General features: G+C 38.5%; 1 protein-coding gene across 3 annotated transcripts; it reads left to right on the forward strand.

Annotated features, from left to right (window-relative positions):
* The first annotated feature begins 4,703 nt into the window (after positions 1 to 4,703).
* On the forward strand, positions 4,704 to 90,454 carry LOC105486343 (solute carrier family 39 member 8). Of its 3 annotated transcripts, none has more exons than XM_011749201.2 (9): positions 4,704 to 4,847; positions 5,282 to 5,753; positions 34,578 to 34,740; positions 43,106 to 43,275; positions 45,603 to 45,725; positions 46,212 to 46,376; positions 83,750 to 83,957; positions 84,174 to 84,358; positions 88,931 to 90,454. In XM_011749201.2, the coding sequence occupies exons 2-9, from the start codon at positions 5,535 to 5,537 to the stop codon at positions 89,078 to 89,080; spliced, it is 1,383 nt and encodes a 460-aa protein (XP_011747503.1). In that variant the 5' UTR covers positions 4,704 to 4,847; positions 5,282 to 5,534; the 3' UTR covers positions 89,081 to 90,454. The 3 variants fall into 3 exon arrangements, with proteins under 3 accessions (XP_011747503.1, XP_011747504.1, XP_011747505.1); XM_011749202.3 differs by lacking the exon at positions 4,704 to 4,847 and adding an exon at positions 4,906 to 5,041; XM_011749203.3 differs by lacking the exons at positions 4,704 to 4,847; positions 5,282 to 5,753 and adding an exon at positions 25,611 to 25,640.
* Positions 90,455 to 144,179: the final 53,725 nt, after the last annotated feature.

Genomic DNA, 144,179 nt, shown 5'->3' on the forward strand with positions numbered 1-144,179 from the left:
ATTTACATATATATATATATATATAGTGTGGAAACACATGCTACACGTAGCAAACCATGAATTGATACTGATCTCTCCAATTCCTACATAAGACCAGAGGGTTCGTTCATTCTAGTTTTCTCCCTCTCCATATTTGCAACTCCCTACTGTGATAACGAGAAAACTGGCTATTATAATCTAATATATTTACTTATTTAATGAATCCCCTTATGTATAACTAATGTATTTCTGCTGCATCCTCTTCCCCACTGATTCCTTCCTTATCCTCTTTCGGTTCTGACACACCATGCCAGGCTGCCATCCTCACTGCACAGACTCTGACACCTCATGCTACTGCTCTTCAGGGTCACCTTCCTCCCCCTTGCCCATCTCTGACATTCTCTTATGACCACTGTCAGGCCTGGCTGCCTTCGTCACCTTCTCGGGCTCTGACTCTCCACACTGGCTGACTCTTTCTCTCTCCCCTAGATCCATGGATGCTTCCTAGCTGTGCTCAGTCTTTGGCACCCAACACCTGGCCACTACTTTGGTGGACACCCTGCTCTTCCAGCTTGGGCTCTGACAGATCATGCTTGGAAGGATACTCTGCTGATCATACTTGGTCTGACAGTCAGTGCTTGTGCGCACGCATACACCCTTATCCCATTAGTGATGCAGCTCTGATTTCCCATGTCTCTTCCCAAATCTGGACACCTTCAGGACCCTACTTGGGCTCTTACTATCCACGCTACATTCTCTCCTACTTAGATATACTTTTTTTCTTGTTCAAGCTCCAACACCCCTCTTTGGGTCCCTATGGCTCCCCTTCACACAGACACTATTGTGCTACACTCCACCTAATGACTTCCAGGCTGGATGGTAAGGAAGAGAAGGGAAGAAGAAGAAGAGAAAGGGGTGAGCCATCTTTTAGATTCCCTCATTAGTCCTTCCACAGAGAAAATGCATGCATGAAAATGTTTAGAAGAGGCCAGTTTACTTCATATTTGCAATAGTCACAAAAGATCTGAACTGAGAAAAAACTGAAACCATTAGAGAAAGTTAGATTTGAAGTTAACTGTCCTTTCACTTGGGGAAGTGAAGTCTTATTTCTTTTTTAGGTATTTCATGTTTTGTTCTGACAAGCGACTTCCAAATTAGACACTTAGAAATAATAAGGCTAGTATGGAGACTTGATATTCTTCTGTCCCAAGTATCTTGTTTTACAGACGAGGGAATTCATCCTGGTGAGGTCAAATGACTTTCCCAGGTTTCCCAAGTGCCTGAGTCAGAAACGTGACGTTTTTCAACACGCTGGCCAGTGTTCTTGGCATGCTACCCTCATTATCATTTAAAAGTATTCGATCTTTAAGGCAAATTTCTAAGTAAAATATATTTTATATATTATACATTATATTTTAAATTGTAAGTATTTTTCTTTTGTAATAATAGTACTTATAGAATGCCATATTTTGGGCCCTAAAATTTATCTGGCTGGGTGCAGTGGCACAGGCCTATAATCCCAGCTATTGAGGAGGCTGAGGTGGGAGGATCACTCGAGGCCAGGAATTCTGGGATGTAGTGGGCTGTGCCAATCACTAAGTTTGGCATCAATATGATGCCCTTCAGGAGTAGGGTGGTGGTGAGTGGGGACCACCAGGTTGCTTGAGGAGGTGTGAACTGGCTCAGGTCTGAATGGAGTAGGTCAAAACTCTGTGGTAATTAGTAGTTGGATTGTGCCTGTGAATAGCCACTGCATCGCAGCTTGCGCAACATAGTGAGATCCTGCCTCTTAAAAAATAAATAAATAAATAAATAAATAAATAAATAAATAAATAAGTAAATGAAACATTATCTGGTTATTAGTTGATTTGAAATGCTTGGGACCAGAAATGTTTCAAATTTGGATTATTTAAGATTTTTGAATATTTGCATATATATAATGAAATATTTTGGGGATGGGACCCAAGTCTAAACACAAAATTCATTTATGTTTCATATACACCCTATAAACATAGGCTGAAGGCAATTCTACATAATATTTCCAATAATTTTGTGCACCTGTCAAATGAGGTCAGGTGTAGAATTTTCCACTGGTGTTATTTCAGCACTCAAAAAGTTTCATATTTTGCAGTATTTTGGATTTGGAATTTTTGAATTAGAGATGCCTAACCTGTAGTTTTTTTGGTGATTATAGTTTATTAGTCTGGATGATCTAGAAATTAGCCTTACCTATTTGGTAGTTAGTAACTTGAAATTTTCTGAATACTTTCTCTTAATTGCATTATGTTAACTGGGCTTAGTAAAGTTGGCATGTAGGTTGGTCATTTATTTTACTGTTTCTTATTTTGTGGAGTTGATGGGCTGCCATAATGTATGTGCATAGACATGAATGACTGATAAATAGATAAATTATATATTCTAAAAATCCACAATGTAAGATTTGTATTTGTATTTTTATTATTTTCTTTTTTGAGGCAGAGTCTCACTCTGTCACCCAAGCTGGAGTGCAGTGTCCTGATCTTGGCTCACTGCAACCTCTGCCTCCTAGATTCAAGCCATTTTCATGCCTCAGCCTCCTGAGTAGCAGGGATTACATGTGCGCACCACCATGCCTGGCTAATTTTTGTACTTTTAGTAGACACAGAGTTTTTCCATGTTGGCCAGGTTGGTCTGAACTCCTGATCTCAAGTGATCCACCCACCTTATTCTCCCAAAGTGCTGAGATTACAGGCCACAGTGCCCAGCCAAGATTTGTGTTTTTAAAAACCTTTTATATTTGTTAAAATCCAACACTTTATGAACAAATTTAGTTTTAGAAAAGCTGGAAATAAACAACTTGCTGGGTATAGATTAGCCATTTAGAGTATTCATTAATTTCCAAAAATCATTTTGCATCATGGAGGTCCAAAGGAAAAATAGGTAACAAACTATATTTCAAAATCCAATAAAAGGCTTGAAGAGTCCCATGAGCTGAGTGATTTAAGAGCACAACTTACTCTTAATATCAACAAGTGATATTAACTTACTTCTGGCCCTTAGGTGAAATATTTGCCCTTTTAGCATCAACATAATTCTGTATATTATTATTAACAAATGCATAGATTTTATAATTGGAAAGAGCAGAGTGTGAAGATCATTTAGTTAATCTTCCTTCAGGCATGCATCCTTCTAGCACATATTATAGGTGGTCACCCAGGATCTGTTGATTTGAATCACTTTTGATCATGGAGAAATCACTATCTCCCAAGGCAGCCATGCCTTATAATTCTGCAGAAACCTTCCTCTGGGTGACTTTGCCCCATGACTGCTGCCTTCTGTCCCCTGGAGTTAGATGTAATATAGTTAAACCTTCTTCCATATGACAGTCCTTCCGCGTCATCTGCCTAGATCCTTAGCCTCTGGGAATGTTCTCTACCTGTCTCTTTCTTCTGCAGTTATGTCTTTAGGTTCCTCTTGTAAGATTAAGATTTTTTTTCCCTTTCCCCATCTTCTCCCCCTTGTCTAGACTTAATGTCTCTTTAAAATGTGCTATTTTAGAAGGCTGTGCATTCTCCTGATGAAAGGCAAGAACAGCACCTTGAATTCTTTTTATTGTCCTTAGTCACGTGAATGCAAAATATCTGAGACAGGTCTCAGTCAATTTAGAAAGTTTATTTTGGCAAGGTTAAGGACATGCCCCTGACACAGCCTCAGAAAGTCCTGAGACATGTGCCCAAGGTGGATGGGGGGACAGTTTGCTTTTATATATTTTAGAGAGACATGAGACATCAATCAATATGTGTAAGATGTACATTGGTTCAGTTCAGTAACTGGAAGTGGGGGCTTCCATGTTAGAAGTATAATAGACAAGAGACAAAAGGTTACATTCTTTTGAAGCCACGATCAGCCTTCCACTGAATACACAGTTTAGTCTGGCCCAGTGAATCTGCATTTTTTGCATAAACAATGGAGAAGAGAAAGCAATCAGATATTCATTTGTCTCAGATGAGCCTCAGAGGGATGAGTTTGAATAGAATGGGAGGCAGGTTTGCCCTAAGCTGTTCCCTGCTTAATGTTTCCCTTTAGCTTGGTGATTTTGGAGTCTCAAGATTTATTTTCCTTTCACAGCCATCTAACAGTGAAGCATGGTTTCACTTTACACTTGAACCGCTATATCCACCAGATACAACCTTTGCCTCAAACACCACACTCACTTTACACAAACCTGTTGACATCACACCTAAGTCAGCTTTTCTTGAGCCTCCATATGAACAAATAAACATGCCTCTGATCTGCGGATATCCCGCCAGGAAGTGCCGGCTTGGGTAGTGCTGGCTCAGCTAGCCCGCCACCGCTACCGTTGGATTTCCTCTTTCTCCTCTGATTTTAAGAAGTGAGACAAAAAAAGCAATTCCTGTTAATCATGTAGACAATGCAAGGGTCTCCAGGTTCCATTTCAGGAAGCTGGTTTCATCAAGGTCACGAAAAGGTGCATGCGTATCTGAGACCAGAGAGCAGTTAGGGACCCCGACACGGAGGTGGCATCAGGTAACCCTTAGGGATGAGGGTAGGGAAGAGGGCCCGGCTGATGCTGGGAATGAGCAGCGCAGGCGGAGGGAAGGCCGGCGGTCCTGCGCCCCGGCGTGGACGCGTGCGGGACTTCAGGCTGGAGAAATGGGTCACCACGTGCTATGGAGGCGGGGACATGGCCCTCCTCCCCTTATTTGTAAAGAGCGCCGGAGCGGATCGCGGAGTTTCACTGCGGACCTGTCAGAGATACAGAGGTTGTGGGGGCGGGAGACAGAAAGAGAGAGATCCAGAGACCGAGTCTCACGTTGACACGCAGACAGAAAGACGCAGAGACAAACAGAAACAAACAGATAGGAGAGGTGAGAGGCCAGCGAATCCTTCTGATTAACTTGCCAAGCCCAGAGAAGAGATCCGGGGAGAGGGAGGGTCCCGTTTAGACACACAATCCCCAGGATTCCGGAAGAGCCCCTTTCTGCAGTTCCTTGGGGACTGCAAGTCTCACCTCTTCTAAGTTTGCGGCGGAGAGAATAAAGCAGAAAGACAGGAAGAGGAGGTAGAGTTCTACAGTTAGTGTGGTTTTAGTTTTTCCTAAGAAGTGGCGTGGTTTGGGGCTTTATATCCGGGAGGAGCATATGTACGCAAATACTGGGGCGTTTGCAAACCCGGATCCGGGGCGTCTGGCCCCATGCCCGGCCGGGCTTTTGAGGGCTACTGCCACGCAGCGTTTCTGGAGCCGGCCGGCTGGTGCCCTGGTGGCCTTTATCTCTGTCCCCCTTTGTCCTCTTTATCTCAGGCTCTCCAGGAGGCCGGGGGGCCCACTCCGCCTATCGCTCCCCGCGGCTACGCTGCCACTTCAATGCCCCGCAGGTCGCGAGCTGCTGTTCTTTCGAAGGCGTCGGAGAACCAGAGGCGTCCCGCGCCACCTCTGACTCGGAGCAGCGCCGAGCACTGACGCTCGCGCCCTTGGGCACGGACGCCAGTGCGCCCGCGCGCGTCCCTCTGCGCGGCAGCCAGTCGCGGGCCCTCAAGGGGAAGCCCAGGCCAGGATGACCCCGGGCCGGGCGGTGGCCGGGCTCCTGCTGCTGGCGGCCGCCGGCCTTGGAGGAGTGGCGGAGGGACCAGGGCTCGCCTTCAGCGAGGATGTGCTGAGCGTGTTCGGCGCGAATCTGAGTCTGTCGGCGGCGCAGCTCCAGCACTTGCTGGAGCAGATGGGAGCCGCCTCCCGCGTGGGCGTCCCGGAGCCTGGCCAGCTGCACTTCAACCAGGTAAGGCCGCCAGGCCCGGGCAGCCCTCTGTACTGTGGGTGTCCCTAGACTTCACTTTGTATATGAGCCGTTTTTATTTGGGAAAAGGGCAGGAGAAAGAATCTTGTTTTATTTCTGAAGTAGAAGGCGGTATCTGGTGACACTTACTTTTCACTAGACGAGGCTAAAGGATTAAAAGGTTAATATTGTTAAGGGATTTGGCAGCCAGAGACTGCAGTTTTACGCCCGATGAACTGAGAGGTCAGACTCTTGTGATTATAAGGTTTTATTGAAAAGTTTATGCAGTAGTTGAGGGTGTGACGCCACCTTAACATGCTTTTTAGATAGGAATGAGTTACTTAAATCTTCCCAGAAAGATAACGGCTCACACACTTCCTACAAGGTCAGCAAGGAAGAAGATTATCACATGCCACCCTGGTTAACAGTTGCCCGGTGGGTAACCAGTGCCATTTGAAAACGAGATATAATGTAGTTCTGGCTCCTGTGTACATTACATGAGGCATTCAGGGCTGAAACAGGGGCGGCCTTGAGACCAAGCTTCTAATTTGGTCATCCAGATGGTGGTAGACTAGGCTTATATTGTTAGTTCCTTGTCATATGTCAGGTCTAATATTTGATTCTAGTATTTATCCAAAATGATTAAAAAAAATATTCTTCAGTACATAAACAGGGTACTACTAGGCATTTGGTAATACCTTGGCTTTGAGAACAGCTTGGAACTACCTAGGAGCAATTAAACATCATACCTGTTTGTAAACATAAAATCAAATTATCCTAATTATTTCTATAATAAATACTCTGTGATTGGGTAATTCTTAAAATTGTGAAGTAGACAAAGTGTAGTTTCTGCATCCTTCCGAAACTGCTCTCTGTCTTTTAAAACTCAGTTAATTCAGTGCTTTGACTTGTTTTCCTTTACTTCTGTCCCACTGACAATTGCTACTGGAGAGCAGAATATAGTATTTTCCACATTGTTTGTCATTTTTGGACGATGTTAGTTTGTTACAAAAAGTTTTTGGAGTCCAAGATGTTTGGGAAATGCTGCATACTATACTCTGCTCTTGGAAATTTGGCGTTTCCTAATGAACATGACTTTAGATTACAGTTAGGGAAACTGTAATCAAATAAATTCCATGTTAATAACATTATAGGTAGATTGGTATTCTTTTTGTTAGAAATATCTTACCACAATTAAAGTATATGGGCCTTAAGGAAATGTAGAACTTTCTGACGCCATGACGTATCAGAGGTGGTCTCTCTTTGACCTAGAAGGGCTTTGTGGTCCCCTTATGCATGTTCTTTAGTAAATTGTCTATAGTTCCAGTTCTGAGCATGCTGTTATATCTGGGGTAATATCTGAGAAATGATGTGTTGGAAAAATGGAAATGCCCACAAATTATGCTAATATTTAAGAAAATAAAGTATTTGCTGTCTAGTTGCATTCTTTTCTTATCAAATACGGGGAACAGCTGAGCTGACTCCAGTATTTCCAGGTAGGTATGGTCATGCGCTTGGAAAGAAACTTAGAGGACTGACTTGAAGCTGCGTATCTGTAGCCCACACATTGTTTTGACTTGCATGACCTCCTTATCTTGCAGTGTCTGGAGGTGTTGATGAATTTTAAAGGGGCAAAAGATCTCCCCGCACCACATTCACAAAGACATTGGAAAACATGCCTAAATTATTTAGGAAAATTGGTTAAATGTACCAGTAATATGATTCTCTGTTTATTAGCAGGTAGGATGTCTCAATAGGTAAAATTATATGTATCTTGCCACCTTTTTTTCTCATTCTTATGTTTGCATATTTAACTGCCCTCATTATGGCCTCTGTGGGCAACAAAAAGAGACAGGAAGAAGCTCATAGTTACCTTGGAAAGAAAAGGAAGCCAAGGAAAATTTGCCACTTAATCAGCCTAACAAACATCTCTTTGATGTTCTCTCTTTTTCTTTCCTTTTCTTTTTTTTTTTTGAGACTGAGTTTCACTCTTGTTGCCCAGGCTGGAGTGCAATGGCACGATCTCGGTTCACCGCAACCTCCGCCTCTCGGGTTCAAGCAATTCTGCTGCCTCAGCCTCCCGAGTAGCTGGGATTACAGGCGTGTGCCATCACACCCAGCTAATTTTGTATTTTTAGTAGAGATGGGGTTTCTCCCTGTTGGTGAGTCTGGTCTCAAACTTCTGACCTCAGGTGATCCGCCAGCCTCGGCCTTCCAAAGTGCAGGGATTATAGTCATGAGCCACGGTGCCCTGCCTGATGTTCTAAAAAGTCCTAGTGAAAACAATAATCATTGGTTAAACGATGACAAATGAAATACCAATCCAAAAGAATCCATCGATTTGCTGGTAGTTGACGGACTTGAGCCCACGGCATTTGTGTATGCTCCAGTGTGAAACCACCCAATTCTGGAGTAAAATTTTAGGGTCATTAATGCTTACATACCCTAAAGAATACAACTTCAGTTTCCTCATAGGGTGGAATAAACAATGCACATGTTTATTGTGAGACACTGGTTTTTGACTTTGAAAAAGGCTAATAAAATTTGTTTTAAGGTCCAGGAATTTACTGAATCTTCTACAAGACTTAGTTTTCAAATAACTGTTCTTTTGGTTGAGGGCTGTGATATTTATTAGGTCAGCTTTTCTCAGGTGATAGACTAATGAACTCTGGAGATTTGTTAGACAATTTTGGAAGGTTTTCTAAATATTTTTCTTCTGTATCCTTAAGTAAGTACTATTAAATTAGCTTGTTGCTTTGGGATATCAAAGAGGCCTGAGTTCAAACTGTAGACAGTAGAACAATTGAGCCAATAGTTTTGCTTCTTATAGCTACTGACAGTGCAAAGAGTTAGATAGAAACAGTAACCCAAACAACAAAGAGGAGGGAGCCCTTTTAGCCAAATGGGTCTCTGGAGCCCTCATTTCTGGATAAAGGTCTGATCTATTGAGGGGAGTTCCGAGCATACACAGGGAAGCCCCAAATATCTGGATACTCCTGGGTTATTAATCTAGGACATTTAAGAATGGCCTCAGTGCTGCCTTTTGTTTGTTCAGGTGTTCCTTTCTCATTCTTCGAATGTTCCTTTCCCTCATTTCCTCTTTCAATTACTGTATTTTCAAGTTCTTATGTGTAGATAGTGGTTAAACAGCCTGATAGAAGGAAGATCCTATTTTCTGAATTATCACACTGAGCTGCTGGAAATGCCTCCATTCAGAGAGTTTCTTCTTCTGATACATAATTTTTGATATATATCTTGCAGCCCATCTCCTGCATTGCACATAGTATTTTTCTTCTCACATTTCTACCATCACCTGGTTGCCAGGTTCTATTTTTAACCTTTTTCAATTTTCAATATTGAGTCTTCTCAAAGCAACACTCTTTCTTTCGAAAAACTTCCATGAACTGTCTCTTAGCTGGTAAACTCTAAATCTTGAGCCTAGCATTTATGGCCTGATCGTCCTGTGTCATCCTACTGCTCCAGACCTAGCACCCACTAAACTAAACTACTCACTGCTCTATGGATTCCCATAAGCTTTCGCTTAACCACTTCTGAGCTCATTATCTTCCTTGGACCCTCCCTGCCTTTGGCTGAAATGTTCTTCGTTTCCTTAAATTGCTCTGTGAAAATCTACTTTCTTAAGCCCAGTTAAACTGCACCATAAAACCTTTCTGGGGTATCACAGCCAGCACTGATTTACTGATTTCTGTATTTTCTGAATTCCTGAAATATTTTTTACTGTGCTAATGTCACTTAACTATTCATGTGTTCTACAGACATTTTAAATGTCTGCTGCACTCTAATTTGAGTGGTTATTTTAAAATACAAATCTGATCATATCATTCATCCTGTAAAACAATTCAGTGCCTTTTAGATAAACTTCAAACACTTATAGTGGCTTTAAAGTCCTTTTCTGATTTGGTCCCTGAGTGTTTCTTAAACCTTATCCTTTGTCACAGTTCTAATTTTAATGGACCATTTACAGTGCCTGGTTCTCTAGAAATACCTGATTATGCTCTGGTATCAGTTTAGACATTACTTCTTCTGAGTAGCCTTTCTTGATCTTCTCAAGAGTGTAGTTGAAGTCCCTTCAATGAAATCCTGTATTTCTTGGTGCTTGTGCAATTATAACATATTATATATTGCAATTATATTATAACAGGTAAATTATTTTATATGTATTGCAGTTTTCTGCTTATGTGGCTATAACCCCTGCTGCCTCCCTCTACCCTCCAAAAGATTTTTAACAAGTTGAAGGGCATGGTCTGACTCCTCTCTCTAGGGACTAGTGTAGTGCCTGGTTTATAATATGTATTCATTAGAATTTTTTTGAATAGATGGGTGAAGATTGTTTAAGATGAGGTCGATAATTTGAGTGCTTACATGACTTTACAGTCTATTGGAGGACATATGACATATGCACATATAATTATAATGTGTGATACAGTGATACGTCTGATTAAGGAACAACCCATTTATGCCTAAGGTTGCAGTTTTTTGAATTTTTGCAATCAGACCTTGGCAATGACCTTCAGCAGAAGGATATAAATAACTCCCACTAGGAATAAATGTGTTTAAAAACCAAAGTGGGATAAGACCTTTGTTTTCAGAAAATTAATCTGATGTGAGAGTGTGGAATGTATTGGAGTGGGTCAAGGTGGGAGCTAAGGAGCCATCCATCCACAGTGGATTTCGTGAGATGTAAGGACCACTTGAATCTGGAGAAAGTCAGAACGTAATATAAAGGCTCTGCCTGCAGAGACTTCTAGAAGAGCAGGCATGGCTGAAGAGTATGCAAAAGGCCCCAAAGATAAGCCTTTTCTATTTCAATATTTTGCCTGTAATGGTTATTTATTTAAGTATTGTTAGATCTCTTCCTTCATTATCTTCTGGCCCTGTGATGCCAGAGAGGGAGAACGAATAACTCTGGGCTCATATTAATGGTGGCCAGGCTAGTGGTATGTAGCAAAAAGGAGTGTATGTATGTGTGTGGATACTGCAAACATGTTGTTTGCATTGCCTGTTGTCATCTGCTGCAGTTTTTCCTGGGGTAGGGGTAATGATGGGTTAGATGAGGGTGTTTCTGGGAAGCACTGACTGTGGACAGAAGAGATAAAGAACATTAGTTCTTCTTCTTCTTTTTTTTTTTTTTCCTCTTTATGGGCTGAGAAATGGTGGGGGTAAACCTTCTAGGAATGCCTTCTAACCTGCTTGTTCAGGTGAGAAACTGGAAAGGCAGGACAGAGGGTGAGGTTACCTGGGTCTCTTGTCAAGAATCCTCCAAGACAATGGCCCCATTCTGATCTATTAGATCACTCTCACATAAGGTGATTGTGTACAGTATGTTGATTGTATTTCAAGGCTTTGGGAAAATGAGGGACATTCGTAATTCATTTGACTGTGATGTCAAGAGCTTAGTTTGCCTTGATGCCAGGTGTGATTGGGATCCATTAGGAAAATGCTTTTCATTCCTTTCATATCTAACTCCCAAAATCACATCTTTACCCACTATTCTAGGAGTCATATGAACCCTTTTATATGTAATATAATAATTATAGCTAGGATTTATTGATCTTTTACTATGTGACATTACTTCCTTAACCAATTTATTTGTATTATCACATTTCATACTCATACCAACTCTATGATAAAGGTCCCATTATTATCTTCATTTTATACGTAAGAAAAATGTGGCACAGAGAGGTTAAGTAACTGGACCAACGTCACGAAGTAAGTAGTAGAACCTCAGGCAATCTTACACACTATGCTATAGTGCATTTTTTGAATTACAATCTAGAAAACCATACTTTCTCTAGCTAGAGCAACTGTGACCTTAGATTTTGAACTACGGACAGAAGTTACTAGTCATCCACTGCCTATCTGGCTACATTGCTTAGTCACATTAAGGAAATGGTACTAGAGCTGTGGAGGCTAGGATGATGATGACTTTTATCCTCAGAGACCTTATAATTAAGAAATAAGATGGAGGCCGGGCGCAGTGGCTCTCGCCTGTAATTCCAGCACTTTGGGAGGCTGAGGCGGGCAGATCACGAGGTCAGGAGATCCAGACCATCTTGGTTAATATGGTAAAACCTCATCTGTACTAAAAATACAAAAAATTAGCTGGTCGTGGTGGCGGGCACCTGCAGTCCCAGCTACTGTGGAGGCTGAGGCAGGGGAGAATGGCGTGAACCCGGGAGGCGGAGCTTGCAGTGAGCCAAGATCGCGCCACTGCACTACAACCTGGGCGACAGAGCGAGACTCCGTCTCAAAAAAAAAAAAAAAAAAAAAAAAGAGAGAAGAAATAAGATGGAAACTGTGAAAAGTGACTATGGAAGGCAAATCTGCAGTAATCACGAAAGCAGACATTGTAAAACATATCACAAGGCCATATATGATTGTCACATGGGTACTAGAAAACATCTGCTACTAGTTTAGAAAGGTGAGGGATTTTGGGGGGTTGGAAATCCCTCATGGAAAAGTTACGACTCAGTCAATTCAGCTTATCTCGTTTGGGTTTTAAAAAGTTTATTGATTGAACTCTTGCTTATACCAAATGTGATGAATTTTCATGTGAATTACATGAATTCTTTTTTAGAGGATGAAATTTTCTTTTACTCTTTCATATACAATGAATTTTTTTAAGGGACTATAAGCGACAATAGTACTTTCTTCTATGGATAGACTTCAGGCATGTCTAGTATGAAACCTTTCAGTCCATTTGTCACTTTTATGCTAGTTTTCTGCCAATGAATCCACTGTCTCTTCTGGCAGTTTAGAATGGAAATCTTCCCTTATGATGCCTCTGAAGCAATTGCATTCTTAACTGCACAACACTGGAGCAAGTGGTTTGTGCATAGGTGTTAGGGAATGAGTTGAAGCAAGGAGGGAAGAGTAGGTGAGCCGAGCCGAGTACTTCAACAGAATCACTGACTCCTTACATAGGTAAGACAGTGCTGCTAGGAGGCAGTTTGAGCTTTCTCACACAGTTATCAGGTGAACTTTCCTGAATTGGGATAGGTCTTTGTTTCTCTCTAGGGATGTTCTCTACAGATGTTCTCTCATCTGGGTGGGAGATTTGCAGCTGTTATGCTTTCCATGGTTTATTCTTATCTTGGGTGATATTGAGGGGCAGGGACTTAGTTTTCTGCTTCCTAGTCATAAAAACCCATTACTTTTCAACCATAATAATCGTTTAAAGGTGTTTTCTTTGAATTTAACATACTTTTGGTTTTTTGTTTTTGTTTTTGTTTTTTTTTTGAGAAAAGTGAATTTCTTTTGGTGGTAGTAGGGATTGGGGGAGAAAAATAGGAATATAAATAGAAGTGGAAAATAAGGCCTGAAGTTGAGAAGGATCAGTGATCCTCAGGAAAAGGAAAGCAACCTCTAATGAAAGTGGTTTAATGTGGCTGGTAATGGGTTTGCAAGTTATTTGTATTCCAAGTGGTGTTTCCTTAAGGGATGTACACATTACTAAGTGCAAACAGCTAGTATTAGGGTCATTTACAATGCAATTTATTTTAAAAAAAGAATGTTTACTCTAGACTACCTAAAAAACTATGTAATTTTCAAAATTTTCCCATTTCCAACTTTATAAAACAGTAGATTCCTGTTTGCAATCAAAACTAATTAATTTATTCTCACACTATTCCAATTGTCTGTTTCAGTAGTCTTGAGATTTATTTTATAAAGAAATGGAACTTTCATCCAATTACCTTTGTGTTGATAGGATTTGGGAGCATTGAAAACATTCAGAATGGAGCCTTGTTTAATTTGGCTTCCGTCTCTTTCTAAGATACTCTGTTGTTTTTCTTGGCCTGAAGTTTAAGGAGAATAAAAACAAAAATCTGTGAGTCTAGATTAAAGGTGAACCTGAAATGTAGCATTATGCCCTCCAAGGTCAAATATTTAACACCTTGACTTTTTTTTTTTCTTTAAATAACTAATTGAATAGCTAGAGAAAAAAAATCAAGTGAGCATTGATAATGCCTCTAAGTCTTTAGTTTTTTGAACCTAATTAAAAATAATCCATAATTGTAACCACTTTATTTGGTGAGCTTCTTAGACCTCTAACTATCTTAGAGAATACAGCATAATGGTTTACAACTTGGCTTCTGGAGTCAGGCAAGCCTGGGCTGAAATTCTAATTCTCTTGTTTACCACCTGGGAAATCACAGGCAAGTGACTTAACCTCTTTTTGTAATCCTTAGGTTTTACATCTGTCAATTGAGAAAAAAAGAGCCTTACTCATAGGACAGCTTTTTGGACTAGAAAATAAGAACAATATTAACATTTATTGAGCATTTAATGTATTTCGGGCAGTTATATATTTAGTATATGTGCCAACTCAATAAAGATATAAGACATTTTTAATTACCTGCATTGCTTCCAATAATACATCATACAAAAGACAGTTTATGTAAAATACTTAGCATTGGGACTGGCTCAAATTATGTCCTCAATACATAGTTATTATCATCATAATACTATGTTACTCGATATAGCTACATTATCCTTAACAAAATTGTCTTCCATTGAAGATCTGAACACCCAAGGGTCTGTCAACTTAAAGAAGAAAGCATAGCCATAAAAAGACAGTAAGAATTAATGAAATAAAAAGATCAGTGAGAAATAAGTCAGTCCAGTGCCTTTGATTTCAGTCTTGGTTTCCATGGTGACTCACCTTCAGAAAGACTTTTACAGTTTACCTCCACTTCACTTTCACCAAGCACTGGCAGTAAATCCTTGAAAATGTGAACCTTAGGTGTAGAGACTACTAAAATAATTTGAGTACTTCAATATGCATTGAAATTATTACCTCCCCTCTAGGGGACTTCTGGTGCTACATTTAGGAGTTGGCTCTATTTTACTATTTTTGCCACAGATGGGCATCACCACTGAAATGTGAATGCTTGGGGAACCATATAATACTTCCAGAAATGGATAGAATTGTGGTTTTAAATTGAGATCTACTTCTAAATCTATATGGACCTCTATATGGATTTTGCAAGCCAAAGAATCCAGGACCCTCTGCGTTTAGCTGAACCCTGTTGATTAGAAAGCAGATAAGAGAATGAGACCATTTTGTTCTAACAGGAAGGAGTGAGAGATGTATCTCTTCAGGGGCAGGGAAACAGAAAGTTAGCTCAAACTTCAGTGAACAGTAAAATCAGTAGACTGATTCTGAGCTTGGCAAAAGATCCTACTTTATATAAATATTCATCGTATGTTCTATAAAACACACAGCCCCTTATGTTAAGAGATGCATGCTATGATGGTCCCAGGTAATAGAGTTTGAAATATTAAATCATAATGCTCTACAGTTTTCTTCAGGAGCAGAGTTCCCCAGAACATGAGTATATTATTTGGTTACTTCACCTACACATATTAGCAGGAACAGCTAGACACTGGCTCTGTCTCTAGTCCTGGGATGAACACTGTTTAAGTAAATGTTGTGGGCAGGGCCTTTACTGTGGCAGAGGAAACAGGTCCTGTCCTAGTAAGAATATTTACTAACAATTATGGAGCACTTCTTGTATTCCTTGTGTTCCAGGCATCCTGCTCAGTTCTTCCTTAGACACCATTCTGTTAATCCTCCTGATCCCATGGAGTAAACACTCTTGTTATTCCCTTGAGGAAATTTAACTTTAGTTAGGTTAAGTAACTCAAGTCAGATGACTCATATTGGCAGAGCACATATTCCGTTCCAGGGTGACTGGATTCTCTAACTGATGCACTTTCCACTGTTGCCTCTTATGCTGAAGAGTATCATCCCACAGAAGGACTTATTTTCCAAAGAGCCAAGTGCCTCTTGTGTCATCCAAGTGTCTGGATGTCAAGCTGGAACTAATGCCATTTTCTTGAAGCCACTGGGAACCGTACACTCATTTATTTGAAGCAGGAATATGTTCTCTGCTCATGTTCCCCTCTTGTTTGAGTAAAAAGAGGGGAAAAAAGTTTTTTCTTCCCCTTGTTAAAGTTGTACTTGCAATAATCAGGGCTGGCCCTAAAACTCATTATTACTTCCTCTACAAAGTAGTTTTTAATCTTGCAAAGTTATTTCCTGACAATTAACATTTGATACTCAAAACAGTATTGTGAGAAAATTGGGACATATCCGTTCCCCCAGAAATTGAGATACGAGTAAGTCATTTGGTAAAAGTTAGACAAAGTGCCCAAATTTTTCTGGGAGACCAGTCATTCCAATTTTGAATCCTCAGTTCTTTTCCCTTGGGCTAATTTTAATCAGATGCTGTATTAGCAAGGCCACTGTGCTCTGACTCACCTGAATATTCCATGGTCTTTGTGCTTTGTTTTCTGTGGATAACTGGACCATAGAAAGGTACGAATGCCTATTCTGTTTTCTCACCTCTCAGTCACTATTCAAACCATTGGTTCTGGCTTTTTTCCGCTCACCCCCCACCCCCACTTCCCTGAAATTTATACCAAGTCACGTGGAACCACCTTATTGTTAGGTTCAGTGGGTGCTTCTCAGGCCTCACTGCTCTGATAATTTTGTTGGTGTTGATCACATCCTACTTGAAACACATTCTTTTCTTGCTTGCAGCTGTTTGTGCCATGTTTTTCTTACTTCTCTGGCTGCTGCTTTTGAGTTTTGATTTTCTTTGCTCACTCTTTAAATATTGGTGCTCCTCAGGTTTCCATCTTGAGCCTGTTTTCTTTTGATGTCACACAGTGTTTCTGTATATCTTCAATGACTCATATGGCTGTGATTATCTATCTGTAGATGCTTTCTACATGAGTTGGCTTACTTCGGATTTCTCTCTTGAGATTCAGCCTTGTGCACTCAGCTGACAATTGATATCTAACTCTTTTCTTTTCCCCAACTCAACAGGTCTAAACCTGTCTCAAACAGAACTCATCAACTCCATCCCTTTCTCCATCAAAATCTTTTGGTATTCCTGTTTTGCCCATCTTAGTGATAGGTATTACTATCTGCTCACTGAACTAAACTGAGGAACTGGATGTTAACATTGACTCCTCAGTTTTTCTTTCCCCTTCCCGTATCAAATGCACATAAGCCTTGTCATAATAACTTGCAGATATCTCTTAGTTAATCTCTTGAAGCTCCAACATCCTTTTTGTGTAATGGGGAAAATTGTACCTACCTTATGGGGTTGTAGTGGAGATGAAATCAGATATGTCTAGCCACTCTGTCTTTTGCCTGGCATGCTGTAAGTGTTCAATACAGATACACTCGGTTACTGCTGCTGCCCTCTGCATGCAGTCTTGCCTTACATCTCTCTTTTCTCTACATTTCTGCCAGTCTTGAATATGTATATACTTTTTGTTAGACTTTAAGTTCTGGGATACATGTGCAGAACGTGCAAGTTTGTTACATAGGTATACGTGTGCCATGGTGGTTTGCTGCACCCATCAACCTGTCATCTACAGTAGGTATTTCTCCTAATGCTATCCCTCCCTTAGCCCCCCACCCCCTGACAGGCCCCAGTGTGTGAGGTTCCCCTCCCTGTGTCCATGTGTTCTCATTGTTCAATTTCCGCTTATGAGTGAGAACATGTGGTGTTTGGTTTTCTGTTCCTGTGTTAGTTTGCTGAGGATGATGGTTTCCAGCTTCATCCACGTCTCTAAAAAGGACATGAACTCATCCTTTTTTATGGCTGCATAGTATTCCATGGTACGTATGTGCCACATTTTCTTTATCCAGTCTATCATTGATGAGCATTTGGGTTGGTTCCAAGTCTTTGCTATTGTGAAAGTGCTGCAATAAACATACGTGTGCATGTGTCTTTATAAAAGAATGATTTATAATCCTTTGGGTATATACCCAGTAATGGGATTGCAAGCCATCAATTGGTATTTCTGGTTCTGGATCCTTGAGGAATTGCCACACTGTCTTTCACAATGGTTGAACTAATTTATACTCCCACCAACAGCATAAAAGCTTTCCTATTTCTCCACATCCTCTCCAGCATCTGTTGTTTCCTGACTTTTTACTGATCGCCATTCTGACTGGTGTGAGATGGTATCTCATTGTGGTTTTGGTTTGCATTTCTCTAATGATCAGTGGATGATGAGTTTTTTTTCATATGTTTGTTGGCCACATAAATGTATTCTTTTGAAAAGTATCTGTTCATATACCTTGCCCAGTTTTTGATGGGGTTGTTTTTTTTCTTGTAAATTTGTTTAAGTTCCTTATAGATTCTGGATATTAGCCCTTTGTCAGATGGATAGATTACAAAAGTTTACACCCTTTCTGTGGGTTGCTTATTCACTTTGATGATAGCTTCTATTGCTGCGCAGAAGCTCTTTAGTTTAATTAGACCCCATTTGTCAATTTTGGCTTTTGTTGACATTGCTTTTGGTGTTTTAGTCATGAAGTCCTTGCCCATGCCTATGTCCTGAATGGTATTGCCTAGGTTTTCTTCTAGGATTTTTATGGTTTTAGGTGTTATGTTTAAATTTTCAATCCATCTTGAGTTAATTTTTGTGTAAGGTGTAAGGAAGGAGTCCAGTTTAAGTTTTCTACATATGGCTAGTCTGTTTTCGTAACACCATTTATTAAATAGGAAATTCTTTCCCCATTGCTTGTTTTTGTGAGGTTTGTCAAAGATCACATGGTCGTAGATGTGTGGCGTTATTTCTGAGGTGTCTGTTCTGTTCCATTGGTCTATATATCTGTTGTGGTACCAGTAGTATGCTGTTTTTGTTACTATAGCCTTGTAATATAGTTTGAAGTCAGGTAGCGTGATGCCTCCAGCCTTGTTCTTTTTGCTTAGGCTTGTCTTGGCTATATGGGCTCTTCTTTGGTTCCATATGAAGTTTAAAGTAGTTTTTTCCAATTATGTGAAGAAAGTAAATGGCAGCTTGATGGGGATAGCATTTAATCTATAAATTATTTTGGGCAGTATGGCCATTTTCGCAACATTGATTCTTCCTATCCATGAGAATGGAATGTTTTTCCATTTGTTTGTGTCCTTTCTTATTTCCTTGAGCAGTGGTTTGTTGTTCTCCTTGAATAGGTCCTTCATATCCGTTGTAAGCTGTATTCCTAAGTGTTTTATTCTCTTGGTAGCAATTGTGAATGGGAGTTCACTCATGATTTGACTCTCGTCTGTTATTGGTGTATAGAAATGCTTGTGATTTTAGCACATTGATTTTGTGTCCTGAGACTTTGTTAAAGTTGCTTATCAGCTTAAGGAGATTTTGGGCTGAGACGATGGGGTTTTCTAAATATACAATCATGTCATCTGCAAACAGAGACAATCTGACTTCCTCTTTTCCTATTTGAATACCCTTTATTTCTTTCTCTTGCCTGATTGCCCTAGCCAGAACTTCCAACACTATGTTGAATAGGAGTAGTGAGAGACAGCATCCTTGTCTTGTGCTGGTTTTCAAAGGGACTGCTTCCAGCCTTTGCCCATTCAGTATGATATTGGCTGTGGGCTTGTCATAAATAGTTGTTGTTATTTTGAGATACATCCCATCAATACGTAGTTTGTTGAGCATTTTCTTTTAGTATGAAGTGGTGTTGAATTTTATCAAAAGCCTTTTCTGCATCTATTGAGATAATTATGTGGTTTTTGTCTTTGGTTCTGTTTATATGCTGGATTACGTTTATTGATTTGCCTATGTTGAACCAGCCTTGCATCCCAGGGATGAAGCCCACTTGATCATGGTGGATAAGCTTTTTGATGTGCTGCTGGATTCGGTTTGGCAGTATTTTATTGAGGATTTTTGCATCAATGTTCATCAGGGATATTGGTCTAAAATTCTCTTTTTTTGTTGTGTCTCTGTCATGCTTTGGTATCAGGATGATGTTGGCCTCATAAAATGAGTTAGGGAGGATTCCTTCTTTCTCTGTGGATTGGAATAGTTTCAGAAGGAATGGTACCAGCTCCTCCTTGTACCTCCGGTAGAATTCAGCTGTGAATCCATCTGGTCCTGGACTTTTTTTGGTTGGTAGGCTATTAATTACTACCTCCATTTCAGAACTTGCTATTGGTCTATTCAGGGATTCAGCTTCTTCCTGGTTTAGTCTTGGGAGGGTGTATATGTCCAGGAATTTAACCATTTCTTCTAGATTTTCAAGTTTATTTGCCTTGAGGTGTTTATAGTATTCTCTGATGGTAGTTTGTATTTGTGTGGGATAAGTAGTAATCTCCCCTTTACCATTTTTTATGTGTCTATTTGATTCTTCTCTCTTTTCTTCTTTATTAGTCTAGCTAAGCTTTTCAAAAAAACCAGCTCCTGGATTCAATTATTTTTTGAAGGGTTTTTTGTGCCTCTATCTCCTTCAGTTCCGCTCTGATCTTAGTTATTTCTTGCCTTCTGCTAGCTTTTGAATTTGTTTGCTCTTGCTTCTCTAGTTCTTTTAATTGTGATATTAGGGTGTTGATTTTAGATCTTTCCTGCTTTCTCCTGTGGGCATTTAGTGCTATAAATTTCCCTCTAAATACTGCTTTAGCTGTGTCCCAGAGATTCTGGTGCATGTGTCTTTGTTCTCAAAGAAATTACTTATTTCTGCGTTAATTTCATTATTACTCAATGGTCATTCAGGAGGAGGTCGTTCAGTTTCCATGTAGTTGTGTGGTTTTGAGTGAGTTTCTTAATCCTGAGTTCTAATTTGATTGCACTGTGGTCTGAGAGACTATTTGTTATGATTCCCATTCTTTTGCATTTGCCGAGGAGTGTTTTACTTCCAATTATGTGGTCAATTTTAGAATAAGTGCCATGTGGTGCTGAGAAGAATGTATATTCTGTTGATTTGGGGTGGAGAGTTCTGTAGATGTCTATTAAGTCAGCTTGGTCCAGTGCTGAGTTCACAGAGTTGAATCTTTTTTTTGAGACAGATTCTCACTCTCTCCCCCAGGCTGGATTGCACGATCTTAGCTCACTGCAACCTCTGTCCTCCAGGTTCAAGCAATTCTCCTGTCTCAGCTTCCCAAATAGCTGGGACTACAGGCGCCCACCACCATGCCTGGCTAATTTTTGTATTTTTAGTACAGACAGGGTTTTACCATATTGGTCAGGCTGGTCTTGAACTTTTGACCTTAGGTGATCCGCCTGCCTTGGCCTCCCAAAGTGCTGAGATTACAGGCATGAGCCACTGTGCCCAGCCAACTTGAATCTTTAATATGCAAATCTGAGCATGTCACTATCCTCACATGACTTCCCATTATTGTTAAAATAAACTCTAAACTATTTGCCTGGTATTTGCAGCCCTGAAGCATGTGCCCCCACTCCCATATTTCTCCAGCCTTATTTCTACTTTTTATTTCACATTTCACCTTCAATGCTGCTTTCTCCAGGAAGCCTTTAACAGTCTAATTACTTCAGAGTTGGTTAATACCTCTGTCTTCTCCAAATTCATGGAGCTTACCTCCGCACTTACCAGGCCATGCTGCAGTTATGTCTTTTTTTTTTTTTTTTTTAGAGGTGGAGTCTCTTTCTGTCACCCAAGATCCGCTTCCCAGGTTCACGCTATTCTCCTACCTCAGCCTCCTGAGTAGCTGGGACTACAGGCGCTCACCACTACCCCCGGCTAAGTTTTTTGTATTTTTTTAGTAGAGACAGGGTTTCACTGTGTTAGCCAGGATGGTCTCGATCTCCTGACCTCGTGATCTGCCCACCTTGGCCTCCCAAAGTGCTGGGATTATAGGTGTGAGCCACTGTGCCCAGCCCCTGCAGTTATATATGTCTTAATATGGACCCTGCAATAGACTGTATGGTCCATGAGGCAAAGGACTGGGTTTACCTGGAAAGCGTCCGCTATGCCCATAACTAGCATAATGTCTAACATTTAGGCGATATTCAAGAAATATTTGTTGAATGAATGAAATGCTTGATAAATAACTTCAACCTTTTTAACTGACACATTTTTAATGATCAATTTTAAACCAATATAACCTAAATTAATATTCCTTTCCCTCCTCAGCATCCTTTAAAAGGACACATGAACTCTCTATTCTGCTGGTTTAAGCAGATCTAGACATCAACCTAGATGCATCATTTAATTTAATTTAAGGTAAACTAGCAATTCAGTTTTTTGTTGCTGACAATGAATTAAAAAAAAAAATTAACAGAGAGATAAGGCCTGAGAAGCACCCATTGTATTTAGTTCCAGTGACCTTGTGTAGAATACTTTTAAGGAAGTGGTGGGAATAGAAGCCAGACCACAATAGGTTGAGGAATGACTGAGAAGTGAGGAAATGGAATAGGTATTCATACATTTCCATGGGTCCAATTGCACACATAAAAAACATAAAAGTAATAGTACATTAAAATTTAACCCATGGGTCACCTAAATAGAAGGAAATAAAGTTTTTATTACTTTTAGTTTATGAACTTTCCAGGAATTTTTTTCTTCTCATTTAGCCTGGGATTTTCTCTGTAGCCCATTACTATATTCTTTAGGGTGACTTAGAAACACTGATGTCAGGATTAGTTTATTTGTAGCATCAGGGCCACATTGAGCTGATTCTAGGAAAGTTTCATAGAATGAGAAGAAAAACTGATGGCTGGAATATTTGCCTCCTCACAGGTCCTGGAAGATGATTCCCAGGTTATTGATTTGTTTTTCTCAGAATTGTATTCAAACACAGTGTGCTAGTTTGAAATCTCCTTTCATTCACTTCCTTTCCTTAATCTACAAAATTAACAATTGTTTATAAATTGAGTGTCTTACGTGTCCAAGGACTTATTAGCAGTTGAAGAAGATATAAAAGGGAAGAAGTCCATCCTCTGTAGATTTTTATGATCTTATTGAAGAAATATGCATTTCATGAGAAGATAATAATACATGGAAGCACACATTAAGTGCTATACAAATAGATAACAGGGATGTCTGGAGTCTGAAGAGAAGGGCTGGGTATAGCAGTATTAGGCAGAGAAGATGAATTCCAAATGGGCCTTGCAGGACAGACAAGAGTTGGGTAGTTTGAGAGGAGGTGTATTGTATTCTAGGCAGGGTTCATGGGAGATGCAAAGTCACAGTGAAGTTAAAATATAAGGCTGATTATAACTGTTTGGTTAGAATAGCGTGTTCATGTATCCTTTTACAGCGTGCTGAAGGGGGAAAGGAATATTAGAGACAGGCAAGTGAGATTCTTAAGTGTTAGGACTTTAGACTCTTGGCATAAATGTGTAAAATTTTTTTGAGACAGTGTCTCGCTCTGTCACCTACATTGGATTGCAGTGGCACGATCATGACTTGCTGCAGCCTTGACCTCCTGGGCTCAAGCAGTCCTTGTGCTCAGCTTTTTGAGTAGCTGGAACCACTGGTGTGCACCTTGATGCATGGCTAATTTAAAATTTTTTTGTTGTTGTTGTTGTTCAGGCTGGTTTTGAACTCCTGGGCTCAAGTGATCCTCCTGCTTTGGTCTCCCAAAGTGCTAGGATTACAAGTGTGAGCCATCGTGCCAGGCCAGAAATATGTAATTTTGAAGGTTTTTGTTTTCATTTTTGTTTTTTTGGTATGTGTGTGTGCAGCCGGGGGCAATTTGGGCAGAAGAAGGACATGCTGATGGGTGATGCATCAGTAGCAACAACCTTGTGGAGTTGTAGGATAACCAGGATGAGAAGGGTATGGGATATGATTAGGTTAGAAGTGCCTAGCTCCTCAGTGAAGTGGTATATAAGGGTTCTGTTGGTGTGTCTTTCTTATCTGCTAGATTCTCAAACGTTTTGGTCTCAGGATCCCCCCCCTTGTACTCTTAAAAATTATTGATAATACCAAAGAGCCTTAGTGTATGTGATTTATATCTATTAATACTTACCATTATAGAAATTAATGTTAAGAAAACTTGAAAATATTTAATTTATTAAACATAAAAATAAACCCATTCCATGCTAATTTTTTTTTCTTTTTTTGAGATGGAGTCTCGCTCTGTCACCCAAGCTGGAGTGCAGTGGCGCAATCTCGGCTCACTGCAAACTCCGCCTCCCAGGTTCACGCCATTTTCCTGCCTCAGCCTCCTGAGTAGCTGGGACTACAGGTGCCTGCCACCTTGCCCGGCTAATTTTTTGTATTTTTAGTAGAGATGGGGTTTCACCGTGTTAGCCAGGATGGTCTTGATCTGCTGACCTCGTGATCCACCCACCTCGGCCTCTCAAAGTGCTGGGATTACAGGCGTGAGCCACCACACCCGGCCCCATGCTAATATTTTTAAATGAAAAATAACTATATTTTCCATGACCAAAAAATTAGTAAGAAGAATGGCATTGTTTTACATTTCTGTAAATCTCTTCAAAATCCAGCTTAAAAGAAAAAAGTTTGAATCTCATATATGCTGCCCCATTCCACCAGTTATGACATACCTCCTGTAGTGTTCACACATTAAAGAATTACAGTGAAAAAGGAAAATGCAGTCTTCACACTATTTTCAGAGAAACTTTGACCTTGCATTTTCTCTGACAGGGTCTTGGCAACCTCCAGGGGTCCCTGGACCATGCTTGGAGAACCACCACGCTAAAGAAGTGTCATATACTAGGGCCTGTGATGGACACAGCTGGTCCTTGTATGTGGAAGTGAGATGGCTTTGAAAGGCGCACTCGTTTCTCGTGGCATCTCCCCAGCCCTGAGGTGAAGAAGCAGCATGCTCTCCACACTTTATCCCCAGAGGGACTGAGTGGGAGACCCTTGGTGCACAGCAAGGAAACAAAAGCTTTGATCTTGGCAATATGCGATAATGCCCATGGGATTCCCTGGCAGATGATGGGAAGTAGGGTGGCCTCTGCCCCCTGAAGACATGTCAGGAGTGGGAAGCCAAGGATCTAGACTGGGTGTCTGTGCTCTGACAACACACCAGGCTTTCAGGGCTCTAAAAGAACACCTTCTCTTTTCAAGAGAAGATCTTGAAAAGCTGATTATGGAATTGGGTAGGGCTGGGAAACTTGTCCGTCACTATGACAAAGACAGACAATGTTGTAAACGTCTTTTAAAAAGATTGTTGTAGCTTTCAACATTCTTTTTCTTTAGTAAAATCTTTAAAGAATTCCAGCCTGCCTGGTGTTTAGGGGAACCTGGAAAAAGAGATTTTAAACAAACAAATCATGACTTAATTTTATTTTTCTTAAAAGAAACTGAAATACAAGTACATTGTTAAAAACTTTGGCAGATATAAAGAAGCAGAAAGGGAAAAAATAAAACCACGCATAATTTTTCCACCCAGAAATAAACACTGTTAACGTTTTGGAGCACAGATTTATCCTTATTTATAGTATCATTCTCTATATATTGTTTCATATCTTTTTATCCCTAGCAGTGTATCATAAAACAAGGCATCTTTCTCCTTTAAATTATATATTCAGGAAAAGCGCTCTTCATCTTCTCTTCAAAAAGAGTTTTGAGTGTGAATGTAGGTGTGTGTGTATGTATGTGTATACATGTGAGTGTGTGTGTATATGAGTGTGAGTGTGTGTGTATGTGAGAGAGTGTGTGTGTTGTGGGTGGCATCAGTGCCAGAGTGGCTTCAGTAAGAAGTGTAAGAAAACCTGAGGAAAAATGGAAAAATTAATCTTGGGGAAACAGAGTTGGGGTCACTTGACTGGCCATACCTTAAACCTAGAGATTATTTTTATAGAGTGTTCTTGGCTCAAACCTTAGAAAACTGTATTTTATCTTGATAAAATAATAATGAGTAGACTTTGAAGAGGACTTTAAAGAAGGAAAAACTTCAAGAGAAGATGGAGAGAGTGATTCAGCATGTGTGTATATGTGTATATATATGCGTGTGTGTGTGTGTGTGTATGTATATGTCTATATATATGCATATATCAGGGAGATTTGGAAGTGAAACTTGAGTGCCTTGTAATTGAGGCAGTTCCATTATTGCAGGAAGAACCAATCTGGAAGCAATTTCCTCAGTCATTCCTGCTTTGAATGTTCCTGCCATGAGTGTGGAACTTGTAAGTCACCAATTCCATTGTTCAGTGAGCCCTAAAAGGATAAATTAATGGGACTGTTCACTTGTTTCAAGGGTCAGAAGTGGCCTCCCAATTGTTAAACTCAAACTACCGTTTTAAATTTAGGTATTTCAATTGCTGTCTTGGGATCTTTGGCCAGTTGCCATATTCGAAACACTTTTAGATATCCCAATGATTATTTAATAGGAAAGAAACCTCTGGAATCCTGGAATTCATATCTACCTTAGTATTTATTAAGACAATTACTAATGTTACTATGTGCCTGGCATGTAGTAGTGCTCAGTTAATATGTGTTGAATGTATGAATGAATAAATAAATGAATGAAGCTCTCACTTGTCTTCATAGCATTTTTGGAGCCAACTGCAAAAATGGTTTAAATTCATAGCTGCAAACTAAACAAAATTATGAAAAAGCAAAAGAAATGAAGTGCAGAAAGTGAAGTATACCTAAAATTCTCACCCTGGTGAGAACAGTTGGCTGATGTTTGAACTGTAGGATTTTTTTTTTTTCTTGAGACGGAGTCTTGGTCTTTCGCCAGGCTGGAGTGTAGTGGCACAATCTCAGCTCACTGCAACCTCTGCCTCCTGGGTTCAAGCAATTCTCCTGCCTCAGCCTTCCGAGTAGCTGGGATTACAGGTGTGCGCCACCACACTCAGGTAATTTTTGTATTTTTAGTAGAGACAGGGTTTCACCATGTTGGCCAGGATGGTCTTGATCTCTTGACCTCGCGATGTGCCCGCCTTGGCCTCCCAACCTGCTGGGATTACAGGTGTGAGCCACTGCGCCTGGCCGGCTTTTTAAAAATTTGTATAAATGTAAGGAGTACAAGGGCAGTTTTGTTACACGAATATATTGGGTAGTGGTGAAATCTGGGTTTTTAGTGTAGCTGTCAGCTGAATAATATACACTGTGTCCATTAAGTAATTTCTTATTGTAGGGTTGTTTTTGAAGTCTGTCTCTGAGTGGGATCCTAAATATGGTTTAATAGTTAATTTAATTGTGTGTTTCAACTCACTGTTGGGGCAACAAAGTACATTCTCTGCCAGGGTCTCAATGATTCTTTCATTGAATCCTTGTCAGTGTTCGACTTAAGACATAGCAGCCAGAATACTGGCTTATAAGTCAAAAGGCATGAGAAGACATATATCTGAATTTTGTCTTTAACACTTATATGTTGTTTAATCTTGTACTGTTAGAAATGTACTTTTCTAGACGGGATTTCTTCATCCAAATTTAATGTAAAATCTATTTGAGTGGTTGATTAAAGAGGTTATATGTGTTAAGCGTATATTATGGTTTGCTATTACTGTAGTCCTTATATGCTTCCCAGAACTCTTATGATAAGTATTGTTTATAAAATTTATTCACCAACTAATTGCATACTCATTTGCATTGCTGATCTCTCCATTAATTTTTTTTGTGTGTCATGTCTTATTTTCCCAAGAATCAGATGCATCAAAATAACAAACTTAGCGCATGTATCTCCTCTTCTAGGAAGCCTTCCCTGACCTCATTCCTTTAAGCACATAATATGTCGTGCATATTTTTATTTGCTTATCTGTTTTATATGTATCTCCTTTATTTATTTATTTATTTATTTATTTATTTATTTATTGAGACAGAGTCTCACTCTGTTGTCCAGACTGGAGTGCAGTGACATGATCTCAGCTCACTGCAAGCTCCGCCTCCCAGATTCAAGGGATTCTCATGCCTCAGCCTCCCTGAGTAGCTGGGATTGCAGGCACCCACCACCATGCCCGGCTAATTTTTTTATTTTAAGTAGAGACGGAATTTCACCATATTGGCCAGGCTGGTCTCGAACTCCTGATCTTGTGATCCGCCCTGCTCGGCCTCCCAAAGTGCTGGGATTACAGGTTTGAGCCACCACGTCCGGCCTATATGTATCTCCTTTCTATGCTGAATGATGAGATTGTTGAAGATGGAAACCATGTCTTATTCTCAACACCTACTAGAATACCTGACTCAGAGAAGGTGTGAGCAACCTGTTCAGTTAATGAATAAATGAATGAGAATGAAGGAGAAGTGGAATAGGCTTCTATAAGAGCAGAACAGATGAAGATTTTAGGTGGATTCTTATTAAACCTCTTGTTGCATCTCTTTAAAGAACAGGAGATCGCCATTTACTTGGGGTGGGAGAAGGATGATGGCTTTCATCACAGCTGCATACATGGCAAATTTCAGAAAGTACCTGTAGTTCTTACTGTTTAACAACAGCTGTAGCAATCACTGGCAAGGGCAGCATAGAGGTGGCTAAAATGAAGGAAGCTGGACAGAGCTCTTTCAGACTTGGGTTCTAACCCCAATTCTGCTGCTGGCTCCCTTTGGGGCTTTCTAATGGTATTTAAAGTGGATTGTCATTGAGTCTAAATGCATTACAATAATCTGTCTCTCCCTGCCTTTACCTCCACAGAGAGAATAAAACTACACCTAGCACTGTCCTTACTGGGAATGTGAGCTACTCAGCCTCCCATGGAATCTCAATCTATTGCAAAACAAAATCTGAAACCGTTTCTGGGGTGGCTTTTGAATGGGATGATATTTCATTTTTGGTGTGGTGTGAAGGCCTTGGTATAATGGTACAGGATCAGATGGTCTTACTGTATTGTATTATTTAATGGGTGCCACTTGATAAGACAACCAAGTAGAGAAAACAGCCTGTGTGTGGAGAACAGGAAGAAGTGGGGAAGCTTTAAAGAGTGGAAAGGCTTATCTTTTTGTTCTCCTATAGGTTATGATGTAGCATTCATTCACTAGCTTTTAAAAGTGACTTTTAAATAATTAATTTATGTATCCATCAGCACTCTTTTATTTCTAAGAATAAAGAATAAAGAAATAAAGGATAAAGAAAAAAATATCAACTTTAATTAGCTTAAGCCGAAAGGGAATTCATTGGCCCACATAACTTAAGAGTCAGGGTGCATATCAGCTTTAGGTACAGCTGTATCCAGGGTGTTGTGATGGTATTGAAAATCTGTCTTTCTCCACTTCTTAGTTAGTCTTCCTTCACATGGCGGCAGAAATGGCTTAAGATGACCCAGACTCACAGCAGGACTAGTGGAGAAAGAGTTTTTCAGTAGCACAGGTGAGTATAGGATCCAGGTAATCCTATGCTTACCAAAATCACATGGAAGGGAGTTCCCATGGCAGTAAGGAGGTCTGTTACCAGATGGGACAAAAACCCAAGGGTTACATGTCTTTCATCATTCCAGGAAGGCAAAAACCACAGACAGCTATCAAATTTGACTGGCCTGGGTTGTTTCTTATGTTCTGAGCTTAATTCACTAGGGCTTGTACACTGGCTCCTTTTCTTGCTTTTGCACAAATTGTTTGTATTCACAAGCCTTTGTTCTTCTTTCTATATGCTGATTCTCCTGATCAGCTCTGCTACTCCCACTCAGCTATGATCTCTTTGCAGAAGCAGCCACATCCTTATCTCTAGGCTCTACTTTTCTCAGAGAAAGCTCACCAATCATTTGCATTGGGGTTCCAGGAGCATTGCAACTTGAAATGTCTACAACCAAAGTTGCCACCATCCTGCCAAATGGGCTTCTCTTCCTAGGTTCCCTAATCACAGTGTTGCAGAACTTTGTTCCTTAGTTCAGCTTAAACTGGGTTCTTGTCACATGACCTGAAAAAATTAGGCACATAGACACATTGAAGGGTGAGGAGAGTGGAATTTATTGGGCAAAAAGGAAAAAAGGAAAAAAAAAACAACCTCTCAGCAAAGTGAGAGGAGTTCCTGCTAACAGGCCGCCATCTCACAGATTGGTTCCAGGTCACAAACACAGGAACTGAAGAGGGCAGGCTCCTCCCCCTTGCACACACGGGAACTTCCCACGGCTCCACCCTGTTCTCCCTCCCTGCAGGCGGATAGAGATTCTCCAAGGACCATCCCTTTTATCTGCCTCCTGCATCTATCAACAGCAGTGGCAGCATCCTCTTTATACTCTTCCAGCATTCTATTGTCAACGTTGTTTTTGGCTATTTCCTCTGCATATCATTTCTCCCTCTTGTGGACTCTCAGAGTTCTTTATTATTATGTGTTTTTTTGTGAATTTATAATTTCCTCTCTGGTTCTATAGACCTTCATGTATCTGATTTATTTCTGCCACAGTTATTTAAGTTTGCTAATCGAAGGCAATTTTACTTATTTATCTTTGTACTATTTCCTTCCTGGTTGTCATCCTCCAGCTTTCCCCCACTTTCTATTACTCCCGTCAATATTATACCTAGACTTTTATGGTTTGATAAATATTTGTAGAATAAAGGAAGGAGTTAATGCAATCTGTAGTATAACTACATGGCTATTATACTTGATAGTGTTAAAAAACCAGAGCCTAACAGCAGTTGAAGTGGTAAAAACAGGTTTTATTCAGGAAACATTGCAATAGGGGTATGTTAGAGTTCTCCAACAAAACAAAACCAGCAGGAGGTGTGTGTGTGTGTGTGTATATATATAAATATACATAAATATATATTATATATATATTATATAATACATAAAAATTATATTATATATATATCTATATATTAGAGTGAGAGAGAGATTATGAGGAATTGGCTCATGTGATTGTGGAGGCTGAGAAGTCCCAGGATCTGCTGTCTGCAGGTTGCAGATTGGGAAAGCCAATGCATAATTTAGTCTGAATCTGAAAGCCCGAGAACCAGAGGAGCCAGTGGTGTAAACTCTAGAGGGAGTTTTGGAGAAAACGAAATAAAATGACCCAGTTCAAGCAATCGGGAAGGAAAAAAGGGACAAATTCCTTCTTCTGCCTCTTGTTCTGTTCAGACCTTCAATGGATTGGACTCACATTGGGGAGGGCAGTCTACTTCACAGAGTCCACTGATTCCAATGCTAACCTCCTCTGGAACCACCCTCGCAGACACCTCAGAAATAATGTTTAACAGCATAGAAATAATGTTTAGTTTGGGAACACAGTGGCCAAATTGACACAAAATTAATGATCACAAGGGGAAAAGAGACCTCAGTACAGAACTTGGCTCAACTCCAAATACAACACGGACAAGTGGGGATTTACAGTCAAGGAGGAGGAGGGGTAGGAGTGGGGAGGTGGTCAGTGAATGGAAAATTACTAAGAGGAAACGTTAAGGGTAGGGGGGATTTTGGTTAAACAGACCTAACAGGATTCTTGCTGAAGACAGGACCAGGGTGATCAGATATGGAGGGTGGGGAAACTCTCTTTAAACTGATTAGAAGGTTTCTTGCTAATACTGGGTGATGCAGGTCCTGTAAGGATGGATACTAGGGTCGAGGCCTGGGCTCAGAGGAGCCTGTATGCAGTTTAGCCAAGGAGAGAATCTGTCAGTATTGAAGCTTTCAGATCTTGCCACTCTTCCGCATTTATTATAACCAAATTTCAATTGTGTATAATGCTAAGGAAGGAACTTGCCCTAATTCCTTGAGCTTCCTTCATCCCCTCCCTGAACCAGCCCCCCACTTTCCCATAAGGACATGTTTAGGAAAGAGGCAGAAAAACTTCTGACTTATAAAAACTGGTGAGGAAGAAGGAAGAGCAGAAGCAGAAGCCAAAATGCACAGAACTGTTTGCTGAAACGGTTTTGAGCATGCTAGGCTGTCTCTTTTGAAGTATATACCTGGCCTCTACCTCTAATGCTACCTTACTTTGATGTTTCACATATATAAGGCCCATTTGAGGTCACCCTAATGTGGCAAGAGACCAGTGAATAGGAGCTTAACTTCAAACTTAGAAAGAGTCTTTATGTCTTTATGAAAAACGTCAATCGGATGAACACGAGGACATCTGAAACCTTAAAAGGCCACAGCAAACATCAGGGCAGCATGCTTGAGAACAGCAGTGTCATAAATACAAACATGAAAAGAAGTAGAGCTGTCATAAATACGAAGGAGCTGGTGAAAGCACATGGAGTTTTATCAAGGCACATAGCATTCCGTACAATCACCCTGAATTGTTTTCTGAGGAGCCCTGGATGATCCTACCCTTTCCGTAATGTGTTTGTTCATTGTTTTGGAGGTGAAAGGGTGTGCTTGTGAGGGTGTTTGGGCCTCCTTGTCCATGGTATAACCGGTTGGTTTTGTTGCCCTCACTCTTCAGGCGCTGGACTCTCATCCTGTTTGTTCCCGCTCTGGGAGGCACCACCCTTTCTAAGACAACGGCTTTCTTTTGTTTCGGGTTCAACTTTGTTAAGTCAAAGTATAATAAATATCAAGATTGTTTGAAGCCAAAAATAGGCCACTGTCCAAAATTGTGTTCATTCCACTTGCTGGTAGATAGCTATTTTAAATAAGTCAGGCTTGCCATTAATCCAGTTCTGCTGCACTGTTAGCATTCTGTTCTCATTCTCTTATCATGAGGTGAGGCTTTGAGTTTTATCATCTCTACATCTCTGTGTTCTTCGTGGTGATTGGACAGTTGCCACTCTCCATGACTACCGCGACTATCCCTGACCACCTGTCCGGCTAAAATTTCAACACAAATGCTGCACAGCTAAGCTATCTGATGGTATTAATTATATATTTATTTGAATGCACTATTTTTTTTTTCTAATTGTAGATAGGAGGGTGTCTTTAATGATGTACAGTGGGCAATTCTGACATCCTTAAGGTTGGTGGCATTCAAGCTCGTGACTGCCATTCACAATAAGAAATACATTTTACATCGTGATCCAGTATACATGTGCATGTTATATATGATGTGTAACTGAAGCTAAAGTTTGGTTAAGCAATACTTACCCTATTATGTGTGATATAGTTTATAGTCTCTATTCTTTTGCATTTTACTTCATTAAAAAATGCTGACTGTGCCTTAGCAAGTGGACGTCCTTATTCAGGAATGGGTTACAATTTGAGTCTGAAAAAGAACTGCTTAACAGTCATCAGGTGTTAGGGAGTCTTACAATGCTAATTCCGAAAAGTCTTTGGAGATTATCTAGAGACATCTTCCCTTTTTCCTCATATTTTACAGTTGGAGGAATTTAAAGTCCAAGTAGGGTAAGTCTTCCTTGCAGGGGAACAGTGGTGCTCTCTGTGTGCTATCATGTGCTATCATGCCTATTTTTTCCTGGAAACACACAGTGTCCAGTTCAACCACAAGGGTTGTGTACTTTTTGAGTCTAGTGATTATGCTTCTGGATGCCTTCATGGTGATGAATAAGCTGTGCACACTTTCCCTTCCCCAGTTGAATCTTGAGGTATTTTCTCCCTCCATTAGTTTATTATACATCATTCTGAGTTAAAGGGAAGACTGTTAACAGGGCATTGGGTGTGGTGTATCCTCTTCTATGGATGGCACGCAGCTATCATTAATCATAAACTCAAAAGAGTGGGTTGAATAAGGAACAATTTTAGGTACATACTTAGACATTAAAAAAATCTAAATGTGCATTTTCTATAAGGTAGTTGTAATCTTAGCTTTGGAAAACTGCATAGATCTTGGTGTATTTGATGTTTTTTTTTCATTTTTCCTTTATAAACAGTAGTAATCTCCTTGTATCAAAATACGACATTTTAAATTTCATTGTTTCTGTCGTAAAGGGAATTACAGCATCCTATGGTCAAACAGTTAACATCAACTTTTGAGTTATTGATACCATTCATAGTGTAGTAGTCAGCTCAGGCTGCCATGACAAAGTACCATAGCCTAGGTGGGTTAAGCAACAGAAATTTATTTTCTCACAGTTCTGGGGACTTGAAGTCCAAGACCAAGGTGCCAGAATGGTTGCTGTCTGTGAGGGCTTTCTCCTTGGGTCGCAGAGAGCATTTTCTCGCTTCCTCATATAGCAGAGAAAGAGCAAGTGAGCAGGCTCTTTGATGTCTCTTTTTATAAGTGCACTAATCCTACTGGACCAGGGCCCCCCAACTTCATGAACTCATCTAAACTTGATTACCTCTCAAAGGCCCCATCTCCAAATACCATCACACTGGGGATTAGGGCTTCAACATGTGAACCTGGGGAGACATAATTCAGATCATAGTACATGGCTAAGGTCTTAGTGGGGTTTAAGCATTGGCGGAAGCATGCAAATAACTTGCCTAAATTACATTTATTAAAGACAGACTCTTCCATTTGAGTGAATGGATGTTTTTCACACTATAATTCTTATGACATTCATTAGCATTTATTTTATATTTTTCTTAATAGTGCAAGTACTGCATATGGAAGAGAGCTTACAGTTAAAATGTGAGAACAACATTATACCTTTAAAAAGTTATTTTTGCAGTTTTTTTCCTAATGCAGATTCTAGTCCTCGTTAATAGTTAATGAATTTCTAAACAGCCCAGCACTATTTTCAAAACTTAATCTAATATAGAAAAGCTACCCACCATCACTGAGAATAATGCATATTTTAACAAAAAACACTTTGTGCTAAAGACATATTTTAAAACAACTTTTTATATTTATATTTATTACAGTGTAGAGAAGAGAGGAATTTCTTAGCATGAAACTGTAGGGAGCCAGGTGTTTGTCTACAAGAAAGGTCATAGAGACTCATGCCAGTAGCACACAGAAAATATCCATTCAAACTGAAGAAAAGTAAACTAAGAGGGGGTACTGACAACATAAAATTGTTTTAGAGCCCTTTGTTTGAATGGTGTTGGTGCACCCCTATTTAAGTCCTTGGTATGCCCAAACCAATTTTTATCTTTTTTCTGCTGTAGGAAGGCTGTTGATTAAGAAGGGATTTTTTTTTCTTCCATTTTTCTTGTTTCTACTTTTAAAGTGGCGTGGGTTGTTTTACAACTTTAGGGGCCTTTCAATTTCTGTGGTGGGCTTTTGTATAAAGAGTGCTGTGCATCTAAATGAAATAGTGTGTGTCTCTTTATAGCATTTTTGCTTATGTGCTTTTACACATTATTAACACTTTTTTTTTTTCTTTGTTTGTTTTTTCTATTTCAGTGTTTAACCGCTGAAGAGATCTTTTCCCTTCATGGCTTTTCAAATGCTACCCAAATAACCAGCTCCAAATTCTCTGTCATCTGTCCAGCAGTCTTACAGCAATTGAACTTTCACCCTTGTGAGGATCGGCCCAAGCACAAAACAAGACCAAGTCATTCAGAAGGTATATTGAAAGCATTTTTTCTCTTTTATTTGAAAAGTCTATAAAACCATTATGAAATGAAGTTAATATGCCTCTCTTTCTGCTTTATTGCTTTTAATTAATCTACACAGAGCCTCTTAGAATAATACTTATATTCTGAAAGTATTTAGAATAAGAGAATTATAACTTATTTAAGCTTTGTAAGTTATGCTCGTCTCTTTGTTGAATCAAAATTGTATTTAGTACACTTAAAAACTATAAAATCCAGTTCTTGATTTTAAACAATATATATTTTATGCTGTGCATATTGGATTGCATTTTATTTGACTTATAATTGATCATTTCATTTCCATTATCTTTTGCTTACCATATTATTTTAAAACTTGTCAGTTTATCTGCAGTTACCGATGAAGAGATAAGAGAACTAGCATACTTCTAGATTAAATCTTCAGGGACCAAATTATTAGTTTTAATTTTCATAGGTGAAAGAAAATACCAGAGGCTATTTTAAGTGACTATAATGGTATTGCCATGAATATGGTACTTTAAAGGTATGATCTGCTGCAAAGAAATTTTAAACCATAATAAAATATGTGTATGCTTAATATACAGCTCACATACTTGAATGTGTAGAAGAGTAACTTTCACCAATGAGATAAACCAATTGTTCAGGGAGTCTTTTTGACAATTATGTTGGAATTTAAAATTTTTTTTCATTTGTTCATTAAGCAAATATTTATTGAACAACATAACAAGCATTGTTCTGTGCACTAAGGAGTCAATAGTAAACAAGAAGAAAAATTATGTCTTATTAGGGCTTACAGTGTAGTGGAGAAGAGAGATAAACATTTAAACAAACAAGCAAATAAACAACATAGTTTCAGAGTGAAAGGTGCTATGAAGAAAATAAAATATTAGTAGGTGAGGGATAGAAAGTGACGGTGGATGAGTATCATCTTAAATAGATCAAGGAAGCCCTCTCTGATGGGGTATCATCTGAGCAGAAGGAGAGGGCCACAGCAAGGTCTTCTCTAGGGGAAGAGCATTCTTGATTGAGGGCACAGCCAACATAGCTTGGCAATGAGCTTGGCATGAGTGAGGAGCAGCAAGAGGGTCCTGTGTGACTGGAGCCTAGTGAGTTGGCGGGGAAGGTAGAAGGAGATACGTCCTGGCAGGAGATGGAGGTCAGATGAGGAAGCCTTGTGGGAGGTGGTAAATTGACTGGGTTTTATTCCGAATGTAGGGTGAAGTCATTGTACCATTCTAAACAGGGGAGTGCTGTGATCTCATTCAAGTCTGTAAAAGGGCATTCCACCTGCCTACAATCTGAAGAACAGATTGTAATGGGGCCAGAGTAGAAGCAGGGTGATTGGTCAGGAAGCGACTGCCAGGAGCTGATGCTCAGGATGATGGGGACTTGGACTAAGATGGGGGAAGTAGAAGTGGGGAGAAGCAGTAGATTTGGGATGAGTCCTGGAGATCATGCTAAATGGTTTGCCCTGCATTGATTGTGGGAGAGGGAACAATGAGTCAAGGCTTGAGCCAGAGAAACAGGAGAGATCGTTATACCATTTCCCAGGATGGAGAAGACTTGGAGGAGCCATTTATTGTAGAGGAAGGGAGTGGTAAGGATGAAGAGTATAATTTTTGGCGTGGTTGCTTTGAGACATTGACATACACAGGTAGACAGAGAGGTCCAGTAGACAAAGACACACAGACATTTGGAGAGGAGATTGCTTTCAGAGGAGAGGTCAAGACCGGGGATTTGCCTGTCTAGAGATGACATTTAAAGACACTGGGGCTAGGCACGGTGACTCATCCCTGTAATACCAGCACTTTGGGAGGCCAAGGTGGAGGATTGCTTGAGGCCAGGAGTTCAAGACCAGCCTGGGAAACATAGTGAGACCTCATCACAACAAAAATTAAAAGAATTAGCTGGCACGGTGGCATGCATCTGTAGGCCTAGCTACTTGGGAGGCTGAGGCAGGTGGATCACTTGAACACAGGAGGTCAAGGCTGCAGTGGACTATGATTACCCCACTGTACTCCAGCCTGGGTGGCAGAGGGAGACCTCATCTCAAAAAAATAAAAACAAAGATGCTGTTCTGAGTGAGCTCATCTGACATGAGTATAGATAGAAAAAAAGGGAAGACTTAACAAAGAAAGTGCCTGTTTTCATTTCCGGATTCCTTTGTGTATATACACTTCAATCTCCCTCTATATGAATAAAAGAGATAACAACAATGACAAAAATAACAATGATAGCCAATTCTTTTGCAGTACTTACTATATGACAGGCACTCTTTGAAGTACTTTACACATTAACATATTAATCACATGTAACTATATGATGTAGGCACTACTATTCCCATTTTACAGCCAAGAAAACAAAGGTACAGGGAGTTTAAAGTCATTTGCTCAAAGTTACACAACTTGCATGTGGTAGAGCCAGATTCAACTGAGGTTGTCTTGGCTTCAGAACCCATGTTCTCATTGATATTCTGTATTTATATATACAAAGTATAGAAATCATCAAGTATCATTTATCAATATAATTCACAATTTTGTGAATAACAGTAATTTCAATTTTGAAATATTAGTAATTTTGAATTGCTAATTGTTCAAGCAAATATTTTTGCTAGAGTATATTTATATTTCTACAAGCCTGTTTAATACAATTTGCACTTTACTTTCAAAAGTAAATTCAGCAAATGTTTTAGGATACTACCCTTGACTAATAGTATTGCACAGTAAAAGCACAGACTCTGAAGCCAGTTTACCTGGGCTCAAATCCCAGCTCTGTAATTTTCCAACTATGTTGAGAACATGACTTTAACCTTTTCCTGCCTCAACTTCCTCATCTAAAATAGTACCTTTCTTATGGGCTTGCTGTAAAGATTAAATGACTTAGTATTTGTAAAGTACTTCAAACATTATTCAATACATAGGTGCCGTAGTGGGCCTGTTAGTTAGGTCTGTTATTAACTACATCTAACATGTGCATAACTCTAGGTACAGGACGTGAGGTTTCAGAAAAAGCAAATACTCTATACTCTGTTCAGGTTAGTTACTTATATTCAAAAGTAATTTTTTAACCCCAGTTGCTATGTGCAAGTTAATTACTCATATTCAAAAGTAATTTTAAAACCCCGGTTCTGTTTCAGGAACCAGGAGTTGAGAACTGGAAAGTCAGAAGCAGGATGTGAGAAGTAGAATTCTAGGGCCAACACTACAAAGTTATAAAATAGAAAAGTCAACAATTCTGAGTTATGAGATCATAAAGGCACCAAATATTCAGACAACCCAATAAAAAGAGAAATGCCTCTTAGGGTGCATATTGTGTTAGGAATTGAAATGAGGCTGGAGTGGAGTGGGATAGGGTGGGAGAAGATATGGAAATGTTTCTCAAGGAATTTAGGTAATCTAGTAGAGTGCTTGTTACTACTCATCTAAGATGTTTAACTTGGCAGTCTATTGCTATTTTGATGTGATATCTTGATTGTTTTATTTTAGTGCAACTGTATGATTATTTAATATCTCTATGGGTCAGTTACTTTAATAGTACCTTTATAGAATTTTTGGGAGTATCAAATGAGTTAATATATGTAAGTGCCTAGAACAATGCCCGGCACAGAGGAATAAGAATGTCTTTGTTCTTATACATGTGTTCATAGATTCACCACATTCCCTGGCCCCTGTGTAATCCTATTGTTTTTCTCACTGAGAAACACATTTTAAAATAATTAAATGCACTGGATTTTTCATATAACTTTTCACTTAATGAAGAGTCAAGTCTTAGCCCATCCAAAGCAATAAAAAATCAACATAAAAGCAATCAGAATGATACAAGAATTTGAATACATTTATGTTGACATTTCAGTGGGCAGATAAAATAATATAATTTCTCAGAGGCCTCACATTTTATCTTTGAAATGTATTTCATGTGCTTTATAAAATGATATTGATGAGTACAGTAAACTGATGGTAAGTTAAATTCTCTAGGAGAGAAATTAATTGCATTTTAGTAATAATTTAATGATCTGAAATTGCTTCATTTTTTGATGAAGTTACAGAATAGTATTTAATTCAAGTAGTAGACAAAATAAAGAATATTACTTGAAGCATCCTTGAAAATCATATTGTCCAACTCTGTAATACAACCAGTGATATAAGTCTAAGTTCCAGGGAGGTTAAGCGGCTTCTTGTAGGTGTAGTACCTAAGGTGAGATGAGAACTCCTGATTCTTAGTTTGTTATTCTTTTCACTGAATAACAGTGAATTAAATGAACTAACATTTATATCATGGTCTACTTACTAATTTTTTAAAACATAATAATAATCAACATTTATTAAAAGCTTGCTATATTCCAGGGACAGCATTAACTGGTTTTATTTTATTCTTGTGAAAACTCTATGAAATATGAGTTATTTTAATCTGCATTTTAAATAGGAGAAAACTGAGCCTTAGGGAAGTCAAAGAACCAAACTATGATGCCAGTGAGGGGATGAGCTGAGATTTGAACACAAATCCTCTAGCTCCAGAGTTCACACTGTTAAACACCATTCTATACAGTTTCTCAGTTGAATGGGGCCAGGCAAAAATTGAAGCCTGGCAGTATGCAGATCTGCAAAATGGGGATCATAATAGAAACATATTTCCTTGCTAGTAAAACTGGAAAAATAATAGTACTTATCTCATAGGGTTGTTGTGAGAATGAAATGAGTTAATATAGGTAAAGTTCTTAGAATAATCTTACACAGTGGACATTCAATAAATGTAAACTATCATGACTATATTTCTTTGAAATCTATTAAAAATCTTTCGGGGTTCACTTATTAGGAGACTGGTCCCTCTCTGAAACATATCATTTGAGAAAGTCCCATGTATATATGGAGATGTCCAAGGAATAGATTCATACCAATGTATTCTTTTGGTGCTTCAGTTAAGTGGAAAGTGCTTCGGTTGAGTGGAAACTCCAGACATTATTTTTCTGAATAATGTTCTAACAATACAAGAAGGGGAAGCTATGCAGTGTGCCCAGAATGTGATGAATTACACTCCCACCATCCCCCAAGTTGTGCTCATAAATGTGCAAGGGCAAAGAAAGTTAGAAAGGTGGATAAGCAGATGGATTGGTATGTCTTTTTGACAGAGTTCTGCTGCACTTTGAAATGGGAAATTTATTAATTCATTCAGCAAGGAATGTGTGCTTTTTCCTGGACGATTTTCTAGGCACTGAGGATGAATAAAACATAGCCCTTCTCATTGAGAATCACACAGTTTATATGATGTAGGCAAACGTATCAGTAATAAAATTACTGTAGCACACAAGAAGTGGTGAGCGAACCAATTAGTTTCAAACAAAGAGTAAAGGGAATCCTGATCAGCCAGGAAGTACTATCTGGAGAGCAGGGAAGCTTCATAGAGGAGATCTTTGCATTGGCTTGGAAAGCCACGTGTGAGTTTCTTAGGCAAGGAAGATAGGAAAGTGTTTTCAGACAGAGAACCACAGTGTAAAGGTAAAGTTGGGTTGGGAAAACATGGTGTTTGGGTAAAGGCCATGTTGAGAAGAGGCTAAATAACACTGGAGAGGCTGTGTGAGGGTCAGTTTATGAGGGGCAATTTCATATGGGGGCATGAGATGATCATTTCTGTGATTTAGTATAAGTCTGTAGGCCATGTCAGTTAGTAGAAGGGGCACCAGATAGATAACTGCCACGTTATATAAGATGAGGGAGTGAGAGGTGATGAGGGTCTGACTTCAAGGCCACTGGCAATGAGGAAGGAGAAGCTGGAGGTGAGAGATACCTGAAGCAGAATTGGTAGGGTTTGATCACCAGTTGTCTACGGAATTAACTGGTGGAAAAATTGAAATTGATCCTACTGTTCCTGTTATTTATGTAGGTAGTGAACGAGGGTAATGGAGCAGGTGTTTGCAGGGAAGCTGATGAATTTAACATGTGCATGTGGCTTTGCTTCTATTGGCACTTAACAATTTCTTTGCCTTTTAATTTTAGTTTTCAACATTATATCTTGTCTACGCAGTGAAATTATAAATATTTGTTGAATGGATGAATGCATGTAGGCTAGTGATGGACAGAAGTATGTTTGTGTTAAGAGAAATTCCATGTAGATATACCATGAAAAAAGGTGTGGAATTGAGAACTCTCTCCAAGTGGAATGTCTGTGGAGACTAGTAGTATTGTTTAAGGTGATAAGGTAATAAATGGGAATGAAGTGGGCTGTTAGATGAAGTTGTAGGGCATGGCCAGGACCTGAAACTGATAGGAAAGTGTCTGGAGAAGATGCAGTCATCATGGTCAGTGCTGTGATGATTCTTGGAGTTGTATAGTACCATTTATAATCTCACCTTTTCATTTGGTACTTAGCACAGGTGACTTTGTATCACGCTGTGTGTGTGTTTGCACGTGTGTGTGTTTGTGTATGGTGGCAGGAACCATGGTTTGGTCCACATCATCTAGGCTGAATAAACATTTACTAAGTTTGTTTATTTGTACATATAAATTCTAGACTAACAATAATTATAGTGAAAGCCTGGCGCGGTGGCTCACACCTGTAATCCCAGCACTTTGGGAGGCTGAGGCAGGCAGATCACGAGGTCAGGAGATCGAGACCATCCTGGCTAACACGGCGAAACCCTGTCTCTACTAAAATTATAAAAAGTTAGCCGGGAGTGGTGGCGGGCGCCTGTAGTCCCAGCTGCTCCAGAGGCTGAGGCAGGAGAATGGCGTGAACCTAGGAGGTGGAGGTTGCAGTGAGCCAAATCACGCCACTGCACTCCAGCCTGGGTGACAGAGTGAGACTCCCTCTCAAAAATAATAATAATAATAATAATAATAATAATAATAATAATAATTATAGTGAACAATCTTGTGTTAATGAAGTACATATAATTCAGGATAACATTTTTACAGTTTTGTTGAGTCCTTTGGCCTTTCTAAAAATGAGATTACCTCTAAAGGAATAATAAAGCATATTGCTAAAAAATGTGGGCCTGGGAGCCAGACTGTCCTGGTTCAAAATTCAGCTTTCTATCTGTGTGACTCGGGCAGCTTACTTCAACTCCATATGCTTTGGTTTCCCTAACTGTATGAAGGCGGTAGCAATATTTCTCTTACAGGGTTTTGTGAGGTTCAAATAAGTTGGCCCATGTTGATCACTTAGCACAGGGCCTGGCACATGGCAAATGCTCCCTGAGCTGTAGGTGTTACTAGTGTTCTCCACCGACAGTGCCATGGAGAGAAGTGGCCCACCATTTAAACATGCTTTCTGGATATTTTAAAGAACGCAGAGGCAGCTTTCTCCTCTGTCGCATTGTACTTTGTGTACAGTGTGTGGGGCCAGAGGCAAAGCCACATGTTGCACAGCCCTGAGGCCAGGTTGTATCTCAGCCTGCACCCACACATAGGTGACTGTCCTTGGTATGTTTCACTTGTGTTCCCATTTTTTCCTTAAACCAGCCCCTCTAGGATAGAGAGAGGGAAATTGAGGCCCAAAGGCAACAGGTCACACACGCCATTAGCTATAGAGCTTAGGATAGTATTCGTTCATTTCATTCTAAGCAACACTTATTGTGTGCCTACTGGGTGCCAGGCCCTGGGTCTCGAGAGATGAAAGATGCACCACGTTCTTCTGTCACCAGCATCTCTTCTGTATGGAACATTTTTGCCTAATCTGTGTCTCGCAGGGTGAGTTATGTAATGCAGCCGCTCCCTCCTGTCCCCATGTGCTCACTTCCTGAGTGCTTATTGCATCAAGCTGACTTTAGTTCCCAGGAGGCCCCAGCTGGGGAGCTGAGGTGCTGCTGGGGCCACCTTCTCTGAGGAGGTGCTCTGCTCAGGAGTCTGAAGACAAATGATTGTGACAAGCTCAGTGTTAGCAGCTATGGTCACCTTGAAGCTAGCCCACTGTGACCCATCTCCATCTCTGCCCTCCACCCATCATCCCATACCTTTGTCCTGAGGCTCACACTGCCTCTGTTTTTTTTTTTTTTTTTCCCCAAAGTGCTGTTTTAATCTATTCCTTGAGCCATAGATGAAACTAGGCGGCTTGGAGCCTGTGGACCTCAGATTGTTTGTCACTGTTCTAGATGTTCTCCGAGTTCCCTGTAAGCTGTAAAACTCATTAATACCATAAAGATGATTTAGGGCTGATTAAAATGTAAACTGTATTACTATTAATGCTTGCTATGCCATAATTTATATTCTCAGTTTTCTGTATACTTTTCGTTGAGTAGATTTTGTTCTTTTAAAGACGACATGTGTCTTAAGCTTTTAAAGACACTTTTAAGCTTAATGTACAGGAAAACTTCATTTGGTTCCTTGCTCTGATTAATTTCTACTCTCTTTTCCCTCTGACCCACAGTTTGGGGATATGGATTCCTGTCAGTGACAATTATTAATTTGGCTTCTCTCCTCGGATTGATTTTGACTCCACTGATAAAGAAATCTTATTTCCCAAAGATTTTGACCTTTTTTGTGGGGCTGGCTATTGGGACTCTTTTTTCAAATGCAATTTTCCAACTTATTCCAGAGGTAAGGATGTTGGCTATTTGTTTCAGTGAATAATTGTTTCTTTTGAATGTTTTAGCACTTTGTATGTTTTTAGCCTCCATAATTCTTACAGCGTTTTATGGTCGGGTTTATAGTGTCTTGGATAAGAGAAAGCTGAATCACAGCAATTGTAAAGGCTTGTCCCAAGCTACAGTGGATGTCAGTGTCAGAGACAAAATTAATATTCTAGGAGGCCAGCCACTAGGACGTGCTCAGACAGCTCTGGGACACCTCAGAAGGCCTTAAAACTTTATTCTGCCTTGCACTTGGCAAATTTAATTTTTTCACACACAGTTTCATTATTTATTTATTTGTTTTTCTAAAGAGGGTGCAATGTCAAATATACTGCGAATGTCAGATGTAAATTTGTAATTTATTTAAGATATACCACTAAATTCCCTCATATATTTACTACAGCTATAAGCGACTAGAGAATAAATGAGAGCACGGTCAACAAACCTTTTCATTTTTTCCAATTGTGGAAAACATATCAATTGAGGACTAATAGATAAATAGCAACTTATTTTTTTCCTTTGATAAAATGTGTTATTCATCTGATCTTGACTATAGTGCACACTATTCAATTTATTTCAAATCTGCATTGTGCCCATATAAGGAAGAGAAATGGAGGGAGGAAAATAAACGAAAGGAAAAGAGAGGCAATGTTGAAGAGGAAGGAAAGGAGAAAGAGACTTTCATAGAAGGGATCCACAAACGGGAATTAGAGAAATATATGCATACATGGACTATATCTGCCACCCACAACGCACACACAGAGGGAGAGACAAACTCCATACAGAGAGAAACTATTAATAGTATTTTAGGGAGTATCACCCTCATCTCATTATTTTTAGAAAATTATGACTAAAGCTTCCTTTAATTTTCAAGCTATACGTGAAAGTGGGGATATAACTTTTTAGGGTTATAGATTTATTATCATTATTTGATCTAGAACCTAAGAGAATATCTATTTCAAAGCTTCAATTGCAGAGATGAAAAATATTAAAATTCAGGGTGATTAAATAATTTGAGTATAGCCTTACAATCAGCTAGTAACAAAGCTAGGATGACAATACAGATTTTCTGATTTAAAAGAGTATTATATACATAATATATTTAATATGATATAATATATGTGTTTATTATCTCATCTGCTTTATGGGTCAAATTAAATTAAACTAATACTGTATGTGGACTAGAGACTCCACATTTATGATGTTAAGGTTTTCTATTTTATTGAAATTTAACAATATAAATAATCTGTAATAATATCTTGAATTTCCATAGAGTTTTTTATAGCAAAATGATTTTCCTTTTCTTATTTAACTTTATTTTCATAATGTCAATGTTAGGTAAATGGAACAGGCCTTTTTTTTTTTTTTTTTTTGCCATTTTTGCATTGTATAAACAGGCACAAAGAAGTTACTCAAATGAAGATGCGGCCATGATGTCTCCCCAGAGGCAAACAGGGGACAAGAACCCAGACATCTTCTATTCTGCTTCAGAGGGGAGACTTACAATGTGTGGAATGGTGTGAAGCTGTGGCTTTTCACCCATTAGTCTCTCCTCTGATTCTGTTTATTTGAAGTTTATGTGTCTTGTCTGTTAGGAACACCTTGACTCTTTATAACTTCAAACTCTAACTCCAGTTCTTTGTCCTTTAGACAAAGAATTATTGCATTCTTATTGCTGTGTGTGTGTATGAGAGACAGAGAGAGAGAGAGAGAGGTGGCAATTTTAAATATTCTTTTTGCTTTTATTCTTGGGCCTAGCTCTTGATTTATTTGCCTTTTTAGGATTTATCACAGTTTTGTAGGCATAAGAGGATTTCTCTTGGGAAAACAGTAATCCAAGTGGCCTGCCATATTTATTTTAAAAGTTTGACTCTGGATATCATGGACTAACACATTACTTTTAGAGACAGTAGGTAATCAGTATCTCATTTATCTTCATTATCTAGACCTAATATTGTATTCTAAGGATGGGAATCAGTGCTGCTGCTTTACTGCTAAAAGTTTAGTCTTTCAAGGCAAATATTGCTGTAGGTGTTATAGCTGGGAAACTGTAAGGTTCTCTGGTGGCTTTATTTAATGAGACTTCTGGTTGTAAGATTTTTGTGCCATTTCATACAGTTTTGTCATTCAAATTTCAAAGTTTTCATTTTGTAATTTTTGGCAGCTAAGTTTCCAATATTACTTGGATGTGAAGAGAGACTTAGAACTTTGGTGAGAATTGTATACTGGTATTATTTTCCAGAAATCAAGTTAAATTTCTTGGTTTTACTTGAATTGCCCTTTTTTCTCCCTTAGGCATTTGGATTTGATCCCAAAGTCGACAGTTATGTTGAGAAGGCAGTTGCTGTGTTTGGTGGATTTTACCTACTTTTCTTTTTTGAAAGAATGCTTAAGATGTTATTAAAGACATATGGTCAGGTAAATGGACTTTATTTAAAACATATGACATTTTACCCCCTAAAGTTACTTTATATAGGCAAATAAAGACAGGATTTTTATTCTTAGAATTATGAGAATGGTTCAGTTATTAGGCTTGTGAGTTTGAGAACGAAGAGTCAATATATTGACAAGCGTAAGATAAATACTTGATTCATGTTGTAAAATTTGAAACAAGTACCAGCAATTTAATACTGAATAACGGATGTGCCTAATTTGTATTCTATTCATGTTCATCAAAATAAGAATGTGTATGTGTTCTAGCATGAACAAACAGTAACAACAGAATCTAATAAATGAAAATACATGTAAAAAAGAGAAATTTTATATATCTAAAAAGATTTCTTTACATATAGAATAGACATACAATTTTCCTCTTATAAATAAAAAGCAGTAAACTCTATTTCCCTGTCTGTATGAATCATCTTTTTTCTTCTTATAATCTCTTTGGTTTTTGTTCCCATATAGAATGGTCATACCCACTTTGGAAATGATAACTTTGGTCCTCAAGAAAAAACTCATCAACCTAAAGCATTACCTGCCATCAATGGTGTGACGTGCTATGCAAATCCTGCTGTCACAGAAGCTAATGGACATATCCATTTTGATAATGTCAGTGTGGTATCTCTACAGGTATATGTTGATTCCATTTTTTCTTGATTATACTACATTCTTTATACTGTGTAAACACGAATGTGTATGAAGCTAAGTCAGTATTTTGTACCTTTATGTATGTCAGACTTATTCTTATATATGTGGGATAATTGGAATGTAAGTCTGCATTGTTTTTCCACCTTCCCTCTAAATGTTTACTCTAAACAAGTGAGTTAAGAAAGAAATTGTGGATCACTGGTCTGGGCTTCATTATTCTCTAAGATTATTTACTATATGAGAGTCTCTCAATTGCATTTATACAATATTACATAGCAAAATTAATTCAGGGCATTTATTTTACAATTGTTTGAAGATCCAGAATCAAATAATGCTTTGACTGATTTTGAAACTGCAAGAAGAAATTATTAAAATTGTTTTTATTAGTTGTCTGACATACAATGTATATTTATATCCACATTTTCTAAATAATATTAATAGGCACAGGCCAGGTGCGATGTCTCACGCCTGTAATCCCAGCACTTTGGGAGGCTGAGGCGGGTGCATCACAAGGTCAAGAGACCGAGACCATCCTGGCTAACACGATGAAACCCCGTCTCTACTAAAAATACAAAAAATTAGCCAGATGTGGTGGCAGACGCCTGTATTCCCAGCTATTCGGGAGGCTGAGGCAGGAGAATGGCGTGAACCCGGGAGGCAGAGCTGGCAGTGAGCCGAGATTGCGCCACTGCACTCTAACCTGGGCGACAGAGCAAGACTCCGTCTCAAAAAAAAAAAAATAAAAATAAAAATAATAACAATAATAGGCACAATTTCTTGAGTGACTATCATATACCAGCTAATATGCTCAGCACTTAATTATTTGATCTCATTTACTTTTTATAACAACTACTCAGTGTAGGGATTATTTCTTATGTATTAGAACTGTATTGGTTTCAAGTGATAGAAATCAAATTATATACGCGCAAAGGAGAACTTACTGGAAAGATATTAGATGACTAATGGAACAGCCAAGCTACAGGAAAAACAAGAACCTAGGAACCATTAGACCCACTAGGACTCTCCCTCCTTCTCTTTCCTGCCTCTTAGTATCATTCTTTTCTTTTACCGTAGGCTATCTTTTCCATAAGTGGTATACATAGTCACTAGCAATTCCTGAGATTTGTCTTAAAATTTCAGCTACTAGAAGGAAATTGACCTGACTCTTTCAGTCCTAAATCCAAAATCTCTGGCAAGTGTCTTCCTGGTCCAGCTTGAATTAGATGATCACTTCTAGACTAATCTAAGTGCTTAGAGGGTTGGGCCCCTTTAATGATATCAAGGGAGTGTGGATAGAGTAGAGGAGTGATTATCAAAAAGGGATGCTGAGAAGATAGTATCACTGGTGTCTACAACAATTCTCATTTGACAGATGAAGAAAGTGGAGCTTTAAATGTTAAATAACCACCCCCCCAGGTTTACTCAGCTAGTGAATGGCAGATCCACAAGCTATATAGTTAAACATGATGTAAAAGTGAATAGTTAAAAACAAAATAAAAAGGAAAGCCAGGTAAGGGGGAAAAAAGCAAAAAAAAAAAAAAAAAAAAAAAAAAAAAAAAAAAAAAAAAAGAAAGAGCAATCTGGAAGAGATTATTATGGCAAATACCTGAGTTTCCTTCTGGAAAGAAAACATGATTGGTCATATGCTTCTCTCCACCTGATTAAGGAAAATTTCAAGTGTATTTGAAGAGCCAGTTCTGTGTTAGCACTATAGTAGCTAAGGGGAAATTATTTTTTGCAGTGTGATGAATGATGCTTTCAGCCAAGAGTTTGCAAAGAATCTGGAAATGTTCGAATATATAATTTCTTACAATAATACTTGCAGCTAACATTCATTAAATGCTCAAGGACTATGCCTAGAACGTTAGATGAATTACTTCATTTGTTCTTCCTAATAACCTAGGGGGCAAGTGCTATTGTAATTAGGAGAGTATGACTTAGAGAGGTTAAATAGCAAACCCAAAGATGCTCAGTTCCTAATGGCAAAGCTTGGATTAGTACTGAGGCTGCCTTATACCGAAGCCTGTGTTCTTATATACTTTGCTGGAGTGGCTTCCTTACGTTGCTACTCTACTGTAAGCAAGATGACAACATCAACTCTTAAATATTTATTTTTTTGTAATGGGGAAAAATAATTTGGCCAAGGATATTGCTTTCTGAGGATATATAATTTAATGCGAGGCACAGCAGAAAGAGCCTAAAGAATAGTAGTTGAAACCCTTCCTTATGTCATGCGTCTAAATTCTAGTTGCCTTATGCAAGCTTTTGACAAATACTAGATTATAGTGAGATTGTGGTTGAACTCTGACAAGTCATTCAAGAGGTGCCAGTCAGCTATATTGCTAATTTAAACACTGATTAATAATTATTTAGATACCAGATGGCAGAGGGATAATCTGCCATGAAATTTGGAGCCTAACTTGAATTCTTGCTCTGATGGAAGATTTTCCTGTATCTTTCCAGGGTTAACAAGATAATTTTAGGCAGGGCTACACTTCTACAGAGAAGGAGCTTTGAACCTGGTCCAACCTTGAACACATTCTCCTTTGGGATCCCCAAGTCCTGTAACACAAAGCACGGAAGAGATACAGTTTGAGATTTAAAATATTTAAAGGGCTGATAACCTCCTTGACCATACTAGAAATTCAGTGTGACTTCTCCTGATTTCAGGAAAGTTCCTTCTAATGAACCTACTACGATAAACTAGCTGCTAAATATGCCTTGAGTATCAGAATGAGCTGATAGGAATATTTATATTTAGAAAGGAGGATGGTTATCAAAGCCTTCAGTTTTTGTAAGAGGCTAATTTTTAAAAAAATAATAATTAACAAATAAGTTTAACTTCTCAAAAGTTACATTTTAGTTAAACCTTTAAGGCTCCTGATTTAGGATTAACTATGAGCAGAGGACATGTTTGCAGTAAATCTAAGCACCATGACAGAGATGAGGCCCTCGACATGATCCTGTTTTACATAATTTAGAAACACAATCAGAAGGCTGTTTTTACTCCACTTATGACAGGAGGGCTTTCATTTACTTATTCAATAAACATTTATTGAGTTTCTGTTCATTGTCCTAGGCACTGGAAATTCAGAAGCAAATTCTCGAGGAGATTACAGTTTATTCAGTGGAAACATAAAATATAGAAATGGGCAAAACAAGAAACTATCGTATAGTAATAACCTACTTTGATGAAACTAAAGTATGGTGATGTGAGAGTGATGTGTGGGAGCTTCTTTTGGTTGACTGGTCAGAAAAGGCCCCTCAAGATGTCAGCAGAGAATTGTATAATGAGAAAGAACCAGTCATGCAAATATCGGGGAAGAAAATGTGCTAAAGACTTTGAGAATAATCAAACAGATCACACACAAGGGACCCGGAAGCTGAATGGTAGTGGACTTCCCCACATCAATGCTGGAGAGCAGTGGCACAATTCCTTCAATATTCTGAATGAAAACAACTGTGGAATTGTAAACCTAGGTAAACTACCTATCTAGCGAGAGGGAAAAATGGAATTAAGATTCTGGAAATACACTTCCAGGAATAAGAAGGCAGCTGAAGAAAGAAGAGAAGGTGCGTGCCAGGGTGGCAGCCCCGCACAGGCCTTGAGATAATAGTTTTCATGCTAATTTCTTATGGGGACTATTTTCTCACTGTTTTAGTTGAAGGTATAGTCTCAAATAAATAGACATTTAAACCAATTGAGCAACAGACTGCAATTTTCAGTTTTGTTTACATTGCACAAAAAATCAAAAGAAATGAAATTTAAGAAATAAGTAGGTCTGGATATTGCTTTAAGAGAGTAAGTATTACAATATAAGTGATAGTGATTTTAATAATAAAATTAAAATACTTTCTAATATTTTATATTATAAAAATAATCTAACCTAAGTGACCCCATTAAAAGGATTGAACATGATAATATAACTCAGGGTTCAATTTGAGTTACAAGTGTGGATTTAAGAATTTTGTTGACAATCCCAGTTGTCACTGCTTCAACAAAGTTTTTCCAAATTGAAAATAATAAGGAACTCTCTAAAAATTACAGTGAGTTAGGTGGTCTACTTGGCGTTACTATCAATAGAGTGCAAATTAGGTGAAAATCTAGATTATAAAAGCATCATTTTTGATCTTGCTGAAATGTAGGAAGAACAAAGACATGTTATAGAATACTTAAACTGTATGACTTAGGAATATCTTTGTTATTCATCCGAGCAATTCTGGCTCATCACAGAATACTCAGCTAAACCATAATATATAAATTTAGAAGTCTCTGGTGTTTTATCTATGTTTAGCCATATAAAAATCATAGTTTTACACGTTTTTATTTTGTTTTCATGGAAGCATATTTATCACAGTGAAATAATAGAAGATATTAACATTTAACAGTTACCTTGATTATAACTTTTAAATATTTAGACTAAATGATTTGAGAGTTCCTTAATACCTTTGCTCCAGGCCTAGTAAGTGTGAGGCACAACAGTCCATGTGGCATGTGTGTGTGCACGTGCATGCGTTTTGGGGAAAAATGTGGGTCATAGAGGGGTAACAAGGAAGATGTAGGGAAAAAGAGGGGTGCGCGAGATGCTGTTTCCCCATGTGATTCAGTTATTGTTACTAGGTAATGTGTCACATGTCACCTTGTGACATGCTTTGTTTTTTTCTCTTCGACTTTCCTGTGTAGCCAAGTGTGGAGTCATTTCAGTATCTGTGCAGCCGGGTGGGGCTCCCCAGCCCAGACACAGCCTTGGTGTTTGCTGGATGTTGATTGCTGAGGAATGTTTGGGACTTTGGGGAGGGTGTCAGCACTTCAAGGCCACTAGAGGGCCCCTGGAGCTCGTTCCTCCAGCAATCTGTCACCAGTCTCTCTTTTTATGAAATTTTCTGTACTTTCATTTAAGAATAGATACTACTAAATATAAAGTGATTTTTAGAAGTTGATTATTGTGAATTTTATGTGTAAAGTTGAGGTGCAATGAAATAGAATTTAGCTGCAAAGTGTGGAGATGCTAGGGAGATTTTCTTTGTTGATGACTGATACGAAGTGGCACTCTACGAATAGGATAACATTTTTGAGGTGGTTGGGCCTCCATGAGAGTTTAAATACACACAATTCATTCAACAAGTATTTTTCCAGTACTTAACCTATACTTGGCACTATTCTAAGTGCTGGCACAAAGGCGACAGTGGAGAGGAGATGAGGACCCAGAGCAGTTTTCAAGAAGTAACAGATGAGGTGAGACAGCAGAGTTCACAGATTCCAAACTTTCCACCTTTCCATAACATAACTGAAATATTACACATTTAGCACAGAAAAATGGAAAGCACTCTCTTTGTTTTTAAGGTATGAAGTACAAAAAAACTGACTGGCAGCTCTGTATGTACATATATGTGTGGGGCTTGTCTACCGGTCTTTTGGGTGGTGTCTTTTTCTACATTCTTGCCTGGCGTTGGGAAGAATGGTAGAATATTACTGACTACCTTATGTTCTAGGGTACATGTGCACAATGTGCATGTTTGTTACATATGTATACATGTGCCATGTTGGTGTGCTGCACCCATTAACTCATCATTTACATTAGGTATATCTCCTAATGCTATCCCTCCCCCCTCCCCCCACCCCACAATAGGCCCTGGTGTGTGATGTTCCCCTTCCTGTGTCCAAGTGTTTTCATTGTTCAGTTCCCACCTATGAGTGAGAACATGCAGTGCTTGGTTTTCTGTTCTTGCAATAGTTTGCTGAGAATGATGGTTTCCAGCTGCATCCATGTCTGTACAAAGGACACGAACTCATAAAAAAAAAAAAAAGAGTCCTTAAACAAAAACAAAAACAAAACAAAACAAAAATAATATTACTGGCTACCACTTGGGAAGTGGAGTTGCAGGAGAAGGGGACGGGGGCACTAAGAATATTTGACGTAACACCCCTTTCTTTAGTACTGTACTTCACAACAGTCTTCAGTTTGCTCTGTGTCCTTGAATTGAGGGTCTCTGTGGTTCACTTTCCCCAGGGGTAGATCTCCAGTCATCATTTGGGGTGGCTGCCTTGCCACATTGGCTTGGGAGGAAGGACTTGAGGTTCTACTTGTTCCCTAAATAGACTTGCAGCCACTTCTCTTATGTTTAGTTCCAGTCTTTGCCCTCTGCCTTCAGAAGCACTTGGCGCCTCTAATCCCTGAACTTTTTTGAGGTTCTGGGTCCTGCATCACTTTGCTTCTTGTTGACTTTCTTCCTCTGTGAACTCAATTAGAACTTGCCTTCCTCTTTCCATCTGCCAAAATACAAATCTCAGTGCTGTCATGTTGTCTCTCTTTCTTCCTGTCCTTGCGGCTTTATGTCTTCTTTATTCCTTTATAAGGACGTAGTTTGGCCGGGCGCGGTGGCTCAAGCCTGTAATCCCAGCACTTTGGGAGGCCGAGACGGGCGGATCACTAGGTCAGGAGATCGAGACCATCCTGGCTAACACGGTGAAACCCCGTCTCTACTAAAAAATACAAAAAACTAGCCGGGCGAGGTGGCGGGCGCCTGTAGTCCCAGCTACTCAGGAGGCTGAGACAGGAGAATGGCGTGAACCCGGGAGGCGGAGCTTGCAGTGAGCTGAGACCCGGCCACTGCACTCCAGCCTGGGCGACAGAGCGAGACTCCGTCTCAAAAAAAAAAAAAAAAGGACGTAATTTCAGGAGGGACTAGAGATAAATACATATATCTGGTCCACCCTATTTCACTAAAAGCCCATTTACTATTTTAAATCATATAGTTCTTGAACATCGCAAGATTTAAAAACAAATTAGTTAATTTCCCCTATAATAATAATTAATTAAAATAGAAAACTATACAAATAATAAAATGACATAACAAATGATATCCACTGATCTTGATTGACTGGTACTTACATAAAAACAGTAACTAGAGGCAGATGATGTAGCCAATCATGAGGTGAAATTCTGGGTTGCCTTTGCTATTAGTGGAATTTCTCACTCACTGTGTTTATCTCAGGGCATCCCTGAGACAGTTCATTTTATCGGGCTTCACTCTGTGTGTTGCTAAGGTCATGAAAATTGGTACCTGAATCCACTGAGTTTAGCCTACATTTCATTGATATGAAATATACTTTTATTCATGAAAAACTGCTCTAAAGTTTTTTTTTTTTTTTAATTACTCCACGAAATTCTTATATCTCATTCTTCTTTAACAAGGAGACTGAGATGATTATTTGGAATCTGTGACCTCTGCTGTCTTGCCTCATTACTTCCGTTACTTCTTTAAAAAACTACTCTGGGTCCTCATCTTCTCTCCACTGTTCCGCTGTCCCCTTTGTGCCAGAACTGGTGTCCTTTCTCCTTTTTAAGGCCAGTTCCTCTAAATATTATCATCTTTCCCATGGCCTCTTCCAGTTTTGTTTCATTTTGTTGTTTTAGAACAGGGTCTCACTCCATAACCCAGGCTGGAGTGCAGGGCTTAATCAGAGCTCACTGAAATCTCAAACTCCTTAGCCTCAAGGGATCCTCCCACCTCAGCCTCCCAAGTAGTGGAAACTGCAGGCACATGTCACCATGCCTGGCTAACTAAATTTTTTTTTTTGTAAAAATGGGGTCTTGCTATGTTGCCCAGGCTGATCGTGAACTCCTGGTCTCAAGTGATCCTCCTGCTTTAGCCTCCCAAAGTATTGGGATTACAGGTGTGAGCCCCCATACCTGGCCTGTTTTCGTTTATCTTTCCTGAATCTCTCCTTTTCCTGTGTCTACAAACATGTTCCATCTTTTCTACCTCATGGTATTATTTTTTTCCTCAATCTGCTACTCCCCAAGTTTTCTCAAACCTTCTTTCCCACAACTGTCCAACTTTCCTAAAGACTGGCTAATTCTGAAATAAGACTATACATGTTAGGCGGGTTCTTAAGTGCTTTACATATATTAACTCATTTAGTCCTCACAGTAACAACCCTGTGAGGCAAGTACAATTGTTACTTCCATCTTGCAGATTTGGAAACTGATGTACAGAGAATGTAAGGAACTTACCCAAGGTCACACAGGTACCACATTAGGATTGAAGTGCAGGAATCCTGTTTCCTGGTCTGTGTGGTTAACTGTTACCTTATACTATGCTGCCTGTTGTTTCCATTTGTTAGCCAGCCTTTATATGCTCCTCCTCTTCCTCATCATCTCCTCACATGCTTAATCATGTACAGTTTCTAAAGTCACTCCCTATTCTCTGAACTTTCTTTTTAGAATAATGTAAGTGGTTGTTCTAGGCAGCATGCTATAATCCTCTTTTTAAAATTAAATTATTCATTTTTTTTTTCTTTTTTTTTTGAGACACGGTCATTGTAACCTCAGACTCCTGGGCTGAAGCAATGCTCCCACTCAGGCTTCAGAGTAATTAGGGCTACAGGTGTGGGCCACAAGCTATGTTCCTAATCCTCATTCACTGTTTCTTCCTGAGCCATTCCTACAGTTTAACACCTAAGTGAGTACCTACTATGGGCTAAATGCTAGAAATATAAAGGCAGGTTTTTCACTGGAACCCCTCCCCTCCCTGTTGAAATTACTTATGTCTTGGTGACATGATACCATCCTTGCTCTGTCACCATTTTAGCTGCTGTAATACTTTCCTGGTGCTTCTTCTGAGTCTCCTTTTCTTGCAGGACAGTTGGACGTGGAAGAGAAACATAGGCTTTGGAATTACACAGGCCATTGTTTGCATCTTAGCATTAAAATATGTTGTGTAATTTGGGAAAAAATAATTAACACCTTTGAGCCTTTGCTCATCTGTTAGATGAGGAGCAAAGATTCTTAATTTACTGAATTTTTGTGAAAATGAATTAATTTCTTATGGGTCAACTATGCAACATTGTGTCTGATACATTGTACACTTGTGATAAATATACATCTCCCTCCCTCTTCCATTTACCATTTTTGTCTGTTTTTAGTTTTTATCATAGTCATCTTATCAAGTTGTATCACTTCATCTTTTGCACCTATGGGAATAGCTTCTAAATCTATATGCTTAATTATGTAAAGATCATCACTTAAAAGATGGCTTCTTGTGTTAAACCATAAAGGTGTTTGAATCTATTTGTATATGTTCCCTCTAGGTTAGGGTAACAAAATGAGAAGATAAAATGTATAGAATTCCATGCTTTCTCATTTCTCTTATCTACCTTAAAATTTGAGTAGATTTTCTAGAAAGTAAAGCTGGACTTTAAAAGCTCATAGGTAATTTAGTAATAAAGATAACCTTCTGAATATAAATGCCCACAAGCCTGCCTTTGACCTGTCCGATAAATTAAGAGAATTTGGAACATTTACTCTCTCTTAATGGAGGAGAACCTTAAAGTCCAATATAAGTTGCTATTCAAATGACGATTTATCAAGCTTTGCACCACAGATTCTCTGTTAGAGCCTTGAAATACCAGCTAGAGCCACTTGCCAAGGAAGGAAAACAGTACGTTAAGAACTACTTGCTTTTCCAGATAAAAGCACGTCCAAGTTATGTAAATTTGACAAAAGCATTTTATTTGATAGCTAATGTCAGGAGGGATCTAGGGTTATCTGTTGTGGTTCCTTATATTAGCTAATCATTTGGCCAGCTAGTATATTCCATTCTTGTGGAGGCTGGAGCATCAACATTTACACAGAAAGTTATTAAAAAATAAAACAAACATTGGGCCAGGCACTGTTGGCTCATGCCTGTAATTCCAGCACGTCGGGAGGCCAAGGCAGGTGGATCACTTGAGTTCAGGAGTTGAAGACCAGAGTCCAGGAGTTGAAGACCAGCCTGGGCAACAGCGAGACCCTCTCTTAAACAAACAAAATGTTGATGTTGCCAACTCTTAGGTCAGCTAGTATAATCAAATAAGATTAGGTATGAATGTGCTTTTAAAGGTACCCAAATCTGTACTATTTACTCTATTTGGAGAACAGACAGTTACTTATGGGTGTCAGTCATGGACTACTTTGATATCCATATGAAAAGATAACATTCTCATTAATTGCATGATAAACATTTAAATAGTCAGCATTTTTGTGGAGTTTATAATTTTAATCCTTTGGAATGTGTTTTCAGATCCATGCAAACATAATTCCAATGTTATAAAGTTTTGACTTCTAGAAATAATCTGTAGACTTTTAGGTTTTTCTTTTCCCTCTGTGTATAGTTTTTCTCATATATATATTATATATATACACTTACATATATGCACATATATAAATTTTTATATTATATATTAATATGTGTTATATACATATATTATTATCTAATAAATAGATGTATAAAAATGGGTCATAGAGTATGCACACATTTAATTTTGCTGAATAACAACAAAATGCTCTCCAGCCTCTTATGTTTGTTTACCCTCTCATGAACAGCAAAAAATAATTCCTGTTTTCTCTTTGTCTTTAGCAATACTTGGAAATTTCAGACTTAAAAAGATTATTGTCAATTTAAGAAGTTTGAAGTGGTATCTTTTTCTGATTCGTCTTTCTGATTATAGTGCAGTTGAGCATCTTTTCATATGTGTTTTGGTCATAAGTTCACTTTTATGTTTCCTATTCATCTGTTTTGCACATTTTTAGTTGAGTATTTTTCCTTAATGATTTGTGTTAAAGAAAAAACTATTCTGACACTTCTTAAAACAGTAAGGAAGAGTTTATTCAAGACTGTTGCATTAAGGGTTGCCTCTATGGCAATAGCAGGGAAAGATTGGGTTCAACTCTAAATGAAGACAAGATAAAGGTGGGCATTTAGAGCCAATAAACAGAGAGAGGGGAAGAATGCATGGAATATTATTATTAAGAGAAAATATCAAGGGTAGGGGGATTCTTACTAAGCCGACTTAACAGAATTCTTGCTGAAGGCAGGCGAGGGTGATTATATATCACTTGGGGGATGGTGGGGAATGAAGAATTTTTAAAAAATAATTATTTGATTTTTCCCTGAATCAGAGGGCATGAAGAATTTGATCAGATATTAAGGGTGATCATATATAAAGGATGAGGGGATTCTTGCTCGACTGACTTGGCAGGATTCTTGCTATGACTGAACTCTGCAAAAATGGACACAGAAGTCCAAGATGGAGGTCTAGTTGAGAAGAGACCTCAGAAGAGCCTAACTGAAATTTGGTCAAAGAAAGAGTCTGTCACTTGTAGGAATTTTACATATATGCTAGATGTTAATTTTCCTTGATTAAATGATTTACAAATATATTCTCCAAATCTATTGTTTCTCTTTTCACTTTGCTTATAATATACATTGTTTTCCAAAAGTTTTAATTTTAATGCAGTCAAATATATCAGTACTTTTCTTCAAGCTGACTGCTCTGAGTGTTATTTAAGAAATATTCCCTAAAAAAACATAAAAGTTTCCTTCCATATTTCTTTCAAAAATTTTGTTTAATTTATTTTTGTATATGAGGATCCAGTTTTTTCCTGTATAGATAAACAATTATCCTCGCTGCTTTTACTGAACAGATCATTTTATTCCTGCCATGTATCAAGTTTGTATGTATTAAATTATCTGTATTTTGGCTTTCTAGTCTCTTTTACTTGTCTATTTGAAAAAAAAAAAAGACAACAAACCTCTGACCTACTACCACCCTGCCATAATTGTTATAGTTTTTATTCAGCTATAAAGACAAGGTCTGCTCCTCACCTTGTTTTTTCACTAAAAGTTGTCTTTGTTCTTCCATATCAATATGATTGTAGAGATTTTCATTGACATTGCATTGAATTTAGAGATTAACTGGGCTGCAGTTTACATTTTTATGATATTTAAGATTTTTTGGTTTGATAATTTACTGTATTAGAAATATTTTAAAAATATTCTGTTAGATTTCTTCCTAATTACTTTGTAGCTCCGTAGGTATCACAAATGATATCTTTTTTCCTACTGTTTTCTTTTTTTCTTTTCTTTTTTTTTTTTGAGACGGAGTGTCGCTCCGTCGCCCAGGCTGGGGTGCAGTGGCGTGAACTCAGCTCACTGCAAGCTCCGCCTCCTTGGTTCACACCATTCTCCTGCCTCAGCCTCCCAAGTAGAGTAGGGGGGACTACAGGCCCCCGCCATCACACCCGGTTAATTGTTCTTGTATTTTTTAGTAGAGACAGGGTTTCACCGTGTTAGCCAGGATGATCTGGATCTCCTGCCCTTATGATCCACCCGCCTCAGCCTCCCAGAGTGCTGGGATTACAGGCATGAGCCACCACTATGTAAGAGTACACTGATTTTAGTATACTGGTTTTCTATCCTGCAGTAGTGCTGAATTCTGCCAGTATTGTTTTGTTTGTTTATTCTTTTGGACTTTCTGCATAGATATTGAAGAGCAAAGAAGCCCTTTTTAATTTTTTTTCTAATTGTTTTAACTCTTATTTTTCTTGTCTTATTTTATTGGCAAGAGCTCATAGGACAGTGTTGAGTAGAAGTAGTGATAGTTGGTATTTTGTCTTGTTTCCAACTTTAATAGGAATGCTTCTAAGCTCAGTAGGTTTGCTTTCTTTAGTTTTCTTTTTCTTTTAAATAGCCTTACTTAGATTAAGAAACATTTTTCTCAGTGTTGAATTTCATTGCAACATTTTTCTTTTTCTATATTGCAGCTAAATATAGGTAATCTGTACTTGGCTGATTTTTCTTTTAGAATTAGGGAGGCTTAAAGCAGAGTGAAAAATTAAATGAATGAATAATTATATTTTCTCACAAAATTTGTTTCATTTTTGAATTACACATTATTCATTAGGTGTTAATTAGTAACATGAAAATTAGAGCAACTTATCTTTTTCAAAAGTACTTGAGTCAGGTAGATTTGAGTTTAAATCTGACTCATAACTAATTGGGTTACTTCAACTTCTAAAACTCACTTTCTTCATCTGAAAACTGGCAATAATATCTACAAGGCAGGATTATTATGAGGATTGAATGAAATATTATTAAAGTTGTGACTAAGAGTAGGTATGCGTTAAATCCTAAATCTTATTATTTCTGTGTCTACCATACAACCATACGTCACCATCACGCTCCTGATAAGTGAGGGTGATGGGTATTAAGTAAGAGAAACAGCATCTAACATTATGTGTAGATGCAAAGCCACAGAGTCCTCTATTTCGATGACAGAATATTGAGCAGCTGTTGAAAGAGTAGGAGACTTGGTTCAAAGTTGTGGCATCACATGCCGAGTTTATAAGCACTTATCAACTGGAAGGAAGAAAGCATTTTATGCAGTGGGGTTTCTTGAAGGCATAATGGGGATCATTTCAAAGATTCAAAAATAGATGGATTACTTCATGTAAGAGCAATCTGTAGCCAAGAGTGATATTTATGAAGGCTTCCAGACTAGACTAAGAGAACAGGGCCTCCATGGCAGTTTGCAGATAGCAAAATCAAACAGCAAGTTTGAGCAAAGGCTGTAAAGGCAGTTGGATTGAATTCTTAGAAGTTAGTTAATTAAATCGACAAGTAATAATTGCATATATTTATAGGGTATAATGTTATGTTTTAATATGTGTATACATTGTAGAAAGATTAAACTAACATATTCATCACTTCACCAATTTTTCATTTGTTTTGTGGTGAAAACATGTAAAGTCTACTTTTTAAAAAGCAGTTTTGAACTATACATTATGCTATCATTAACTATGGTCACTATGTTGTGTAATAAAGCTCTAAATCTTATTTTTCCTTTCTAAGTGTAACTTTGTCCCTTTTGACCAACATCTGTCCTCCTCCCAGTCCCCAAGCCTCTGGTATCAAACATTCTACTTTGTTTTTAGGAGCTCAACTTTTTTAGATTCCACATGAAGATGAAATCATGCAGTATTTATTTCTGTGCCTGGCTTAGTGTCTTCCCAGGTTTTAAAATAGCAACCTTTAAAAAGAAGGAAATAACAGGATTTCCTTCTTTTTAAAGGCTGCGTAGTATTCTCTTGTATGTCATTACCACATTTTCTTTGTCCATTTATCTGTTGATGGATTGAATTTTGATGGTTTGCCTCTTCCTGAGAACACACTTCCTAGTGTCAGATTCATTAGAAGAGAGCTTGATAGACAAAGTCCCATGTGCTAGGCAATACCGTCCCTAGGGGCATAACAAAGAAAAAACAGAAGAAACAGAAGAAAATGACCAGAGGCCAGAGTGGAATGGAGTGGTGGTGTATTTTTAGCTGTGAATACAGTATACTGGACCTTCTTTGAGAAGATGTGTCTTTGTTTGCATTGCCCTGGCTCAGACAAATGAATGAGAATAATAGATCATCTTCCATAGTATGTTTATCTGAAGATAGAGAACTGGTATGGGGTAGGGAGAGAACATTTTAGAATAATTTTCAAGAAAGAGAAGGTTGGGAGTATCTGCCATGGACAGCAGAAACTCTGTGGGTAAGGTGAGTGGTCCAAAGTGTATTTAGGAAGTGTTGCTGTGTGGTGTGTGTGTGTGTGCTGAATAACTCCTTCCTTGGTTTAAAAAGCCTTTGGCAAAGAATGTAAAAATTTTCAGTGCTTCTAAAGTTACAAGTAGCTACTCTGGGGAACATTATTGTGCTGCAAGGAGCTGAAAGAAGAGGAGAGACTGGATCTGGGAAAGAGATATAGGAAAAGACTAGAAAAGTAAACCATTTCAAGTAGTTTGTCATTGAAGTGAAAAAAAAAATGAGGGATAACAGCAGTTCAGTGGAATGTCAGGATTTGGGATTTTGTTAATCTGAAGGAGATTTAAGACAGGGAGGAAAGGCCAGGTGGACAGGGAGAGGGTGAAGATTCGAAAGAGAATGGAAGTCATGGTAGGGATATCTTATGGAGTGTATTTCTAGAGGAGAAATGAAAACAGAGTACAAGTGGAGTTGTTCACAGTGAAAAGGAGAAGCACTCTTATTCTAAGATGGGATGGAAGGTGGAGAAAGTGTTTGTGGGTAAATTATGTGTTAGATGTTCTCAATTTCAGGCAGGTGGGAAGTAGGAATGAAGGACTGTGGGGTTGGGGAAAAGTGGGAAAGGCTTTTAATAGGCTGTCTCTCAGTGTGGTTCACGTTGACTAGCGATGATAATACATTGCTGAGTAGAAAGTCAGAATCCTCAGCCCTGAGCCAGTGTCTTCACTTTCAGGGGCCAACTGTTGACTTTTACCTCCTTCATACCTACAAACTAAACGATGTACTACACAGCTGTGAGATACAGAGTGGTGGCCCATCTAGTTAGAATCACACACTGTTGTAGACAAGGAGAACAGTATGCCTTGAAACTTAGGAGTGCCCCAGGAGCCAGGTGATCACATGAAATTAGTCTGCTTCCTCGTATGAAGTTCCAGAAACATCACTGTGTTCTTTACCTCCTGGAAGGCTGTCTCTGCTCAGATTTTCTCTGAATCATAGTCAGCGTCAAAATCAGGTGAATTTGGTTCCAGACCACTGCAATAAAGCAAATATCACAATAAAGCAGGTCACATGATTTCTGGTTTCCCAGTGAATATAAAAGATATGTTTTCACTACACTATAGTCTATTAAGTGTGCACTGGCATTATGTCTAAAAAATGACATTGATATCTTAATTTAAAAATACCTTATTGCTAAAAAGTGCTACTGATCATCTGAGCCTTCAGCAAGTTCTAATCTTTTTGTAAGTGGAGGGTTGTGCCTCTGATGTTGATGGCCGCTGACCAGGGTGGTGGTTGCTGAAGGTTGGAGTGGCTGTGGAAGTGTTTTAAAACAATGAAGTTTGCAACATCGATTGCTTCTTTCATGAAAGACTTCTCTGTACATGCGATACTGTTTGACAGCATTTTACCCACAGTAGAACTTCTTTCTACATTGGATGTGATCCTCTGAACCTCTGCCACTGCTTTGTCAACTACATTTATGAAGTATTCTAAATCCTTTTTGTCATTTCAATGTTGTTCACAGCATCTATACCAGCAGTAGATTCTGTTTCAAGAAACCACTTTGTTTGGTCATTCATAAGAAGCAACTGCTCATTTATTCAAGTTTGATCATGAGATTGCAGTAATTCAGTTCCATCTTCAAGCTTCACTTCTCATTGTAATTCTCTTGCTATTTCCACTACACCTGCTGTGACTTCCTTTACTGAATTCTTGAACACCTCAAAGTTATCCATGAAGGTTGGAATCAACTTTTTCCCAACTCCTATAAATGTGGATATTTTGACCTCCTCCCCTGAATTGTAAATGTTCTTAATGGCATCTAGAATGATGGATCCTTTCTAGAAGATATTCAACTTCCTTTACTGAGATTCATTATAGGAATCACTACTATGGCAGCTACAGTCTTGCACAATGTATTTCTTAAATAATATGACTTGTGAGTCAAAACTACTCCCTGACCCATGGATTTCAGGATGGATGTAGTGTTGGCAGGCATGAAAACGACATTCATCTTCTTGTACATCTCCGTAAGAGCTCTTAGGTGACTAGATGCACTGTTAATGAGCAGTAATATTTTGAAAGGAATGTCTTTTATTTTTCTGAGCCATAGGTCCCAACAGTGGACTGAAAATATTCAGTAAACCATGCTGTAAACAGATATGTTGCCATCCAGGCTGTGTTCTTCCATTTCTAGAGCACAGACAGAGTAAATTTAGCATAATTATTAAGGGCCCTTGGAGTTTTGGAATGGTAAATGATGATTGGTCTCAGCTTAAAGTTACCAGCTGCGTTAGCCCCAAACAAGAGAGTCAGCCTGTCCTTTGAAGCTTTAAAACTAGGCATTGACTTCTTCTCTCTAACTATGAAAGCCCTGGATGGCATCTTCTTCCAACAGAAGGCTGTTTTATCTACATTGAAAATTTGGTGTTTAGTGTAGCCACCTTCATCAATGATTTTAGTTAGATCTTCTGGATAACTTCTCCATCAGCACTTGCTGCTTCACTTGGCACTTTTATGTCATAGAGATGGCTTCTTTTCTTAAACCTAATGAACCAATTCTGCTACCTTCCAACCTTTCTTCTTCAGCTTTCTCCCGTCTCAGCCTTCATAGAATTGAAAAGAGGGGCTTGCTCCTACTTTAGGGTATGTTATGGCTGACTTGATCGTCTATCCAAACCACTTAATTTTTACTGATATCAGAAATAACGCTGTTTTGCTTTCTTATCATTTGTGTGTTCATTGGAGTAGCACTTTTAATTTCCTTCAGGAAGTTCTCCTTTGCATTCACAACTTGGCTATTTGGCACACAAAACCTAGCTTTTGGCCTGTCTTGGCTTTTTGACATGTTTCCCTCGCTAAGTTTAATCATTTCTAGCTTTTGATTTTAAGTGAGAGACATGCAATTCCTCCTTTCACCTGATCACATACAGGCCATTTTAGGATTATTAGTTAGCATAATTTCAATACTCTTGTGTCTCAGGGAATAGAGAGGCCCTACAGAAGGGAGGAAGATGGGGGAATGTCTGGTCACTGGAGCAGTCAGAACGCATACAACATTAATTGGTTAAATCTGCCATCTTATGTGGGCACAGTCATGGTGTCCCAAAACAATGACAATAGTAACATCAAAATCACTGATTACAGATCACCATAATAGATATAATAATAATGAAAAAGTTTGAAATATTGTGAGAATTACCAAAGTGTGGCACAGAGACATGAAATGAGCACATGCTGATAGAAAAATGGTGCTGATAGACTTGCTTAATGCAGGGTTGCAACAAACCTTCAGTTGTAAAAATCACAATATCTGGAAGCACAATAAAGTGAAGCACAGGAAAAAGATGTATGCCTGTACCTGTCACTCCTAAATAACTAATAGAAATAATAATGGTGGTAGTTGGTGGTGTGATGCTGGTGGTACCTGTCATGTGCAAGTAATACACCAATACTTTGCAAATAGTATTCATATGCAACATTCATTTAGGTATAATTATCTCAATTTTATAGATAGGGAAGCTGAATTTCAGGGAGGTTTAACATTAGAGTAACGGTTTGAACTTAGATTTGTTACACTCAGAGTTCTTTTAAAAAAGCAAAATTTCTTCCCGATTTGTATGCTTCTCATCAATTAAAATGACTACTTTAAATAAAATCTAAGTATACATTTTTGTGAAAAAATTATTATTTCACTAGAACTTTTTGAGCATGTAAAACTAGAACTTACTGACATGTAAAAATAGTTATTGTGTAGTGTGATGAGTACTAGAGTAGAGGCATATACAAGTTACTGTGCTGAGAGAGATGTTGTGTGTGTTGGGGTGGGACGTGATGCAAGTGGAGTGGCACATATTGGGGATGGAACGTGATGAAAGCGAAATGGTCAAGGATGCTCTTCTGAGAAAATGATGCTTGTATCCATCTTGACCTTGCATCCATCCTGACAGATATGTAAGACTTTACTGGGATAATATGCTTGGGCAGAACAGCAACTTAAGTGCAGAGGGTGCTCCCAGTCATTGTTTTTAAACGTTTGTCATTTTCTAATTTTGAAAAATGCAAGAAAGTGGCTATAGAACAATGGCTTTTAATCATTCCCTTAGACAACTGCTTGATGAAGCTCATTACCTTTTGCAACAGACCTACCAAATTTTGCATACAATTTAAAGGGGTTCATGAACTTGCTGATGCTCCTCTATGACCTGCCAGCCAACAATCTCTGATATAGAGAAATACTTGAACAAGGAACATAAATGCCTACGGGTAAGAGCAGAGGGCACTGGGGTAGCTTTTTAGCTATTATTCTGTTAAATTCCTACAATAGCACTGTGAAATTGGTATTAAGTCAACTTACAGCTGAATAAATTAAGATCCAGTTAAATACAATGACTCCCTCAAGTTCACACAGATAATAAACAGCAAAACTATGCTGAGATCCCCTTCTGGGGTCTTGCATTCCAAGCTCATGTTTGCTCCATATACATAATACCAACTTCTTAATGAGAATATGGCTCTAATAAGTTATGATTTCTAACAATTAACTTACAAATGAACTTTTGTAAAACAACTCGTAGTGAGTTGAGGATTGCCCGCATAGCGAAACTTTGTTAGTTTTGATTACCAGTCTGTCATAGCTGATAAGTTATGATTTGTTCTATTTTGCTATGGGCTTGGCTGTAGAGTATTTTGGCAGCATCTATAAAAATTTCTTTTGAAATAATTTTTTTTGGCAAGATTGCACCTAAAGCTTCTAAATTATCTAGAGAAATTCCAAGTTGTTATTATGTGTTTGATATATTGTGTTAGTCTTATCCATACACTGTGGCAGGTTTTCTTAAGAACCTCAACAAAGGATCTCGCCTTTGATCCTGGAAAGCTCAGTTTGTTAGTGTTAAGTTCTGGAAAGCTTAACACTTAAAAGTGCATCTATCTAAACATGTTCTATAATAAATTGCTTTCACTAATCAAGCAGGACTTATCCCTGTTTAGAAGAATTAGTGAGGTTTTAGTCAATTAGGCTTGATGTCAAGTTAATTTTGCCTCCATTAGTGTAATGAAGAATTGCTATGTTGTTCTGTCATGCATGCTGATTGATAAAAAAAGTTAATAATGAATGCCAATACATTTTTTCTCTTGAAAAATGAACAAATAATATATGAGGTTCAAGTAAATTATTCTGCTCATCAGAAAGAATTGCGTATTCTACTGTGTGGAAAACCCAGTGGCAAGCCAGGGGAAGCAATGGAATATTTAAATACTTACTCTATTGCTGGTCAGTCTTTAACATCAGCTTTTTAAAAGATTGCCTTATAAAGGATATCCATTTCATAATTGTTGGATGACTAAAATAGACCACTTTGTTTTCTTTGGCTTCTGCTATTTGCTTATTTAAAAAATTTATATTGTGCTCTATTCTTTGCATGCTGCATTCTGCAGTTTGGGAATACTGAATCAAGACCTGGTGAGTAACTTTTACTCAGTGGATTGCATGATGGAAGATTTGCCAAACCATGAGGTGTTTTATTGTAATAAATGAAATCCATCTCCCTTGAAGAAGCACTTGCAGAGGCAGAATTTATTCTACATTTTATTATTCCATTTTATTTATTATATGTATTCAAAATAAGAATTCTACATTAAAAAGATACCAAAGCTAAAGCATCCTGTAAATGAAGTGTGGTCTTGCCAAACTACTTTCTGAGGTCATTACTATATTATATAGTAATTAGCAGACTGGCTCATGCACACACACACACATGCACACACACACACCCTCACCTATAATATTTATTTGTCTCTACAATCATATCTATTCAGTTTTGTGTCTGAGGTAAATTTCCAGATAACAAATTTCACTTTTATAACTATTAATACTTCACTTATAATCTTAGTGAATAAAAGAGAATTGAAGGTATTTGAAGAACAATTTAAGTGCTCACTCTTAATAAAAGTATTAAGTGTTAGAGTTAGGGCATTGATTGGGTGATGAAATTTGATTCTACTATATGTCTGCTTCTTAGATAGAGAATTTCAGTCCTGTTCTAAGGCTCTCAATTCAATTAAGTTAATAACTCCTCATTTATTTAAATTAAGTGGTGACATTCTCCTGCCTTTAACTTTGCTCTCCATGCTAATTATTGGCTCAATTTATTTAGAAATATTATTATAGAAGTTTTGAATTCTAATAAATAGAAGGGAGAGACCAATATGTGAGCCTAATTCTTTTTCAAAGTGGTTAAGGTATTATTACTTTTTATTTGTTATCAGGTGTCAGAACATTAAAAGTAAAAACAAAAAAAACAGACTTTATTTTACTGAATCTCTTTCTACTTAGGAATATCAAAGTGCTTAATGAACATGACTTTACTGAACCTTTATACCAACTTAGTGAAAGTGGATAAAAGTCAGAAACATTTAATAGCAGAGGAAACACCAGTAGAGATTACATTTGAAGGTTCCAGAAGACATTCAGGCCTCTGGCCTTATGCTTTCTAGTGTATCCTCCTTTATTACTAGGTTACAAAGTATATATTGGAAAAAATAAGTGAGGGATCAGCCATCATTAATAGTTTCCTGGGTTGCAAACAAACACCCAAATCTAGAGATTGTTTCCATTTAGAAAGTAGAATCTCAAAAATTCTTTTTTGGACAAACACTACTTTTGCAAAAATAGTCTGTATTTTTTCTGTAATTTTTATAGTGTTTGTGACTTTGATCAAAATCCCAGAATCATGTAACTTTTATATTAAAACAATAATGGCAATCTTAAACTGGGCCTCTGTGATATATCAGGCTACTTTTAAGACAACATTTTATATTCTGAATGATATCCTGGTCCATACACTAAATCAGTGATGCTATATTAAGGTGTAGGAAGATGGTATTCCGTCATTCATTCCATCATTTATTTTCTTCTCATGTATTCAGTGATCACCTGTCAAGTGCCAAGCTCTGCTCTACATCCTGGAAATGCCATGACAAACTAGATAGAAAATGTTCCTGTGCTCTGGCATTCCAGTTCATTCTAGTGGGACACACAGCCCAACATCATAGAATTACAAAAGCCATGCTGGCATTTATAAGTACGAGGTACCTAATGTGTACATGTGGACATAGAATATGGAATGATAGACAATGGAGATTCAGAAGGGTGAGCAGGAGGGAAGAGGGTGCATGATAAGATATTACTTAATGGGTACAATGTACTTTATTTGGGTGATGGATATCCTGACATCACCACTACTCAATCTATACATGTAACAAAATTACACTTGTACCCCATACATTTATACACATAAAATACAAAAATAAATTTTAAAATGTCCTGTGGGGAATTAAAATGTGATAGGATGATGTCTGGGTCACTATATTAGTGTGGGTGGTCAGGGATGACTTCCTCAAGGAGAACACATTTAAGTTAAAATCTGAATTGTAAGAAGGAACCATCCATGTGAATATCAGAGAGAATAATGTTATGGCTGAGGAAACAGCAGTGAGAAGTCTCTAGGGGAGGAAACAGTTCAGCTGGTTTTAGGAACAGAAAGATGAACAGAGTAGGTAGGCACAGTGGATGCTTGTATAAAATGACATTGGAAAACATTCTGGATAGAAATTCTTCTTCAAAGTAAGCATTCCTGTGTTCTAACACTTTAACAGTGTTAATAATGCAAGCCATTGGCTCCAAAATTACATTTTATTAAGTGTGATAAACTAAGAACAGGCCAGTCAGGAAAACAACTGTCTTTTGCAATCAATTTTTGCAATCTGTAAACAATAGATTATACATAGTGGATTTGAAAGCTCTAGGATGGTGCTTTTTTCCTCCTCAACGATTGGAAGTATTATTTTAAGTGTGTGTGAAGTGTTAGCAATCCTCAGAACACCTCAGCACATTAATTAGTTCAGTGTCTTCTACTCAAAACCAGAGTTACTTGAATCCTGGAGGTACTCCACCTTCCAGGATGGAGACTGGCAAACAGCAATAAAATAATTTCTTTCTTTATAGCAACAAAGAAAGTAGCAACAAGCTACTTAAATCAGAAATTCCTCATCTGAAAAACTCAATTCTCTTGAGCAGTCTCTCGGCCTCTTATTGCATAGGCTTAGGAGTCAAATAGTCTGGGCACAAATCCTGACTTTCCCATTTTCTAGCTGTGTTGTTTTGGGCAAGTCCTTTCTTCCAGTGTCCTCATTTACTTCTTCTGTAATCGGGATGATGCACTCATCACAGGCAAACAGTGTCTTGCAAACAATAAATCTTCAACAGGTTATCTGCTTTCATTGCTAATATTCTTACTTTTATGCCCTCCCTTCCCAAATGATCTTCTGAAAAAATGTGTAAGTTCACAAAGTTAGATGCAAGATGGTTGCCAATAAAAATCTTCTGCTTTGAGGGCCGGGCGCGGTGGCTCACGCCTGTAATCCCAGCACTTTGGGAGGCCGAGGCAGGCAGATCACGAGGTCAAGAGATCAAGACTATCCTGGCTAACATGGTGAAACCCTGTCTCTACTAAAAATACAAAAAATTAGCCAGGCGTGGTGGCGGGTGCCTGTAGTCCCAGCTACTTGGGAGGCTGAGGCAAGAGAATCGCTTGAACCCGGAGGCAGAAATTGCAGTGAGCCGAGATTGCACCACTGCATTCCAGCCTGGAGGACAGAGCAAGACTCCTGTCTCAAAAAAAAAAAAAAAAAAAAAAAAATTCTTCTGCCTTGATCACTAGAATAGAGGGGGAAGCCTCTGAGGTCCATTGACTGAAATGTATTTTGATATTTCATTTCTCTACATAATTCAGCACCCCCCACCATTTAATTAAAAATAATATTTATTGAGCACGCATTAAATGCTAAATTCTTGGCTAAAAAGAAAAAACGAACTTGTCCTGCCAGGAGATTTTGATCCAGTTCTTCAACTTTCAGTAGCTAAGAATTGGCAAACAAACAACAAAAGCATCTCTGCACTGAATTTTATGTTATAGTGATGAATCAATTTGGAATTGATTAGTGAACTTTTTTTATGCACACCCTTTCCATGTTGTTCTTAAATGTCCATGTGTTTGCTCTTTGGAAAGATTGGAATACATGCTTCATGGGACAATGATTTGTGAACATGTCATGAGAGAAGATGTACTTTTACATTACTACACCTTTATTTAGTCAGTCAACAAACACTCACTGAGTGCCTTCAGTGCTACATTCCGGGTGAACAGGAACAAACAACACAGAAAATAAAATTACTTATATATCCTAGGGATCACAGGCTTAGCTTCTTTGGCATGGAGGCTCAAATCCTGTTTCTAAACATTTCTAGAGGTATGACTTTGGTTAATTTACCTAACCTTTCTATACCTCAGTTTCCTCATTTGTAAAATGGGGATCATATCTATATCGGGTTGTGAAGATTGAATGATGGTATATGTAAAATGCGTAGCACAGTACCAGAAGAATAGTGAGTGAGAATGTGGCAGGAGGCTCTGTTATTAGTGTGAATATTATTATCACTACTGCTCTGTGCTCCAGTAGTGTATTCTGTATATTTCATGCCGAATTCTTCTTTTCTTAAATGGGTCAGCACATCTTTAGAGTGGCACAGTGACAGCTTTCAGAGGGAATGTGGTCCCAGTACTTTTATCCTGTGTGGCTCCTACTTCTCAAGCTCCATGTACAGAGTAGAGACAGCTTCTGTTGTCCTGAACTATTGAAATATAAACCAGGGTGCCAGTTGCCCCTTGCAGGTAATAGCTTTATATTTGTCTCTCTGTTGGCACCTTGCCTATTCCTTATCACCCCTACTTGGTCCTAAGTACCCGTTCTGTTGTGGTTGCCATTACCACTGGCTCTAATCTCTCATCTCATCCGTTTCTTTGCCTCTTGCCACTTTCCCTAAGCTCCTTGACAGTGTGTTTTTAGATCTTCTCTGCCACAGAAGTCAGTCTCTCTTTTTTTGCAGGTGAGTCACATGGAGTATATTGAGTGGGATCTTGAATATTTCAGTTCTTGACGTAATTCATGTCAAATGTTAAGACATGACAGGCAGCTGCTGCATGGGGTTGGCTTCTCCACGACACCCCATCCTATTCCTGTTTTCTCATATGAATTATTCTGAAAGCCTTGATGCTGATCAGTGTACATATTCCTTATTTTGGAAACACTACTTTTAAGGATCCTAGCAACTGATTTCTCCAACTTACATTGAAACTTAAGAAATTTCCTGGTGCCTCCTGAATCCCTTTAAGATGTTGCAGTAAGAATGAGAGTTGTGTAGGCTGAGAGGTACATTTTATGGGCTTTTTATAAGAAACGATATCCTGTGTCCTGAATGTACCAGTGCATTAATGCCATCCTCATCTGTAGCAACAGTAAGCAGCCTTTTAGAGTGGTATAAATAGTCCATTAAGATAACCGTAAATATTTAACTATTATTTACTTTAGATTCCATTTGCAAAATAGTAGCAGATTTCTTGAAAACCTCTCAGGTTTCTCCTAAATTGTTCTTTTCAAGGCAGTAAAAATGCTATGGTCGCAAACTGAAAATAACTGATTATTAATTAAACTACTAAAGACCAGAACAACTTTACTCACATTCCACAGAAGGATTGGAGAGACAGGAAACAACTTGCAAGGTTTCTAGAAATTGTCATTTTCTTGTTAATGGTTATTTTAATTAGCAAAGAGAGTTTTGGAAATAGTTTTGAGCTTTGCCTGAAACCGAATGACTGGAAGGTAAGTGCATTTGAATTATATTTGGTTACATGCATTAAAGATAAATAATTTTTCCTTTCTCATGTGAAACTTCATTTTAGTTGTAGTTAGCTGACTTTTCAGGGTGAGGAGAAGGACCAAGTAATCACCAGCTATAAAATACAAACATTGAAATCATTGGAAAACCTAGTAATAAAAGCAACGCCTATCAAAACTTTCTATTTTTAGAATACATTTAACTCTTTTTAGTATATTCATGTCTATGTAATCCTTTTTGTTACTTTTTTCATGAAAACTTATTTAATAGTATTGTGTTGTTGAATGAGCATTAGACTTTGGATTAGTCAAATCCTTTCCAGAGAGAGATGGCCCACTCAAATAAGGATAAATAATAGAGGAGAGACAATTTATAAAACTCTGATCAGGGTGTAGGTGAATCACAGGGCAGTAACCTGAGGCTATTAACAGTGGAGCTGTCAACAACCTATGTCCAAAGGGAAAAGGGAAGAAAGAAGGTTCTCTAGAACTGGAAAGGAGCTAGTTTTGTATAGAAAGCTACTGTAAGTGGAACAGTGATCTTTAGTTGTGGACATAGCCAGCCTAAGTTACCTAACCTTCAAGGAGGGAGCCAGGGGAATAAATATCCCGATCCCCACTCCTCCTTCCCTCCAATTTTGTTAGAGCTCACTGTCTGGAACCTGCTGAGCACCTGGACATGAGGGCCTTTGATAGAGTGCATATAGGCTTTATGGGGAAAGAAGGGCGGAAAGTGGATCTGGAGGGAGAAATGAAAGATATATTGAATACTCTACCCCTTTTTCTCTCTATCAACCTCCAATCTTGTCCTCCATGTGGTTAACAAATGCATGTTCCTAACATAGGGGATGCACAAAATCCCATCAACTACCATATCATTCCCGTGATGTCTTTTACTAATTCTGCAACCTGACTAAAATATTAGTCCCCAGCAACACTCTTCACATAAAATATTGGGAGAAGAAGATGCAATTAAGGAACATTAATTATAGCTGCAGCTCACTTCTGGAGCTGGTCATGAGGCCTAAACTGCTCATTATAGGGTCCCCCATTGACAATACCTTCTGTATTTACCACACTGTCTGACATCACCTTGACTGGATGAGTCATTTTCCAGTTAGGGCAATTGAAATCTTCATTTCTGTAAGATCTGAGTGCTTGGTAGTCTTGTTTTTATTGGGGGATTGTTGCTATTTTCCCTTGACCAGGACTATCGGGGAGGAGTACTTAGAGGCATCCCACTGAATTCCCTGAGTTCTAAGCACTATCCTTGTCTTCATTCTGTAGCAGAAAATCAATTCCCCCGGATCATTAGGTGTGATAACCCTAGCTAGTTATAGTGACTTCCTCATCTCTGTTAGTTCAGGGGCATAAAGAACTTTAAATTGCCAGGAGTTAGTCTCTACTTCCAATGAATCAGAAAATGACCATGTTTCCTGGTATAAGAATTACTGCCTTGGACAGTAGGTCCATCAAACTCATCAAGTCCAAGGTTTTGGGGACAGGAGACAAGAATTCTTTTTTTTTTTTTTTTTCATACTTTAAGTTTTGGGATACATGTGCAGAACGTGTAGGTTCGTTACATAGGTATACATGTGCCATGGTGATTTGCTGCATCCATCAACCCATCATCTACATTAGGTATTTCTCCTAATGCTATCCCTTCCCTTGCCCCCACCCCCCGAACAGGCACCGGTGTGTGGTGTTTCCCTCCCTGTGCCCGTAAGTTCTCATTGTTCAGCTCCCACTTACAACTGAGAAGATGCAGTGTTTGGCTTTCTGTTCCTGTGTTAGTTTGCTAAGAATGATGGTTTCCAACTTGATCCATGTCCCTGCAAAGGACATGAACTCATCCTTTTTATGATTGTATAGTATTCCATGGTGTATACATGCCACATTTTCTTTATCCATTCTATCATTGATGGGTATTTGGATTGGTTCCAAGTCTTTGCTATTCTAAATAGTGCTACAGTAAGCATACATGTGCATGTGTCTTTATAGTAGAATGATTTATAATCCTTTGTATATATACCCAGTAATAGGATTGCTGGGTCAAGTGGTATTTCTGGTTCTAGATCCTTGAGGAATCGCCACACTGTCTTCCACAATGGTTGAACTAATTTACACTCCCACTAACAGTGTAAAAGCGTTCCTATTTCTCCACATCCTCTCCAGCATCTGTTGTTTCCTGACTTTTAATGATTGCCATTCTAACTGGCATGAGATGGTATCTTATTGTGGTTTTGATTTGCATTTCGCTAATGATCAGTGGATGATGAGCTTTTTTAAATATGTTTCTTGGGCACATAAATGTCTTCTTTTAAAAAGTGTCTGTTCATATCCTTCACCGACTTTTTGATGGGGCTGTTTTTTTTCTTGTACATTTGTTTAAGTTCCATGTAGATTCTGGATATTAGCCCTTTGTCAGATGGATAGATTGCAAAAATTTTCTCCCATTCAGTAGGTTGTCTGTTCACTCTGATGGTAGTTTCTTTTGCTGTGCAGAAGTTCTTTAGTTTAATTAGATCCCATTTGTCAGTTTTGGCTTTTGTTGCCACTGCTTTTGGTGTTTTAGTCATGAAGTCTTTGCCCATGCCTATGTCCTGAATGGTATTGCCTAGGTTTTCTTCTAGGGTTTCTAGGGTGTTGGGTCTTACATTTAAATCTTCAATCCATCTTGAGTTAATTTTTGTATAAAGTATAAGGAAGGGGTCCAGTTTCAGTTTTCTGCTTATGGCTACCCAGTTTTCCCAAAACCATTTATTAAATAGGGAATTCTTTCCCCATTGCTTGTTTTTGTCAGGTTTGTCGAAGATCAGATGGCTGTAGATGTGTGGTGTTATTTCTGAGGCCTCTGTTCTATTCTATTGGTCTGTATATCTGTTTTGGTACCAGTACTATGCTGTCTCGGTTACTGTAGCTTTGTAGGATAGTTTGAAGTCAGGTAGCGTGATGCCTCCAGCTTTGTTCTTTTTGCTTAGGATTGTCTTGGCTATACAGGCTCTTTTTTGGTTCCGTAAAAAATTCAAAGTAGTTTTTTTCTAATTCTTTGAAGAAAGTCAATGGTAGCTTGATGGAACTAGCATTGAGTCTACAAATTTGAACTGTATGGCCATTTTCATGATATTGATATTGATTCTTTTTATCCATGAGCATGGAATGTTTTTCCATTTGTTTGTGTCCTCTCTTATTTCCTTGAGCAGTGGTTTGTAGTTCTCCTTGAAGAGGTCCTTCACATCACTTGTAAGTTGTATTCCCAGGTATTTTATTCTCTTTGCAGCAATTGTGAATGGAAGTTTGCTCATAATTTGGCTTTCTGTTTGTCTGTTATTGGTGTATAGGAATGCTTGTGATTTTAGCACATTGATTTTATATCTTGAGACTTTGCTGAAGTTGCTTAGCAGCTTAAGGAGTTTTGGGGCTGAGATAATGGGGTTTTTGAAATATATAATCATGTCTTCTGCAAACCAGCCTTGCATCCCAGGGATGAAGCCAACTTGATCATAGAGGGTAAGCTTGTTAATGTGCTACTGGATTTGGTTTGCTGGTATTTTTTTCAGTATTTTTACATCAATGTTCATCAGGGATATTAGTCTGAAATTTTCTTTTTTTGTTTTGTCTCTACCAGGTTTTGGTATCAGGATGATGCTGGCCTCATAAAATGAGCTAGGGAAGAGTCCCTCTTTTCCTATTGTTTGGAATAGTTTCAGAAGGAATGGTACCAGCTACTGTTTGTACGTCTGGTAGAATTTGACTGTGAATCTCTCTAGTCCTGGGCTTTTTTTGGTTGTTAGGCTATTAATTACTGCCTCAATTTCAGGACTTGTTATTGGCCTTTTCAGGGTTTCGACTTCTTCCTGGTTTAGTCTTGGGAGAGTTTGTGTCCAGGAATTTATCCATTTCTTCTAGATTTTCTAGTTTATTTGTGTAAGGGTGTTTAGAGTATTCTCTGATGGTAGTTTGTATTCCTGTGGGATCAGTGGTGATCCCACTTTACCATTTTTTATTGTGTCTATTGGATTCTTCTCTCTTTTCTTCTTTATTACTCTGGCTAGCAGTCTATCTATTTTGCTAATCTTTTCAAAAAACCAGCTCCTGGATTCATTGATTTTTTGAAGGGTTTTTCATGTGTCTATCTCCTTCAGTTCTGCTCTGATCTTAGTTATTTCTTGTCTTCAGCTAGCTTTTGAATTTGTTTGCTTTTGCTTCTCTAGTTCTTTTAATTGTGATATTAGGGTGTCAATTTTAGATCTTTTCTGCTTTCTCCTGTGGACATTTAATGCTATAAATTTCCCTCTAAACACTGCGTTAGCTGTGTCCCAGAGATTCTCGTACATTGTGTCTGTTCTCATTGGTTTCAAAGAACTTATTTCTTTCTGCCTTAATTTCGTTATTTACCCAGTAGTCATTCAGGAGCAGGTTGTTCCATTTCTTTGTAGTTGTGTGGTTTTGAGTGAGTTTCTTAATCCTGAGTTCTAATTTGATTGCCTTATGGTCTGAGAGACTGTTTGTTATGATTTCTGTTCTTCTGCATTTGCTGAAGAGTGTTTTACTTCCAATTATGTCACAGGTCTATTTTAGAATAAGTGCTATGTGGTGCTGAGAAGAATGTATATTCTGTTGATTTGGAGTGGAGAGTTCTGTAGATGTCTATTAGGTCAGCTTGGTCCAGAGCTGAGTTCAAGTCCTTAATATCCTTGTTAATTTTCTGTTTTATTCATCTCTCTAATATTGAAAGTGGGGTGGTAAATTCTCCCACTATTATTGTGTGGGAGTCTAAGTCTCTTTGTAGGTCTCTAAGAACTTGCTTTATGAGTCTGCGTGCTCCTGTACTGGGTGCATATATATTTAGGATAGTTAGCTCTTCTTGTTGCATTGATCCCTTTACCATTATGTAATGCCCTTTTTGCCTTTTTTGATCTTTGTTGTTTTAAAGACTGTTTTATCAGAGACTAGGATGCAATCCCTGCTTTTTTGTTTCTTTTTTTTTTGCTTTCCATTTGCTTGGTAAATATTCCTCCATCCCTTTATTTTGAGCCTATGTGTGTCTTACATAAGATGGGTCTCCTGAATACAGCACACTGATTGGTCTTGACTTGTTATCCAATTTGCCAGTCTGTGCCTTGTAATTGGGGCATTTAACCCATTAACATATAAGCTTAATATTGTTATAATAGAATTTGATCCTGTCATTATGGTGCTAGCTGGTTATTTCACCCATTAGTTGATGCAGTTTCTTCATAGTGTCAATGGTCTTTACATTTTGGTTTGTTTTTGCCATGGCTGGTACTGGTTGTTCCTTTCCATATTTAGTGCTTCCTTCAGGAGCTCTTGTAAGGCAGGCCTGGTAGTGACAAAATCCCTCAGCATTTGATTGTTTGTGGTGACAAAATCCCTCAGCATTTGATTGTCTGTAAAGGATTTTATTTATCTTTCACTTATCAAGCTTAGTTTGGCTGGATATGAAATTGTGGGTTGAAAATTCTTTTCTTTAAGAATGTTGAATATTGGCCCCTACTTTCTTCTGGCTTGTCGTGTTTCTGTAGAGAGATCCGCTGTTAGTCTGATGGGCTTCCCTTTTTAGGTAACCTGACCTTTCTCTCTGGCTGCCCTTAACATTTTTTCCTGCATTCCAACCTTGGTGAATCTGACCAAAACTTGGTGAATATGTGTCTTGGAGTTGCTCTTCTTTAGGAGTATCTTAGTGGTGTTCTCTGTATTTCCTGAATTTGAATGTTGGCCTGTCTTGCTAGGTTGGGGAAGTTCTCCTGGATAATATCCTGAAGTGTGTTTTCCAGCTTGATTCCGTTCTCCCCATCACTTTCAGGTACATAAATCAAATGTAGGTTTGGTATTTTCACATAGTCCCATATTTCTTGGATTCTTTGTTTGCTCCTTTTCATTCTTTTTTCTCTAATCTTGTCTTCATGCTTTATTTTATTAAGTTGATCTTCAATCTCTGATATACTTCTGCTTTATCAATTTGGCTATTGATACTTGCGTATGCTTCACAAAGTTCTTGTTCTGTGTTTTTTGACTTTATCAGGTCATTTATGTTCTTCTCTAAACTGGTTATTCTAGTTAGCAATTCCTCTAATTTGTTTTCAAGGTTCTTAGGTTCCTTGCATTGGGTTACAACATGCTCCTTTAGCTCAGAGGAGTTTGTTATTACCCACCTTCTAAAGCCTACTTCTGTCAGTTCGTCAAATTCATTCTCTGTCCAGTTTTGTTCCCTTGATGTTGAGGAGTTGTGATCCTTTGGAGAAGAGGCATTCTGGTTTTTGGATTTTTTAGCCTTTTTTATGCGAGTTTTCCCTCCTTTTGGTGGCTTTATCTACCCTTGGTCTTTGCTGTTGGTGACCTTCGGATGGAGTTTTTGAGTGGTCATCCTTTTTGTTGATGTTGATGCTACTGGTTTCTGTTTGTTGGTTTGTAACAGTCAGGACCCTCTTCTGCAGGTCTGCTGGAGTTTCCTGGGGATACACTCTATACCCTGTTTGCCTGGGTATCACCAGCATTGGCTGCAGAACAGCAAATATTTCTCTCTGCTCCTTCCTCTGGAAGCTTTGCCCAGAGGGGCACCCATCAGATGCCAGCCGGAGCTCTTCTGTATGAGGTGTCTGTCGAGCCCTGTTGGGAGGTGTCTCCCAGTTAGGAGGCACAGGGGTCAGGGACCCAGTTGAGGTGGCAGTCTGTCCCTTAGCAGAGCTTGAGCACTATGCTGGGAGATCTGCTGCTCTTTTCAGAGCTGGCAGGCAGTAACATTTAAGTCTGCTGAAGCTGTGCCCAGAGCCACCCCTTCCGCTGGGTTCACTGACCCAGGGAGATGGGAGTTTTATCCATAAGCTTCTCACTGGGGCAGCTGCCTTTCTTTCAGAGATGCCCTGCCCAGGGAGGAGGAATCTAGAGAGACATTCTGGCTACAGCGGCTTTGTGAAGCTGTGGTGGGCTCCGCCCTGTTTCAACTTCCTGGTGGCTTTGTTTACACTGTGAGGGGAAAACCACCTACTCAAGCCTCAGTAATGGCGGATGTCCCTCCTCGCACCAAGCTCGAGCATCCCAGGTTGACTTCAGACTGCTGTGCTGGCAGCGAGAATTTCAAGCCAGTGGATCTTAGCCTTCTGGGCTCCATGGAGGTGGGATTTGCTGAGCAAGACCACTTGACTCCCTGGCTTCAGCCCCCTTTCCAGAGGAGTTAATGATTCTGTCTTGCTGGTGTTCCAGGCACCACTGGGGTATGTAAAAAAACTCCCATAGCTCACTTGGTGTCTGCCCAAACAGCCACCCAGTTTTGTGGTTGAAACCCGGGGCCCTTGTATAGGCAACCTAGGGAATCTCTTGGTCTGTGGGTTGCAAAGACCTTGGGAAAAGCATAGTATCTGGGCTGGAGAGCACTGTGCCTCATGGCATGGTTCCTCACGGCTTCCCTTGGCTCCAGGAGGGAGGTCCCTGGCTCTTTGCACTTCCTGGGTCATCACTCTGCTTCTGCTCACCCTCCGAGGGCTGCACCCACTGACTAACCAGTCCCAAAGAGATGAACTGGGTACCTCAGTTGGAAATACAGAAATCACCTGCCTTCTGCGTTGGTCTCACTAGGAGCTGCAGACTGGAGCAGCTCCTATTCGGCCATCTTGCCTGTCAGTAAAAATTCTTTAAGTAGTGTATTAGGCATAAAAATAAGATAGATTTATTTATTTATCTGTTTATTTAGAGACAAGGTCTATGTCTGTCGCCCAGCTGGAGTGCAGTGGCGTAATCATAGCTCACTGTAACTCTCCCACCTCAGCCTTTCGAGTATCTGGGAACATAAGCTCATGCCACCATACCTGGGTAATTTTTTTTTTCTTTTTTCTTTTTTTTTTTTAAAAATGGAGTCTCGCTGTGTCACCTAGGCTGGAGTGCAGTGGTGATATCTCGGCTCACTGCAAGCTCTGCCTCCCGGGTTCACACCATTCTCCTGCCTCAGTCCCCCGAGTAGTCAGGACTACAGGTGCCCACCACCACGCCCAGCTAATTTTTTGTATTTTTAGTAGAGATGGGGTTTCACCGTGTTAGCCAGGATGGTCTCGATCTCCTGACCTCGTGATCCACCTGCCTCAGCCTCCCAAAGTGCTGGGATTACCTGGGTAATTTTTAATATATTTTTCGTAGAGACGAGGTCTAGCTATGTTGCTTAGGCTGGTCTCGAACACCTAGCCTCAAGCATTCCTCCCCCTTGGCATCCCAAAGTGCTGGGATTACTGGCGGGAGCCACTGAGCCTGACCTAGACCCCTTTTACTCTCACCTCTTGGTTCTTGGATTTGTGCATTCTCTACAGAGAGATGACACCATATGCTTGGCTGCCGAACCTATGGACAGAACTCCAACCTCTCAGGGTGTTATCTTTTGGCTTGCACCCTGGCTGAGGCTTCATCAGGACATCTCATCATTCTGTCAAACGGGTTGCTACTAGAGGGTGCAGGTGATGTGTTCCATGAATTATATGGATTGAGCCCATTGTCTCACTTCCTTTGCTAAAAAATGGTTAGGAGATAGTTTTCACAGGAAACTTTGGCTATATATATCAACTGTGGTGCGCTATAAGTCCATGAATGATGGTGCTTGCAGAGGCACTGAAGGCAGGGAAGACATATATTGTATATGTCTATCTTTGTGAGTCCAAGAGCATCCCCTTATAATGGGAGGAATCCAATGGAATCATTCTGCTACCACATACAGCCATCTGGTCCTCTTGCCCTGTTGGGCAGTGATGTCTTTCTGGGGGCTCAGCATCAGCCTTGGCTTTTGAAGGTTGGGACTTCTTTAGTGCTGGAAAGCCAGATCCCCCTTGGTAGGGGAAGAGAATGCTGAACCTATATATAGCCTCCCTCAGCACCACTCTGGCACTTTATATGTGGGCCCATTAAGCAAACATTTGGATGGCTGAGGAAGGATACTGAGTGACAATCAGATCTTCTTGTTCACTTTATTATTGAAACTATCCTCTGTGATAGTCTTTTATGAGATTCAGTGGAATAGAATTAGATTCGCATTCTGCACTTATTAAAAGAGGCTCATCCATATATTCTTCACCTCCTCCTTTGTGTCCTTCTTGTCTATGTCCTTATCTTTCTCCTCCTTTTATTCCTCTTCCTGCTCCTCTTACTCATGCTTGCTCACTTCCTTCTCCTTCTTCTCTCTGTTTTCTTTTTCCTCCTTCTCCACATGCCTCCACCTTGTCCTCCTCCTAATCATCCTTCTCTTTGTCCTCTTCCTCATCCTCCTTCTCATCCTCCTTGTACTTGTCTTCCTCATGCTCCTCCTCATTCTTCTTCTCCCTTTCCTTGTCCTCCCTATTCCCCCAGACCTCCTCCTCCTCTACAACTTTCTCCTCCTTCCTTAAACTGTTCTGCAAGTAAACCCATTTGTTTTCTCCATTTTAATTTCTAAGTACTTTTTTTTTTAATTTTGTTTTTTCCCCTCCAATTTATGTTGGGATTCAACATAGTCTCCCTCTATTTTTATAACTTTGGTGTATGATATTCTTTCTCCCCCATTCTGATAATACTACACATTGCTTTGACTTTCATCCCCATTAATAACTAAGTGAAAGGTGTTACGAGTCTTGCTGAAGATTACACGGTAATTCTTCTCAGAGCCAAGCTTGAACTCAGTTCCAGATTCCAGACTTAGGGTCTTTTCACTAGGTTGAGTTGCCTCATCATGGCTGAGGGTAGAAATAGCCTCATATTTAGAGTAAAACTCAGACAAGAAAGCAAGGAAGTGAACAACAATAACAACAGAAAACAAAAATTTAAAAAGGAAAGAGAGAGATAGGCATAGTCACTAACTTAACTATAGGAACTTGAATTTAGTTTTCTCTCTGCTCAGTGATTTAATTCTAGGTGAATTAGAAAAGAAGTTTCTGTGAATGTTTGCCTACTTTGGTTTGTTCCAAAACTATTAAAAACGTATAACTCTTACCCTGCTCAACAGTATCATTTGGGACCAAAACTCATCGAGCTAATATGGGGCATAATAAATAGAGTCAGTAATATCTGTACTTAGAGGTAAGAGAATCATTCCTGATATATTAATTTAATTTCTTCTGTAAAATTAAGGGTGTTTGTATACAGATTCTGTATGCGATATCAGGTAGTCAAGACTTGGTTTTGTAGTCTTCTTCTGAGATCATCACAATAAGGAAATTTTAAACATGTAATTAGATAAATTAGATTGGAAGATGAAAACAACTGCTTTAATTCAAAATAATTTCATTAAGTATATCACGGCAGTAAGTTTTACAAAGCCCAGGTCACTTCCTCTGTGGCATTCCCTACGACCACCTTTGTTTCTATTTCAGCTTTAATTGCTTCCCGCTCTGGGGCATTTTTTATGCAAACCACCCGATCCACCTGTGCTAAATTATGATTGTTCATTGTGTTGTTCATTTAAGATATAGCTATACAGTAAAAAAAATCCACATTTTAAGAAAAGATAGAATTATTTTTATGCAGATAAACTTTGTTTCTTAAAATAAACAAGATTCGATACTTATTCAATGTTGCGTCAGTTGTTCAGGAGAATTTTCTGAGAGGTGGGGAAGTCTCCTTGGAATTACCGTCAGATCCTATTACAGAGAAGAATCCCCCTCCCGATATGTTTGTAGTAGTAAAGCACTGTTGCCAAAAATGCCCACTTACTCTTTTTTTGTATCCCTGGGTAAGTTTACCAACCTTTTCGCGCTTTAATTTCCTCAACTATAAAATGATGGTAACAGTTGTACTTTCCTCATAGAATTGTTCTAGATGAATTCGGTATTTGAAGTGCTTAGAACAGTGCCTAGCACATTAGAAATGCTATATGCCTTTGCTGTTTCTATTTCTACTACAACCACATTGGTGATGACAATGATGATGAATCCTATTACCAACAGTTTCCCATTCATTTCATATTAATTAAAAAATATATTTGCTCCAAATGCTTTTATCTGTGCCTACAAACAAAAATCCAAAGGTGCAGATTTGCCACTAATGAAACAGTAAAGAGATGTATTGCAAGATTTAAGGTTGATTCCGAAAGTGTTGGTCCCCAAAGTGTTCGGAGTAGTGAAGTGACATTGGAGTAAATGTAAAACCTCTCAGATGGTTGCTCTGAAGTAAGCCCTCTCTGTTGGATATATATTGCAATTTTTTAAAATGTATCTGTATATCTTATGACTTATTTCTCCAACGTAAATACACCTCTTAAAGACAGAAGCTGTGTTTTCCATTTCCATGTATTTCCCATAGCATTCAACAGAGTGTTCTACAGATTTCAGATGTTCAATAAATATAATGATTAGCTGCTTAGGCAGAGGTGAGAGGAGGAGAATTAGGAATAAAATGTTCTCCAGTTAATTGCAAACTGCTTTCATACTTAAAAATGAATTTGCATTTTATCTTTTTCTACAACTTCTGGAAAGTGTTTTAGTTGGCATTTGTCTGTACAATTTGATTCGATTTTGTACAATTTTGTAAATTTCCTGGAAATCTAAATTCCTACAAAGAGTCCATCATAGGGTTTTCTATTTTTATTATTGTTTCTACATGAAAAGAAGTGTTAGTGTAAAGGCTAGCCTGTTCCATCTACACTTCATGCAATTTGTTAAGAAAATAATTAAGCTTTGGAGCTTGTAGGAACCATGTTGTTACAACCTAAACCCTCCACATGGTACCTGGAACACAATGGAAACTCAATAAGTTGTTGATAAATAAACAAATCATTTAGTACAATGTCTTCATTTTACAGTTGAAGGAACTCTGTGATAACTTGCTCACTGTCACATGGTGGCATAGGAGGGATTAGAACAAATGTTCCTAATCATGCTCTAGTTGTGGATTTCATATTTAAATTGTAACATGAAAAAGACTTTAAGTTTAGTCTTTGAATAACTTCCTTCATTTTAAATCTTGTGTATAAATAAATTTCTTAGGTTAATATCTGCTGCATTTTAGAAAGGCAGTAGGAAGAAGTTTATATAAGTCAAAAGGATTGTTTTAAAGGGAAAGTAAAGGAAAATGTCTGTTAGTGGCTTATTCAAGGTGTGTCAGTTGATTAATTTCCTTTCTCTCGACCATAAGTCTTATTTTCTCTGTTATGTATTATTAGGGTTTCCTAGTTACTCTAAAAGACTTTCTGTTGGAACAATTTGTTTTTTTCAAGACATAACCCATCTCCAACTTGTCTGTATTTCTAAGACTTTCAAGAAATGTTGGTTATCATTTTAATTGGTTTTCTGCTAGGATGGAAAAAAAGAGCCAAGTTCATGTACCTGTTTGAAGGGGCCCAAACTGTCAGAAATAGGGACGATTGCCTGGATGATAACGCTCTGCGATGCCCTCCACAATTTCATCGATGGCCTGGCGATTGGGGCTTCCTGCACCTTGTCTCTCCTTCAGGGACTCAGTACTTCCATAGCAATCCTATGTGAGGAATTTCCCCACGAGTTAGGTAAGGAGCTCTGCTTATATTGTAAAAGTCTGCTTACTTCTTGATTTCAGTGGAATGAGACTTTTCAGGTGACATGCTCTTAAAAGCCTTCTGATGCACTAAAATGAAGACCTTGTTGGACATTGATGATTACCTTTGATCTCATCCAGAAATTAAAAAGAAAAACAAAAACAAAAACAACTCAACTATTCACTTGATATTTTCTTCTTCTTCTAGGAGACTTTGTGATCCTACTCAATGCAGGGATGAGCACTCGACAAGCCTTGCTATTCAACTTCCTTTCTGCGTGTTCCTGCTATGTTGGGCTAGCTTTTGGCATTTTGGTGGGCAACAATTTCGCTCCAAATATTATATTTGCACTTGCTGGAGGCATGTTCCTCTATATTTCTCTGGCAGATATGGTAAGAAGCTTAAAATTTGTATTTTGTTTTAATTTAAAATTTGGAAATGAGTATCTGGATTATGAGTTAACTATGGCTGGCCTTCTGCTTTCCGCAGTGCAGAAGGCCTTTCTGTTGTAATTCAAAACATTCCCATTTCAACAGATCATTCTACTTGAGTAGTTTACACTAATAGTAATTTGAAACTGATCCTCATTGGTTCTTTAAAACATAATCATATTGTTTGAAGGTGAAATGATTTGTTTTTGTTGAAGTAGAGATATTTTCCTCTATCTCTATTCCCCTTGTGGCTGGCACATCTTGTCTTATAGTATGTCCCTATAGGACTTTTTCTCCCTCTTTTGTGTCTGTGTCACATTTGGAAGAGGAATAACTTATCAGAGTAAATAGCATTTTGTTATTTCAAAGTTCTAAACAGTGACAGCTTTTTGGGTTAAACTAAAACTGGTACACTAAAATTGGTAAAATTTTGACAATATTTATTTGACATAGTATATATTTATATCTGTTCAGTGTCTGTGTCTTTGCATCTGTGTGTGTGTGTGTGTGCTCAAAAGAGTGTGCATGGCTGGGTGTGGTGGCTCATGCCTGTAATCCCAGCACTTTGGGAGGCCAAGGTGGGCGGATCACAAGGTCAAGAGATCGAGACCATCCTGGCCAACGTGGTGAAACCCTGTCTCTAATAAAACTACAAAAGTTAGCCGGGCGTGGTGGCATGTGCCTGTAGTCCCAGCTACTCAGGAGTCTGAGGCAGGAGAATCGCTTGAACCCGGGAGGTAGAGGTTGCTGTGAACCGAAATCGTGCCACTGTACTCCAGCCTGACAACAGAACAAGACTCCATCTCAAAAAAAAAAAAAAAAAAAAGAGTGTGCATGTGTGTGTAAGAGAGAGAATATCCTGTGCATTTTCAAATAAATCATGGACATCTTTCTAGAAAATGATAATATGGTAGTGTATGAAAATCAAGGACTATTTCTTTTGTATTTGGAACTGGATATATTACATACATAATTTAATAATTTAATTTTTTTCATCTGCATTCTTACCTCCAAATTATATTTGTCTAGCTCTGTTCATTGTTCTCTGCAGACCCTCAGAAGAGCAAGGATTTAATCTCTTAAAACCAATGCTACATTTATAACTTTTTTCACAAATTAATGTCTCATACTGTCTTATAGTCATTTTACTTTCTGATATAAGAACAGAATCTTATTAGAGTTGCTCAGTTTAAAGAAATAATACTAAGAAATAATACTCATCCTGGAGTGAGCAAAATAGGCACAGTTCAAGGAGCTTTTCCATTCGTGGGGCTTTTCCTCTAGAAAGAGGGAATCCTGAAATTAAACAACAACAACAAGAAATCATACAGATGACTAAATAATTACAAATAATAAAAAATGCTATGAAATAAGAAAGTAGAATATATGATGAGAGATGATAATAAAGGAATCTAGAATAAACTAGGATTGGCTAGCAGAAGTGTTTTAGCAAGATATAAGGTAAAAAGTGAAGGATTTAGTCCACTGAAAAATTAGAGAAATACAAGTTCTGGTAGAGGTGATGGTAGGTGTGAAGATTTTGCTGGGTAAACTTGAGGTCGTGAAAGAATGGGATAGGTGAAGCATAGAGAACGGGTAATGGAAAAGGAGAAAGAGAACATAAAATGAGGTAAATTCCATCCCACTGATTGATTCAGTTGGGGAAAAATACTGCTTCAGTACTTTTACTCTTGGTGATGCCTGAAAGAACTAGATATTCCTATTAAGCTATCTGTTCTAAAACCTTTGAACATCCAAAGTAAATGACATCATATCGCCCCTCCCAGCATTCTATTACAGGAGCACCTTGTTTTATTGCACATTGCTTTCTTGCACATTGAAAGCTGTGGGCAACCCTGCCTCAAGCGAGTCTGTCAGTGCCATTTTTCGAATAGCATGTGCTTATTTCCTGTCTCTGTCACATTTTGTTAATTTTTGAAATATTTCAAACCTTTTCATTATTATTATGATATCTGTTTTAGCGATTTGTGATCAATGATCTATGATGTTACTATTATGTTTTAGGGTGCCATGAACCACATTCGTATAGAATGGTGAACTTAATTGACAAATGTTGTGTGTGTTCTGCCTGCTCCCTAATCAGCCATTCTCCCATCTCCCTCTCCTTGGGCCTCCCTATTCCCTGACACACAACAATGTTGAAATGACACCAATTAATAATCCTACAGTGGCCTCTAAGTGTTCAAGTGAAAGGAAGAGCTGCACATCTATCATATTAAATCACAGGCCAAAATGATTAAGCTTAGTGAGGAGGGCATGTTGAAACCCAAGGCAGGCCAAAAGCTAGACTTTGTGTGCCAAATAGCCCAGTTGTGACTGCGAAGAAAGGATTGATGAAGGAAATTTAAAATGCTACTCCAGCGAACACACAAATAATAAGAAAGCAAAACAGCCTATTGCTGACATGAATAAAATTTAAATGGTATGGATAGAAGATCAAAGCAGCTACAATGTTCCCATAAGCAATAGCCTATTTCAGAGCAAGGAATAATTCTCTTCAGCTCTATGATGGCTTACAGAAGTAAAGAAACTGCGGAAGAAAAACTGGACGTTAGCAGAGGTGTGTTCATTAGGTTTAAGAAAGAAGCCATCTCTGTGACATAAAAGTGCTAGGTGAAGCCGCAAGTGCTGACGGGAAGCTGCAGAAAGTTACCCAGAAGATCAGGCCAGGTGCGGTGGCTCAAGCCTGTAATCCCAGCACTTTGGGAGGCCGAGACGGGCGGATCACGAGGTCAGGAGATCGAGACCATCCTGGCTAACACGGTGAAACCCCGTCTCTACTAAAAAAATACAAAAAAAAACTAGCCAGGCGAGGTGGTGGGCGCCTGTAGTCCCAGCTACTCGGGAGGCTGAGGCAGGAGAATGGCGTAAACCCGGGAGGCGGAGTTTGCAGTGAGCTGAGATCCGGCCACTGCACTCCAGCCCCTGGGACAGAGCAAGACTCCATCTCAAAAAAAAAAAAAAAAAGAAAGTTATCCAGAAGATCTAAGATCACTGATGAAGGTGGCTACTCTAAACTAATAGATTTTCAGTGTAGCTGAAACAGCCTTCTGTTAGAAGAACATGCCATCCAGGACTTTCCACACTAGAGAGAAGTCAATGACTGGTTTCAAATCTTCAAAGGACAGGCTGACTGTCTTACTAGGGACTAATGCAGCTGGTAACTTTGAGGCCAATGATCATTTACCACTCCCCAAATCCTAGGGGCCTTAGGAATGATGCTGAATCTACTCTGTGCTCTAGAAATGGAACAACACAGCCTGGATGATAACACATCTATTTACAGCATGGTTTAGTAAATATTTTAAACCCACTGTTAGGACCTACTGCTCAGAAAAATAAAATAAATTCCTTTCAAAACATTACTGCTCATGGACAGTGCATCAAGTCACCTAAGAGCTCTTACGGAGATGTACAAGAAGATGAATGTTGTTGTTGTGCTTGCTAACACAGCATCTATTCCGCAGTCCATGGATCAGTCCATGGAGTAGTTTGGGCCTACAAATCGTATTTTTTCAGAATAATCTGTAAGTCTATAGTTGCTGTAGATAGTGATTCCTCTGATGAATCTGGACAAAGTAAGTTGAAAACTTTCTAGAAAGGACTCATCATTCTAGATGATATTAAGAACATTTGTGATTTGTGGGAGGAGTCAAAATATCCACATTAACAGAAATTGGAAAGAAGCTGATTTCAACACTCATGGATGACTTTGAGGTGTTCAGGGAAGGAAGCAACTGCAGAGGTAGTGGAAATGGCAAGATAACTAGAATGAGAAGTGGAGCCTGAAGATGGGACTGAATTGCTGCAATCTCATGATTAAACTAGAATGAATGAGGGGTTGCTTCTTATGGAGGAACAAACAGTGATTTCTTGAGACAGAATCTATTCCTGGTGAACATTGCTGAAATGACATCAAAGGACTTAGAATATTCTACAAACAGAGTTTATAAAACAGGGACAGAGTTTGAGAGGATTGCCTCCAATTTGGAAATAAGTTCTACTGTGGGTAAAATGCAGTCAAACAGCATTGCACACTACAGAGAAATCTTCCATGAAAGAAATAATAAATTGATGTTGCAAATGTCATTGTTGCCTTATTTTAAGACATTTTCACAGCCAGTCCCATCTTCAGCAACCACTACTCTAATCAGTCAGCAGCCATCAAGATGGAGTCGAGACTCCACCAGGAAAAAGATTACAACTTACCGAAAGCTCGAATGATTGGTAGCATTTTTTAGCAATAAGGTATTTTTTAAAATTCTGGTATATACATTGCCTTTTTAGATATTATGCTATTGCACACTTAATAGTCTACAGTATAATGCAAATATATCTATTGTATGCACTGGGAAACCCGAGAATTCATGTAACTCACTTTATTGAGATTTTTGCTTTATCACACTGTTCTGGAAGCAGACCCACACTATCTCCGAGGTATGCCTCTAAGTGACTGTTTTGTGGTTTGCCACAAGATGGCAACAATTATCTAACACTATATCTGTCTTCTAGTTTCCAGAGATGAATGATATGCTGAGAGAAAAGGTAACTGGAAGAAAAACCGATTTCACCTTCTTCATGATTCAGAATGCTGGAATGTTAACTGGATTCACAGCCATTCTGCTCATTACCTTGTATGCAGGAGAAATTGAATTGGAGTAATAGAAAATGGAAGATGGTGTTGTTAATAAAGGCATTTGATAGATAAAAACATCTCCAAAAGGGATTTTGAAGCTGATCCTATTTAGTTAAAAAGATAATTTTGCTTTCAACTGTAGGTCAAGAAAACTAATTATTGGTGTCAGTCTGTGAAATAGTCCATTCTTTGTTGTTAAAAATGCTTCAGAAGGTTTTCAGTGTCAGTCGGAGATGCCTGGTATATAGGAATCTTTGGGAAATACCTATTTTTCAGTATTTCATGCATACTGGATATCACCATGAAGCAAGAGACATGCATTCTATAATCATGTAGACACTCAGACTCGGGAAAATACAAGTTACTTCTTGAAAGCCTTTAAAACTCTATGTTAGGATCAAAGGTTCAAGTGGTTTCAGAGAGGTTTTATTTCAATTAATTTGTTCTAGTGCTTTCAAGAGCAAGTACATCAAAATGTAGAAGGTAAAATGTATGCAACACTAATATAAATGATTCCGAGTCTTTAAAGAGCCAAAGAAAAAAAGATTTCTCACAGCTTTTTGTTCTGTTTTGTATTTCAATTAGGAACTTACAGGATTATTTTGAAAACCGTTCTAAAATAATAGGAGTTAGGAAATTAATAAAGTTTTGCTAGCCCTGCTAAGTTCAGGCTTAGAGACTTATCGCTAAGTGTAAACTTCACCAGATTCACGAAAAGCTGGATAGCTTTTTTTCTGACTTATGTTGTGGTTGCACCCCTCACAAATGGCAGAACAGTATGTAAAGCTGGTAACAGTTTCAGTGCACCATGTGTTTGCTTTGTGAAGGTGAAGAATATGTTGGTTTAGAGAAAGAAATTGGATGTAATTTTATGCAATTTACTTTTAAAGACGAACATAATTAGTTAGCAGAGAATATTTTAATAAATGCAAAACAACAGCTGGACTGCTGTACATCAAGGACTGATTAACTGGAAAACATATGTTCCTTATGTGTGATCGAGAGCTGTTCAGAAAAGACTTCTCTGTGTTCAGCCTACACTTTTCCATATGGCATACCTTGAAAACAATTAGCACACCATGGTTATTATTTTTCTACCTTTTATAAAAGATAGAGCCTGTTTACTCATTTAGAAGATAGAGAAAATTGGTCTAAAATTGAACATCTTAGATTCACACTCCCAGGTCACTTAAGGAAAGATGATTTGATGGTGAGGAAAATGATGGACAAAGCCCAACAATGATCTCAGGAATTACATTTTCCAACAGACCAAAAAATGTTTTCACGTAGCAGCAATGCGGATTTGGTGAATATTTAATATATATTTTAGTATATATTTCACTTTATGAACTCCAATTAAAAATTGTTTGACCAAATAGTAAACACCTTTTGAAACCATGCATTGTGTCATTTGTTATTTAATATGGGTCCTGTTGAGTGACTACCATGTATCTGGTATTATGGGGGAAAGATATAAATAGGAAATCAGTGATGTGCTCAAACTGCAAATCTAACCCTGCCATGGCTTATTTCTATACCAGTTGCTTAGCATGGCCAACCCGAGAGTCCACTATTTTAATAATCCCTGAATAGTAGTATGATGATTTCTCATTGCTTAGTAGGGCCCTACCTAGTAGACTGTTTCTGATTTACCACATCTAAAAGGGTTTCTTTAATGAGGTGCTTAAAGTTTTAAAAAGTGAACTAGTTGAGAAGAGCCAAAACAGCACCACGAGTTTACCAGACAGTTAACATAGGTGTATCAACAGCTGATTACTGATGGCCTGTGCCAGGGGAACATTAACTGCCAGTCTGTCCTCCATACTCTGGTTGGCATCATCTTCCTTTAGGTCTCACTTTGGAGACCAGACTTCTGTGTTCATTTAAGGTCCATTACAGTAAAGGGGTTCTTAACCCTATAATAAATAAGATTCTCCAACACTGATGTTACTACAGCTTCTTTCTCACTGATACTTTGCCTTCCATACAACTGTGGGTGGCAACGTCTGTGTTGGATTGCTTTTCCTTAGCTTCCTTTCTGTGCCGGGTATGCACAAGGCATTCTCTCATGGCCATTTCTCTTCCATACTGGAAATTTCCAATTCTGGATGTTCCCAGAATCAGTGAGTTAATGAGTAAGATTTCAGGCAAGCTAAGGCAGCCGGATAAACTGAAGACTTCAAATACCTGTTTCATTAATTCTAAGACATGCATTTCCCCAAATGGTATGCTGTAATCACCGACAGCTGGGTGGCATTGTGAAGGTAGTTATACGTGCCTGAATATGAAAATCATCTGTTGCAATATGGTAATGCTAAGAAAATGCCAGTAGCACTGTGTTTAGGATTCGATGGTGTATGATAACAGGGGATTATCTATGTTAGGTATACTTTCCTTCTTATAAAAGCATGGAAGGAGCAGTGCAGGACTGGCATGGCAGTTCCATGGTGGTTGGGAACCCAGACTCCTTTGATCTGTCAGCTCTGCCATCTTTAGCTTGTGACTCCCACCTTCAAGATTGCTTCATGCTCTAAGATGGTTGCTAGAGATTCAGCCTTAAGGTCTAAATTCTACATAGCCAGAAGGAGTAATGGGTAGAAAGGCAAAAAGTTCACACCCAGCTCTTTATCCCTCTTTAAGGAGCCTCCAACAATCTCCACTTGTATTCAATTACCAGTATTAATCACATGGCCATACCAATCTTCAGGAGAAGCTGAGAAACATTGCTTTCAGCTGGATACATTACCAGCAATAAAATCAGAATTCTCTTACTGAAAAGAAGCCCTGAATGGATGTCGGCTGTCTCAGGTACAGACAGGCTTGTATCAGTTTAATTCAGAAACTTATGACTCCAGATTGTTCTTCTGCAGCCAGTTTACGAAACTGCTTTTTGTAGGGATTCTCATGACTTGTTTCAGATCACTCCCTTGTCACTTTAACTATTTTAATTCTACTGGTCCGTCTGAGCAGTTTTGCCTAATAACCAGTATTATTCTTTACACACTTGTACTACTTGTCTTTATAGTTTCTCTGTCTTAACCTCTTGCGAGTAGTATTTATTTACCTTGAAGAAATCCTATGTTTTTCACAGGATGATCTAAATTCTAAGGAAACGGAAACAAAACTCTTTTTCTATGGACTTTGATCTTTCTGTTTAAAACTCTTCTGATTACTGAAGCCATATCCAGAACTATGAAACTAAGTACTATTAGCACATACTGGCAAAAAAAAATGTAAAAAGCCACTTATTTCTCCCCCTGCCCCATGTGGGTTATTATAGCTAGTCAGTACAAGAAAAGTTGGATCTGAATAGTTTATCATCTGATTCTTGTAGATAATGAAATGGGCTACTGGTGACATCAAATCTCAACTTCATTTACTTTGGATATATACGGTAAGAATACCAAGGAACAATTTTAATGGGTAGGGCTTGCATGTTTTAAAGTTTATACAATGGCTTAATTCCTTCTGCAGTGACCGTGCATGTTATCCCCACAATAGTATAGACCAACTAGTAGTAAAACCCCAGTAAGGCAACACGTGGATAATTTATTGCCATGCTTATGGTCACCAGCAGGATGTTTGCTTAGGGGTCATAGGAAAGAAAAATAAAGATGAAAAGTTATGGAAATCTTGGAAGAATTCAAAAAGGAAATTCTTCCTTCTCTCAAAAAGCTGAGGAAGTTTATAAAACTTGTATCAGTCTGTATTTTGTGGCAAGCTCCATTAGCAGACGTCACAGACACTGCGGATGGTGTCTGACTTCCAGGAAATAGAGAGGCTCAGAGGAGGGCTTCAAAGTGCCTTTGCAGGTGAAGTGAGGAGAGTTGTTGCTACCTCAGCTTGACCTTCAGTCCTAGAGTTTATTGGGACAAAGGGTAGTTGGATATTCCCTTGGTCTAGTGTGAGCCGAGTGGTGTATAAGATCTGGTTTGGAACAATTTAAAATCTTGTGTAAGAGGGGTGCTATCTTGAAAATAGAAGAAGGTCAGTACTGAGTGGACTTCTGGAAAACCAAGGACTAAGTCATGTGGGGCAGTTGGAGAACTAGATTACATCACTTGGCAGGAGCCCCTCTGAAGAATCCCAAAAGTGCCTATAAGAGAATGGTTAGTCTTAAGCATTTGTCAGACAGCATTAAGCCATATTTTGACAGTATCTGTCAAGTATGAACGTTTTTATCCCCTCTTTTCTTTCCTTCATCTAAGCACTTAACCCTGGAGGGGCCAAAAGCCAATTAGCGAACAGTGGAGAGTGAGGAAATAGAAGGATTCCTTCCCAGAAGTCTTACCTTTGAATACAAATTGAATTACGGATTGATGCATTGGATTGGACACTTTCTATAATTGACTTGAGACTATGTGTCTTCAAGTGATTGTAGGATTTTATATTCCCCCAAAGTCCTGTGTCAGAACAGCCATTGTGCCACCCCAAGTTTCATCCAGGGGTAGGAGAAGGGCTAGCCAGTCCTTCTCCCCCAAGAAGACTTACAAGGACAATGAGGAACAAAATTAAAGTTGTTTAGTTACCCCTGTGAGAACTGCATGTTAATATACTGATTATATCTGCCCTTTAAAAATTAGTACTTACAACAATCCTGTGAAATGGGTTCTATTTTTAATACTAGGCCAGTCTGCAGGTGAGAAGTTGCAAAGGAACCACATGCTCAGGGCTGCAGCCAGGCAAGACCATGATCAAAGCCCTCCCACCCAGACTGCTGACCTCTTGCAGCAGCTGCAAACAGCAGGAGAGCCCCTTCCTCTTGCAGTATCCCTCCAGCGCCCTCTACTGAGACAGCTCAATATCCTGCCCACTGTAATGGGTGGGTGCTAAAGGAATTCTATTCATTATGACAGAGCATGTATTTAGAGTGAATCTGGAGTTCAGCGGCAGTAAGCTGATAAGTGGCACAGGGAGACATTACTCTGTGACAAATGACATCATTCTGTGGTGATGGGACTTCGTGCATTTGCTATGTTGGGGATATAGACTTTTCAACTGTACAGGGTGGGGATCCACTCTGTACCCTTCTGTATCCTTCCCCAGAGACTGACCCACATGGACCTCAATGGGTATAGCCAAATGGAGAACTTCAACAAGAGACTGGAGGAAGTGAGGAGAGAAAGGATAGAGTATCGATTTCCTTGACTATCCTCCTATTGGGTATCCTTGGGCTGCCTGTTTTGCTCAAGAAGGCCTGCTCCAGAGAAAAGCTTCTTAAAATATCTGTGGTGAAGGCCCAGCATGTTTTCCTTATTTCCAATTTATCAATAGCTGGCACTTCTGTAAATAGATATAATTGAAAGAAATTACTAGAAAAATTAAATACAATTAAAAATAAAGATATAGGCCAGGTGTGGTGGCTCGTGCTTGTAATCTCAGCACTTTGGGAGGCTGAGGTGGGCAGATCACGAGGTCAGGAGTTTGAGACCAGCCTGGCCAACACAGTGAAACCCCCTCTCTACTTAAAAAAAAAAAAGAAAAAGAAAAAATTAGCTGGGGGTGGTGGCAGTCACCTGTAATCCCAGTTACTCAGGAGGCTGAGGCAGAAGAACTGAACTCAGGAGGCAGAGGTTGCAGTGAGCCAAGATCATGTCTCCGCACTTTAGCATGGGTAACAGAACAAGACTCCATCTCGGGGAAAAAAAAAAAAAAAAGACATAGAAAATCCAACCCAGGCCGGGCGCGGTGGCTCAAGCCTGTAATCCCAGCACTTTGGGAGGCCGAGACGGGCGGATCACGAGGTCAGGAGATCGAGACCATCCTGGCTAACACGGTGAAACCCCGTCTCTATTAAGAAATACAAAAAAAAAAAAAACTAGCCTGGAGAGGTGGCGGGCGCCTGTAGTCCCAGCTACTCGGGAGGCTGAGGCCGGAGAATGGCGTGAACCCGGGAGGCGGAGCTTGCAGTGAGCTGAGATCCGGCCACTGCACTCCAGCCTGGGTGACAGAGCGAGACTCCGTCTCAAAAAAAAAAAAAAAAAAAAAAAATCCAACCCTATTTTTATTATTAGATAAACCTCATTTTTTATTAGACACAATTATTCTATGGAATTGCTGTTGAAGTTTATAAATGCTTATTCTCAATTTCTGTACCTAGTTCATCTAAAAAACAGTTGCTGGGTCAGCATCTGCCTGTGGATTCCTCTCCTTTGGTTTTGGTGCCCGCTATCTCTCTGTCCCTTTGGCCTAGGGGTAGTAACAGCTCTGCTGTCTTCAGCCCTGCATTCATGTAGCATCACTTGTGGTTTCTCTGTACCCCACTTGCATGTTTGTAACTAGTCCCTTTGTAAATTATTGGACCTGCCTCACCTTATCCTCATTTGAGCATGGCGGTTGTTTGTTTCCCTTGTGGCTGTGATTGATCAGCAGTAAATGTCTTATTCTGGAAGAGGAGGTGACTGTGTGAATTTGGCAGGAGAAAGAATACACTACAAGTAGGTAGATAGGAGTGAAGTTGCTACTCACTGAAAGCAAGGAGAAAATTTATGGGGATGAGAGATGATAAGTTATTATCATTAAATGTTTTAGGGTAACAAGATGGAATTGGGTTAGATTAATTTGTACGAATAACTATGCATACAGAGAAAAATATCTAGGATATTTTGAGAGACTAGTTATAAGTGGACTTATCACATTTCTGGCAGATAAGAATCTTTTGACTAGATAAAAGACTGTAACCAACTGTCCGACAACACGTCCTTAAGCATCAATCGTCACGTATTTTTAAATAAAGACATAGATTTCTAGATGGGGAAGAATGAATACATTTTTATGATTGTTTATTGAACTGTTTATGCTCTATGGGAATCTTTCTCATGTAGATGTATCTATAGGTCACATTCCCTCACTTTAAGCATACTATGAAGTGTTACGTGGAATATCTGAGTGAGAACACCAGGACGGCTGCTTGTGACCATATTGCTGAGACGTTCCATTCATTCACAGCGATGCTTTTTTTTTTTTTTTTTTTTTTTTTTTTTTTTTTTTTTTTTTTTTTTTGAGACGGAGTCTTGCTCTGTCGCCCAGGCTGGAGTGCAGTGGCCGGATCTCAGCTCACTGCAAGCTCCGCCTCCCGGGTTCACGCCATTCTCCTGCCTCAGCCTCCCGAGTAGCTGGGACTACAGGCGCCCACAACCGCGCCCGGCTAATTTTTTTTGTATTTTTAGTAGAGACGGGGTTTCACCGTGGTCTCGATCTCCTGACCTTGTGATCCGCCCGCCTCGGCCTCCCAAAGTGCTGGGATTACAGGCGTGAGCCACCGCGCCTGGCCAGCGATGCTTATATATAGACAATGTTTTTTCCTTGGGAGTCATTATATGTGCTAACTTTAATGGTGTTACTCTAATAATTATGTACGAGCTTGTTAATGAACTGGGAAACATTGATTTTAGAAGCCTTAGAAACTGGAGGAAGGTGCTTCATGTGGATCTTTCTACTTTTTGTATCTTTTGTGTCTCCATGAAAAAATCTTTTAATTTGTGAAAAGTAAGCCTCAGAAATCATGTCTAAGCATTTTGTAGAAGGATGCATGTGAGAAAAAGCCCCTGCACTGTCATAGCGATCCTTTGGTGTTTTAAGATGAAAAAGTTCAAAGCATTTTAGAATAGTCATAAAGATGACATTGTATAAGTTAGGAGCTGGTTGTCCTGTTACTTTGTGGTGACAAAACTGGTGAAAGTGGTATTATGTTTGGATATGTTTGGAGCAATGCACTTCTGTTGATAGTGCCTGCCTACCTTGATTTCTGCACTTCTCCATGTAAAAGCTTCACTCTTTCTTTTAGAAACTGGTTTCTCCCAACCGCTACTGAAGATTGTCAACCAATGCACTTAACCTCACCAGTTAGCCACAAGCTGGGCAAGTCACCCAGTCTGGGTCAATTGTAATCTTTATACAGAAACTTCTAAGGATGTGGAGAGCCAAAGCTCTTGCCTCTTGTATTTGACACCAGAGCTGCTGGTGGTCATGTTCCTGGCACAAGGGGAAACCTGGGAAAATGAGATGGATGCTGAGAAAAGAGTAGAAGCTATGGGGACTGGATGGAGAGAGTTGTTGTGTTGTCCTTGGTTCCAGTTCCTGACATCCTTAATACTTTTCAGTTATTTTTCTTTAGTTCCTTCAATTTTGTAAGTTACCCAAGTTATTCTAATATCTTAGTAAGTCCTTTTTGGCTTTAGTTAATTTGATTTGGGTTTCTGTTTCTTGCAATAAAATTTTTCTAATTAATACAGCAGTTAAATATTGAGATATTTATTTCAAACAAAATTCCCAGCTCTTGAATTTAGCACAGTTCCTCAGCACTTTCTGGAACTCCACTATCAATGTCGGGAGTCAACTTCCTAGGCAGAGTATAGTAAAATCTCTATTATGTTCCAGTAGTGGGGAGTAAAAGTCTTTCAAAACTCATGGATAATTTCTATTTATTTTTATTTCACTTTGGAAGACATAGAAACATTGTACATATTTTACATTTTTTCATTTAGCACAATTAATACATCAAAAGTGAAGGTTGTTCCTCAGTGATAACTATGAGAGGGTAACTAACATTTGATGCCACTGAAAAGTTTTGGAGCCAAAAGGGGCCTCAATCTATAACCTAAACAACCTTGAGTTCAGAACAGATAATGGTGTTGAAATAATATTCTATGTATAGAACCATATGATTTCTAACAGCAGGAGCAGGATAACTGAGGGAATAACTTACATACCTTGACAAGCCATGCAAAATCAGACTTTATAGATAACTCCAAGGAAGATGTTTAATGTAGGATATGAATCTAGGCCACACTTCATACATCATGTGTTCACAGAAAAATGCAGTCTCTTAGCAACCATCACCTGGTTGTCAAGTAATTACTTGATTTTTATAGACATCTGGCTTTTTGAGGCACATGCCTCACTGATATTTAAGCATAATATCTAGGTTAGTGTTGAAATAATTATATTTCACTTTCTTCCAAATAATACTTAAAAATTAACTGTTCAAACTTTGCCTCTTTTTTGAAATTGTGATAAACCATTGTAGGGAACTATGGTAGAGAATAAGGAAAAAAATTCTGAGCTTCTTCTTCTGTGAATGAATGAATGAATGAATTCATTTGTTCAATAAAACACATATTCAATGTCCACTGATGCTAGGCCTGGAGATATAAAAATAAATCAGAGCTCATCTCTGCTCTCAAAGGTATCCTGGCATGTGGAAAACCAATAATACCACAAATCAGAGTGTTATGTTAGAGAACACGGACAGTCAACTCAACAGTAATTGTGCACAACTGGGAGAATTCTCCTTGGGTTGGAAGAGGAGTCAGTGAAAAATACTTCACAGAGGAGGGGGCATTTGACTATTTGACTTAGGTTTAATGAATAACGTCTAATTCATTTCTCATCAGACCTCTTCTCTCCTCTTGGTTCCAGGAGCCTTATCCTGTGACTTAACTTGAGCTGGAACTCTTTTGCAATTAATGATACCAAAAGAGAACTGTAGAGTGTAAATATGTGTTGGGGGTAAGGTGTTCCAGATAGTTGTGATTAATGACATTACTACAGGGAGAAAGGAAATGCAAACAATCAAATTAATACTAACTGAAGAAAGGCAGGCTACTCAGAGGTATGCACACTAAAGCCACAATTTTTGTTATATATGTATGTATGTATACATAACATATACATATGGGAAAATATTTTCTAGTACATTAGTAGGGGATAGCTCTATGGGATTATGAATCATTTTAAATTGGTTCTTTTTAAAATGTTAATGTTGTCTCAATTTTTTTCAATAAACACATGCTTACCAGTAAATTAGAAGAGAAATTAGAAGAAGTCTTGGTGGGATTTTTGAATTATTCAAAATACATTGTTTTTAATGCTTTCCAATTTTCTTCAATGAACATGTGTTCTAAAAAAAGCTAATAGATGTGATTAGGAAAAAGGAGAAAAGCTAACAACTTAGAGGACTGAAAGATTACGGTAACATGGTAACTCACACGCTTAAAACTTTACTATATTCCTTCTCTTTGTCTGTCAGGCAAAATAGTAATTGCATTATCTGGAATATTTCACCTCCACATCTCTGCAATACCAGTGCTTTCAACAGTGATTGGTTAGAGGTAGGCATATGACATAGTTATGACCACTGAGACATGATGCTGTGTGTGCTGTGAAGTATCTCAAAAGGAGTAAGGAAGATACAGCCTCTTCTTTCTAGGGACTTTGTTTGTAGTGTGACACCTGGAGCATTTTGCTACTGTTTTGTTTTGAATTGTGTCCCCCACCCCCGAAAAAAGATATGTTTGAGTTCTAATCCCCAGGATCTCAGAATGTGACCTTATTTGGAAATAGAGTCATTGCAAATGTAATTCGTTAAGATGAACTCATACTGGAGTAGAGCGGGTTCCTAATCTAGTATGACTGGTATCCTTACTAAAAAGAGAAATTTGAATACTGGCTACACCATGTAAAGATTAAGGCAGAGATCGTGGTGATGCATCTACAATGTCAACAATTGCCAGCAAACCATCAGAATCTGGGAGAGAGGTATGGAATGGACTCTGTCTCGCAGCCCTAAGAAGGAACCAATTCTGTGCATGCCTGAATCTTGAACTTCCAGCCTCCACAACTGTGAGACGATACATTTTTGTTATTTAAGCTACACAGTTGTGGCACTTTATTACTGCAGTCCTAGCAGACTAATACAGCTACCTTGAGAGGAAATAGCATGGGGATGAAGGTGATGTGCTGAAGAAGCACAGCAAAAAATGGAAAGATGGTCCATGAGGACCTCCTTAGCCATTGAATTGACAAGCCCTCTTCCCTGGAGTCCCTCTTCCCCGGGATTTTTTTTGGTATGTGTAATAACCACTTTTCCTAATGGTGCAAACCATTTTGAGTTGCCCTTTGGCTACTAGTAATTAAAGCAAACTAACCAAGTCAGCCCTCCCCAGTGTTCCTTTTTACAATCTAAATTCTGATGTCCAACTCCTCCCTGGGCCACTCACTGTCCCCATCTGTCTATAGATCTAAAGAAGAAAAAGAAGAATAAATCCTTTTTTTCCCCAAGAGATCTCTCTGCTTTTGTGCAAAACAGAAAGGATGGCATTATCTAACTTTTCTCATCATTAGAAGTCAAGCCCGGCCGTGATGTTATGACGTTTTGATGGCCACATTTTATGAGAAAAGCCCAAACAGACAGACCTGTCTGTAAATTCTTTCATTCTTTGCATTCCTTCCTTGACTGTGCCTTAGAGAGTGTTTGATTATTGCAGGGTAGATGGAAAAGAAGCAAGTTCTGGCCTATGCTCTAGTTCCTCACTTTCTGGAGTTATCTTTTGGGCCTGGAGTCCCTTGGAGTGAGGAAAGGAAGCCATTTTTACACTCTACTGTGGTAGCAGTAAACTTCATACTCTTAGGAGGCTGCGTGCCATCTTCAAGAGGAAGAGAATGAAGAGGTTAAGAATTATGCCATCGAAATGTGCTGCTCTGGCATATTGACTATTTTGAATTAAAGATATTTAAAAAATATCAGACATGAGGAGGTCACTCTGATCTTAATTCTGTGTCTTAATGGCAGGAGATGAAATTCTTACGTGAGAGATGGCCTCCCTGTCACAGAAGGAATACCATTCTCCTTATCAAGGATGAGAAATTAAAGCCGAGAGAATTCTGTATAGACTTTGTTCAAGTAATTCTTATATTTTAAGCCTCCCCACAAAATTGAGCTGCCTTTTCAAAAATGTACTGTCCTTTGTGCAACCAGTGTGGAAGCGATTGACTCTCACTGCTTCCTTGGATCTTCTTTTCCCTATATGGGCTCTTATGTCCTATAAAACATGTATTAAATAAATTTGTATGCTTTTCTCCTGTTAACCCGTCTTATATCAATTTAATTCTTGGGCCCAGGTAGGACCCTAAGAGGATGGAGGTTGAGTTTTGCCACCTCTGCAAGGGAAAAGAGAGATGCCCAGACCACCAGGGCAAATCTTTGATTTCCCAGGCTTCGAAAGGGGCACTGTGTCTGAACCTGGCCCTCTGAAACTTCCTCTTCCTGGACATCCCAGCTGCTGATGTAAGTGGCCCCTGCACTGGCTCAGGGCTGGGACATTAAGGAATTTCCCTTTTGTTGACGTAACAGTAGGATGGCTATAGCTAACAACAATATATTATTTAGTTTCAAATAACTAGAAGGAGGATATGAATGTTCCCAACACAAAGAAATGACAGCTATTTGAGATGATGGATATGCTAATAACCTTAATCTGATTCCTATACATTATATGCATTACATATGCATACCTTGTATGTACAATATCACTATGTACCCCATAAATATGTGCAATTATGTGTCAAATAAATTTTAACGAAGATTCCTATGGTTTTATCATTTTCATGTGGCTTCCCTATGTCTTTTAAGCTGCTAAAGTAACTCACACTTCCACAGAGGATCTGGATTTGGGGGAAGAGAATAATTATTTATACTTACATGAACTCTTCAGCCCCTGATCACCAGGCAGAACTCCTAACTGGTATCCTGCCTCCATTTGTGTTGCAAGTCATGGGTTTGAGGGATCTCCTGAAAAAGCTTTGGAGTTTTTACCCAGGAATGCTGGTCTGGATTCTCATCTTATTTACTCATTCATTTAAGAAATGGTGATGGATTGGCCAGGCACGGTGGCTCACGCCTAATCCCAGCACTTTGGGAGGCTGAGGCTGGTGGATCACGAGGTCAGGAGATCAAAACCATCCTGGCTAACACGGTGAAACCCTGTCTCTACTAAAAATACAAAAAAAAAAAAAAAAAAAAGCAAGTAGCTGAGTGTGGTGGTGGGCGCCTTGTAGTCCCTGTTACTCGCGAGACTGAGACAGGAGAATGACGTGAATCCGGGAAGCAGAGCTTGCAGTGAGCTGTGATAGCACTACTGCACTCCAGCCTGGGTAACAGAGCAAGATTCCGTCTCAAAAAAAAAAAAAAAAAAAAATAGAAATGTTGATGGATTGATATTCAGAGAAAGGTATTTTTGAAGCTGGTATTTTTCTCCTGATGAATAAAGAATGGGAAATGACTTCCTTGAATGCTGTGGTTATCAAAGTTGAAATTAATGATTGTGAAGTATCCTTACAAAACTTGTGAGAGTAAAAAGCTTTCTTAAAAGGGTGCAAAGAAACTACATTATTCTTCAGCCTAGTTATAACATATAGAACTTGCTACTTACAGATGAGTATTAAAATAGGTAATATTGATCAGAGAACATTTTATTAAATATAACACATGGTTTTTGGTGCTGACTTATTGTCAATCAATAAGTATTAGCCACTAAGTGCTTCTATTTAAATTATAAGTTATATTATTTATGTCATTTACCACTTATACTGTCACTTAAGTAAGTATTACTTCTGTTAAAAGTAATTTTCCAGGCTGGTTACAATGACTCATGCCTGTAATCCCAGCACTTTGGGAGGCAGAGGTGGGAGGAGCACTTGAGGCCAGGAGTTCAAAGAAGCTTGGGCAACATAGCAAGGGCCTGTCTCTACAAAAAATTTTTTAAAAAATTGGTTGAGTGTGGTGGTGCTCATCTGTAGTCTCAGCTACTCAGGAGGCTGAGATGAGAGGATGACCTGAGTCCAGGTTCTAGGCTGCAGTGGGCTATGATAGCACCACTGCACTTCGCCTGGGTGACAGAGGGAGACTCTGTCCCTAAAGAAAAAAAACTAGTTTTCTTTTTGAAATTTCTTTATGTATGTAATTATAAAAATACATTTCTGGGGCCGGGTGCAGTGGCTCACACCTGTAAGCCTAGCACTTTGGGAGGCCGAGGCGGGAGGATCAAAAGGTCAGGAGATCGAGACCGTCCTGGCTAACACGGTGAAACCCAGTCTACTAAAAATAAAAAAATTAGCCAGGCATGGTTGCAGGCGCCTGTAGTCCCAACTATTCAGGATGCTGAGGCTGAAGAATGGCCTGAACCTGGCAGGCGGAGCTTGCAGTGAGTTGAAATTATGCCACTGCACTCCAGCCTGGCCGACAGAGCGAGGCTTTGTCTCAAAAAAAAAAAAAAAAAAAAAATTTCTGGGATGATCATAGAAATATTTTCCTATTTAAAATTATTTTCAGTTATTAAATTTTTCAGTTATGTAAATTTATTTTCAGTTATTTAAACTTTTATATTGGATCATATATCACTCAAAACAATTCTTTACAGTTTATTTATTTATTTATTTATTTATTTGAAATTGGAGAAACAGCAGATGTGTTGAAAGGAAAAGTGTTTTGGAATCAGAGAGACGAGACATTAAATTCTACCTCTGATGACTACTTGCTGTGTGAACTGGGTCACATCTCTCTGGACCTCAGTTTCTTCATGTGTAATATAAGGATAATAATATTTATCTCACTGAATTAAATGTGACCATGGATGAAACACCTGGTATGTAGTAAACACTCAACTTTTAAAACCTCTATATTTTCTGAATATAGGCACGTAGGAAGTGTGAATGGTTGATATTTCATGGTTATAAGGCCATAGAGCTATTATCAATTATAAACAATTTTAATTGATGCTATTTTTACAGTGCCGCCACTACCCTAGATTTGTTTCTTTTTAATGTATGTGTGTGTCTCTAGTAGGAATATTACTAATACACTTAAATGCCATTTTCACTGAAAATGTTGGTGTTTAACCACAAGTATGTAAGATCAGTAGGATTCCTGCCTGGATTCAGATGGATTCATTACATGACTTATCATCTTGAGCTTGTCCAACAGAAAGATTTGTTTTGATTTTAGTTCTTCTTTTTTGATGACTTCCAATTTCTTTGTAGTTTGTGGTTTTAAAGCACACATTACTAATCTCCAAATGCCACAGACTTTTTTCCTTTCCTATATTGCATCTGTTGGATAAAATATGATTTAATGTTACTGTAGCAATAATAATTCTAATATTTGCATAGCACTTGGAGCTAAGCATCTCTTTATCTCTTATATAATTTCCTATTCATATTAACTCTGCATGGTACATAAGGCAAAGAAAATTGTCTTCACAATTTAGATGAGGAAACCAAGCTCCAGAGAAGCTGAGATTTGTCTGAAATTAAAAGCAGGTTCTGGAATTCGGTGTTAATATTACCTTTGCAAGATTATTTTTTACTATGTAAGAAACAGTTGGTTCTTAAGCTTGTTTGGATCCTGGAATTCTTTAAATCTCTGATGAATGTGATGGGGTCTCCCTCCATGTAACAGCAGAAATAAAAATATCTACACACATTTGTCCACTGTTCATCCTACCTTCCCAACTCAGCTAGTAAAGTGAACTTCAGTTTAGTAGTCCTGCTATGGATGACACTGCAATTCGCCTAACAAGACAACCTGGTTTTGCTGGTTTATGACGCTGTTATAGCTGTAAGTGTGAACACCCAAGGAAAACCCTTCTCTCAGCAATGTACTCTGATAATTTTCACCGCAGATCGAGTAATTCATTCAAACTGTGTTACATGAAAAATGAATAATCTACAAATGTTAACATCTTTAAGAGAAAAGAATATTGTGTTCAAAGAAGTTTAGGGAATGCTGCATATCATAGTCTCCTCATGGAGGTTCACTTTAGCATATGAAAGACTCTAGAAGTCCTGCACTGACAAAAACTGTGTAACTCTTTTTGACCCAGCTTCTCCCCATATCATCAAACTACATAGCCATATACCCCCTCCTATTTGTGGTATTCTTATTAGCATCACCTAGAATACAATTTTGGAAATGGTGACCACTTTCATTCAATCTTGTGATCCTTAACATCTGCCATTCTTCTTGGAAACTACTGACAATGTTGTGGTTGCATCACCATTTGAGACGTCTGGAACTGCTAGGTCTTTAACTGTTTCCTCTTCCTGTGTTATCACTTTCACCTAGGCCAGCTTTGAGGACTGCTGCCTTGTTCTGTCTAATTGTTTAATGTATTCAGACTGATACTGATGTGAAGCTCATTCTTCTGCTTTTTGTTCTAACAACTTTTGAAGATAACAGATAGGGATCAAGGGTACCCTTTGTAGTAGTTACCCCCTTTTTCACTCTCAGCAATTTTTAATCCCACCCTCCCCCTTTTTTTTTTCAGAGGGAGTCTTGCTCTGTCGCCCAGGCTGGAGTGCAGTGGCATGATCTCAGCTCACTGCAATCTCCACCTCCCAGATTCAAGCGATTCTCCTGTCTCAGCCTCCAGACTAGCTGGGATTACAGGCGCGTGCCACCTCACCTGGCCAATTTTTGATTTTTTGTAGAGATGGGGTTTCACCATATTGGTCAGGCTGGTCTCAAACCCCTTTTTTCTTAAAACCATGGTATTCACTATTTCAGTGACGATTGAATAGAGATTATCCTGCTAGAATATTCCCACATTCCATCATCAGGCAGGTTTGAGAGGAAGAAGTGGCTCTGTGACCAAGAGCCAGCCCTAGGTCAAGTCCGAGGTCCACTGTGTACTGAACCAGCTTCTTGAGCATGCCAGTCCACTAAGCTTCATCTGTAAAATGTGGGTAATAATGGTGCCTACCTCATAGATGCCATTGACCTGAGGCAGTGACTACATATCATGGAATTAGAAGAGGGCTTGGTTGATAATAACTGAGTGTTATAACTATTGGAAACCAATTTGATCCTCATGACTTACTGGCCTTGCTACACAGCAAGCACCCGAATGTTAGCTATTGCTATCATCACTATTACTCTTCCAATAATTCTGTTGATTTTAATTGTCTTGAGTTACCTGATTCCAGAATAATTTTAATATAAATTGTTTCCAGAAATTTTAATTCTAGTGTCCAGAGTTTCTGTTATGGAATTGATCTATTATTTTGTTGATTTTTAATAGCATATATCCAGTACAGAACAGACTGTTTTCTTTCCTGCTGATTTGAAAGAATTTCCCTGCCAAACTGAACCTTAGGGTAGAAGAGCTGTGTGTGTGGGAATGTGTCAGGATGTATCTAAACGAGCTTCAGGAAGGGAGAAGAGGCAATTATGTTTAACCTTCTGGAAATGCACAATCATCAAGAAAGCCACAGTTAATGGAAAAACAACCGAGTCCTATTTCTATGTTTATTTCTTTTGCTCCTAACCATTTCATTACATGGCTACAGAGTCAAGGGATAGCTTCATTGTAAGTTTGCTCTGACAACCTAAATAAATGGCTCAGAAAAACAAAGGAAAGTAAGGCCTACATTTCAATTCTATGCTTATTTGTTCCTTGCAGATTCTAGTGTTCCTCCCTTACTATGGGAATACTTGTTCAACCATTTTAAATGTGAAACAGTTTGTATGAATCAAGGTTAGTTTTCTCTTGAGAGACAAAAACATTACCGATACCAATTTAGATTTATTAAAATTGCTCATTAGCCATGTTTCATCAGTTAGAACTATGACCCTTAAAAAAGGAGGTCAGTTTGATTTGAAAGCAGGTGGGTTGGGACCTATTGTGAACTCTACTGTCGACAGGCACTCGATGAAGACATGTAAAAGAAGCCCTGGCCTAAGCAATGCCCTGTTACACATTATCAAGCAGTTTTCAGACACTTTCTAAAATTGTGGGACTATTTACATGAAATCTTATTTGGAACCCAAATCTATAGCAAGAGGCAACAAAAATGGTTGAAGTGTGAAGATTTGTTGACTTTTCCTTGCTCTCATTTTTCTCCCAAGATTATCTCTGAGGAACGTGAGAACTTCAGTTTTGAAAATCACTGAGATGTGGAATAAAGGGCGATCCTTGTTGAGTTTGTTACTCTAGTATATTAGGGGAAATACTTAAAAATATTTTAAAATTTTTATATTTTTAATGAATACTTTTGAAGAGGGTTTGGCAAATTGTGTTTTTCTGTAAACAGATGTAAAATTTTAGCCTTTGTAGGTCAAGATGCAAAATTGAGAATATTATGTAGATACTTATAACAAGGGAGAAAACAAATTTTCATAACATTCTTTGATAAAATTTAAAGTATAATAACAATCATCATTGAGTTCAAGTTTTTGTACTATAGGTTAGCTAATGAGAAAAATTGAATTCGTGTTTTAAAAATAACTTATTGATTAATTGGGGTACCAATTGGTGTTTCTGATGAAATATCTTGCAAACATTCATCTGTAAAAACAATTCTTAACTTGTAAGATGTACAAAACCAGATGACAGGGGAGATTTGATCAATGGGCCATTGTTTGTGGACCCCTGCCCTAGAATAAACTTCAATTGGAAAACAACAATTAGGAGATTTCAATGATCTTTTAATGTGTTTCATTTCACAATGCCGGCAATGAAACACTTTGGCAACTTTTTTTTTTTTTTTTCTCTTTGACAGGGAAATTCTAATACCCAGTGTGGATAAAGTTCCTGTAAAAGAGAATCTCACAACTTCTCTGTGGGAGTCTTTTCTGGAAGGGAATTTGTCAAAATGTGTCAAGAAATCTAAAAAAAAAGTGCACATATACTTTGTTTAACCCAGTGATTTCACTTGTAGGAATTTAACCAAATGAGGATTTATATCAAAGTGTTTATGTGCAGAGTTTTTCATTCCATTGTTCCTCCCTTACTGTGGGAGGCATTGTTTATTATAGAAAAAATGTAGGCACATCCTAAATGGTCAACTATAAGGGGATCAGTAAAATACATTATTGTAAAGGCATAAAAAAGATGACAATGTAGCCATTGCCAATTACATTATGACACTTTATTTATTGTCAAGATGGTCACAGTATGTTATTAACTGCTTAAAAAAAGCTACAGATGTTATGCATAGTACAATCCCTTTATTGTATTAAAAAATACATGCAAACATAGAGGAAACAAAAGACTACATGCTAAAATGTTAACAGCACTTATTTGTGAGATGTGAATATAGATCATTATTATTAGTAGCATAATGATAGGAACTATTTCTTGAGCATTTAGTAACCACAGGCACTCTGGGAAGTGCTTCACATAAATAATCTCATATAATCTTTAAATCAATGCTATGAAATAAACATTCTTATGTCTTCTAATGACAGGGACACTGAGGCTTACAGAAGTTAAACAGCTTGTCCAGTTGGCATAGTTAGAAAGGGAGGGTCTGGGTTTTGGACTCAGATGTGCCTGATTCCAGAATTTGTACTGCTGTCTTTCACACCACACTATTTCTCTTACTTTCTTCAGGCTAATTTGTATTTCTAATCTTGCTGTCAAGTATTAATGGGTGTTTCATTAAAAGTTGAAAATGAGAATATTGCGTGTAAGTATATTAAAAGCACTAAATTACCATGTAGAAGATTTAACTATTTCTTGTTCCTTTACTGCTGTTTCTAGGAACTCTCATTTGTTTACCCTTTATACTGGCCCAAGAGGCTTCCACAAAGATTTGGAAAGGTAGAAATCATTACTCAGGCTTCTGTGAAGAGTTGGGTATTCTAGTTGTCTCTAAGCCTATAATCTAGCCAAAAAAAAAAAAAAAAAAAAATGGCTTTTTCCAAGATGAGCAATCTTCCATACTTTTTTACGGTAAATTTCTTTGTTCCAAGAGACAATCTGACTCACCTTTTAGAGTCAGTGTAGGAAGTGGGAGCAGGAGCAGAAACTTCCTCACCCTTCACCACCATCCCCACCACTCCTTGCTCCTTACCACATTCCCTCAAAAGTGAATAGGGATAACATTGGTCCAGGAAGAGAGGGTTAACTTGTTCAAATTAAAACCTTATGTGCTTACATAATGATGTGTCTACCACAAATAAATTATTACCTGGATTTAAACTTCATGAGTTTTTTTTCTCTGCATGCAAGTCTACAGATGGTATAAAAATGATGACTCTTAAACTCCAACATTTTCCATTCACTGAACAAGATGAACTGCTCGCTCCTGCTAAATTGCTCTTTAAGATAATGAGGCCTGTCACCAAAGGACTGTGATCATCTTGTCACTTAGGTTTGTGTGATTACTGGGTTACAGTGCATAGTCAACATGATCAATTTTTTTCTTCTGACCTGTTTTGTCACTTCATCTGTTCCTAGTTCCTTGAAAACAAAATGAGGGTAAATTCATCTTTCTTAGGAGTTGTGAGGGCCGTAGTTTTATTTATTGAATGCAGTTTAAAGTGGTCTGTTGTGAAATGATGGCACATCACAGATAGATAAGGTCATACAAGGTGATTACAGGAGACACACGAAAAATTTTGAAATACTGGAAGATTAAAAGTGATTATAAATAAAATCAAGATATTGAATTGGAAATTTAATGGTGATTATTGGTTCTGAATCATCTTGGAGCAGGTGAAAATCATATTTTACAGTGAAGGATAATAAATAGTTATGTAGAGTAATCAGGGGTGAGGGGGTGGTGAAATCTAGTATATACTGTTATCTTTTTAGTTCCCAGTCATTCATGCTTTCATTTAGCAAATATTTATGAAGCTCCATAGCCAATGAAGATAGAGAGCTGAACAGAGCAGACCCAATTTCCATTCTCATGGAACCTAGAGTTTCCTGGTTGGATGCTGAGTATCTTGTAGTGTCATCTGACTTGGCAATTTTCATAAAGTATGATGATGTATGAGTCTCCCACCCCTTAACTACATAGACAGATTATGGTAGCATAAAAATGAAAGAGAGAGGGTAGTATAAAGGGTTGACTTTTTTGACTATACAAAACTTAGATTGATTGATATTTTAAAAATACCCCAGTATCACTGATTCAGACCAAAGGGAGAATACTGCTCTCATAATTCATACCAAAGGGAGAATACTGCTCTTTTCACAATATCTTTAGGGTTTTCATTCTCAAGAGGTGACGTCAAATTCTGACAATAGCAGAGCTATCCCTTCTGCCAGCTTTGCCTGAGCCCATAGATAGGGGCTTACTGCTGGATCCTCTTTGTTTAAGCAGTCAATTTTTCAAATTCAGTGTATTTGTGTAATGTAAAATAGCATTAAACAAAAAAATTAATTTTGATAAATTATGTTTTTTAAAAGAACTGAGAAAAACTTTTCTTTCCCACTAATATAAACATTTTCTTTACCCAATCTTCAAGAATTCTGGTTTGGAATTTTAAGCGTCCCCCAGTAATTTGTCCTTGACCTTCATCTAGTTGACTGACAAAGTAATGTATGCTGTTTGTCATTTAGCAGTTCTTTAAATTATTTTCTGTATTAATAAACCGACCCAATAGTCCCGTAGGTAGTTTTGTTTTTTTTCTTTAAAAACAACAACAACACACACACACACAGAAATGGATACTTTTGGTCTTAAAGCTTGAAATTTACTTTGTTTATCTGAGTTTCTTCCTCAGGAAAGGACCTCTAGGTCTCCCAAAAAGTATCAAAGAACTGAAACTCATTAGATCATGGCATCCAGACAATGAAACTCCGGGTCCCTCATTCATCATGATTACTTCTTTACTCTTCCCGAGTTCCTGTTTTCCCACACATAGTTACATTTCTTCCCTGCTGTATAAACTCCTAATTTTAGCCAGTCAAAAAGATGGATTTCACACTGATCTCCCATATCTTTGGCTATAGCACCCAATTAAAGCCTTCTTCTCTGGCAATACTGGTTGTCTCAGTGACTGGCTTTCTGTGTGGTGAGCAGCAGGACCTACACCAAACCCCTGGCATTTTGATAACATTAGGAACAATTAGTATTTGGTTTTAGAACCTTTATTCTTGTAGGGGAGACAACATTTTATTTCAACCCTCTTAGTGCCACCAGCTGGGACTGAGAATTAAACTGGCATAAGATAGATTAGCAGGGGAAAAGCATATAGATTTTTGCATGTACGTGAGAGCCCCCATAGGAAAATCAAGACTCAAAGAAGTAGCAAAGCCAAGATGCTTAAACAGGAGGATGAAGAAAGTGTGGCAGTTATGAGAAAGTAATGAAAATGCATGGAGACGCTAAGGAAGATAAGACTTATTTTTAACAAATTGTTTATGTAGATTTTTTTCTGCCTCAACTCCTCATCTCTGGTGACAAGAATGTTTCTTTTTTGCTGGTTCTAGGAGAAAAGGGGAAATCAGAGTGACTCTTTTGTGTCAGCTGTTTCTCAATTGCCTTTAGTGCAAAAGAATTCTCATGCCAAGGTGGCGTATTTTGGGGTGGCATATTTTACCATACTTCCTTTTTAAAATTCATTCATAGTCTCAGGGAAAAAAAAATGTTTTGAAGGACAAGAGGACTGCAGAAACCCCAAGAATCATATCCTAATATCCTGAGATTTGGAAAACACTATCTCATTTCTGTATTCTGTTTCCAGAGCTCTTTGAAGACTCTCCTTATGATTCACTGGGCTGCACCTAAGCCAATCCCTGGCAAAGGGGAATGGAATGACTGTGGCAAATCATGATTCATCTACAGGGTCTGGAGAGCCTCAAGCTCCCCTTTGGCCAGTGTCTTCTTGCAGAAGGATGGGCACAATTTGGTTTCTGCTGGCATAAAGGAAGAGCGAATGACTGTTGGATAGGCAAGCTATGATGTTTGCCAAAGTTGCTTTTTGCAAGTTAATGTTATCAATTTTGGTTAAAGATTTTTTTCCTCTTACATTAGTTAAGATTTTTTTCTTACCTCACAGTATTCTGATTCTTTTTCAAATTATTAATTTTCTCATAAAACTCATTGTTCTTTTAAAATATTACATATTTTTTAATAAATACAATTTTAAAATATTTTATTGAAATTTAAATATTTAAATTATTAAGTATTTCAATACTATTTTAAAATATTTTAATTTTTAAAAATTTTACTTTAAGTTCTGGAATACATGTGCAGAACATGCAGGTTTGTTACATAGGTATACATATGCTATGGTGGTTTGCTGCACCTATAAACCCATCATCTAGGCTTTAAGCCCTGCATTCATTAGGTATTTGCCCTAATGCTCTCCCTCCCCATCACCCCCACACCCTGAACAGGCCCTAGTGTGTGAGGTTCCCCTCCCCGTGTCCATGTGTTCTCACTGTTCAACTCCTACTTATGAGTGAGAACATGCAGTGTTTGGTTTTCTGTTCCTGTGTTAGTTTGCTGAGGATGATGGTTTCCAGCTTCATCCATAGCCCTTCAAAGGACATAAACTCATTCTTTGTTACGGCTGCATAGTATTCCATGGTATATATGGGCCGCACTTTCTTTCTTTATTCAGTCTATCATTGATGGGCATTTGGGTTGGTTCCAAGTCTTTGCTATTGTAAATAGTGCTGCAATAAACATACGTGTACATGTGTCTTTATAGTAAAATGATTTATAATTCTTTGGGTATATTTCCAGTATTAGGATTGCTGGGTCAAATGGCATTTCTGGTTCTAGATCCTTGAGGAATCACCACACTGTCTTCCACAATGATTGACTAATTTACACTCCCACAAACAGTGTAAAAGCGTTCCTATTTCTTAGCATCCTCTCCAGCATCTGTTGTTTCCTGACTTTTTAATAACTGCCATTCTAACTGGCATGAGATGGTATCTCATTGTGGTTTTGATTTGCGTTTCTCTAATGACCAGTGATGATGAGCTTTTTTTCATGTGTGTTGGTTGCATGAATGTCTTCTTTTGAGAATTGTCTCTTCATATCCTTCACCCACATTTTGATGGGGTCGTTTGTTTTTTTCTTGCAAATTTGTTTAAGTTTCTCGTGAATTCTGGATATTAGACCTTTGTCAGATGGATAAATTGCCAAAATTTTCTCCCATTCTGTAGGTTGCTTGTTCATTCTGATGATAGTTTCTTTTGCTTTGCAGAAGCTCTTTAGTTCTATAAACCAATAATAGACAAGCAGAGAGCCAAATCATGAGTGAGCTCCCATTCACAATTGCTACAAAGAAAATAAAATACCTAGAAATACAACTTACCAGAAAAGTAAATGCTCAAGGGAATGAGAGAGGACACACACAAACAAATGGAAAAACATTCCTTGCTCATGGATAGGAAGAATCAATAGCGTGAAAATGGCCATACTGCCCAAAGTAATTTATGGATTCAATGCTCTTCCCATCAAGCTACTATTGACTTTTTTCACAGAACTAGAAAAAAGTTTTAAAAATTTCATATGGAAGCAAAAAAGAACCCGTATAGCCAAGACAATCCTAAGCAAAAAGAACAAAGCATCATGCTACCTGACTTCAAACTATACTACAAGGCTACAGTAACCAAAACAGCACGGTACTGGTACGAAAACAGATATATAGACCAACAGAACAAACAGAGACCTCAGAAATAATACCTCACATCTACAACCATCTGATCTTCAATAAACCTGACAAAAACAAGCAATGGGGAAAGGATTCCCTATTAAATAAATGGTGCTGGGAAAACTGGTTAACTGTGGGCAGAAAATAGAAACTGGACTCATTCCTTACACTTTATACAAAAATTAACTCAAGGTGGATTAAAGACTTAAATATAAAACCTAAAACCATAAAAACCCTAGAAGAAAATCTAGGCAATACTATTCAGAACATAGTCGTGGGCAAAGACTTCATGACTAAAACACCAAAAGTATTTGCAACAAAAGCCAAAATTCACAAATTGAATATTTTAATTTTAAAAATATTTAACATTTTAAAATATTTAATTAAGATATTTTAAAATAAATACTCTTGAAATGTAATTTTATTGTAATGACATTTTATTAAAGTGGATGTGTTTTTAGAATCACTGTCTAGAAAATTCAGTACCTACAAATGAAGCAGGGGAAGGGCAAGAAAAGTTAACAGTATATTGAAGGCAAAAGGAAGTAAGTACATACAAACTTCTTCATTTCTTCAGGTTATGGTACCTAGAGCATTGAAATACCTATTTCTTTAGATGCATTTTTCAAGGTAGTTGGATTATGTGAAATGAAAAGGAACAATAAAGCTGAAGTGTAGTGTTAAGGACCAACGTGTGTCACCTAAAAATGCTGAAGCCTTAACTTCCAAGACCTCAGAATGTAACTGTGTTTGAAGATAGGGCCTTTAAAGAGATAATTAAGTTAAAAATGAAGTCCTTAGGGCAGGCTCTAATTCAATATGACTGGTGTTCTTAGAAGAGAATAGTACACACTGAGAGACCTCAGGGATGCACACTGAGGAAAAATCATATGAGGATACAGTGAGAACCCAGCCATCTGCAAGCCAAGGAGAGAGGCCTCAGGAGAAACTAAATCTGCTGACATTTTGATCTTGGACTTTTAGCCTCCAGAACTGAGAGAAAATAAATTTCTGTTGTTTAAGTCACTCACTCTGTGGTATTTTGTTTCGGTGACCTAGCAAACTAATACAGAGAGTAATTATGTAATTTTTTTTTTTTTTTGAGACAGAGTCTCGCTCTGTTGCCCAGGCTGGAGTGCAGTGGCACGATCTCGGCTCACTGCAAGTTTCGCCCCCCAGGTTCACGCCATTCTCCTGCCTCAGCCTCCTGAGTAGCTGGGACTACAGGCGCTTGTCACCATGCCTGGCTAATTTTTTGTATTTTTAGTAGAGAAGGGGTTTCACCGTGTTAGCTAGGATGGTCTCTATCTCCTGACCTTGTGATCCGCCCACCTCGGCCTAATGCAGAGTGTCAGAGATGTGTTAGAAGTCCTTTATGAACTGCCCGCTGGAGGTGAAAATTATCTCTTTTACAAAACTGAGAAACTGAGCCTCAGAGAGGTTAAATAACATGGAATAGAAGAATTGAGAATCAATGCACTCTAAATACTATGCAGCCTGGATAAAGTATGTTTCTGACATATGATACATTTAGTAAAAACTAATCTAATTGGATTTTTCCTATTTTTCAGGAGTTGTGTGCTAAACATCTTACACGAATTAGTGTGTTCAATCTCACAATGACATTCAGACATACTATTATTATTCTCTATATTACAGACAATGTTTGCAGACTTTAAGTTGACTCCCCAAAATCACACAGGTACCAGTGTGGACTGAAGCCTGGATAATCTGACTCTAGAGAGTTCTCTTTTATACATCATCTAGACTACTTTCTACTTGAATGAATCAAAAGGAGGAAAGGTTTATGATGTAAAGCACAAGTCAAAATTACACGGAGCACCCATAGTAGATCTGAAATGTAAATTCAATGATGTATTAATTGGTGAATGGATTCACCAATTGAAGGGATTTTAAAATGGAAAATATGAAATCATATTTATGATACTATCAAACAATTGGAAATATTTGTTTTTTGTTAGACATAGACTAGTCTTTTAATCAGTTAGTCAATCAAAGGATCAACAAAAGAGGAAGAGGCAGTCCCTGTAATGGCACCTTGTGAACAGATTGGTGAACTCTCTTTCCATAGGAACATGCTATAATTAGAGCTCTGGCAGCAAGGACTCATAACCAATACTCACCCATGTGACCAAAGTATGCCACAGAACAGAGACAGATCCCTTTGCATATAAACATGTAAGGTATCTTAAAATGAAAAAAACCCACAACGTATTTAAGTCCCATGAAACGGGAATTGATATAATGTCACTCACCTTTCTCACCAACTTTAACACACTCTAAAGTTTCAAAAACAGTGGTAATAGGCATCTGATGTGTGACTATGGAAAATATGAGGGAGAAGAAATCATTCCTGGTGATGGCAGGTGGGTGGTGTCTATGAAATCACAATGCAGCTATGACTCTCTATTTTTTTTCTTTCTAAATGTCAGTTATACCTCTTTCTCATAGCTTACTTGAGTCGCTGCCCAGAAACCAATGGATAAATGGAAAATTCAGTAAGATGTGAAGTGAAGTGTTAATTAGTTAGCAATGAATGAAAACTCATGATATGTGAAGAACTCAGAAGCAGGACTGGCTCTAGGAATTCCTGGGACTTATATAAAATATCCTATTTTTTTGAGCTATAAAACCCTTTCTTAGTTAATTTGAGTATTATCTCTAATGACATTGATAAATGTGTAATATGTCATGTGACTTTGAACTAATGTTATTTCTGCTTTGAGAAATTTTATATCAGTCTCTGGTACAAATACCCACAACCTCAAAAGCTCAAGACCGAGAATTATTTCCTTTGAGTAGAATTTACCATACTGTTGGAATAAATAACTTAGAAAGCATTTCAGCATAAATTATGCCACAGAGATTTTTATGACGGAGAGTAGAGTATGAGGTTTGGAAATAGTGGACTATCTACAAAATTTACCTCACTTTCTTATAAAGGGAAAGCCCAGTAGGTTCAGTAACTAACCCGCTAAAATTTACCTCTAACAGGCAGGGGTAATAATCGTGACTCAGCACTTCTAAGAGAGACTGAAAAATACTCAGACTGATCTTTGACAAGATTAAGAGGAAAACTTTCTTAAGTAAATTGGAAAACTTTTTATGGTGCCTAAATTGAGATTTTTTTTTGCTTTGACTAAAAATTATACTTTTCCTTAGAGATTTAGGCCAGAATTTCTGGACTAGTCTCAGCTTATATTCATGAAGATGACCCATTAATGCTGCTGGCAAACATACCATATTTCCCAAGTCCATTCACTGCCTGGTCTTCTGGATCACAACATAGTTCTCACCATCATCTCCTTCAGACTTCCAAAACTTTTTCACCATTCCTCCTCTTGTTAATGAATTTGTTCCTCATTTCAATGACAAAAAAAGCAAATAGAAGAGGACTTTTATAAGCTGCCACCATGACTTCTACACAGCTGCATGCAACTGCTTTCTCCCCTGATGTTATAGATTAACAATTTATTGCTAAAGGAAAAAAACATTCTGAGACTACTCCCTCCGCATGTCTTCTGCTAGCTCCCATCGCTTCTCCTTTATTCAAGGGCATTGCCCCTCCAATTTTTCCCTCTAGTCTCTGTAATCAAAGCACATCTTCCTACTTGAATATTCTTTGAGATTGCAAGCATTCTTTAGATTCTAGAAATTTTAAAAAAAGAAGAATAAAAAAACAGGAAAGAAAAAAAGGAAAAGAAAAAAGAGAAAAGAAAAGAAAACCTGACTTCTCTCGACCTCATCATTTTTCTTCATTATCACATATTTCTCACCTCCTCTTTAGTATTAAGATCTTGAATGAATTTTTTAATACTGGCTTTCTCCAATTCCTCTTCTATTCCTTCATGAATCCAGTGAAATCAGAATTTTGATGCTGCCGGTACATCTAACTGCTCTAACGAAAATCGTCAGTCACCTCCACATTGCTAAATCCAGTGGTCAATTCCTATCTTCATCTTATGGACCTTCAAGCATTTGACATTGTTGATCACTCCAATCTCTTTGAAACATGCTGATTAAGGTGTAGAACATTCCACTTCAGTGCTTTTTCCTCTTACCTGGCTGGCTTCTCCATCTCAGTCCCTTTGATAGCTTCTATTCATCTCTTGGACCTTTAAATGTCGAAGTACCCCAGCACTTAGACATTGAACTTTTTCTCTTTCCATTTACACTCACTCCTTTGGAAATAACATCGAGGCTGGTGATTCACTGGTTCATACATCCAGACCAGATATCTTTCCTGAATTTCAGATTCATGGATCCAACTGTCTACTTGATGTTGCTACCTGGATGTCTAACAGATATTTTAATCTTAACACATTCAGAACCCTGCTTTGCCCGCTGTCTTTCACATCTAGGAAAAGGCAGCTCCATCTTTCCACTTCCTCAGATAAAAACATGATTCTTCTCTTTCTTGATCCAACATTCGATTCATCAGTAAATCTCTTTGACTCTGCCTTCAAAACTTTTTTAGACTCTTACCATTTCTTGCTACTACGACAGCTGGCAATATAGTCTCATTCAACATCTAAAGCACTAGAATGCTGTTTTACTGGTCTCCCTTTCTCTGTCTTTATTTATTCTCGACTCAGGTGCAGATTGATCCTTTCAAACATAAGTAAGTTCCTGTAATTTCTCAGTTCAAAATCTTTCTATGGCTTTTTCTGGTCTTGTTTTGAATAAAAGTCAAAGGTCACAATATGTCCCACCTCCTTCCACCAGGAGTGTTATGTTTCACCTTATCTACTACTTTGTACCTCATTTACTCTGTTCTGGCCACACTGCCCTCTGGGATGTTCTGCCTCAGGGCTTCTGCACTTGATATTTCCTCTGCCTTGACCTTTACCAGATAATTGTAATATTTGCTCCCTCAACACATTCAGGTTTTACTCAAATGCCATTTCCTTTTGAGGTCTTCCCATAACAGTTATTATTTAAAACTGCAACCACCTCATCCCTTGCTTTATATTTTTCTATAGTGCTTTTCACCATCCGACATGGTAGATATTTTACTTAGTTGTTTATTGTTTATTCCTTCCTAGAATGCACTCTGTGGTAGTGGGGGCTTTTGACCTCTTTAATTCCAGCATATAGCAGATGCTTCGTAAACATTTGAATATGTGAATGTATGAATAAAATCAGATGCCATCTAAATATAGCTTATGCAATTTTTCAGGAGCTATGAAATACATAAGTAATTTATAGCATTAGGTTTCTGTCTTTTAACATAAGAATCCTCTCTTACAAAAAGTAAAAGAAACTCTGTATGATAATATACAGACATTATGATAACTGGTGAGACAATATAGACAAAATTAGTCAAGCAATAAGTTACACTTTTCATTATTAATATGTACCTGTTTTCCTAAACATAGATTTTTTTCCTTTCACTTCAGTGGTTGTAAATGCTTCCCTATATATTTTTTTTGGTCTCAAAAATTGATTACCTTCATAGGTCATCCGTAGAAAAGTAGAATCTGTCACATTCGTAAATGATCTGAATGCCAACACAAATAGCAGAGTGGAGGGAAGTTAGCTAAAGTTAGATGTTTGAGTAACTCTCAAGTTCTAAGTGAGTGGTTGCAAACTATAGGGTGCTTAAGAACCCCCTGGAGCTACTTGTTAAATACAGTTTCCTTGGCTCTATTCCAGGTTTGCTCTATTAGAATCTACTGAAGATGAACCCTGGGAATGTGCATTTAACAATGCCCTTGGGCATCCTGATGCAGGAGCTCTGTGGATCTTGCTTTGAGAAGCATTGCTCTAATGTTTCAAAAAATGTTCACTATCTTTCCTAGAAATCATGTAAATGCATAAGGTAAGGAGAAAAATACCATAAATTTCATTTCTGTGGAGACCAATTATCTTGCAGCTTGGCTGCAAACTGTCCACTGTCCCCAGGGTGCCATCTTGCTTATGTGCTGTGGCTTATAAGGGGGTAATGAGTAATTTTGACTAAGCTCTGCTTGATCAATATTAACCTATCACACTACTGAAAATACAATTCTAAGGGAATGTCACATAAGTAGAGGTACTTAGAATCACCTCTGGGCTACATTTGCTGGCTTGTCATCATCTGCTCCAAGAATGGCTACTGTTTTTTGTCTTAAAGTTTTTGTCTCCTTGCTCCTTTCATTATCCTGAGAGAATCAGGTGATTAAAGAGGTCAGAATAGGGCACACTGTTACCATGGAGACCAGAAGCTACTCAGCTCCTGTGCTGGTTACTTTTTTTCCCCCTCTCTGGCCAGATGTTATTTTATCAGAATAAGGATTTTTACCAAGTGAAAAATATTAAACTTTAAAAATTTTCCCTTTAGTTCTAGTATGTGTGAGAGAGGAAAGCTACCAAACAGTTTTCATTATTTTGAGACAAAGTGCTAAGAAAGTGGTGGGCTTTGGGTGGTGAAATTTCCTGCCACTATGATGTTTGGTTTTGGGGCTTGTAGTTATTTTATGTTAAGCTTTTGGTTAGCATTTTATAATCATGAGTGGGAAGACACAGAGTGCTTATAATACATTTCCCTCCTGCTATGAGAGAAAAAATGGCTATGTTAGTAAATTGCAAATAATTTGATAAAATTATATCGACTCCTTTAAATATTTACTATGTTCAGGTGCTCTTCTGAGTGCTTTACATCTGATTATCTAATTTAACCCAACAGCAAACTATAAGGTGGATTCTATTATGTCCATTTTACAGATGAGGAAACTGAAACACATTGTCTTTAACTGACTTGTGCACTTAGACTTAGCATGATGAAACTCAGAGTAGAACTAGGCAGTTTTGCCTCAGAGCCCACACTGGACTATGATTACTACTCCAGACACACAGCTGAATCAACTGTCTTGTGACAGTGCTGCTCTATAGCCAGAATTAAGGTTACGTTCATGTCACATGTAAGTGTGCAAGTCACAAGGCTGAACTAATAGTTATTTCAGCAAGATGTAAAATATCTTAGAAGTGGGGTGCAGCAGACACCCCTGGTGCCTGCACCACAGTCACTAGGGCCAACTCTAATTTCAGCAGCAGCTATGGTGGACAGTTACCTGATGGCTCAGTCTTAGCTCAACACAGTTAACATCCCACTTGGAGCCCAGTTATGGGTCTTCCTGTGATTTAGCCCAAGTTCTTCTCTGGTGCAAAAGAACAGCCAGAAGGTGTGCGAGTGTTAAAAATGCCCAGGGATAACACTCATCCAAAGGGGTTACGGGTGAGACTAGCACATAAATTCTTCCATTGCCACCTGGATAATCCTAGATGGCATCCTATATATTCCTGAGAGGTTAGAGTAGAACCCAGAATCCATCCTAGAGGAATCCATCAGCAACACACTGGATAATAGTTTTCCTCTTTCTTGTCTTGCTGTCTCCACTTACTTGCTCCTGCTTTCTGGGATCAGCTCCGAAATCCACTGCCTGCACCCGAGTCTTTGTCTCAGGCTCTGTTTTCTAAGGAAATCCAAACTAAGAGCCAGTGTTATTTATCTACATTCAGAAGTATGATGATTATGCTGTACTGAGAGTACAACCACCAACGATGTGGTCATGTCCACATGGTCAAGACACACTTGTGTATGTGTTTGGATCCTGGCTCTGTCACTTATATACCTTATAGCACTGCCATTTAGTCAAATATTTGAAACCTAAATAACCTAGGAAAAATACTACCTTATGGCTTGTTGTGATCCTGCTTGGAACCTTGACATACAAGTCTTGGTGAAGAAGGTGAACTAAAGGTGGGCTAGAGGTCTCTGTTCATACAAATGTGGGAGAGGATTTGCTGGGCAATGTTTTCTCAATATTATTACAAGGAATTTTATTAAAGAAGCATCTTCTTTCATCCATTCGCCTTAAAGGAAAGAGCTATGAGTCTACTATAACTATGTGTAACATCTAGAGAACTCTGGGACCTCAAAAAAAAAAAAAACCCCAAAACTTCAATTTAAATTGTACTTCCATTTATTAAAATCCTTCTACTTTATGTCTCTTGCTGTTAAAGTGATGTTATAGCAAATGGAAGCAGAAAGTCAGTGAGTGTGGAATCGATCTAGAGTTGCTATGGAAACAGTAGGTGCAACCAATCAGTCAAGAGAGAGTGTTCATCCAGGAAGTCCTCAAATTGCCCCCAAAGGCCTTCTGACTGTATAAATGAACTGCATTACCATAGCTGGTGCACTGTGCCCACTGTGAAACCCCAAATCGAAGTGAGAGTAAAAGAAAACTTACCTTGCATACCCAGCTATGTGGCCCAGAGGATAGTAGAAGTCATCTAAGCTACAGTTCTCTCCTCTGCTTTTGCAAATGGCAGGACAGACAGTGGGGTTGGTAATAATACTTATATGTTTATAGCTCTTACATTCTTACATTTTCAAGGCATTTTATATTAATTGGCCAATTTGATCCTGTAAGACAGACAGCCTTGGCCTTATACTATCCCAGTATCACAGAAGAGAACACTGAGGCACAGAGGGATTTGTTCAAGGACCCGCAAATAGTAAGTAATTAAACTGGGACCGATTCCTGAAATGTTTGCAAAGCCTTTCCCATTCTGCTAAGTCACAGCCCAGAGATATCCCGGAGGAGGATAAAGAAGCTGGGTGTCAGCTTCTCTCGAACCTGAAAGAAATCCTGATGGTGCTATTGAGAGCTCAGATGCTCAGGTGTTACCACGGGTCCACTCCCCTCTACCGTGTCTTTTATTTCTGTCTTTATCTAAACCTCAGATTCTTTTCTGCAGGACAATTCCTCCATGAAATCTTTCAGAAGTTACCTATACCCACAAATATGTCTTTCTTCAATTCTCACATCATTTAGTTCTCAGAGCAACCCACGTGGTACTTAAATAACTCTTTTTGTACTATTTCATGTATGAGAATCTTTCCTCTTCAGCTATTAATAGATTATAACTTCTCTGAAGGCAAAATTTATAAATGTATGTTATGAGTCCTTTGTTTCTTCCTAATTTCTGGCAATGTTGGACACAAACTAAGAGTTTAGATATATCAGTTGATAATATGTAGCACCTCCTATAGATAGATTTGTAGCCCCTCCTATATAATAGAGCTGTGGTTGCTATTGTTTGCTTGTTGTTTTTCAGCATGTGTGTAAAACGTGATATTAAATTTTATGAGATCATATCCTTTTTACGACTCACCTAAAATTTTGACAGAAGCAAGTAAACAAATTATTAACAGCACTAGAATCTCCTTTCAATTGTTATAGGCTTGCTGATTTTCTATGCTAATGTACTGAATTCAGAAACGAGTTTAGCTGCTAGAATCTTAGGATAGTTTACTGACCTTAACATGTTTTCCTACATCATGAGAATGAGCTGTGTTGTAAGCCTAACTCAAAGAAGTTAAGAGACAACAACAATAACAACAACCATTTATACAGGTGAAGCATCTATTCACATTGTAACATACTTCCATATTCTTTCCTAGCTGAGTCTTTCTCTATAGTTAGGGTCTAACTGCTGTGGTAAATACACTTCCAGATGAATAATGGCTTAAACACAATAAAACAGTATTACTGATTCACCTAATAGTCCTTGGAGGGTTGACAGATCAGAGATACAGTCACCTACTTATCCTCAGACTTGAGGTGATAGCTGCCCCGCCTTCCTTAAGGAGTGGCTTCCAAATTCACTCTGAGAGTGTCTCCATTTCAGTGACAAGGGAAGGAGTGAGGAGTGAGGAGGACCGCTTAGTGGGTTTTTATGGACCACGCCTGGATAACATGCATTCACATTCAATGCCCTCTCCTAACTGGAAGGGGGTTGGGAAGTCTGGTCTGTGTATCCAGGAAGAAGAATAATATCTGACACCTCTCCTGCTCCGACAACAAATTTACGTTTCATAATAAATACTCAGACTTGGAGTGTTATCTGGAGATTCCAAAAAGAGTGAAGAAGAGCAAATTTATGAATATTTCCTTCATGTTCAAATAGAAGTTGATCTTTGGAGGTATCAGTTACTGATCTTGTAGTCTTTTAATTCCTTTTAGCTAAGATTAACAGGGTTTCAAAATGTCCTTGGAGAATAAATTAACTGTCACAAAGTCTCTACCTAAAGACAAAGGAAAAGGGAGAGGAATACTGGTTGGCCAAGCAGGGTTTGCTATATTCAACATTTTTGAACTTGGGTGCCCAGTACATCTTATCTTTTTTTGGAATATTTATTCTCCCTTTAAAATCTCACACACATCACTATCCTCCTTTCTTGGAAAGACTAGCTCTGGTGACTGGTTATAAGGGAGACACTTGAGCAGGGCACGGTGGCTCACCCCTCTAATCCCAGTACTTCGGGAGGCTGAGGCAGGTGGATCACCTGAAGTCAGGAGTTTAAGACCAGCCTGACCAATATGTTGAAACCCTATCCCTAATAAAAATACAAAAAATTAGCCAGACGTGGTGGTGTGCACCTGTAGTCCTGGCTACTCGGGAGGCTGAGGAAGGAGAATTGCTTGAACCTGGGAGGCGGGGATTGCAGTGAGCCAAGATCACACCATTGCACTCCAGCCTGGGTGACAGAACAAGACTCCGTCTCAAAAAAAAAAAAAAAAAAAAAAAAAAAGAAAGAAAGAAAGAAAAAAAGCGTGGGGGAAGAAGGGAGAAGCCTGAGAATTTGTGACTGAGAGGAAGGGGGCTAGGGCTGTTGTAAAGCTGTGGGAAAGGTGTACTCAGGACCCAGTGCAGAGTGGGAGTTTTCTGAGTTGCCCTCTAGGAAGTGACTTGTCAGATTTTCATGAAATTAGTGGTGCTGGGTAGCCCCAAAATGTTCCTGTGCCTCTTCATCAAGGTGAACAGCATCACTGCCTTTGTGCATTGTGTGGAGTTTTGTTTTAATTTTTGCTTCTGTCACACATATCAACTCCTTACAAGCAGCTCCAGATTGTCTCCCCTTTTCATGACCCTTCTACCAGAAATACCCCCTCCTATTTTCTGCAGGGTCATGTATATAGTTTTCTTATATTAAGAAACCATAAACTGGAAGGCAAATAGTGGAGACTATCAGTATAAAAATATAAACACAGGTAACTTGGTAAAAACTGTAATCAAATATATATGTTTGGAGAAATATGATGAATTCTTAACTGTGAAATGGAGATGAGAAAATTACATATTATTCATTTTATATTTACAGCAATGCTATGAAACAGATACTATTATCCTATTTTTGTTTAATAGAAGGGAAAATGAAGCATAAAAATTATTTAATCATCTTTCCAAGGTCAAATAGTTGGTGTTATAGAAAGGCATTGAACTTGGTTTTAATTCTAAATGCTGTGTATTTATATACTAGTTAACTTCATCCTCGGAATTCATATTTGAAAACCCTTTCTGTTTCTTCTTAGCTACTGCTTGAAAGTATATAATAGGAAGTGGGGTTGTTTGGACAAAGTGACTGAAAATGATCATCACCAAATAATGTCTTAAGTTCATATCTGTGCATTGTATTGAAATAAGTGTTAGGAAAAAATTCCACCTCTAGAAGTTTATGCTTGAAAACACCAACATGCTTAGTATTTCTAGTATCCTGTGTGTGCCCCTGTGTCTTCTTTGAATGTCAGGGCTCACATTTAATTGCTGACATCTGGCTTACTTCATAAGATTTACTTTGACTACCACCACTTTTAAGAATTTTTTCTAGATCTGCTCAAAAGAAAATTTATTTCTTTCATATACTCATAATATTTTGTCAACATTCTATAAATGCAATGAAATTTTTACCCATGACTTGCCTCACTCACACAAGGGTTTCTGGAAGGTAGGGCTAAATGTTGTACATATTTTACTCTTGCTGATGTCCTGACTGGAGCCTTACACATAAGGGTACTGTAGACAGCTGTTAAAATGAGATCATATGTCTTCCTTTAGTTTGAATATGACCATATTTTAGCTTTGGCTTTTATATTTATTTATTTATTTATTTATTTATTTATTTATCTATTTATTTATTTATTTATTTTAAGATGGAGTCTCGCTCTTTCACCCAGGCTGGAGTGCAGTGGCGCTATCTTGGCTCACTGCAAGCTCTGCCTCCTGGGTTGACACCATTCTCCTGCCTCAGCCTCCCCAGTAGCTGGGACTACAGGTGCCTACCACCATGCCTGGCTAATTTTTTGTATTTTTAGTAGAGATGGGGTTTCACGTGTTAGCCAGGATGGTCTCAATCTCCTGACCTCGTTATCTACCCGCCTTGGCCTCCCAAAATGCTGGGATTACAGGCATGAGCCACCATGCCTGGCCAGCTTTGGCTTTTAATACAGAAAGTTCTATCCTGAATTATAGGTTTTGCTTCAAAATAAAAGTGATACATAAGGAAAGAACTTGATTGATTAGATAATTTAATCCTCTCAGACTTTTCCAAATTTGTTCCAAAATTTGTGTCATTGACTTTTTTTTTTTTGCTTTAGTAATGGATTGAACCAAATATTTACTAAAATATTTAAGTTCCAGCATTTATGTTTCATTCATGTAGAAGATACAGGCATACACTGTTACCACAAGAATGTATAAACAATGATGAAAATATTGATCGTCACAATACTAGTGTGCTAAAAAATTGTTTTAAAAACTACTTTGTACTGGAATTGAAATTAATGTTTGTTTGTTCACATATTCATTACAATTTTTTCTTTTTGTATTCCCTGACTTTTTGTTTTAACGGAAATTTGAATTTTGATGGTAGCTTCTCTTCCAAATTGCCAAGAATCAACTCAACTCAGTGCTTTAAGAAACAATTGATTTCTATTATGTAGATCTTTTGGTTAATCATTTCTCTGAAGCCTTTGTTTTGAAAGGGGAACTGCAATGATATTCCTTCCATTTAAAAAAAACCATATTCTTTGTTGTAAATGCAATGACTTATACTATCTATAAAATAGTTTATATTTTATAAAACTTTTACTTGTAAAATAAACTATTTGGTTTTCTGTTTCTGAGTAATTCACTTAGGATAATGGCCTCCAGCTGCATCTGTGTTGCTGCAAAACTACAACTATGTGTCAGGCCCAAATGATCACATGTTAATAGAATGGCTGAAAATTTGAACAATTTATAATACTGCTAATATTTATTATTTTGTAATTAAAACTGATGATAATGTGGTATATTTTCTAAGAAAAAGTGCTTGAGTTCATCTTGTAGGACCTTTGAGTCCTCTAAGTTTTTATTATTGTAAGGTGTCTCCTACATTTCAAATGCAAGGCTTTGTTCTATTGCCCATCAATCGATCACCCTCATTATTGGCATTATCACAGAATTAGAGTTGAACTGGGATAACCCAATGCATTTTGTGTTGCACTCTGACAAGCACCAAGGAAGGAGGAAGATTAAAGTAGATCAAAGTAACTTCGACAGAAGCACCCAGCAGGGCAAATGGGGACAAGACAGAACATCATTTTACCAGTAAGTGTGTACAACTTCAATGATTTATTGAAAATGACACATCTTGGCCTGGCGCAATGGCTCAAGCCTGTAATCCCAGCATTTTGGGAGGCCGAGGCAGATGAATCACGAGGTCAGGAGTTTGAGACCAGCCTGGCTAACATGGTGAAACCCCGTCTCTACTAAAAATACAAAAAATTAGCTTGCCATGTGATGGGTGTTTGTAATTCCAGCTACTCAGAAGGCTGAGGCAGGATAATTGCTTGAACCCGGGAGGTGGAGGTTGCAGTGAGCCTAGGTCGTGCCACTGCACTCCAGCCTGGGCAACTGTGAGACTATGTTTCAAAAAAAAAAAAAAGGAATAGAAAAAGAAAATTACACATCTTATACATAAGTTCTTACGAGAGAGTGTGTCCGGACAGGTTTTTAACAGTGGGTTAAAGAGAAAAAGAAAGAATTTTGTGGAACCCATGGGAGAACTAAGTGGAAAGGAATACAAAAATCATTAAATAGCATTTAATCACATATATACTTAAACCTGAAAACAGTGTCTTAGCTCAGAATGACATGTGTCCCCATTTCTCTCTCAGATGTCTGAAAAACTAAAGCATTGCATTTTTGGAGAATGTGTTCATTGACTTCCTCTTGGCTTCCCCTCCCATCTCTTTGCTGCCTGTCTCTCTTGCTCTTTCTCCAGGATGATGGGAGGGCTGAGAAGAGAAAAGAAGTCCAGCAGTGAGCTTCCCGGTGGTTTTGAACCCCTGCTCAAAGCATGAGGGAGTTAGCTTCTGTCTTCTTTCAGTCTGTGATATGGTTTGGCTCTGTGTCCCCACCCAAATCTCATACTGAGTTGTAACTCCCACAATTCCCACATGTCATGGGAGGAACCTGGTGGGAAGTAATTGAATCATGGGAGTGGGTCTTTCTCTTGCTGTTTTCATGATAGTAAATAAGTCTCATGAGATCTGATGGTTTTTAAAATGGGAGTTTCCCTGCATAAGCTTTCTCTCTCTTTGCCTGCTGCCATCCATGTAAGATGTGACTTGCTCCTCCTTGCCTTCTACCGTGATTATGAGGCATCCCTAGCCATGTGGAACTGTAAGACCATTAAACCTCTTTTTCTTCTCAGTCTCGGGTATGTCTTTGTCTGCAGCATGAAAATGGTCTAATATAGTCTGGGATTTCTGAGCATCTGGGAATTCCTTCCAAGCAGCCTGTATTAGACCAGATATGACATTGAGGATGGCTAGTAACATGATATTTTAGCCACATTGATTCCAACAGCAGTCAGCTAGAGAAGCAACAGGTGTCATGCTCAAGTTGTCACATGTAAATAGAGTGACTGTATATTTGGCAAATATAATTTGCTGTCCAAACTGTGATGTATTTGAGAGTGAAAAGAGAAACTATTAATAATTAAATATAAAACTATAAATAATTAAATCAAATTAACAAGTTTAAATAGGTTTGCCACAGGCAAACCAGGATATATGATAACCTTACATATAAATCAGATTTTTTCTCTTTGTAATGTCGTTCTTTGCCTGGGGTACAAATCGCTGTACTTCCCCCCGAGATTTTCCACTAACAGATTGCTAACTAGACTGCATCACACTCAGCATCTATTTACTGATTGCTACATTTGCTTGTGGCTTTTTTCACTATAATGCCATAGTAAGAAGTTGAGGTTTCCTATTGTTAGAAAAAGTAGAAATGGAATGTGTGCAATGCAGTCTTGACTGAGACCATTAATTTGGTCAGATTTCTTCTGTGTTCTTGTCCTTTATCACTCTCAGTGATAAAAGAATATGAGAATACAAACTATTTCAGTTTTACAAGTTTTCTCTTCGTAGTATTGATCTTCCAGTCCAAATTATGGCTGGCCAGCTTTGTAACTGATTTAACTTATTCTGTTCCTAAATTTGATGCTTTTCCCCTTCCTCCGTAATGAAGTTTCCCTTTCTTTAAAATTTTTTTAAAATTTTAGATTCAGGGAGTATATATGCAAGTATATTACATGGATATATTGCATAATGCTGAGGTTTGGGTTTTAATTAAACCTATCATCCAAATAGTAAACATAGTACCCAATAGGTAGTTTTTCAGCTCTTGCACCTTTCCCACCCTACCCTCTTTTGGAGTCCCCAGTGTCTATTGTTCTCATCTTTATGTCCATGTGTGTCCAATTTTGCTTCCACTTTTAAGTGAGAACATGTAGTATTTGGTTTTCTGTTTCTGTGTTAATTTTCTTAGGACAATGGTCTTCAGTTGCGTCCATGTTGCTGCAAAGTACTTGATTTTATTCTTTTTTTATGGCTGTGTAGTATTCCATGGTATGCATGTACCACATTTTCTTTATTCAGTCCACTGTTGGTGGGCATCTAGGTTGATTCTATGTCTTTGCTATCGTGGATGGTGCTGTGATACACTAGTGTGGGTGTCTTTTTGTAGAATGATTTATTTTCTTTTGGGTATATACTCAGTAATGTGATTGTTGGGTGAAAAAGTAGTTCTGTTTTTAGTTCTTCAAGATATCTCCAAACTGCTTTTCACAGGAGCTGAATTAATTTACAATTCCACCAACAGTGTACATGAGTGTTCCCTTTTGTTTACAACCTTGCCAACATCTGTTATTTTTTGACTTTTTAGTCATTTCATAGCCATTCTGACTAGTGTGAGATGGTGTCTCGTGGTTTTGATTTGTATTTCTCTGATAATTAGTGATGTTGAGCATTTCTTAATATGTTAGTTGGCTGGTTGTATATCTTCTTTTGAGAAGTATCGGTTCATATCCTTTGTGTAGTTTTTAATGGGGTTATTTTATTTTATTTTGAGACAAGGTCTGGCTCTATCACCCAGGGTGGAGTGCAGTGGCATGATCTCACCTCGACTGCAACCTCCGCCTCCAGGGCTCAAGCCATCCTCTCACCTCAGCCTCCTGATATATATATATTTTTTCTTGATGATTTGTTTAAGTTCCTCTCTGGACACTGACCTACATTGAGAATTTGTGACTAAGTCCTCAAAAACAAAGGCAACAAAAACAATTGACAATTGGGACCTAATTAAACTAAGGATCTTCTGCATAACAAAAGAAACTATCAATGGAGTAAACACACAACCTACAGAATGGGAGAAAAATATTTGTAAACTATGCATCTGACAAAGTTCTAATATCCAAAATCTATAAGGAAGATTTCCCTTTCTGATTAACACTTACCATTGAAATTGAAACATATTTTTCAGAAAACTTGTGCATATTAGTTGCATTGTTCTTAGTTTTTCTATTTCATGTATTCAAAATACAAATTCATCTGATTTTCTGTAGTTTAGTCTACTCACTTTTAAATGTCGAAAATATTTTAACAATTTAATAATACTTGGATTCACAAAAGTGTAATAAGAACTAACAAGTACCCTACTTTTTTGGCTACAGATTAATATTAACAGTAATTTTTAAGAAAACATTTCCTACTTTTTCAGGGTAAAAGTAAAGGGCTTTATAAAAATGCACATCAATATATATTATATTAAGTATTTAGAATTAAATGTAAAATTTGTTTTTGCTTCAAAGATATCATAATTTTGAATAAAATCTGAATAATTCTAAAATTCCTTGTATGTTAGTAAAACCAAAGTGAAAGGTTCTAAGGAAGCAAAAATCAGAAGATGGTTGTTGCACTCTAGATTATGTATTGATTCATTAAGGTTTTCTTCTTTGCTTCTTTTTTAATGCTTACTGTTGAACATAGTTGAAATTATTTTATCTTAACCTTTCAAAGTATAATGCTAATAATCTTTGACTTGAAGAAAAATAGGTTACCGGGAACACCTATATTTGTTATTATATAAAGAAATTCAGAATGTGATGTACTGAGAAGCACTTCCAGAAAGATGGAGCAAAGACCTCCAAGAACCTATTTTTCCATAAGAACAAGAACACTGGCAAAAAATATCAAAATCAACTTTTTCCAAACATTAAACATTAACTAAAAGCTTGCAATAACCCGAGGAGTAGTTTTATTCAGCATTTACTCAACTGAAACTTGGTAAGAACACTCAACTTTCTGGATTTTTTAATTTGCCCTGTTCATTACTTTTTCTGTAGCTTCCCAGTTGTGTGATTGTTGGGTTTCAGCAATTGCAGAGAATTTTCACAACTTGACCTGCCTGTTGGGTTGCTAACCTGCTTCCAGTCCAGCACTGGGGATGAGTAGTTGGAGAACATCAAGCCTAGCTAAAATAAGGAGAAGCAATTTCTTCTAAGACAAAGTACTTAAACAAGAAAAGACATTCATGCAGGATACTTTGAGATAAGAGAAATTAGGATGAGTAACTTAATCAAGCTTACAGTTTAAATAATAAAGGACAAAAAGAAGTTAAAATATATACGGAAGAAAAAGAATTAAAGTATTTTATATGATGACCACACAAGTGGGTGGAGAGACCAAAAAGGCGAGTTTATGCTTGAGTACTGCATATGCTGAACAAGAGTATCACATGTGAGATAGACACATCTTAAAGAGCTAAGTGGGGCCTGCATTTCTGCCCCTCACATTACTGCCTTACTTGTGGGATGAGGTAGGGGTGAAGCATTGTCTGCTGTGTGGTGCCTGAGCTGCTGAGAGGCTAGCAAGTGTGGACACGTTAGCTAGGTAGGGCTATTGCCTGCCAGGGCTCTGGAAAACCCTCCAGACTATTTTTAAATGATTATTTTCTTGAGGAAGGGTTGCCTTTTCTAATTAACACAAATTTACCCTCTCAACTAGCAGCTATTATTTTTTAAAAAGCACAGTTTAGCTATGGATAAACTTTAAAATGATAAGGGAAAGTAAGCAGATGTGTACTATCAATAAGGTAGTGGTAACTACTGGAAGTATATAAATAGAGCAGCAGCGGAATAGTCTCTCCAGTGGAATATAAAAAAGGAGAAGGGGAAATAATCAGAAAACATGGTAAATAGAAATATAAAATAGTCTGTGAGAAATAAATCCAAAGGTACCAGTAATTATTTTTTTTTGTCGTAAGCAACTTTATTATTTTTATTTTATATTTTGCACTTTAAGTTCTAGGGTACATGTGTACAACATACAGATTTGTTAGATATGTATACATGTGTCATGTTGGTGTGCTGCAACCATTAACTTGTCATTTACATTAGGTATATCTCCTAATGCTATCCCTCCCCACTCCCCCGACCCCACAACAGGCTCTGGTGGGTGATGTGCCCCTTCCTGTGTCCAAGTGATCTCATTGTTTAATTCCCACCTATGAGTGAGAACATGCGGTGTTTGCTTTTCTGTCCTTGTGATAGTTTGCTGAGAATGATGGTTTCCAGCTTCATCTGTGTCCCTACAAAGGACATGAACTCATTGTTTTTTATGGCTGCATAGTATTCTATGGTGTATATGTGCCACATTTTCTTAATCCAGTCTATCATTGATGGACATTTGGGTTGGTTCCAAGTCTTTGCTATTGTGAATAGTGCTGCAATAAACATACATGTGCATGTGTCTTTATAGCAGCATGATTTCTAATCCTTTGGGTATATACCTAGTAGTGGGATGGCTGGGTCAAATGGTATTTCTAGTTCTAGATCCTTGAGGAATCGCCACACTGTTTTCTACAATGGTTGAACTAGTTTACAGTCCCACCAACAGTGTAAAAGTGTTCCTATTTCTACACATCCTCTCCAGCACCTGTTGTTTCCTGACTTTTTAATGATTGTCATTCTAACTGGTGTGAGGTGGTATCTCATTGTGGTTTTGATTTGCATTTCTCTGATGGCCAGTGATGATGAGCATTTTTCATGTGTCTGTTGGCTGCATAAATGCCTTCTTTTGAGAAGTATCTGTTCATATCCTTTTCCCACTTTTTGATGGGGTTGTTTGTTTTTTTCTTGTAAATTTGTCTGGGTTCTTTGTAGGTTCTGGATATTAACAGTTTGTCAGATGAGTAGATTGCAAAAATTTTCTCCCATTCTGTAGGTTGCCTGTTCACTCTGATGGTAGTTTCTTTTGCTGTGCAGAAGCTCTTTAGTTTAATTAGATCCCATTTGTCAATTTTGACTTTTGTTGCCATTGCTTTTGGTGTTTTAGACATGAAGTCCTTGCCCATGCCTGTGTCCTGAATGGTATTGGCTAGGTTTTCTTCCAGGGTTTTGATGGTTTTAGGTTTAACATTTAAGTCTTTAATCCATCTTGAATTAATTTTTGTATAAGGTGTAAGGAAGGTATCCAGTTTCAGCTTTCTACTTATGGCTAGCCAGTTTTCCCAGCACCATTTATTAAATAGGGAATCCTTTCCCCATTTCTTGTTTTTGTCAGGTTTGTCAAAGATCAGATAGTTGTAGATGCATGTTGTTATTTCTGAGGACTCTGTTCTGTTCCATTGATCTATATCTCTGTTTTAGTACCAGTACCATGCTGTTTTGGTTCCTGTAGCCTTGCAGTATAGTTTGAAGTCAGGTAGCTTGATGCCCCCAGCTTTGTTCTTTTGGCTTAGGATTGTCTTGGCTATGCGGGCTCTTTGTTACCATATGAACTTGAAAGTAGTTTTTTCCAATTCTGTGAAGAAAGTCATTAGTAGTTTGATGGGGATGGCACGGAATCTATAAATTACCTTGGGAAGTATGGCCATTTTCACGTATTGATTCATCCTATCCATGAGCTTGGTATGTTCTTCCATTTGTTTGTGTCCTCTTTTATTTCATTGAGCAGTGGTTTGTAGTTCTCCTTGAAGAGGTCCTTCACATCCCTTGTAAGTTTGATTCTTAGGTATTTTATTCTCTTTGAAGCAATTGCGAATGGGAGTCTACTCATGATTTGGCTCTCTGTTTGTCTGTTATTGGTGTATAAGAATGCTTGTGATTTTTGCACATTGATTTTGTATCCTGAGACTTTGTTGACGTTGCTTATCAACTTAAGGAGATTTTGGGTTGAGACAATGGGGTTTTCTAAATATACAATCATGTCATCTGCAAACAGGGACAATTTGACTTCCTCTTTTCCTAATTGAATACCCTTTATTTCTTTCTCCTGCCTGATTGTCCTGACCAGAACTTCCAAAACTTTGTTGAATAAGAGTGGTGAGATAGGGCATCCCTGTCTTGTGTCAGTTTTCAAAGGGAATGTTTCTAATTTTTGCCCATTCAGTATGATATTGGCAGTGGGTTTCTCATAAATAGCTCTTATTATTTTGAGATACGTTCCATCAATACCGAATTTACTAAGGGTTTTTAGCATGAAGGACTGTTGAATTTTGTCAAAGGCCTTTTCTGCATCTATTGAGATAATCGTGTGGTTTTTGTCTTTGGTTCTGTTTATATGCTAGATTATATTTATTGATTTGTGTATGTTGAACCACCCTTGCATCCCAGGGATGAAGCCCACTTGGTCATGGTGGATAAGCTTTTTGATGTGCTGCTGGATTCGGTTTGCCAGTATTTTATTGAAGATTTTTGTATCGATGCTCATCATGAATATTGGTCTAAAGTTCTCTTTTTTGTTGTGTCTCTGCCAGGCTTTGGTATCAGGAGGATGTTGGCCTCATAAAATGAGTTAGGGAGGATTCCCGCTTTTTCTGTTGATTGGAATAGTTTCAAAAAGAATGGCACCATCTCCTCCTTGTACTTCTGGTAGAATTTGGCTGTGAATCCATCTGGTCCTGGACTTTTTTTGGTTGGTAGGCTATTAATTATTGCCTCAAATTCGGAGCCTCTTATTGGTCTATTCAGGGATTCAACTTCTTCCTGGTTTGGTCTTGGGACGGTGTATGTGTCCAGAAATTTATCCATTTCTTCTAGATTTTCTAGTTTATTTGCGTAGAGGTGTTTATAGTATTCTCTGATGGTAGTTTATAGTTCTGTGAGGTCGTTGGTGATATCCCCTTTATCATTTTTTATTGCATCTATTTGATTCTTCTCTCTTTTCTTCTTTATTTGCTAGTGGTCTATCAATTTTGTTGATCTTTTCAAAAAACCAGCTCCTGGATTCATTGATTTTTTGAAGGTTTTTTTGTATCTCTATCTCCTTCCGTTCCGCTCTGATCTTAGTTATTTCTTGCCTTCTGCTAGCTTTGAATGTGTTTGCTCTTGCTTCTCTACTTCTTTTAATTGTCATGTTAGGGTGTCAATTTTAGATCTTTTCTGCTTTCTCTTGTGGGCATTTAGTGCTATGAATTTCCCTCTACACACTGCTTTAAATGTGTTCCAGAGATTCTGGTATGTTGTGTCTTTGTTGTCATTGTTTTCAAAGAACTCTTTATTTCTGCCTTCATTTCATTATGTACCCAGTAATCATTCAGGAGCAGGTTGTTCAGTTTCCGTGTAGTTGAGCGGTTTTGAGTGAGTTTCTTAATCCTGAGTTCTAGTTTGATTGCACTGTGGTCTGAGAGACAGTTTGTTATAATTTGTGTTCTTTTACATTTGCTGAGGAGTGCTTTACTTCCAACTATGTGGTCAATTTTGGAATAAGTGCAATGTAGTGCTGAGAAGAATGTATAATCTGTTGATTTTGGTTGGAGAGTTCTGTAGATGTCTTTTAGGTCCACCTGGTGCAGAGCTGAGTTCAATTCCTGGATATCCTTGTTAAATTTCTGTCTCATTCATCTGTCTAATGTTGACAGTGGCGTGTTAAAGTCTCCCATTACTTTTGTGTGGGAATCTAAGTCTCTTTGTAAGCCTCTAAGGACTTGCTTTATGAATCTGGGTGCTCCTGTATTGGGTGCGTATATATTTAGAATAGTTAGCTCTTCTTGTTGAATTGATCCCTTTACCCTTATGTAATGGCCTTCTTTGTCTCTTTTGATCTTTGTTGGTTTAACCTTTGTTTTATCAGAGACTAGGATTGCAACCTCTACTTTTTTTTCAATTTGCTTGGTAGGTCTTCCTCCATCCCTTTATTTTGTGCCTGTGTGTGTCTCTGCACGTGAGGTGGGTCTCCTGAATACAGCACATTGATGGATCTTGACTCTTTATCCAATTTGCCACTCTACGTCTTTTAATTGGAGCTTTTAGCCTATTTACATTTAAGTTTAATATTGTTATGTGTGAACTTGATCCTGTCATTATGATGTTAGCTGGTTATTTTGCTTGTTAGTTGATGCAATTTCTTCCTAGCATCGAGGGTCTTTACATTTTGGCATGTTTTTGCAGTGGTGGTACCGGTTGTTCCTTTCCATGTTTAGTGCTTCCTTCAGGAGCTCTTGTAGGGCAGGTCTGGTGGTGACAAAATCTCTCAGCATTTGCTTGTCTGTAAAGGATTTTATTTCTCCTTCACTTTTGAAACCTAGTTTGGCTGGATATGAAATTCTGGGTTGCAAATTCTTTTCTTGAATGAACTTCTGTTCACAATTACTTCAAAGAGAATGAAATACCTAGGAATCCAACTTACAAGGGATATAAAGGACCTCTTCAAGGAGAACTACAAACCACTGCTCAGTGAAATAAAAGAGGACACAAACAAATGGAAGAACATACCATGCTCATGGATAGGAAGAATCAACATCGTGAAAATGGCCATACTGCCCAAGGTAATTTATAGATTCAATGCCATCCCCATCAAGCTACCAATGAGTTTCTTCACAGAATTGGAAAAAACTGCTTTAAAGTTCATATGGAACCACAAAAGAGCCCGCATTGCCAAGACAATCCTAAGTCAAAAGAACAAAGCTGGAGGCATCACGATACCTGACTTCAAAGTATACTACAAGGCTACAGAAACCAAAGCAGGATGGTACTGGTACCAAAACAGAGATATAGACCAATGGAACAGGACAGAGTCCTCAGAAATAATACCACACATCTACAGCCATCTGATCTTTGACAAACCTCAGAAAAACAAGAAATGGGGAAAGGATTCCCTATTTAATAAATGGTGCTGGGAAAATTGGCTAGTCATAAGTAGAAAGCTGAAACTGGATCCTTTCCTTACTCCTTATATGAAAATTAATTCAAGATGGATTAGAGAGTTAAATGTTAGACCTAATACCATAAAAACCCTAGAGGAAAACCTAGGTAATACCATTCGGGACATAGGCATGGGCAAGGACTTCATGTCTAAAACACCAAAAGCAATGGCAACAAAAACCAAAATTGACAAATGGGATCTAATTAAACTAAAGAGCTTCTGCACAGCAAAAGAAACTACCATCAGAGTGAACAGGCAACCTACAGAATGGGAGAAAATTTTTGCAATCTACTCATCAGACAAAGGGCTAATATCCGGAACCTACAAAGAACTCAAACAAATTTACAAGAAGAAAACAAACAACCCCATCAATAAGTGGGCAAAGGATATGAACAGACAGTTCTCAAAAGAGGACAGCCAACAGACACTTGAAAAAATGCTCATCATCACTGGCCATCAGAGAAATGCAAATCAAAACCACAATGAGATACCATCTCACACCAGTTAGAATGACAATCATTAAAAAGTCAGGAAACAGGTGTTGGAGAGGATGTGTAGAAATAGGAATGCTTTTACACTGTTGGTGGGATTGTAAACTAGTTCAACCATTATGGAAAACAGTATGGCTATTCCTCAAGGATCTGGAACTAGAAGTACCATATGACCCAGCCATCCCATTACTGGGTATATACCCAAAGGATTAGAAATCATGCTGCTATAAAGACACATGCTCACGTATGTTTATTGTGGCACTATTCACAATAGCAAAGACTTGGAATCAACCCAAATGTCCATCAGTGACAGACTGGATTAAGAAAATGTGGCACATATACACCATGGAATACTATGCAGCCATCAAAAAGGATGAGTTTGTGTCCTTTGTAGGGACATGGATGCAGCTGGAAACCATCATTCTCAGCAAACTATCACAGGAACAGAAAAGCAGACACTGCATGTTCTCACTCATAGGTGGGAACTGAACAATGAGATCACTTGGACTCGGGAAGGTGAACATCACACACCGGGGCCTATCACGGGGAGTGGGGAGGGGGAAGGGATTGCATTGGGAGTTATACCTGATGTAAATGACGAGTTGATGGGTGCTGACGAGTTGATGGGTGCAGCACACCAACATGGCACAAGTATACATATGTAAAAAATCTGCACGTTATGCACATGTACCCTAGAACTTAAAGTATGATAAAATAAATAAATAAATAAATAAAAACGTTAAAAAAAAATTCTTTTCTTTAAGAATGTTGTATATTGGCCCCCACCTTCTTCTGGCTTGTAGAGTTTCTGGCGAGAGGTCCGCTGTTAGTCTCATGGGCTTCCCTTTGTGGGTTACCCGAACTTTCTGTCTAGCTGCCCTTAACATTTTTCCTTCATTTCGACTTTGGTGAATCTGACAACTATGTGTCATGGAGTTGCTCTTTTCAAGGAATATCTTTGTGGCATTCTCTGTATTTCCTGAATTTGAATGTTGGCCTGCCTTACTAGGTTGGGGAAGGGCTCCTGAATAATATCCTGCAGAGTGTTTTCCAACTTGGTTCTATTCTCCCTGTCACTTTCAGGTACACCAATCAGACGTAGATTTGGTCTTTTCACATAATCCCATATATCTTTGAGGCTTTGTTCTTTTCTTTTTACTCTTTTTTCTCTAAATTTCTCTTCTTGCTTCATTTCATTCATTTGATCTTCAATCACTGATACCCTTTCTTCCAGTTGATCAAATCGGTTACTGAAGCTTGTGCATTCATCACTTAGTTCTCGTGCCATGGTTTTCAGCTCCATCAGGTCATTTAAGGACTTCTCTACACTGATTATTCTAGTTAGCCATTCGTTTAATCTTTTTTGAAGGTTTTTAGCTTCTTTGCGATGGGTTTGAACTTCCTCCTTTAGCTCAGAGAAGTTTGATCGTCTGAAGCCTTCTTCTCTCAACTCGTCAAAGTCATTCTCCATCCAGCTTTGTTCCATTGCTGGCGAGGAGCTGTATTCCTTTGGAGGGGGAGAGGTGCTCTGATTTTTAGAATTTTCAGTTTTCTGCTCTGTTTTTTCCCCATCTTTGTGGTTTTATCTAACTTTGGTCTTTGATGATGGTGACGTACAGATGGGGTTTTGGTGTGGATGTCCTTTCTGTTTGTTAGTTTTCCTTTTAACAGTCAGTACCCTCAGCTGCAGGTCTGTTGGAGTTTGCTGGAGGTCCACTCCAGACTCTATTTTCCTGGGTATCAGCAGCAGAGGCTGCAAAACAGCGAATATTGCTGAACAGCAAATATTGCTGAGCAGTAAATGTTGCTGCCTGATCGTTCCTCTGGAAGCTTCGTCTCAGAGGGGTACCCAGCTGTGTGAGGTGTCAGTCTGCCCCTACTGGGGTGTGCCTCCCATTTAGGCTACTCAAGGGTCAGGGACCCACTTGAGGAGGCAGTCTGTCTGTTCTCAGATCTCAAACTCCTTGCTGGGAGAACCACTACTCTCTTCAGACAGGGACTTTTAAATCTGCAGAGGTTTCTGCTGCCTTTTGTTCGGCTATGCCCTGCCCCCAGAGGTGGAGTCTACAGAAGCAGGCAGGCCTCTGTGATCTGCGGTGGGCTCCCCCCAGTTCCAGCTTCCAGGCTGCTTTGTTTATGTACTCAAGCCTCAGCAATGGTGGGCGCCCCTCCCCCAGCCTTTCTGCTGCCTTGCAGTTAGATCTCAGACTGCTGTGCTAGCGATGAGCGAGGCTCTGTGGGTGTGGGACCCTCTGAGCCAGGCACAGGATATAATCTCCTAGTGTGCCCTTTGCTAAGACCCTTTGGAAAGCGCACTATTAGGGTGGGAGGGATCCGATTTTCCTGGTGCTGTCTGTCATGGCTTCCCTTGGCTAGGAAATGGAATTCCCTGACCCCTTGCACTTCCTGGGTGAGGCGATGCCTCTCCCTGCTTCGGCTCTTGCTTGGTGGGCTGCACCCACTGTCCTGCACCCACTGTCTGACACGCCCCAGTGAGATGAACCCGGTACCTCAGGTTAAAATGCAGAAATCACCCGTCTTCGGCGTCACTCATGCTGGGAGCTGTAGACTGGAGCTGTTCCTATTCGGCCATCTGGTACCAGTAGTTATGAGAAATATAAATGCATAAAACTGATTGATCCAAAGACAGATGCTCAGATTAGACTTTAAAACCATGATTATTAGGCAAAGGAATCAAATGACTGTATCTCTATGGAAACATGTACATGGCATGGTAGTTGTTAAGTGATAGTTATTACTGTCCTTTTTTTTTTCTGTATTGAGCTAATTATTCAGAATCAAAGTAATGTCCAACATCCTGGAATCGGAGGTGGGCTTGCTAAGGTTTTACCTTCTATTTAATGATCTGTTCCAGCAGTGACTTTGCTTAGGAAATTCTTAATATGATTTATTGAATGAAGAAAAACTCTTGTGATAATTTTTAAAAGAGTCTTTTATCTTCTTTTATACGGAAAAAATTTCTGCCTTACTGGAAATAAAACTTAATGAAACAATACCTAATATTAATGATTTTGGAAATGGAATTATGATTAACTTTTTCAGAACAAAATTTGTCATAAAAGAGCTGTCAGCTGTGATACAAAGATGATGACAATGTATGTAGAGTCGCAGAGAAATTCAGTCTCTCTTATTTTGCATATAAGTTGACTAGTTAGTTAGGAAGTACAGAGAAACTATAATCCAATAAGTCCTTTATTGCATGACTGCTTGTATAAAGTATTGGTAGATTTCTTTCCTAATCTTTATTCAGTTCTCCTTGACTTTTTGTCATTAGGTTGAAAACTACTGGATATGATGTATAATAGTTTTGAACCAGACCATAAGAACTGAGCACTTTCCTTGTTTTTATGATTAAAAACCATAATAAAAAAAGGAATGCTAACACACAATGGGCACTATGTGATTGGAGAATCACTGCTAATTTCCAGTAACAATAAGATCTACTTTCAATAATGTATCTTAGTGCCAAAATGTAAAGTCATACAGGGGGCACATTTCTGTTTGTTGGAGCTTGTGAAACAAAAGCCATTCGAAATAGTATTTACTGAGATTGATCACCGCTTTGGCCCTTCACAGTGTTGTTTAATGTCTGAGAATGTTTACACTGTAGAACTGCAAAATTTCCACCACTGTGCTGCATTTCCAGTGGTAATGCAAGAGCAAGATAACATTCAGAGAATAGTCACATTATAATAGTAACCATTTCAGTATCTTGTTTATCTGCAAACAGTTTCCACAATCAAATAATTAAAACTCTAAATACTTTAATGTCATGAAAATATGTAGCTAGGGAATTAGAGGAAACCTGGTTTTGTAACTTTCCAAAGAATACTTAGCTAGAAATCAGGTCAAGTTCTTCCTATTGGTTAACATAGTAAAAATGGCAAGAGAAACTATACTTTGTATATTTCTTGGAAGAATTCAGAAGCCAAATCTATGTTAGGCTCAGCTATATAGTCAGCATCAATAATGAGTTAGATTCAACCTAGGGAAATGGTAGGCTAGGAGAGAGGAAATAGAAGGTGGGCTGGAGGAAGGAAAAGCATCTGTTGTGTTAAGCCTACATAGTAGAGGAAGAGGGGAGAAATAATGAGGCCCTCTTTGTTATATGACTAACATTTTAGCTCTGCTTCCTGAAGGAAAAGCAGGAAATCTTGTGATTATTGGTTAATATTGCTGAGGCTCATTTGAAGAAAGGTAACTGTAAGTGCTACACATCTACTTGGCATTCTGCTGAGGATAAAAAGCTATACAATTTCTTGGTGTTGGTTTCTTAAGCTCAACTTTACTTACCTCATTGCTATATACTGAATGTTTGTGTCCCTGCCAACACCCACCAAAATCCATACGTGGAAATCCTAACCCTCTATGTGATGGTATTAGGAGGTGTGGCCTTTGGAAGGTAATTAGATTGGGAAGGCAAAGCCCTCATGAATGGGATGAGTGCCTTTATGAAAGAGACCACGGAAATCTTCCTTGTCCCTTCTGCTATGTGAGGACACAGTGAGAAGACAGCCGTCTATGAACCAGGAAGTGAATCCTCACCAGACAACACCTCTGCTGGCAGCTTGTTCCAGGACTTCCCAGCATCTAGAATTGAGAGGAATAAATTCTGTTGTTCATAAGCCATGCAGTTTATGACATTTTGCTATAACAGGCCAAATAGACTAAGACATTCGTTCTAGTAAACAATGTCAGCATCTAGTCAGCGTTGGAAACAATTAATGTGAGTTTTGAGCTCTCTTCTTTTTCTTCTTCTTTTTTTATAAATATCTTTTACATTTTTTACTTGTCATTTGAAAAATTTTTTCAAATGATACAGAGAGCCTACTGTGTATGAGGCTTTTGCATGGTGTAATAGTTCATTTACTGTTCAAGATGAAGTTACTGCCTTTAAGGAGTTAACATTTTAGTAGTGGAGACAGGGAAATAAACAGTTAATTACAAAATAGTATATGGTTATGGGATGTTATGGGAGCCCATGAGTGTCACTTGACTCAAATTTGGTGATCAAGGAAGAATTCTCAGAAAACGTGGTATTTTTAGCTAAGATCTGAAGCATGCATAAGATTAGCCAGGTGAAGGCCCACAAGGACAGGCAGAGGGAGCATTCCAGGCAAAGAAAACTGCCTGTGCCAGACTCAGTGGCTAGAAAAATTGTGATGCATCTAGAGAGCTGTAAGAAGTTTATTATAGGCTGGGTGCAGTGGCTTACGCCTGTAATCCCAGCACTTTGAGAGGCGGAGGCACGTGGATCATGAGGTCAGGAGATCAAGACCATCCTGGCTAACACGGTGAAACCCCATCTCTACTAAAAATACAAAAAATTAGCCAGGTGTGGTGGCGGGCACCCTTAGTCCTAGCTACTTGGGAGACTGAGGCAGGAGAATGGCATGAACCCAGCAGGCAGAGGTTGCAGTGAGCCGAGATTGCACCACTGCACTCCAGCCTAGGCGACAGAGCAAGACTCCATCTCAAAAAAAAGAAAAAGAAAAAAAAAAAAGTTTACTATAGTTGAATAAAATACTGAGTTGAGGGAAGGAACGAAACAGGTGAGATTATTAAGAGTTACTTTATAATCCATACTAAGGAGTTTAAATTTCATGACAAAGGCCTGGGATGACAGTGGAGGATTTAACTAGGGATATATGATTTGATTTATGCTTTAAAATGATCACCTTGGAAGAGGTTTGAAGAATGGAACATGGAAAGGAGAAGACCGGGAACCAGGAGAGAAACTGGGAAGCTTTACAATAAACCAGGTAGATTGTGATGGTGGCCCAGAATAGATACACAACTGGGAGGATAGAGAGATTTTAAGGCATTGGAGTTAATGACAAAGGAAGAAGAAGTTGAAGTTGATGCCAGCATTTATTATTTGGGCAAGCTGTGCGTAAGGATGATATTCTCTGAGACAAGGAGAAGTGAAGGGAGAATATGGTCTCACAAATGTTTTTAAATAGAATTGTATGTTTGCCATTGTGCTTGCATTGCCTTCTGTTTCACGGACTCATTCTTTCTTCCTCATACTCCACGGTTTGGATCATATTTTAAGACCTCCTGCCATTATTTTCCTATACTTTGTCTCCTTCTGATTTTTTGTTGTTGTTGTTTGTTTGTTTGTTTTTTGAGATGGAGTCTCACTCTGTCACCCAGGCTGGAGTGCAATGGCGTGATCTCTGCTCACTGCAACCTGTGCCTCCTAGGTTCAAGTAATTCTCCTGCTTCAGCCTCCCGAGTAGCTGGGACTGCAGGCACGTGCCATCATGTCTGGCTAATTTTTGTATTTTTAGTAGAGATGGAGTTTCACATTATTGGCCAGGCTGGTCTTGAACTCCCGACCTTGTGATCCACCTGCCTCGGCCTCCCAAAGTGCTGAGATTACAGGCGTGAGCCACTGTGCCCAGCTGATGTGTTTTGTTCTCACTCTACTGAAGAATATTGCTTGTCGAAACATTTTTTGTTGCTTTTAATCATTTTAACTTTTCATATGAACATGGAAAAACTATTATTAAATGCTCTCTCAAATTTTTGCTTTGAATTTACATTTCTTATCCATTTTGGACTTTGAGATGTCTAGCAACAATTATTTCATGTTGGGTTTTTATTGTTATTATGTATCTGTTGCTTAGAAGTTTTTGTAACTTATTTTTACATTGATTATGAAAGATTAGCCTCAGCAACATTAAACCACAAATGTATTTACAATTGAACTGTGAAAGTTATAAGACCTTAAAGACTAAAAACTAAGGCAAATACATGATACAATGAGCATCTTATTGTCGTTCTCTATTGCTACTATAACAAATTACCACATCCTTGGTAGCTTAAAATAATATAAATTTATTATTTTACAGGAATATAGATCAGAAGTAGGATAAGGGTCTTAATTAGGCTAAAATCAAGGTGTTGGCAGGGTTGAGTACTTTTGTAAAAGGCTCTAGAGAAGAATCCATCTCCTTGTCTTCTCCAGCTTGCAAAGGCTGCTCACATTCTGTGACTCATGGTCCACTTCCCCCACTCAAAACCATCAATGGCATGTTACATCCCTCTCACACTACATCACTCTGACCTCATTTTCCACCTTTCTTTTCCACTTTTAGGCAAC

This window comes from Macaca nemestrina, chromosome 3, assembly GCF_043159975.1.
Source record: "Macaca nemestrina isolate mMacNem1 chromosome 3, mMacNem.hap1, whole genome shotgun sequence".
NCBI classification, from domain to species: Eukaryota; Metazoa; Chordata; class Mammalia; order Primates; family Cercopithecidae; genus Macaca; species Macaca nemestrina.

Bases quoted from the DNA above. Each gene is read 5' to 3' on its own strand.
- LOC105486343 (XM_011749201.2), top strand. From the start codon at position 5,535: ATGACCCCGGGCCGGGCGGTGGCCGGGCTCCTGCTGCTGGCGGCCGCC. The intron at 34,741-43,105 runs GTATATTGAAAG...TCTGACCCACAG, and splicing joins AAGACCAAGTCATTCAGAAG to TTTGGGGATATGGATTCCTG. The intron at 45,726-46,211 runs GTAAATGGACTT...GTTCCCATATAG, and splicing joins TATTAAAGACATATGGTCAG to AATGGTCATACCCACTTTGG.